Raw genomic sequence first — 144,179 nt, forward strand, 5'->3', positions numbered from 1 at the left:
AGTAAAATAGCTGATACAGTCAGAGGCCTACAAGTTCTTCAATATGCAGTTATTATGGATGGAAAGCAAGACATTTCCGGGCAAGAAGAAGAAAGTATTTGCCTGCGTTATGTTGACAAGGACCTGAAGCCCCATGAAGAGTTCATTGGTTTTTATTCTGTGTCTGATACAACAGGAAAAAGCCTTGCTGGAGTAGTTAATCAGAATCAGAATCAGAATCAGAATACTTTATTGATCCCCGGGGGGAAATTCTTTCGTTCCAATGCTCCGTGCACAGTAGAAACAAGCCATAAAGATGAATAAAGTAGAAATAAAATACAGTAAAGATTCAAATAAAATACAATTAAAATAAATCTAAAGTAGCTAATAAATAGCCAATAAAATACAGTACAAATAAATAATAAACAATCAAGTAAACAATCTGAAGTGAGTGTGAATGTATTGTATTATGTAATAAAGATGTGCTGCTGAAATTAAATTTACCAAGGCATGGTTAACGAGGTCAAACTTATGACGGGGCAGCTAATATTGCTGGGAAGCATGCTGGTGCACAGGCATTGATAAAACAAGAGCAGCCACTAGCACTTTACATTTATTGTGGGGCCCACTGTACTAATTTAATCACACAGAAAGCTTGCTTAGCCTCTGTTCTGATCAGAGACTCATTGGATTGGGTCAACCAGCTTGGAGTCCTTTTGTCTCATTCAGGCAAGTTTAAGGCAATCCATGCAGCAATAGCACATGCCCTGTGTCCCACCACATGGACAGTACGGGGAAAAGCCCTCACAGCTGTTTTGTCACAGTATGGGTCAGTGCGGCTAGCTTGCAATAGATGGCTATTGGTGCCTCAAATACTGCATCTACTGCTAATGGCCTGCTAGGGCAGTTTAGGAAAAGCAAAACTGTTTTGGGTCTCATCCTTGCCTCACCAGTGATTTGTGAGCTTGAATGCCTGAACATCTCTTTTCAGAAGATAACTGAGACCATTGCTGGCATGAGGGCTGCTGTAAAGGTTGTTAGGACCTCACTCAAGGCCAAAAGAGATGAGGCAAGTTTAAAAACTCTGTTTGAACAGGCGACGGCTGTTGTCCAGTCTTTAGGTGTTAAACTCATTACCATTCCACAGACCAGAACAACCCAAAAACGCTTCATTGAAGAAGCTGAGGCATATCAGCCTAAAAGTGCCAAGTAGTGTATTGTAGATGCACAGCTCAGTGAACTATTTAACCAGGATGACTTGCTGACTTTGCAAAAGTTGAAAGAGACACTTCTGAGTGGAGAGATTGATGTGCAGTCATTGAGAAATACCCAGAGTTAACTTTGAGTGCAGCTTTCTATGTTTCGCCTGAACTACTCATTTAGCAACAGTGCAGAGGCTGCAGGCATCATTCGTGGATTGCCTGTAGAGGTACGTAGACTTTTTGGGCGAGTGGAAAACCTGGTCAGGTTGCTTTTGGTAGTCCCTGTTTCATCCTTTTCAAGCAGAAAGAAGTTTTAAAGTCCTTCGCAGGCTCAAAACTTGGCTCCGGTCCACAATGACTCAAAACAGACTTAGCCATGTTGTTGTTTGTCATGTCCATCAGGATAAACTTGACTTACTGGACAAGAAGTCAATTTGCGAGCAATTTGCGGCTGCCAATGACAGGAGAGAAAAACATTTTGGCTCTTTTGCTTAGGCCAGTGTTTTTCAACCTTTTGTTTGCCACGGCACATTCTTGACACTGAAAAAAATCACATGGCACGCAAATTATTGAATGAAGGACTGTACAGTGCTAACTAACTTTTATTTGTGACAGAAAACTACATAGGAAATTATATTTATCAGTCCATTACATCCAATCTAATGTCTTTTTTGTTAACCTTTAATTTCACACAACAGTTAGTTAGTGGAAATGTGAAAGGATATCACACTCGAGAGTAAAATTCTTGATGCTGTTTTTGCTTTTCACCTTAACCTTTGCATGTCTCTGTGTCTGTTTATTGAGGCATAAGATACAAAAAAAAAAAGTTGAGGCACCCACCCAGGAATTAACAGTTTACAGATTGCCTCATTAAAGTTATCAGGTTCCCTGTTAGTATTGGGTTTAAATCCAAAATATTGCTAAAAAGGGACTTTTGCTTTTAGCTTTGATACTAAATCCTGCCAACATCTTGTCAGTAAACTTTTCTAACCTCTGCAACTCTGTGCTGCGACTCTGCTGCCGCTGCATGGAGCAGATACTTTCAGTTTAACTGGGCAGGGTATGAATTAAAGTTACGGTTGATCGCCCTCAGTGTTCTAATCTGTCAAAATGATGTACAACCATCAGATATTTTCATCATTGTTGAAAAAAAAAACCTCAGTGACAGAAAATATTGGGTTAAAACAACCCCTGCTCTATGGTATCGAGGAATTGTTGTGTGGGTTTTTGACCACATGTTGCACATTACTGCCAATCAAAGGCTAGCTGGAATCTGTTTCTATGGATTGCAGGAATGGGTGCCTCCATTGCAGCAGTGAAAGGAGCAGCAAGTAGAAAGCCTCACTGTTATAATTCTATAACAGTTGAAAAGAAAGATATGGAAAGATTGCAGCAGTGGCGTGAGCCCAATGTGAGTTTATCTTGCTGGGCATGACCAAGCATGTTTTCTGGTGGAAATCACTTCTTGCTTTACATAACTGCTGTTGTAAAAGGCCAAACAGGAGCTGTGATAGTGAGGGCACTGAGTAAATGTCAGCCTGCTCTACTGCATATCAATAACCTTTAACAACTGTAGTTTGCAGTCTGGTGTGTTAATACAGAAAAGGCAAGTGATTTTCATATTCAATTTTTTATACATTGTTTTGTTCATTTATTAAAGTCTGTAGCCATACTAGTGTCTTTGTAAGGCTACAATGCTCATTGTGAAGAGAACAAAATACATAGTGAGATGAATTAAAGTTCAGGTCTACAGTAACAGTGGTGGTCAAGTAAATGTATTGATGTTGTTATATTTCCTTTATAGTTTCACAACCGTTTTACATCTCTATATATTTAAAATACAGTTGAGATCAAAATTAGAGAAAAAATTATAAATGATTTATTATGAAATACTGTAATGTTTTTTTATGGTTCAGAATTTGATAGAATATCTGCTGTGGCTAAACCACTGCTGTACTAGCATGTTTTGTTTTTTTATGACCATGGCACTTCAACAAAAACCATTATTTTGTGAAAAAGGAAGTGAACCAAATTTGAGAACAATAACCATTGTGTCAGAAGAGCAGTTTTCAACAATGTTTTTTCCTCCATAGGATTCAAAAATGAACAGGAAGTGTAGAGGCCACAGCTTTGAATGACTTCAGCACATCTGTGCTCCATCACTAGTTTCTCACACTGCTCTGGTTTGATATTGGTCCGTTCTTCTTCACTCTCTTCCACAGTTCAGTAACTGTAGTGGGTTTCTTAGACATTTCTTTGTCATCAAGGATATTCCAGAGATTCTCCATGGGGTTTAGATCTGGACTCTGGGCTGGACATTTCATTGTTTCAATATTTTTAGCTCCAAAGGAGTGCGTAACATGTTTTGCAATGTGACAGGGGACATTGTCTTGCATGAAAATTGCAGCTGTTTGGGGGACAATTGCAGTGAAGGTATTGTTGCTGAAGGAGGTTCACATAAACATTTTCATTCACCCTGCCATGTAGCTGAACAAGAGGCCCAACTTCTGCTGCAGAAAACATCCCCCAACACCTCCTTCCTGGGAGGTATCTGAAAGTATGTGAAAGTGCCCAAAAGTTTTTCACAAAATAAAGTTTTTTGTTGAAGTGCCTTGGTTATTTAAAAAACATGCTAGTACAGCAGTGGTATAGCCACAGTGGTTATTCTATCAAATTCTCAACAATAAAAACATTTACAGTATTTCAGAATAAATCAAGTATTAAATTACTCTAATTCTTTAATTTTGATCTCCAGTGTATATATCAATTACTTCTCACTACACATATATATTTACTACTTTCCTGTTTATTAGGGCCCTAGGACTTAAAGTGCGAGGAAACCTATTGTTTTTTATGAATTTATTATTATTCTTCTACTGAGCCATCACATTTTTGAGGGGCTTAGGATGCATGTAGGGTCACAGAAATTGGCACACAGGTCAAAAGTGGCAACGTTTTGTAGTAATTGGGCTTGTGTGTGGCCAGCGGGCTCCATAGTTCCTCCAAACGCACACCATGGCTGGGACAAAGTTATTTTGATGTTTACGAAATTTGGTGGGATCATTGCTCTCATCTTGAAGAACATATTGACATTTTTTCAATTTTTTTCGCCTTACAGAAAGTTGGCCATCTTGGATTATGTGCATTCATTTTCATTTTAGGACTGTGGACACATGTTCAAACCAACTATGTTCTTGATTTGATGTTATAATTTAACTTGAGTGTGCCACGTCCGGTCTATAGTGCCCCCTAATTACTTTGAGCACTTTAACGCATTTTTAGCGCACTCCAAAGCTCACAAAACTTTGCTGACACATGAAAACCAATTAACATTGGGAAATTATACAGCGATTTGGTCCATGTGTGTTTAGCTGGCTCCATAGTGCCCCCTAACGCCTGGAATGCCTTGGTTGAAACAAAGATTCTCTGATATTCACAAAGTTTGTTACCCAAATAGCTTTAATCATTTCAGACATAATTCCCATTAGCTTTCATTAGCTCCGCCCAACAGGAAGTCGGCCATCTTGAATTTTGTGTAGTTTCCATTTATTTTATGCAAATTTTTTCAATCTCCTAAATAAATTATCGGATTAATTTCATATTTTCTTGGTATAATCCTCCCACTAATGTGATGGTAAATTTTGAAGGAATAGTCAATTCCTCGAACGATGATGTCATAACTCATGTGACTAACCACCATTTTAGGCAGGTATGGTGTTTTTCATAACTTCTAGTGAATTCAACAGATCAATCTCAAATGTGGTCAGCAGAATCACGAGATCTTCATGATGCCAACTTTTAAAGCTTTTGTGTTTTACTGTGTTGTTACTTTTCTGCCAGAGTCCCCCCACACCCCCCAAAATGCAGCCACTTGTCTTCTAACTGGGCAAATAAAGCGTGATCACATCACCAGTGCTAGCCTCCCTCCACTGGTGTCCTGTCCATTTCAGAGTTGATTTTAAGATTTCTTTATTTGTTTTTTTAAGATGTCAAAGGAACTCTTGCATCTTCACCCTCCAATTAGATCACTGAGGTCAACCAATCAGATACTCTGGGATATTCCTAAATCCAGACAGAGATCCTAATCTCTGAAACAGTTTCTGTGTTCAAATAAAATCTGCAGAGACCACAGAATAATTTCAGTCACTATTGAAGACCCACCTCTACTTTTTTTCAAGTGAGTTGAGCTTGACACCTTGACCTCATCTTCTGTTGGACTTCAATTCTTTTACTATCATTATATGTATTGTTTTCTTCTTTTCTTACTGTTGTCCCGCTTTGTATTCATTTGTGTTAGTATTTTGTGCCTGTTAAGCACTTTAGTCAACTCCTGTTTTTTTACATTTGCTATACAAATAAAGTTTGACTTGACATTGAGCAATTACTTTTGCACCAAAGTTGGTTATAGACAATATTTCTGGAGTTCCTGTGTAGCCAGCAGATATCGTGATAACAGATATCTGGGCCAAGACTCTGTCTCCCTTTCACCGGGTCCGATTAGAAACTTGAGACGTCAGAATGAAGTTGAGTTGAGAGACAACATATGAATAAACAGATATCTGCATATGAATGCAGATCTATTTAAAAAAAATTGTTGTCAATAATAGCCAATGAGTTCTGTGATTACATTCTGGCCATTGTGTTCCAACTCTTTGGCTCTCTACACGGACTGTTTATTTGCATGCATCCAAGCACCAGACAAATGTGATTGGGCAATACTACTTAGATTACAAATGGTAAACAGAAACACTTCCAATTTTGTGTCTAGTTGCCATCATAATCTGCATTCATATGCAGATATCTGTTTAGAGATTACTACTTGGCAGTCTCCTTCTGTCCATGACCCTTACTAGTTTGAGGAGCAACGGATAGGAAATCTACTGTGCAAGCAGCCAAACTGTCTATTAGCTGCTCTGGGGTTTTCCTGCCTACCTGCACTGAAGCCAAATCGAAAATGTCTACACCATGGATGTAATTAAAGAAGTGGATACGGTACCGTCGCTTAGTTTTGCAGCAAAAAACTCTTCCTACGGCCCAAAAAGTATTTTCTCCATGGGCCACCATTATGAAAGTTAGGTCTGTAAAACTGTTGACAGAACACCTCGAACTGCAAACAAGGTGACTGCTTATATGCTAAAAAATTTTTTATCCATGGACTTGTTTGTAAAACTTTTCTTGAGCTGAGGAAAGCGATTTTAAAAACATGTGATGTCATCCCGATGTAAAGTCTATGGACTGAGCAAAAACTTGTGGATGTGAGAAACACAATTCTGCATATCTTTGAAGTTAACCTGGAAGCCCAGAAACTTTTTTTGTCGTATGCGCGAGTTGAGTTATTCTCATGAACTGTATAGCCAAAATTTTTGATGCGGTTCTCAAAGACCATCCATGGTCATTGGTCTCGAGTTGCCTTGGAAGATGGAATTGTATGACGGATGTCTTTCCAACAATACAACTATTCTGCAGATACTGTTTAAACACGCCAAAAATACACCATGTGGTTTATGCATACATTTAAGTGTAGTGTAGTCACAAGCATACACATACAGACCCATTATTATGCATTCCTAATAAGTTTTAGACACACCAAGATAGACAAAATGTCACTGTGTACTCTAAGAAGAGTCGTTCCCATTACTAATGAAATACACACAAGCATGCTCAATAACAACAAAAAATAAGAGCTAAAGGCCTATGCTTTTTATTCTTTGTAGGGAACAGTCACAGTTCTTAGAAATCTGTCTTTTTTTAAATTGTATTGCATATCCTATTTAAAATTAATATAAATATGGAAAATCCATGTGTTATTTTTTACAATAATTCAATAAATTATGTGACAGGGTCCAAATTATTCTAGAAAAGTCAAAAAGATGTCGGTTGGTCACCTGCCGCCATGCCTAACCACTTTTCCGGGGGAAACCCTGCATATTATAACTTTATCCTTGAAAGAAATCCACAAACTTCACTTGGAAACTTTTTACTGCGCCCCTGCATGGACATTTTATGCTTCATAGCCTTGTCAGTCATCCTTAGGCAGCATTGGTCAACGTTCTGTCATGTTTCACCGCAGGATATTTAATAACACACTTCATAAGAGGGACAAGACAGGAAAGAAAGGTTTTACTTTGTGTCTTTGCCACGTTTATACTGGACTTCTTTATGGTGTGAAGTTGAAAAGGCCACATGTTCACCACAGCAATATTCCATTTGAGGGATTATATTTAATTAGGTGTTTTTAATTACACAGTGACCTCCCTGTGCTCAATTTGGCCCCCATATAATCAAGGGCATGATCAATACTGTTGCCTTGTCAGTTTGTGAAACTAATATGTGAACTAATGTAAGCTGTTTTGTAGTTCAGTAGCCGAAGGAGAGACTACAGCTGTCAACAGGGTCGATTATGATATTGGATATCTTCAACTTTAATTGCCAGCAGTTGATCAGAGGCCTCATTATAAAATCTTTAGGATACAATCCTCTTTTGTCTTAGGATAAAAAAATTAGCTATTACAGAACCGTCTGAAGCTATGACACAGACACAGACCCTTTCCTAAAGTCAAAATAACAATGGCAATGAAGATGGGGCACACCATAAACACCAAAATATAAATATCAAAAGACTACTCAGACTACATGATGACACTTTAAATCTCCATGTTTTAATAGGTATATGGGTAGTTGACAAATTGGCAGTAATTGTTTTTTTCTGTAAAACACCATTTTGGAAGAAAAAATACACATGTTTATGTAGTGTGAAATCTGATATTTGAGAAAATATAAGTGGTCCCTTCTGAATTTTTAATGATTTTCCTGTTTTTGATTTTACACTTTCCCTAAAGAGCACTGTAAATCTCTCCTGTGGTGTAACATAAAATACATCAAGAAAAAAAGTCTTGATAAATATAAAAACATACATGAAATATTTTCATCTTCATTGTTAGACACTTATACTGTAATTTATTTGATATGACATTTTGAAAAACACCATTTTTCACATGAATTGGACATTTTTCAATCAATGCAGGTCAGATTTTGCTGTCATCCTTATACAACTGTTGAAAATTGTACCAAATTAAGATGAGTGATGTCCTCATCTCCCCTAATTAAATACTGAACTTTTGTTATTGAAGATATTTTGAGATAAACACAGATTTTTTTATTTTTTTTTATGCGTGTCATAGTACAGGACATTGTTTCACACTAAAGTTGCATTCACACCAAACGCGATGGACGCAAATTGAGCGACAACTCTACATTGAAAATCCCGACGACTGTTTTTGGCGTGACAGTTGGTGGGAAGTTGGTTTTGACTTTGTCAGTGCTCTACTGGGTCATAAATGGCCTCCTGTGACTTCAACGGCTGTCGTTATACAAAAACAGCTGAAAATATCTGAAATAACCTAATTGTTATATTTAAAAACATTGAACATGGTCAAAAAATTTTTTTAAAAGAGTTAAACAAATCGTGTTCAATTATTTAAAATGCTTCTTTAAGAGATCTTTTCCTGTTGTGTGACATCTTTGTCCTCTGGTGTCACACCGGTGGACATTTGTCTCACACCAAAGGAGGTTTCAGCCTTTTGTGTCACTTAATGACCATGCTATACCTAGCTAAGCTTCCATTAGTAGTTTGCAGGATACATTTGCTAAATTTTCCATTATTATAGTAACATATAAGTCACATACAGTTTTATATATATAATATATAATATCATTTAGGCCTGTCACACCAAGGGACTAAAAAACTTAATGCTTATCTAGTGCTTTGAAAAAAGCTAAATATTTGAACAGTTCTGAGAAAGAGAATTATCATGTGCACATCATGGGCTTCACAGAGGTCTCCAGTAACATGACCTTTAAAGGGATCCTTCAACTGAATAAAGTTGGCTGTGGAATTGCCCGATTGAATTCAAGATATGGTGTCACAAATGGTTCACGAACCTGTTTTTATTGGTCGCCAATCAACAGAGTAAAATACAACTACAGGAGTGGCAAGCTTTTAGCTAACACTAATTATCTCGGGGCAGCACGGTGAAGGCATTAAAACAGATTTTTTTAACCACTAATACTGCTCAAAATAACACCAAACCTCTGCAGTAGCATGATAAGAGTCCCTACATATAAAATAAAGCACAAACAACGTAGTTAGCGAACTCTGAGTTTATTGAAAGAATGTTTTGAAAGATTTAACAACTGGCCCCGGCACCAGCTCGTCTCCTAGTAAAGTCCATTCAAGTCGATTACCAAATGCAATTCAAAAGGAAGAAGCCCATTGGTGCTTCATTTTATGTGTAGCAACTCTTCTCATGCAGAGGTTTGGTGTTATTTTGAGCAGTATTAGTGCTTAAAAAAGCCGTTTTAATGCCTGCACCATGCTGCCCAAAGAAAATTATTGTTAGGCACGTCCGCCTGTTAGCGACTCTACTAGGTTTGTGTGTGTGTGTGTGTGTGTGTGTGTGTGTGTGTGTGTGTGTATGCGTGCGTCTAGGGGAGTATCCAAGACGTCAGGGTTGGATGAAAGCCTTGAAATAAAACAGAAAGGCGGGACTGGAAGAAATAGATTTTTAGTAAGTGATGTAAAATAGACATGGACAGGACAGGACTGTGCAGCCCTGATCAATATAGCAACATATCATTCCACAACTGTGGTGCTGAGGGGGTAAAGAGCCATGACTAGAGGCTCAGTTGACTAGCAACAGCAAAGTTCAGAAGTAAAGCCAAACTGTTTAGTTGAAACAAGATCGCCTTACAGGCAGCAGCAGACTTATAAAACGTAGGCAAGCAGCCAGTGGAGGAGGGATTGAGAGGGGTTACATGGCAACTTTTTGGGTGATTTAAGACAAGCTTGGCTGGAGCATTCTGTATGAGCTGCAAGGGTCTAAAGATCTAACAACAACACAGAGCTGGACGCACCGGTTATCTGTCCGGATGGCGAGCACGATGAGTGCGTCCTCATCGGTGGGAAGGTCCAGAGGTACGAGGGGGTCTTGAATCGGGGCTGCAAGTCCTTTCAAAAACACATCGTATAGAGCTGTGACGTTCCACCTGCTTTCCACCGCCAGAGTGCGGAAACGGATGGCATAGTCGCATACTGACCCGCTGCCTTGCTTCAAAACGCTGAGTTCCTGCGCCCTTTCTCTGTGCCTGGTAACGGGGTCAAAAGCCTTAATAAGCGCAGCCTGGAAATCAGGGAGAGAGTTACAGACAACGGAGCCCTGGCTCCATTCAGCTGCCGCCCAGGCTTTGGCTCTGCCAGACAGGTGTGATATCATAATGGGAATCTTGGACCGGTCCGTGGGGAATGGGACCAAAAGTTCAAAATGGAGAGAGCAGTCAATAAAAAAATCTTGCAGGTTCCGGGCTCTCCCAAATACTGAGCGGGAGAAGCCAACCTACAACTTGCTCCTCTGGCTGGCGAGGTGGGCACTGGGGTGGTGTTCACGACCGAAGGCGGAGCTGTGGCCACTGGTCGAGTGAGTTGCCCCAGCAGGTCCTATAACTGCGAGGAGAGTTGACCCATGTGGGCGGCCGTGGCCCTCTGGAACTCCTCTTGCTGGACGAGGTGGGCCTCCTGGGAGTGCAGCGCCACCGATAATCGTTCCTCCTCCGCTGTGTCCATACTGGCCAGAATATACTGTCAGACCCGGACAGGAATGAGGACTCAGATGCGGAGGTACGCAGATCAAACTAGTATATATATTCTTAAAATCCAAGACATGAGGCGCTGAGCCAATAAAACACTGAACAAAAAGTCGCTCCGACCAGGAGGAAAAACAGGGTGAACAAAAGGGCATTCAAAAAATCTAAGTCAAACTTGACAGGAAAGCACAGGGAATACAAAAACCTGAACGAGGATACTTGGATCTCAAGACGTGAACCAGGCTGTGGAAACGAGCTGGAAACATTCGGCATAACGGACGAAATATTCTGGCAACGAGACAGGGAAAGACACAGACTATATACACATGAAGGGAGGGGGGCCACAGGTGGAAACAATCAAGGATCAGGGAATGACGTCAGACCGGTGACACAAGAGGAAGGGCAAGTGACCCGGAACGAGAGGAGAGTTACTTTTCAAAATAAAACAGGAAATTCACAAAAACCCAAAGACAGGACAGACCTCACCGACAAAGCCAACAGAGAGAGAGAAAAGTATCCTAATGAGGCAATGCAGAGGAAGAGACATGAGACAAAGAGGTGAACTTGAGTCAAAAATTGTACTTCTTCTCAGTCACAACTCAGTAGATCTGGAATACATGATACAGTAAGCAGAAGGCTAAACCTTTAGCAACATTTTCTCTCCATCTCTGAAATGCGTCGCAGATATTGATAGGTGTTTAATTGTGTTTATTGTCAGAATCTATATTGATAAGTGCATCTTCTTTTGGGGGGTATGCTTTGCAGTGTAGGTAGTTGTTGCCAATGCTGGAATAGCAACTTTTTCTGTAGGATTTTCTATCATTGAATCAGGCTTTCGTCATCTGAAGGGACGTGCACACACATCTTAATTTGTTGAACACTAAATAGAAATTAATTAATTAATTAATTAATTTTTGGAAAAATTTTGGAATTAAGTTTTGAAAAAAGGTAAGTCAAAATAAATAACAGGGAACTTCTGGTTTAACATGTCTCACATTGAGGATACAGGAATAAGATGATGAGCCCCATGTGGAATCCAGAAACTAAAGAAAATGCATTCGAGTACAACTAGGGAAGAAAAAAAAAAAGTCAACTGAGTGCATAAGCTACCACATCTTGTGTTAGTAGAGAGGTCAGCTCTATGAGCTAAATGTGTGCACAGTCTCCGAATTAATTAAATTGCCATCTAGATGAAGTTACGGATTAACTTTCATCCCTGCTGGTGATTCTGCTGACATCCAGAGAGTGTTACAAAATATTTCAGACTAGAAAAGTCTATGCTTGTGTCAAAATGTTTCTTTGTCTGTCAGTCCAACCAATATTATCACCCGGTTTTAAACTGTGCAAGCACAGCTGAAGCAAAAATAAAGCAATTCACAAAAACATTCCCAGTGTTTCTAGGTGTAACAATGTGAGTAATTAGTTCAAGAGCAGAGGTCCAGTGCTACAGTAACTGAGGTTGGCTCAGTGGTTAAAGCAGGCGCACATGTATAGAGGCTGAAACTCATCGCCAGTGTCATGGGGCAGTGATACTGTATGTTAAACTCTAATTCACTGCAGAGGGAAACCTTGATGATTTTCAACCAGCTGACACGAGCAAGCCGGAATACTTTAGTCAGAGAGAGGCGTGCTCCAGTTGCCAGCTCCGCTCACCTGCATTAACACACAGCCGGTTGAAAATCATAAAGAAGTTCCCCTGTAACTAACTACTGTAGTAGTTGCACAGTTAGCAAAAGTGCAACTGAACGCTGTATTTCCAGTGGTCAAAATGTCCCAGTGAAGTGTGATGAAGGGAAAACACAGTGAAAAGGCCAAAATCTCGCTGTTTTAATGTCCACAGTTCTGTGGATACACATACGACTAACCCCGCCCTAAAGCATCTGCTGCTTTATGATCTATTTTTACTCTAAATGGGATCATAAGTTACTAAATAAATGGCATTCTGTATTGAAGAAGACCTGAAACTGTATGAATGAAGGCTTACAGTTTAAGGTTTTGAACATCTGTCAACTTATTTTATACTGTCTATGGCCATAACACAACATCCAATATGGAATTAAGACTCTGTGATGTGTACGTATACTATTTAGATAATTTGATGAAGTGCTGTGATTAATTCCCAAAATGTTTTCATATCGTTTCACCCACTGCCCGTCTGTACTCATCTGAGCTGCTCACATGTGCCACCTGGTGTACACTGCAGGTACTGCAGCCAGTGAAACTAACACTGGAGTAAATTATGTCTGTGTGTGTGTGTGTGTGTGTGTGTGTGTGTGTGTGTGTGTGTGTGTGTGTGTGTGTGTGTGTGTGTGTGTGTGTGTGTGCGTGCGCACGTGCGTGCGTGCGTGTGTAGTGTGTGTTTGTGGATGATGAGATTACCTATCGTTGCACACTGTCAGTGGTACGTGAGATACTGGACACACACACACACTTTCACTCTCACAAGCTGTCTCTCGTGCCAGCGAATAAAACACAGGTGGCATTTCACTGATTTCCTACAAAGGTGAATGTAAACAGGAGGGAAGGGTATAGGAACAATGGTTGGATGCACAGAATGACAATAGGGGAGTTGGGTCACGTAAAGAATGATGAGGCTCAGTGTTCAATATTATTCTCTACTCCCCATGTACTCAATGCGACAGTACACTTTTCTTTGTATCTTGTGACTATAGAGGTGGGAAGTGGAAGTAGTTTGTCCAAGTTTCTTTTTCAGATATCCTCAATCGTTCTTAACACTTAAACAAAACAGCACACCTCACTTTTAATCAGCAGAATACGGTGATTGTCAATGACTCCAAAAATGACATATAAGACCGAATGTGCTGCGTCTTATGCAAACCTAAAATCCATGAAGTGTTGGCATTCAAGAACTCTCCGCCAAACTCAGGAAACACATACAGGTATGTCATTAAGGCTAGCTAATGTGTTAACGTTACATAAGCTAGTAATGTTGCGCTAAATTGGGCTGGTTAGGCTAGGTCTAGGCTAAGTTAACTAGCTAGCTATCGTTATCAGGCTACCCTATATGACCATTTTAATATGCTAAATCACCTTGGAGCCCAGGAATTCTTTTCAACAATCAAGCAGAAGGATCAACGGGACGGTAACATCAAGCAACTAGAGTCCTTCCTGGCCAATCCAACTGATACCATGGACATCCTTAAAACGTTTCCATCTGTGTGCCACCTGTCTCTTAAGCTAAACACACCACTACCTGGCTCAAGTGCCTGTGAGAGGCTTTTCAGCACAGCAGGAATGATTTTTAGACCCAAGAGGGCTAAGCTATGTTCCAAGAGCTTTGAAAACCTTCTTCTCTTGAAGTTGAACAAACAATTTTGGTAGATTTGTTTTCCCTTCCTTCACATTAGACTCGCATAGAGGGATGGGGTGATGAAGTGTAAAGATGAAGATGGGGGTCTAGTATGTGTTAAAGTAGTAGTATTGTTGCCTGATGTGCAATTCAAAAGGTTGATTAACAGTTGGACTTACGAGTATAATTTGTAACACCACAGTTTAGAAGCCAATCCTTGCCCAAAATTTAATGTTCAGAAGTGTGATGTCTGAACCTGACGTGTACAATACAAATGCCTACAATTGACTATGGTAAAGTACATTAGGATACATCTTGTGTTTGTTCAAACAATGACATTGATGAAACGGATTCCATATAAATTCTCGTGTGGTTATTAGCTTTGCAGTGAATCGTGCAATAGAAATACTTTTTATAATACTTTTGAGTAAATTTCAGAGCCCGTACTTTTTACTTTTACTTGAATGAATATTTGGATCAGTACTTTCACTTTTACTTAAATTGTTTTTTTACACAGGTAGTTTTACTTCTACTCAAGTAAAGAATTTGGGTACTTTTGCCATCTCTGCGTTCCTTATGAGGAGTTTGGCGCTTATATAACTATGTCACCATACTTCCTCGTTAGGCACATTGCAGAATGTCAGGCTTTGTCCCTCCCCCTACACTATCTAGTGTCAATGTTCTCAATATCTCTTTCCTATGAGAAACAACAACAACAACCTTCAAGCTAGCAGTCTACGTTTAGAAATATGTGTTGAATCTGAGTTTGCAGTTGCAGGACTAAAACAACTTGTGGACACCTGAGAAAAGGCCAAACTCAAACAACACATTCATTGTCAGTCGGAATAGATTTGCCACATCTTTAACTTAGTGACATTGGCTTAACCAGTGAACCAAGCCACTCACTAAACTGGTTTAACATTTTTCTGAGGCACCATCGCTACATCCCAAGACAATTGTGATTGTTACAAGCCAGAATGTTTATCCCTTGTCCCAGAAGGTATGTGGCAGCCAGACCGCCACACCAGCACTGGAGTAGGATAACATTAATTTAAAACTGTTTTGTCAGTCTTCTACAAAGTGTTGGACTGATCTAGCCTCTCAAGACCCTCCTGATCTCTGCTTACTTTGCCTCAGCGCTCTGTTAGTCATCATACACTTCATTGATCTGATTGGTTGATTTGACCTGTCTATCACCAACATAGGTGGTGATAGACAGATGATTTATCCAATCAGCAACCAGTATTTCTGCCTCTTCCCAAAAGATTTCCAACTGGGAGTTCCCAGATGGATATGCAGAGCAAATGTGGATTATCAGGTTAGGAGCAATGAGCACACTATAACATCTGCATTTATCCATGGATGCTAATAACAACTATTTCTTATATCAGTTAGAAACAGTTCCAACGCTGCTTTAATGTGACTTTTTTTTTTAACATGCCAGAATATCAGTGTGCATTTTTTTGGCATGATGTGTACTTGGCCTCCACCTGCACATCACAATCTGAGAAATGCTTGCTCAAAGAACGTGCAGAGTGCTTTAAGATCAAATGAAAGCAAATGTCAAATATTAAACTAAACTGAAACAAAGACAGTAAGCTACCATAAGACAGTCTAAATAGAGAAAATAGAGGGTAAACATTATAGTCATATGAATGGCCATGCATTTAAAGCATGATCCTAACTCTTAAGAAGTCATTTAAATGTTATGATGACATTATTATTTTTAGATAATTAGCCTACGCCCCCAATGCAGAAAAAAAAGGAAAAAAGGTGAGAAGTGCTTATTCCTTACAGAACTTCAGAGGTACAATATGGTAACGAGAACCACCTCTTGTCCCTTATTTATGCAAACGACTTTAATCAAAAGTTGAATGTTCACTGTAACTTTGCAAGTCAAAAGGTCACATAGACTCCATACACAAGATGGATACACAAAAGAAAAGGCTGTGCTAAAAAAGACAGATGCCTCAATCATTAATACATTACTGACTCTTTGAGTTCTTCAAAGCTGCACTAATTGATGTTCCTTATAGAAACAATGGCGAAAATGGCAATGTGAAAAGGATGGCTTGTATTGACAAATGCACAGAAAATAACCATCGACTCTGCAGCTACCTGTAGCACTACGGAGCATTTTAGGCTCATTCAGCTTATTCTTTTGGTTTTCCAGAATGCTATTTTATTTTTTTGGTTCAACCCTTCATCAAACCTGTTTCCAGCAGCAGCAAGCAGCATTTTGGTGGGAAAACAACCGATAAACAAACTGTACACTATGTGCCCAACAAACAGGAAAGTTTGAGACTAGCTGGCGAGCAGATGGAGCATTCATTCCCTTAAGAACCAGATATTCCCATCAGGAGTTAGTAGAAACCAAAAACAGAATTATTGGCAGGGTGGCCAGAAACATTACTCCAAATAACATTATTCTTTGAATATTGAATTCAACTTAGTTGAACAACAATTTAACAATTTAATGTACTTTAAAATGGAATTAAAAAAAACAACACACTGATTCATGCAATGACATTTAATTAGTTTAATTCGTTCATTTAGTTAGTCACCTGAGACATTTCTTTGCATTTTCCTTTACAATGCTCTTTTTCATATGATATTGTTTTATTAATGATTAATTGTATTGTTTATTAAATCTAAGCAGTTTTAATAACTGCCAGACTGCACTGGAAAAGAAATTGCAGCAGTGGTTCATTTTTGTAAAAATAAAACTTGTAAAAATCATAAATGCTGAACCCTGTAACAGGAAACAACATGTTTACTTTCTGGGCATAATACAAACAGTTTTAACCAAGCGTTTTTTTAATGTGTAAGCTGACAAAGTTGAAAAATAATAAAGTGAGGTAATTGTATGCTAATATGAGCGAAGGTGCCTGGAGGGTAAATGAGTACACAGTAGGAGAGTCAGGAGGTGAGTTTGGGAATCAGCTCCCATCTGCTGCAGCACTTTAGAGGCTGCGGACTTTAACACTGTGGACAAGAAAGGACAGGTGCTGGAGGTTAGAGACAAAGGGCACAGAGCATCTGTATTTGTATCCAAAAAAAAGTCATTTTATTTGTGTGCTGTGTATGTGTGTGTGACAGAGGGACAGATGCTAGGCATAGCGGGTGCACTGTCCCCTGACAGGTGACAACTCTAACTGCTTTGAAAACCTTATGGCCAACAGAGCAGGGTCACATTGTTAGTTAAATACTTTCTGATTCTCCAGGGGCGCTCACTTTAACCTGCCCAACGTGCTGTGGGGACACTGTTAATTAGGTTCTTTAAAAGTGCTGGCAGCGCTTGCATTATGTCCATGATAAACAGCCAACATTTTGGCTGTGAACATGAATCTACATCTTATTCTGACCCACTGTAACATAATTCTGCCATGGAGACACAAGATCGTCTCCTTATTCATGCTCATGTGATATAATCTGTGTGACTTTCTGATCATTTCACAAGAAAGTTTAAGTGCACCCTAACTGACAATGTTCATCACAGCTTTGGATGTGAAGAAACACTGGACACAGAGATAAAGAGGAAAAGAATATTTGCATATGTGTAGTCTGAAAAGTCTGAAAACTCTTAGCCTCAACTGTACTTTGTGATTTTGTTGGACCTTTGTTTAGACTGATTTGTGTTTGTTGTCGAGGAGGATTGAGGGAGAGTGGAGGATTACAGAGAAAATAAAGTGGGGGCAAAGGGTTGGCGGCATTCACATGGTATTTAAAATACTGACAATACCGACATATTTTTAAATGTGAGTTAGATTATAAGAATGTTGTTAAATTGTGATATCAAGTTTAAATGAAATTATGTTTGTTAAACATATTTTAGGAGGCGTAGGTTCATGGCAGGTTTATCCTTCTTTGTGAGGATAACATAGGTGTCAATAGCATTTCATAATTTATTTGATTTCCATCCAACTTGTCAGTCTTCATTCCAAGTTCTTGAAACCACATGGCCTTGGGCCAAACTGAAGGGCATAGTTGACAAGGACGTGTTGATGCTTTCATCACTCCCCAAGTTTGCTCAGAATAAATGGATAAGTGCCCAAAATTTCAAAGTAAATTCCTCTTTCACCTTGGCTGATGAAAGGGTTTATCTTCTTGGAACCAGTGGGTGCCATTTTGTCTTGCACTACTGCAAGAAAATTCTTCCATAAAAGAGAGAGGTGGCTGGCACAAATCAACCTCTCACACACCAATAATGGTTTCTCATTCAGTGGGCTGCAGAGCCGAAAGGAGACCAGAGCAGCCTATACTGAATGATAAACTACTAGTTATTTGCCTATATATTGAGTCAGGCCCATTATTTGAACCCTTGTACAGGGCTAAGGGTGTACTTAACATTGCTTCAGAGTGCAGGTTATCATAAATCGCACTGCTTCCTTGACAGGACATAGACGGATAAAGAAGGCTGTAGAATCTTTAGCCTTTTTGTTATTCGGATGAAAAGATCAATGTCCCCATGTCTATCTATTAAATATGAAGTGAAAGCCAGTAGCCAGGTAACTATGGAAACACCGAACCTGGTTCTGTCCAAAGGGAGTAAAATCTGCCTACCAGCACCTCTAACGCACGCTAATTAACATTTTTGTTGTTTGTTTAATTCATACTAAATCTAAATTGTAAAAACTATTTGTTTAACCAACACATTCTCACTCCAAACTTGTCAAGATTTAGCATAACCGTTTTAATGTTCTGGGAACCACTTTTATGTGATTTTTCAATGTGCAGGGTAAGTTAGGTTTAAACAACAAAACTACTTGGTTAGGTTTAGAAAAAGATCATGGTTTTAAAATAAGCATGTTTGTTATGTAAGTGACATTAGTTACATACATATGTAAGTAAGTTCACTTAAGTATAATACTAAAAATTAGTAAGTGTTGAGGTTAGTGTTTTGGTTCCACACAGGACCTGAACAGAGGTCCCTGGGATGAAAGTCTTCAGGATGGATGGGAGGGTTAGTTATACCCTCCCATCCATCCTGCCCTCACTATGTGGCCCTTGGCGCAAAATATCCCTGTAGACATTGGCACTCTTCGCACTATGTCATTTCAAATTGCTGGGGTCAAATACAATTTTGTAGTTTAATTCTATTGCACATTCTTTGAGGTTTAACCCACCAGGAAAAGGCAACTTAAGGAGACTTAAGCAACGTTTTATGTACAGGGCACAAGTAATATTTGTTAAATAGCTAAATAATGATGTTTCCTTTATTATTTACTTCCAGTCAAGGGCAGTGGAGAATGACAAGTCAGCATCTATCTAGACTGTTTAAGGGCAGGTTTAAAGGATAGCCCCATAGAAAAAAACCAACTGTGGTTTAATTTAATCAAATTTTTTGTAGCTCTAGCCATCAGTTACATTATGTTGGTGATGATAACATCATATTTATCAAAATGACTGTTGATATCTAGTGTAGGTTGAACAGGGCAACAAGCACAAGCAGTCAGACAATCAGAGAGATTGTATACAAAGTCCAAGGTAGGTTTAACTTGTTCGCAACAGAAAAAGAAGGCAAAATGTTAAATACTCAAACTGTCAGCACAGTTTACAGACCAGCTTCCTTGTTAAAATGTCCTTGCCACAGTTGGGCAATTTCCTACGGATAACAATCTTATCATTTACTTTTCTGAGTAATAATAACTAAACTACTCGTAACTAATGATATAAATGTATATATAAAAATATATAAAAACCTGAATTGTAATAAAGCATAGTTACCCTTTAAGATCGCAAACCCAGTGTTTGTATGAGGGGAGGCAGAGTGGGTAAATGTTTAGAGGCTATAATGAGATGGATCCTAAGAAATGGTTATTTTAGTCATGCCTATAAAACTTACCTCACTGAAATGAAAACTTTAAAACTGTTAAATGACATTTCATCAAAATATTTTAATGCACATTTCTCCGAAGCAGTTCATGAATGGTCAAATTCCAGTCAAGCGCTTGTGTCCCAGTGGAGACATTTATTTTTAGAAGCTGTTTCTTAAATCCAACTTCGGACAAGTCTGAGGACAAAGAAATGCAGAAAGAAATACTATTTGAAATTGGATTATACCGATGCAGAGGGCCTTTGTCATTACCAACATGAATGACAAGAAGTCTGCTGGTGTCCAGATCAGAGAATGTGATGGTCGACCCTCCCTCCCACTCCGACTGAAAAACACAGACAGAATCACAAAATCATTGATCATAAAACTTGAATCAAGTGTAAAACACAGACGATTGTGGAATTTGCCAAAATGTGGACACAATTTATAAAAATGAGGGTTATCTTAATCATAATCGTTTTCTTCACAGAGCCTAATAAACAGAAATATATTATGCTGGTATCTTGCTGTCTTTATGGGCATGCTGCTGCTGTCCTCTGCTGTGCATGCACACACACACACACACACACACACACACACACACACACACACACACACACACACACACACACACATACAAGAAATTTGTTTTTTTGTCATTTATGATGTGAAGCTCAGATGTGAAGCCCTTTATTTTACAAATTAATGGAATGTTTTGTTAAATAACTGTATTAGAGCACTTCCTTTAAAAATAGGGCAATGTTGTGTTACATCTAATTCATTGATATCCATTAAATGTTGAACGATGATGACAAATTGTAAAACGCAGTATTCAGCAAAGTAGAAGAAGTAGTATAGCTTTTGGGGTCCCTAAGCATAAATAGTCAGAAAAAAATAAGTAATCTATAAAAACTTGCTAGAAAATGTTCTTGAATTTGCCCTCGGTGAAATGGCTGTGTAGCTGAACTTGAGGATGGTTCATCACAGCATTGTACTAAACTGGAGCCTTCAGACACGGTGGACGGTTGCTGGAATTGTTCAGGATGCTTGTGGACGGTTGCTCATCATCTGAATCTTCCTACTGAGGGCGTGTTGCTCCTTGAACATAATTTAGTATTGACCCTGTGAATATTTTTGAAAAAAAAAAAAATTTGATTAACAAAAGCTAAATAAAAATAACAAAACATTAGATTTTTCTGATGACGAAAATATCATGTCACTGCTGTTCATGGTAGCTTATGTCTACTGTTTATCTGTATCTGTATAGCACTAGCTCTATTTAAAGTAATGGATATAGCACATGCATATGCCTAAGATCAGGGGTAGGCAATTCCGGTCCTGGAGGGCCACTGTCCTGCATGTTTTAGGCAAGGCAAGGCAACTTTATTTGTATAGCACTTTTCATACACAAGGCAGACTCAAAGTGCTTTACAGCACAACATGTCATGAATTAAAATGCATTACGGAAAGACAGGGGGAGAAGTCTATGTTTTTACATAGACAATAATAAAAATAGTGTGGACGTTAAAAGTGCAAAGATTTAGCAGAAAGCTAAGGTGAACATAAAAGTTTTCGGTCTAGGTTTTAGTATTAAGTATTTATTTATTTATTTGTTCCTTTCATGAAAATGCCTGTTCATTACATTGTACACACACTGATAAATTCGATTCACAATTACATTTACATACATTTTAAACATTACATGAATGGAAAGGAGCAGATAAGAAGAATACAATTGTTATATTTGTCTGCTCTTTTCAACATAACACAAACATGTGATGACCTCCCCTGATTTCAACAGTTTATACAATACGTGAATCTAGCTAGTCCTCAAGTTTATATGATTAATATGTTTAGTTAAGTACAATCTTTTAAATTGAAAAATATTCAGATAACTTTTTAATTCATCCTCCTGGGAATTCCACAGTTTTACACCTTTAACAGATAAGCACATTTGTTTTAATGTTGTTTGTGCACAATGATGTTTAAAGTCAAACTTCCTCCTATGATTTGCATTCTCTGATGTAAAAAAAACAAACTTTTGTATGTCCTCTGGTAGAATTCTGTTTCTGGCTTTAAACATTACCAATAACGTCTGCAATTCTATGATGTTTTTGAGTTTCAACAATCATGATTTAATGAACAGTGCATTCGTATGCTCTACAAATGCAGCTTTGTGTATTACCCGGACTGCTCTTTTCTGTAATTATATTAATGGCTTTATGTTTCATAGGTGTTACCCCACACTTCAGTACAATAATTGAAATAAGGCGGTATCATTGAGCAATATAACATTCGCAATATGTGGCCAGGTAAAATATATTTGGATTTGTTCAAAATGCATAAGTTATTTGATACTTTGTTTTTCACATAAGTCATATGTGATTTCCATGTTAAATTTTCATCCAACACTATACCTAGGAATTTTATTTAATTCACTCTTTCAATGTTTGTGTTGTTAATTGATAAAGTGACTTCAGTTTTTCTTTATTGCCAAATATCATGAACTTTGTTTTTATTAAAATTCAAAGATTCAAAGATAACTTGTTGTAATCAAACCATTTTTTAAGTTTTATCATTTCTTTTTCAATATTTACAGCCAACTCTTTAAGATCATTTCCCGAACAGAAATAGTTTGTGTCGTCTGCAAACAACACCAACTGTAACAAATTTGACACCTCACATATGTCATTAATGTATAAAATAAAAAGTTTAGGGTCCAACAATTGAAACTTGAGGAATTCCACACTTTATATTCAAGCATCCGGACTTGTTACCTCCAAATACTACATATTGCTTCCTATTTTGTAAATAGCTGGATAACCAATTCAACACTACTCCTCTTATTCCATATGAATACAATTTAGAAAGTAGAATAGAATGATCTATAGTGTCAAACGCCTTTTTTGAATCAACAAACACTCCTATCATATATTTCTTTTTATCAATTGCTGTTGAGATTTCTTCTACAATTTTTGTAGAAACCTAAAACCTAAAACCATACTGTTTCTCACTGAGTAGTTTGTTATTTTCTACAAAACTATCCAATTTATCTACAAATTTTTTTTCTAATAATTTTGAAAATTGAGAAAGCAGTTATACTGGCCTATAATTATTGAAGTCATGCTTGTCTCCAGTTTTAAAGAGAGGAATTACTTTAGCCATTTCCATACTCTCTGGAAATATTCCTATTATAAATGATAAGTTTAAAAGTGGTCAGAGTGGGTGAAAGTCTTACATCTTCAAGAAGTTTATTCCAGCTGTTTGTTGCATAATGACTGAAAGATGCTTTCCCTTGATTTGAGTTTACGCTGGGAACCACTAACAGATTGGCGTCAGAGGATCTTAGGGCGCACTCACACTGTCCTTCCGCACCGAGCCCCGGGCTTTAGGGTACTTGTCCCGCCTCCCTCTCCCCCCGCGCCCCAGGCCCGTTTGTACTCACACTGCCTGGGCCTCGCGCAAATGCTTCTTGCTGTCCATACGTCATCACGCCGTAACACGTCACACGCATTGATTGACGTCATAGCAATGCGTCGCTTTGTTTACAAATCTTTCCATAGACCTCTGAGTTTTTGTGCGTCTTGTCCGACTGTTTTTGAATATTTTGATCCGACCAAATCTGCAGTAAACACTCCGCATCACACCAACGTGAACCTTTCGCCGCCATTGTTGTTGTTATTAAATGTCCGTGCATGGTCCGTCCTTCTATTTTCTATGTCCGAACAGGCGCACATAAATGACATCAGAACCGCCGTAGGCCTCGTGCTCGTGCTCGTACACGTGCGCACGCTCGTGCTCGTACATGTGCAAACGCACTCTACAAAAGCCCACCTCTCTCAGTTATGTCCGCAGTTATGCGTGGAGCGGGTGCACTCACACTGGTCAAACGCACTAGGCTTGACCCGAAAAAACGGTTTTGGCGCGCTTTGCGGAAGGACAGTGTGAGTGCGCCCATAGTGATCTAGAAGGCTTATGTAGTGGGAGCATATCAGTGATATACCTCGGCCCTAGACCATGTAGTGATTTATATGTGAGCAGGAGGATTTTGAAATCAATTATCTGACGTACAGAAAGCCAGTGTAATGATTTAAGAATTGGTGTAATGTGCTCATATTTTTTGGTCTTTGTTAGAACTCTAGCAGCAGCGTTCTGAACAAGCTGTAGCTGCCTGACAGTTTTTTTGGGAAGACCTGCAAGGAGACCATTACAGTAGTCTAGCCTACTGGTATAAAGGCATGGACAAGTTTTTCTAAGTCTTGAGCTGACATGAGCCCTCTAAGTCTTGTTAAATGTTTGAGGTGATTGTAGGCCGATTTTGTTGCTGATTTGATGTGACTGTCGAAAGGTAAATCAGAATCCATAATAACCCCAAGATTTCTGGCTTTATTTGAGGTTTTCTTTCTTAGCACCAAAAACAATTATCTCAGTTTTATCCTCATTTAGTTGAAGGAAATGTTGGCATATCCAGTGTTTGATATGCTCAGTGCACTGGCACAGACGATCTTTTTTGATTTGATGATTTGGGTGTCATCGGCATAGCAATGGTGGTCAATGTTATTTTTTTGCATGATTTGTCCTAGTGGGAGCATATAGATGTTAAATAAAGTCGGCCCCAAGATTGAACCTTGGGGGACTCCACACATTACCTTGGTTTGTTGTGATACAAAGTCGCCAATGGAAACAAAATAGGTCCTATCTTGTAGATATGACTTGAACCAGTTTAGGTTTCTCTCTGCTCTAACACACTTGATTCTAATGATTTGCACGTTATCAAGCAGCTGATGCCCGTCACAGTTTGATTATTGTTAGACTCAGGTGTGTAATGCTAAGGAGAATCCTAAAACATCCAGGACAGTGGCCCTCCAGGACCGGAATTGCCCACCCCTGCCGAAGATAAAAGGTCTGAAATAATTCTCACTATTCTTATTTCTTGGTGAATTCATCTGCCCCTCTAATCTCTTGTCACTAATCATAAACAAGTGTGGTCTTTACCTACTCAATATGCAAAGTGTCTTGAGATCATTTTTGTTATGATTTGCCACTATGAATAAAATTGAATTGAAATCATGTTGTGTCACAGTATGCAGAAAAGCTTTGGATTGAAGCAGTGCACTGTGCATAGACTGCTAACTAGAATTTTGTTAACTTCATATAAGGCGCCAACTGTCAACTTTGCAAATGTGCCACATGCATTGTGAAATCTAGATTGTTTTAATTTTTGGCTTAAAGCAAAATCAAATCCAGCTGCTAGGTAACTACGAGCAAGCTACAAGCTAGGTTAGCAAAACAATTAAACATGGACTTACCAGCAAGGGATGCACGGCCGTCATCTTTCTCTCTCTTTTGTCTTCTTCCGTTTTTTAGCACCAGATTCATGTTGTCACTTGTTTATGTATGCCTCAACATTCACAGATTAATAAAGCAGGCTAAGAGAAGCTGTGTGTGTGTGTGTGTATTTACTTGTACTGTTCCACATTCAATTCACAAACTTTGCAATACAGAAAGGGAATATGATGTCCATTGAAAGGTCATTCATTGGATGTTTGTGTGGGAGTTTGTATGAATATTAGCCTATTTGTGTGTGTGCGTGTGTGTGTGTGTGTGTGTGTGTGTGTGTGTGTGCGTGCGTGCGTGCGTGTGCCTGTGTGGTCATGACAGCTAATCTGTGAGCAGGTGTGGTTTTTGAACACATATACACGATAAATCAGTTAGATCTTGCTGTCTGTGGATGATGCATGATGCCACTAGAGACACATCACTCACACTGTCATGACATGGATTTGAGCCAAACACATTCGCAGAGATTTCTCCTTTAAACTTTTTCCCTACAAATGACGTCAGAACTCTGAACTTGCTGAGTGATTTTGTCAGATTCAATGATTTTTGGGAAACCAAACATTAATGCAAAATCAAATGCCCAAATCAATTGTTATACAGCAGCCACAAAAACATACACCTATCCAACACAGCCTTTGCAAAGAAGAAGCCTTTTTAGGTTGCCAGGCTCACTTTACTCACACTTTGTGTGTTCTGCCTTCGATGATATAGCTACACTGCTCACTGTAAAAAAAAAAAAGTAAAAAAAAGAAAAAAAAGAAAAGTATTTCGACTCAACAAAACAGAACACTTCCTCACATGAAGCACACATTCTGGCTCTGGGCTGGTTTCTCAGTCCGGTGTGTTCTGTGTCTCCTCCCCCTTGACATCCCAGTGTAAGGCAGTGGAGCTGTCAGTGTTAGACATGGTCTGCGGGTTATCAGTGCTGGAAGCTGCTATCCAGTGCAGGACAGGACATTTAAGCAGACGGCCTGACAGGCTGACAGGTGTCAACTCTGCAGGATTCAGCCTGATCCAGACCTCTCACTCGCCACAGTGCTTCAAGAACAGGTGGCTCACGCTGATATAGCACGCACAGTGCCATTTTGAGTTTGAAACACACACACACACAAACATGACATTAGAAAAACATGGAGGCATGAGTGCATATCCAAGCCAACGTAAGCACACAGGAGACAAGCATCATCAAGCATGCATGCATGCGTAATCATGTAATTTGTCATGAAAATTATTTCTCAAGAATAATGTGTTCCAGGGAGGGTAAATTATTCTTTTTTTCACTGTACACATAACACATAGATTCCTGTCAGTATATTTTATTACGGAGGAAAATATTTAGTGTGTAAAAACTGCTTCTTCTGCTCAAAATTGCTTTGTGTGTCGGATGATTTTAAAGTTGGGTTCAGACTGAGTTCTATTAGGTATGTTGTACAATCAAAGTTGTGCGAAGGTTCACATGATGCTGTCAAAATATACTGTATCATAATATATTGTATATAAAGGTACAAGAACAAGGGCAAAATGATCATCTTTTGGAAATGTATCCACTGACTGAGACCCAAACTGTCTCTGTCTTTCACCCCTCTTCTAACCATGATGACCCACAAGCTAATGGTCAAGTGTGAATTTAAGTGATAGGCAGCGTTAGCTAGTGGCCTTTTTCGGCAAATTCGGTCATGAAATAAGTCATCGAGACATTCTCTTTCGTGTATGAATAATTAACGGAGAAATCCGGTAGTTAACAGCCAGATGTGGCTGACACTAATTAGCTCGGGGCAGTACGGTGAAGGCATTAAAACGTCTTTTTTAACCACTCTCAAAATAACACCAAACCTCTACAGCAGCATGAGAAGAGTCCCTACACAGAAAACAAAGCACCAATGGGCTCCTTCCTTGTGGGTTGACTTTGGTAATCCACTTGGATGGACTTTACTACGAGAGGAACTGGTACCAGGGCCAGTTGGTAAGTCTTTAAAACACTCTTTTAATAAACTCTGGGTTCACTAACTACGTTGTTGGTGCTTCGTTTTATGTGTAGGGACTCTTCTCATGCTACTGCAGAGGTTTGGTGTTATTTGGAGCAGTATTAGTGGTTAAAAAAGCTGCTTTAATGCCTTCCCTGTGGTGCCCAGAGCTAATTATTGTTAGCTGGCAGCCAGCCACTGCTGGTGTTTTAGCTACTCTTCAGGATTATTTTAAAAAAAATGTTGTCTTAGCATTATTTCCCTGTGTCTTTAACATGTTTAAAATATCAACTTTGAACCAATAAGGCCATATATTGATCAGTGATAGTCAAGGCTCTTATTAATAGGAGTGTGGCAGCAGCAACAATGGTACATTGGTTTGACTTCATATACAGTAACACAGGCTTAGAGTATTTTCCTTCAGTGCTTTTCTAAATAAAATACCCTGACAAGCCATTTTATTGTTGCATCCCCACCTCAAAGGTGTCTTTGCATGCAGTCACACTCAGTGCCTCACTGAATGAGTGCGCACACACACACACACACACACACACACACACACACACACACACACACCATGAATACATTCTAACCAAATTCAACTGAATGACAAGCCACATCAAAACCTCCCTCAAAGATCACCACCATTGTAATAAAATGCTGTTTTCAATCACACTCGCTGACTTCACACAACCTCTTCTTGTGATGTTCAGTGTCGGTTAAGAGGAAGAAGAAAGCAAACAGTTTTCTGAAAGACTCATCAGATTAAAATAGAACAGTAATTGGACACAATCAAGTGGGAAGTGATGGGAGATAAATATAGGAGAGGCAGAATGAAAGTCATGATGCAGGGGTGAGAAAGTCATGTAACAATGTGCAGTGGAAAGAGAAATACAGACGTGCTCCCACTGAAAATGGTCACTAATCAGTGGGAGTCCATTTAGCTTCTGTAGAATTACCTTGTTTTACACAGCTGTGTTTTGTTATCTATTCTGCAACAGGGGACTGTATTAAGGATGCAGAAAGACTTTGTTCACACTCTAAAGCTGCTGGGTTATTTGTCCCAGAAGCATATCTCTACATTGCCAACTTAAACCAGTAGAATAAAACCGTCTGTATTTTGTATATGTAGTATGGAGGTTTGCATTTGCATCTGTTTTGTAAAAGAAAATCATGTTTTTTTAAACCGTAATCTTACAATAGTGGGCATTCCGACTCTGGGTAATTCTGACTTTGCACTTGCTTCCTCCATATTAGAGATTTCTGCAAACTTTAATTTATGCAATATTAACCTTTACACCCTGGTTTCATCATATGTTGACCATTGCAATTCTGTCCTCAAACAAATTCTCCCTCACTCTTTTACAAGCCAGAGAGAGAAAGAGAGAGAGAGAGCGAGAGAGAGAGAGAGAGTTTTTGTCCGAAAAACAAAGTAAAACATACCATTTTATCCTATAAACATATTACACATTTTAAATACATTAGCACATTGAGGATAACATTGACATGTAGAGGAAATAAAGTATATTGATCAAATGATAATGATGTTTGTAAAATCAACTTACCAAATGCTAAGCCATGCCCTGGAAAGTTACTCTGCTACGATTGTCAAGCTTGATGCTCTCGCACAAACCTACAGTTTACAATTACAATTATGATAGATTGACCACGGCATTGTTGTATACATTGTTCAAAAAATGCTGTGGTCCTAAGCACTTTCTCATTTCTAACCAGCAACTGCTAGCTAGCTAATTAAGATAAGCTTAGCTCCACGAGTCTGTTGAAAATTATGTCAGCCGCTAACTAAAATGTTTCAAGATGACTGGCTTTAAAACGTGAATCCTATAAACATGTCTTAACTATGCACTTAATATAATGCTAAAAATAAAAACTGAGGATATTGCTAGTCCTAGTATTATAATTATGCTAAATTAAGATCAGAGTCATATTCCATTACAACAAAACACTGTTTGGCTGCTGAGCAAAGCCTCATTTGAAATGGGAACTGCGTATCGCTCCAATGATCATTCCGTGTTTATCCAATGAACGAATGGGGATGAATGAGCGTCTGTCAGACAGAGAGAATAGAGAAAGGTTGAAGTAGAGGATTTTCTTACAGTGGAAAAGGAATTGGATTTGCTTGTTTTAATTTGCTCAGTTACACCTGATGGAGGGCAAAAAGAGAAAGGAGAAAGGAGGGGCTGAAAAGGCCAGAATGAAGAAGAAGCAGATGCTGGAGGAAAGTGCATCAAAATGGTCAAAAATCACGGATTTATTCCGAAACAACCAGGCATCAACTTGTGCTGCAGGTGAGTTGACAGGAAAGCGGTTAGCTCAAGCTTTGACATTGTTTGCGAATTAGCAAAACATTTGAGCTGAGTTTCCCCTCAGTAGGGCGGTGTCGTCACATCACGGTCTGCACGGTGTTTTACACACACACACGCGCACGCACGCACGCCCACACACCCACACATACACACACACACACACACACACACACACACACACACACACACACACACACAAACACACACACAAACAAAGACACCCCCCTGTCCTGGTGGAGGGGATGGGTTGGGCCCGTTGCAGTCATAACTGTCCCGGTGGATTTTTGTGTCCCACTCCGCCCCTGTTTTGATATATTATATTAGTTAGCCGTACAGATGTGACATTCACAAACTAAACGGTTCTTTTGAATGGCTCTTTGGTACAGTACAAACAAAGGGAACTGAGTCATACTTTAGAGTCATTCTCCACATTACTTATTTTACTAATTACTTATATTGTCCAAATTTCAATGCTTACACTATCCTGGTGCGCCAGTGCCAAACGCCAAGGGCTGTGACAAAATGGGGGTAATTGACACCCTGGGAATCAGAACATTCTGGCGTCATCCACCACCACCGTCCACTCTTGTCTCAGCTCACAGCAATGACACAGCACCAGGCTGCGTGATTCTTTTTTTCTTTTTTCCTGATGGGACTTTTGTCTTACTGATGCATGGATGAGAGAGATGTTTATACTTTTTTATTTAAATGGACTGCAATTTTGAACAGACATTCATGGTTACCAGACAATGTCCCCCTTTGACCCGAAGATTAAGATCTGCGAGCAGCAAACCTGCTTTAAAAATTACGAAACATATACGATTCATATCACTAAAATAAAATGGCATTGAACATGTCACAAACCCTTGTGTTAATCACATAAATTGGGGTTATTAAAATCAGCTCAATCTACATCGTAAGAAATGGCAGTAAAAAAAATGTCATGTTTGTTTTTTTATGTTTGCAGACATCAGCTGATCATTTGGTACCCTGTAGAGTCTGTATTTGTTCTGAGTTTGAATCTTTTAGACTTTTAGATCATTTTACGCATCATAATCCCCCACCCCGTTGCTTTCCCTTTCTACTTTTCCTGGTTTCATTTGAAAGGTGCATGCTTCAGAGGTTTGAGTAATACTCCCAACTGGCTGTCAGAGTTTATATGGAGGCAGCTTTTTCCCCTCCGAGCATCCGACCATTGGCCTTTGTAAATGGAAAGAGTGGCACCTCAAAGAGATGCAGTGTAAAAGGAAATCAATTTTGGACAGCAAAGACAGTCAAGACAAAACAGTGATGATAAATACAGTGTTAGATTGAGCTGTCAAGAAATAGCGTGGCTGTCGACTGTTTCTAACATCGTCCTACTTCGAGTCCTGCTGATCAGGAAGTTTAACTCACAGACAGCAAGTTAAACTTCACTCATGCGTATTTCATGTCACTGGAGTCACATTAAACCCTAATACAGTATCACCAAAGTTTTCTTGAGGAAAAATTCTTGATTTGCTTTCCTTCATAGACACCAACATATAGCAGATTTTAGACATTATCTACTGAGTATCATCAAACACTTAACTGATGCCGAAAGGCAGGGTTAACTGTCACAAGAGGCTCCAAAAATATACTGTACATTTCAAAAACTTAAAAGTAGTATGTCGTATTTTTAGATTGGTATTCAAAAAGTCTTTAATTATTCAGAGCTGTCTTGAAAAGGTTATCCAGGTGTTATGTTTACACAGTCAGCAAAATAGATTAAAATAGATAATGTTTGTTCAGTTCAAGATAAAAATACAACAAAGTTGTTGGCTCACAAATTTGGATGAAAAGGGTGAAAAGCAAAAGCTAACTACAATCAGTTTACTGTTGCTTTCCAATGTTGATTTGAAAGTTGTATGAAAACCCCATTGCTGCCATGTCCCAACCACAGCAGTTACTCTACAATATAAGGCTAACAGTTAGAAAATATAAGCTAGCAGAGAGCATGAGGAGGCAGCATAGAGCATGGTGCATGACGTAGTCTTGCACCATGCATTGCCCGACCATACGTTGGCGCATTATTTTAGGTAATGATTTAAGTGCCTGTGTGTATCAGGTGGCCCTTATCAGCAAATCATTAAGTGCTACATTCTGAATTTCTACGGTGAATGAAAGATACTCAAAGATAATACTGATTTTCACAACATTAATTTATTCAGATATCTGTAGCGTCTTAGCTCACATCTCATTTTTCACAGGCAGTGGCTAAAAGAAAAAGAAAGACAGGGGCAGAAAAGGAGTTAACTATGAAAATGGTGATAAATTTAGTATGGAAATGACATTACAAAGTAAAAAAATTAGGTACCACGTTTTGAACCTTGTAGAAAAATCTAGTCTAAATTCCATTCTGAAAAGAAAACCTTATGCATGCACTTAATATTATAAACAATTTTAACTATATGCATCAGAAATAAGATGTCAACTTACTTAAAAAAGGCTTTGCTTGATTTAATTTCTTGTTTTTACTAATGAGCCAATGAGCCAGTAGTTCTGTGAGCAAAAATTTGGTACTCGATCCTTTGAACAGTCTTGCCTTTCATCTTGAACAAGGTAATTGTTAGCGTCACAGTTGGCTGCAGTATTGAAAGCATTAGCAACTTTTACTACCAAGCAAGAAAGCATTCGACAAATCTCTGTCATCATTCGACTCAGTTCTTCTGCTTTTGCTTGTTTATCCAACATTGCTGTTGGAGTCAGTGTTAATGGGATGTTTTACTTCTGTGACAACAAACTAGTGGACGTCTTATAATAGCCATAGACTGTATAAAAGATGGAAGGAGCTTCCAGATCTGAAAAATGAAACTAACGTGAAAGTGCCATAAGCCTGTATTCTAGTGAGTGGCCAGCAGGTAGCGACACGTGTGGTTGCAGACTTCCGGTTGTGTGCAAGTCAACAGTAAAAACACCTACTTCTCATTTGATTCATCGCTACATTATACTAGTTGAAAAGGTTTTTATTGTCTCTATCGTTAGTTTGATACCTTTTACAATACCCAAGGATAATTTTTTCGTATTTGGTCGCAATCAAATAGACGATAAAGCAGGGGATGCATTTGGGCGTGGCTTACTTGTGATTGACAGGTCTCAAAGAAAACAAGCTGTTGAACAAACAGCACTAGGTAATAATCATGATGTATTTTAAAATATATAATAATATATGTTCAAAGTTGCCCTATGTGTGAATATATGTGTGGATTTATGAATTTTGCATTGGCAATTGAGCATTTTTCCATCACATGTTAGTGAGCGAATAGATTGTAGTAAAAAACTATTAACTGTAGATGTATCCATCTATTTTACAGTGTGTTGAGAAGCCAGAACCTTACTTCTTGTAATATTCTTATTACAGATATATATATATATATACATATATATATATTTGTAATTTGTTTGTTGTTGTTTTCATGGACAAGATTGTGAATGGTCAGTTCTTCACCTACACCTTCTAACAGAGGACAGGAATACATGTATCTAGCTACAGCACACCAGTAAAACATACACCATATCCCTAACAGAAGTCCCAGAATAGGACTGAAGGACTTCCTTTAATTATCTGGCCTAAAAATTACAGCTTGAAAAAATACATACATATAAAATATTAATAAATTATGTGGTTAAAAAATATATTTAAAAGTAAGATTTACATAACATTTAACAATGCAATACAATACAATATCTACCAAAATAACTATAATCACTATTTTTTACATAAACAAGAAACTTTGTTGATTTGCCATCCTGTAGTAATACAAAGCAGGTTGAAAAACTGAAAAATGTCCCCTTAACAATGTATACAAATGTATAAAATATTCACAAGAATTCCTTTAAGCAATGACAGGTTTTCATGATGCAACATCTCCATTGGCACATTTAATGGCAATGCTAATAATATTTCGCTTTTCTCTCCAGCTCTTGCTACAACCACTGTTACATAAAAAACAACTGATCTGCTGTTGCTGTTTCCAACACTGTGCAGCTCTGTCATGTGCCTAAAGAAACAGAAAAACATTAGCACGAAATGTATGTATTGAAAGTATATTTGTCAGCAGGGTTGTATACTGAATGTGTTGTACGTTATTGTTTAAAGTTTGCAATGGTTATTATTTAAAATAATCCATTTGTATGTGGCATGGCCCATAAGCCACTTAAGATGCACTCACAATTGGCCCAGTGGATCCGAGCCATGCGTTAGGGTGATTGTCCCCCCTCCCTCTTATACCACACGTCGAACCCTCAGTGGCATCTTTTTAAATGTCTGTCGCAGGGAACAGTCATATATAAACAGACAGGATCAGGATCGCCGTCAATGCTCGTGCACGTGCTTGTACACGTGCGCACGCTCGCGCTCATACATGGGCATCTGTGCTTTACAAAAGCCCACCTCTGTCAACCGGGCTGCGCGCAGCAAAAGTGCCTTGCCTGGGTGCGGAACAGTTGTACTCACATTCGTCAAAAAAAATTAGAATAACAAACAAACAAAAGAATTTAGCCGTGAAGCGTGCTTGGGTACAAATGAATAGCGTCAGTGCGGCCATAAATAATGCCAATCTCATTAACAGAAAAAAATAGTTTTGTCAGATTTTGCTCTTGTAACCTGGTTACTGTAAAGCAACGTATACATGCAGCAGATCAATCGGGTGTCCCTATATGATGTCTTTACTATCTAATGTCTTTGAATATGAGGATGTATTGCTACATGTTATGACTCTCTTTTCATTGTTATCTTTCTCATGCACATACTCTGATGTAAAAATCAGATTGTAATGTATGTATATATTGTCAGGTTTCTGAGATCCCCCTTTAACACCAGTTACATAATCTACTGCATATTATTTTTAAGAAATCCACATGTATGCATATCTTTTTCAACATTAATTCAAATATTCCATTAAAGGAAACCAAACTCAAATAATGATCAATATCCGTGTGTGTGTGTGTGTGTGTGTGTGTGTGTGTGTGTGTGTGTGTGTGTATGTGTGTGTGTGTGTGTGTGTCAGTGCGTGTGTGTGTTTAAGAGGGTAACATATAGGGGATGGACTGGAAGTAGAGAGGTGAATGTATTTCAATAAAATTAACAAAAGAGCAAAAAACCTGTCAACACACATAGTGATCGTGAACATGACAAGATGGAGGCTCTGTAAGAACAGGCTCGCCTGCAGTTACATCTTACTGCCAAACAACGTATCTCAATTCTTACGGAGTACAACTTTAAAATAAATGTGACAAAGGATTATTATATATGTTTTAGGTCATATCAGCAAGACATTGTTACATTTACTACAGGTACAAAAAAAAGGAAGCAGAGACAGGCTGAGAGCCTGCATAACCAGCCAGTAGTCAGTAATTTGTACTAAAAAGGTCAAAGCAGCTTATGGCTCCATCCATCTAAAATGACAGCTGACCTGTGCGAGTGGGTTTGGGGTCTGGGTGGATTAGAAAGCGAGAAATACACAACAGCCTCACAACAACGACTGTCTTCTGCTGTAGCTCCAGTGCAGACTTTTGGTATAGCTATTGTTGTATTTCCAGTTATCCTGAATGTGTGCAATATCTTACAGGTGTGTCCATCTCCATTTTCTGTTTACATTTCATTAAGTCGATGATGCATCCTAATACCTCTCCATCTCATCTACAGTGAGAAATCACAACAGGCTGTCTGATGGCCCAATCCATCTAACATGGCAGCTGACCCCTGTGAGTGTAGACCGTAACTGAGAGGTGGAGCAGAAACAAGGGAACACAGATGCAGACCAAGAAAAAAGGTGGTTTTACTCTGTGGTTTTACAGTAGAAAAAGTAGAGTCAAATTATCCCCATGGAAGCTTTATTTTGGACTGAGATGTTGATATGGAGTTTTTGTTTGAATCTCTTTTACGTCATGTACCTCCATTATTTCTAACACCCCTCTCTACCACAGGCTTTCTGCTGATGGCTCCATCCATCTAACATGACAACCAGCCTCTGAGAAATGCTTTGGGGTCATGATGGGTCAAAGCTGGAGACAGAAAGATAAAAATACAAAGAAAGAGAAGGACCAGTGATTGAGTTCATTGCTCTTTGATACATTAATGATAATAAACAATCTAATCAAGGATCAGTATTGACATGACGTGTGAAATCTGGCTAGAGTTCAGGAAATTCTAACATTTTAAATAAGCCCTACTGTCTGCAATTTTGTAAATCATATGTGAAACTGGAGTGCTGAAGCATTTATTTAATGTTTAATGCCAACAATAGCCTTCCCCTAAACTTCAGTGCTAAACTCTCATGAGACATGCTCATTATGTTTGTCCCTGACATCATGCTAATACATACCCCGCCATTCCAATCCAATCATAGTCACTTAAGGTCATGGGATAAATTATTCATGAACAGACTGAAGAGTCCATATCATACAAGTCATAATATTTCATAGCAATTACAGTCAGGTTTTAGACTGTTCCTATCCACAAAAACCTTCATGCTGTTTCCAACCAGTCACATGAAGAAAGGAGGTTTATTTTTGCAAGCTGTGGTGGGGTCTTGCTGGGTTGTGACACATCATATTTTGTAATCAAGTCATTTTGCTGTAAAAATTATGAACCAGTGGGTCCTGCATCAAACTGAATTTAATCCTATTTAACAGGTTGATTTTAAGATTTCCAGTTCTTGATCTGGGGCCATATTCTTTTGATTATTTATGAATAATGATTTTAAATCTGCCTGCTCATGTGATCTTTTTCTTCATGTAGTTGAGGTTGTGTAGAGAACGTCACTATAAAGATAAAGTGGAGATAGCAATTACAATTGTCAAATTGTCAAATAGTGGCCTTTATAAAGAGAACCAGGTCTTTATTTGGAACATGCTAAGAATAGAGACAAGCTTTTACTCCTACTTTATCCTACTTACTTGTCAAAACTTTGGAAGTGCATTTCCACTAGCCTGGAAACCAGACAAATCTGCAAGCTTATGTTTTATTTTCTTCTAGCAGGTGTATCTGGTGCCTCTCTTGTTCAGATAGATTTGCAGTTGTCCAGGCCAATTCATTTTACAATTAACACTTGAAATAATGACGGCACTTGACAAATGATAAGGTAGTACACAATGTAAAGCATACCGACAACCTTTTATCTCATATGGGACGGTTTTCAGATGCTTGAAAGAAATTCTCTGGAGTCCTCAGTGTTTCTCAAATCATGTCTTTACTAAATACTGTATGCATACAGGAGAGACGCTACAAAACGCTAAAAAACGGTGTCATCTAGTGTGGATGTTTTCATCTTTTAACTTCTAATTTGTGATTTTCAAATGCTCTGACCTTCCTCCGCTGTCTGTATGGCCTGTTTACTGGAAACATGAAACCCCAGTCAGAAACCTGCAACCAGGACTTCTCTGGATCTTGTCCCAGTCTCCTTCTTTCTCTCCTTCTGATGTTGTCTTGATGAGGCCATCTTTGTCCAGGATTCTGTGCCTCATTCTGCTGGTATAGTGAACCAAATGGCCGGTCGAATGTTGCCCATCAGAGTTCACACCTCTCCAGCTCCCACCTCCTTGAAATCTTTTAGTTCCTCTGGCTGCCATGTCCTGAACACAAGCTCTTCAGTGTTCAATTCAACTGAACATCTGGTGCGGTGGACATCCGTTTCCTTTTCTTCAGGCCAGTAGTCAAAAAGAAGTTGCTGTTTGGAGAGAGAACTTTCTGGAGAAGCAATGCTAGCTTTTTCCTTGTTTCAGTCTGTTTTCCTCAGTCACTGGTTTTGTGACCACTGACACATCAGATGCAGGTTCAGTCTCCCCTCCCCCTCATTGTCAGTCCTTCTGGGAATATGCATATGAGCTTGATGGAGGGGCTGCATGGCCTGGAGACATTAGGAGGAGGCCCTGTCTTTTAACCCTAATAACTGCTAATCATCATTCATTCACTTCTTCTCTTCAAGATTCAAGATTCAAGAAGCTTTATTTATCCCGAGGGAAATTATTGTGCAACAGTTTCAATACAAAGGTGGGAAAGGATCAGAGTAACAATAAGCATAAAAACATAAATAAAATAAAATAAGCTAACATAAAATATATCAAACAATTAACTAAGAAGTGACAAAATGACATTTTCTTTGGATACAGTGTCTCCACTGTTACTTACCTGACCAGGGGGAGATGAATTATAAAGTTTGATGGCCACCGGAAGAAAAGACTTCCTCCGGCGTTCAGTATTACACCGGGGGAGAATGAGTCTGTGTATTACACACATACTTATTTCTTTAATTTCTTGTCTTTCTATAACTGAGTTTGCTTTCCTCCTATCTTTCCCTACTCGCTGTCCCTTTCTCTCTCATCACTTTACCCTCTTCACTATATATGTAAATATGTGCCTAATAAAAGACGAAAAATAAAAAAATAAAATAAAAACCTCTTAGTCTAGTTATGCCAAAATGGAACCTCTTAACCACATTAACCCATTTATCTGCTATAAATTTAGCAGGATCCGTAAAAATTTTAACTTTCCCATTTTGTTTTACCATTTTTCTATTGACTCACTGGGATGTGCTTTTACTTTCAATTGGCTTATTGTTCACTCAGATAGATTTCACACATGCTGATCTTTCCATACGAACATGGTTAGATCTTATCACACATACATTAACTTTGGATAATCTTTCAGCTAGGTGGTTTGTACGACACCTTCAATCCGAGCAACGCACCCTTTAATATCCAAACTGGATATTTATACACTGAAATGAGTTACCACAACGTTTATTTTTCTTACCACATTCATACGCCCATTTTATTGTAGTTGGGAATCCCTACACTCATGCAAATTATATTTGCATTTCAAAAATGTCTACTCGTATGCTTGTGTATTTTCCAAAACACCTCTCTCATTTGTTAGGTTGCACCAACCTCTCACAACACATTATACTCATTTATGTCTATTTTAAGACATCACTTATATACCTTTAAGTGCATATATATTTTTTTATTAAACTAGTCTACAAAATAAATTTACACAGAAAATATGAAGACGGTCACGATCTCCAAAAGGGACTCATCGGACCTTGATATTCAACCCTACAGGATTTATAAAATATATGACAGCAGACCACATTGTCTCGAACTGTCACCTAGGTTACCACGCCTTCTCAGAGCCTCAAAATCACACAGAAAATGAAACTAGTCTCCAAAACCACAAAGGACATATGAAGTCGGTCACGACCTCCACAATAGGACTTGTTGGACCTTATATTCAAACCCCTCATAGGAATTACAGAATATCTTGACAGCAGACCACACACAGGTTCTCGAACTGTCGCCTAGGTTTCACACACCTTCTTCTGAGCTTCAAAAACCCCACAAGTAAATGAAGCTTGTCTTCAAAATTACACACGAGATATGATCTAAAAAACACTGTACTCACGTTTAAAATGGATGGAGCGACCGCTGTCCAGCACCCGTTCCTGACATCAGGCAGAATCCTGTCCTCCTTGGCGGAGCGGAATTTTCCTTACTGGTTTAACCTTCAGTCAGGACTCAGGACTGATCAGCAGAACGTCCATCCCATCCTCGTTGCCAAATTGTGAAAGGTATTCCCTGGAGTGTTTCTCAAATCATGTCTTTACTAAATACTGTATGCATACAGGAGAGGCGCTACCACAACTGCCAGGTCTCCAACCATCTCTGCCTTACTCGAAATCACTTCAACAGATATACACTCACATCAAAGCATCTTACAAACACAAGGACATCAAAGTAACAAAAACACACTACCCAATGTTTATAACCTCAGTGGATGTTATCAGTGTTTTACGACCCCCAAATGTCACCATTTGCAACCCATGTGACTCCTATCCACAGTCCCCCCAGCACTCATTCACAGCTTGAATGTTCTGTTAATCAACATACAGGGATTTACATCATAGATAAATAAAGAGTTACAAAGAAGGTAGGAAAAACTCTGGTTATTTCTCACAGATGATGACTGACTTTTGGTCACATGAAGATGTCATTTTCGTGCCAGGGTAAACACTGCGAACATAAACCTGGCTTGGTAAAGAGGAGTTAAGGCTGCAGCTGATGTGGAACTTTTGTTTACGTACTATTTTCAAATTCTGATGGCAAATAACAATACTCATTCACATACATATTGTGCTCCCTACATTTATTTACTATATTATGGTTGGTTCATTTAATGGCATTAATTTATTTTATTTTTGGCAGCTTCCATCTGTCATAATGTGCATACATTCAGAGTACTTTATTCACAAATAAAAAAATGTTGATGGCCCTTACTTTTGTACTCTTACAACTGTTTTTACCTGTGTCCTCCATCCACTTCTTTTGTTGTGGCAAAATATTCTCCTCACTTCTTCGTGTGCACACATTTGCATTAAAAGGGAAAGAGTCAAGAAAACATCAGTAGGTACAGTAGAGGGAGGAAAGCAGACGGAGTGGAAAGCACGATGGTTACTCACTGTCCCAGGAGAGTCTGTGACTGGGAGGACATGACAAACAACTTGGAGGAGCATTTTCATTCCGTATGTTGCCTGTCAGGCGACAAAGCTTCACCCTGTTGCACACACACCCAGGAGAACAAAGATTTATAACAGAGCTGCTATTGACAGACTGACACACCCGCACTCATGCATGGAAAACCACACACACATGAGAGGAGGGATTTACAACTGAAATGCTGTTAACATGGGGCCTCTTGTGGAACACACACGCAGCTGGTTTTAAATCCAGAGTGCTGTGCGGTTAAATGGTGATTCTGTTAAAAAAGACTAGATTCGAACCTGATTGGTCAAGACAGATGGCCGTCCGGTCAAGACAGATGGCCGTCCTCCACAGAGCTGGGTCTGTCCGACGTTCCTGTCTGTTATAGGGAAGGTTTTCGTTGCCACCGTACTCTACGGGGGAATTGTTGGGTCTATGTAAATCATAAATAAGTCATACAGTGTGGTCTTTACTGAGTTTGTAAAGTGTCCTAAGATAACTTTTGTTATGATTTGGCACTATACATAAAATTTAATTTAATTTAATTTAATTAATTGCCTACAGAGTGTTATTAAAAGAACAGGTGATACAACAGAGAGGTAAACATGAACCTGATCCAACATATTTTAAACATGTTGCTGACATACTTTAAATAACTAACTCTTTCTGTTTCAAGGAGGCCTCGGGGAAGACCCAGGACTAGGTGGAGAGCCTCGGGATCCCCCAGTTAGAGCTGGTTAATGTGGCCTGGGAAAGGGAGGTTTTGGGTCCCCTGCTAAAGCTGCTGCCCCCACGACTCGACCTTGGATAAGCGGTTGAAGATGAGATGAGATGAGATGTTTCAACATTGTAAAATGATGTCTTTGTGCTATCTTCATTTACATATGAGGTTCAAATAATTTGCAAATCATTGAATTCTGTTTTTGTCCATATTTTACACAGCATCCAAACTCTTTTTGGAAACGGGGTTGTATAAGTAAACATTCTAACACACTGTTGGTGTAACAGTTTAGTACATTTTTAGATTACTATTTATTGATATGATTCTGCAGCAAATCTTAATATTAAAATAACAATTTTGCTTTGTACACCTACCTTTAAAGAGAAGTTTTGTACAAGATGATGCCTCTGCTTCACCTTAACTCTGAGGTTTCAAAGAAACGGTGATTCTGTTAAAAAAGACTCGATTCAAACCTGATCGGTCAAGACAGATGGCCGTCCGGTCAAGACAGATGGCCGTCCTCCACAGAGCTGGGTCTGTCTGACGTTCCTGCCTGTTATAGGGAAGGTTTTCGTTGCCACCGTACTCTACGGGGGAATTGTTGGGTCTATGTTTATCATAAATAAGTCATAGAGTGTGGTCTTTACCTAGTTTGTAAAGTGTCCTGAGATAACTTTTGTTATGATTTGGCACTATAAATAAAATTGAATTGAATTGAATTGAAACCTGCCTGGACTGTGTTTGGACACTGTTGACCATTGCATCCTTCTACAGAGACTAGAGCATCTAATTGGCATTAAGGGAGCCGCATTAAGCTGGTTTTTGTCTTATTTATCCTTCCGGTTCCGGCGCTGTATCAAGCGGCAGCCAGCAACAGTTGCTCTCTCTCTCCTTTCCGCACTTTTTAGCTATTTTTATCTTATTTATCTTTTTATTAGTGCTTTTTTCCCTGTAAGTTGTTGTGCTAACCCTAGCCAACTATGTTTGTAAACTTTCTTACATGTTTTTTGTCCGTTTGTCTCATTCTTGGGACTATTTTTGCCCACCGCGTCTCCGTCTGGACGCAACGATGCGGCGGCTCCATTGTTTACACCCGTGAACAGCTGTTGTCGCTAATGACAACGGCGCTGATGCGGGAGAGGCCTGAAATCCCCAAAGAACTGAGGAGAAAGTACAGGGGATATAAGGCTGGACGTAAACACCGGGAAAAGAAGAGGAGATATAAACCATCTCTCCCTTCCATCCCCATGGGAAACGTGAGGTCACTGGCTAATAAGATGGACGAGCTGGCGGGCCTGGTGAGGACTCAGTGGATGTATCGTGTGAGCAGTGTGCTGTGTTTTACGGAGACGTGGCTCCACAAGGACATCCCGGACTCTAACGTAACTGTGAACGGCTTTCAGACTGTTCAGGCGGACAGGAGTCACTGTGAGAGTGGCAAGAGGAAAGGTGGGGGACTTGCTATTCCTATTAACAACAAGTGGTGTCATCCTGGACACGTTACTGTAAAGGAGTGATTTGATGAAGGGGCTCTGGACCACCACCAGACGGCTCCTCCACAACCATCCACCTCCAAACCTCCAGCCCTGTTGACACCTCCCCCTCCCTCTCAATTCCTTCCTGACTTTGCCCTACCTGTCCCCTCCCCCCCGCCACCACCTTTCTCCACCCCCACCAACACACACAGCAGACAGACCAGAGCAGGTGAGGAAGGAGCTGTGCAGACTCCGCCCAGGCAAGGCAGCAGGTCCCGACGGTGTCAGCCTGAGGGTCCTCAAAGCACGCGCGACCCAGCTGAGTGGAGTCCTGCAGTACATTTTCAACCTCAGCCTGAGTCTTGAGAAGGTTCCTGTGCTGTGGAAGACATCCTGCCTGGTACCAGTACCAAAAAAGGTGCGTCCCAGCACCTACGAAGACTACAGACCGGTGGCGCTGACGTCGCACCTGATGAAGTCCCTGGAGAGGCTGGTCCAGTCACTTCTTCGGCCCCTGGTCAGCTCATGACTGGACCCGCTACAGTTTGCCTACCAGCCGAGACTAGGTGTGGAGGACGCTATCATCTTCCTGCTCCACCGTGCCTGCGCCCACCTGGACAGACCGGGAACCACAGTGAGAATCTTGTTCATGGACTTCTCCAGTGCGTTCAATACCATCCGGCCTGCTCTGCTGGGACATAAGCTGACAGCGATGCAGTTGGACCCTCCCCTGGTCTCCTGGATTACGGATTACTTAACGGGTCAACCTCAGTATGTCAGACTGCAGGAAGGAGTGTCTGACACTGTGGTCAGCAGCACTGGAGCTCCACAGGGAACTGTTCTTTCCCCCTTTCTGTTCACCCTGTACACCTCAGACTCTCAGCTCCTCTCTGAGTCCTGCCACCTGCAGAAGTTTGCTGACGATTCTGCAATTGTTGACTGTGTCAGTTAGGGGAAGGAGGAGGAGTACAGGGGCGTTGTGGACTTCGTCGACTGGTGTGCAGCTAATCACCTGATTCTAAATGCCACCAAGACTAAGGAGCTAGTGGTGGATTTCCGCAGGAGTACATCTGCCCCCACACCCATCTCCATCAACGGCGTGACTGTGGATGTTGTCCAGGATTACAAATACCTTGGAATATACCTGGATAACAAACTGGACTGGTCCAAGAACACTGAGGCTGTCTACAAGAAGGGCCAGAGTCGTCTCTATTTCCTAAGGAGGCTCCGGTCATTCAATGTATGTAACACCATGCTGAGGAGGTTCTACCAGTCGGTTGTAGCCAGTGCCATCTTCTTTGCTGTTGTGTGCTGGGGCAGCAGACTGAGGGCAGCAGACGCCAAGAGGATCAGTAAGATCATCAGGAAGGCTGGCTCCGTCCTGGGGGTCAAACTGGACTCTTTGGTGGCGGTGTCTGAGAGGTGGATGCTGTCTAAACTGCACAGAATCCTGGACAACAACTCTCCCCCTCTCCACCAGCTGCTGACCTCCAGCAGAAGCACCTTCAGCCACAGACTCATTCTCCCCCGGTGTAATACTGAACGCCGGAGGAAGTCTTTTCTTCCGGTGGCCATCAAACTGTATAATTCATCTCCCCCCGGTCAGGTAAGGAACAGTGGAGACACTGTGTCCTGAGCAAATGTCACTTTGTCACTTTGTCACTTTATATCATCACTACATCACTTTATTTAGTTGTACTATAACCTATAAACTATAAATCAGTCAGAAATGCTGCTACACTTTACTGTGCTTTACTGTAACTAACTTACTTCAGTAAGAACGGCTGCTACACTTCACTGTACTTTACTGTAACTTAGTTCTGTCAGAAATGCTGCTACATTTTTAACACTTTTAACACTGTTTCACTTATCGCTCCTTATCACTTATTTAGTTTGTACTTATTTTATTTCAACATGCTGCTAAACTGCACGCTGCGTATTGTTGTATATTGTATATACCTACGCTTAACCACAATGTCTGTTGCACTCTGTCACACTTAGTTATTGTTTGATTTATTTGATGTTAGCTTTATTTTGATTTGATTATGTTAGCTTATTGTCACTCTGATCCTTTCTGTCAAAATATTTCTGTTGCTTTGACAGAAGCAACACATGTCAAAATCTTTCAGTTGCTAGACAGAACAACACATGTCAAAGTCTTTCAGTTGCTAGACAGAACAACACATGGAGGCTTCATCAGTCAGAGACAAGAAACACTTTAACGTATCTGACACGGGGAGAGAGGAGGTCAACGAGCACTGCTTGGCTTGTCCCTCTGCAAATTCTCTCCGCCCTTCCACTCTTCCTCGTGTCCTTTTATTTGAAGTTTGCATGAATAATCATAAGTACATGAATAATAATCTTTAACTAGTTACATACAAAGTATATCTTATCTTCACAAGGTCGCAGTTGGTTTTGCTCATTCAGCATTTTCTTTTACAGGGAGTGTACATTTCTTTAACACTTTCCCACCTTTGTATTGAAACTGTTGCACAATAATTTCCCTCTGGATAAATAAAGCTTCTTGAATCTTGAATCTTGAATATTGAATCTTGAATAGATCTTAGTTTGTGCATGTTAATGGCAAATCCTCCATGTCCACTAAAGTTAGTCACAGAGTTCCACAGGGTTCTGTCCTTGGACCGATTCTATTCACCTTATATATGCTTCCCTTAGGAAATATTATAAGGAAGCCCTCCATAAATTTTCATTGTTATGCTAATGATACACAATTATATAGTCGATCAAACCAGAAGAAACAGATCAGTAAGCTACACTTCAAATGTGCATTAAGGAAATAAAATCACCTGCGTAATGATGAGAAAATAAGGAACATTGGGTCTCATTTATCAAACTTGCGTGGAAACGGGCGCAGATCTGAGCGCAGAATTGGTCGTAGGAAAGGACCCACATGTGATTTATGAAACATTCGTATCTGACCAGTCTCAGCGTACAAATGAGCAGGCCTTGATAAATGCGGCGGCCGAATTTGATCGTCTTTTACATGTTACGCCCCTAAATATTCCTGGTTCGGAGGCCTCGCCCACTGAGGTCAAACATGGAGAGAAGGAACGCAGGTTAGAAAAGAAACTTTTCCGACACACAGATCGCCATCCTGACATCTGAGATGGAGCAAAATAAGGACGTGCTTTTTGGCAGTCTTAAGAGTGGAATAAAAGGGGCCCATAAAAACGCTGTATGGAAAAGAATAACGGAGGCAGTCAAACCGAGGCAGCGCTCCACTGTGATCCGAGTGCGCCTGTGCGCACTGTTGGACAGGTGTGCCGTATTCAGCACCCCTTCCGTGAAATGCACCCCCTCGCATTATAGCTGATATTCAAAAGATCCATTTAATTCATTTTGTAATTATGGCTGCAGTTTATTTTCACAGAACATACAAAAAGGTGTTGTTTTGTGTTCGCTATTATCCAAGTATGTGATTTTAAACTCTTTAAAATAGTTTAAAGACTGTAAGTAACCAGTGTTCTGACCGTTGTGGGTTACCTGTATATAAACTACTCCTTTAGGTCGAAACAACAGCCTTCTGATCCAGAATATCACCTATAATGCGAGGGGTGCATTTCACGGCAGGGGCGCTGGATACGGCACAACGCCGGCGCTACCGGTGGGTCATTAGGTATTCCGTAAGAGGATACCTTTGTCATCTAGAAGAATCATACCAAGATGTTAATCATCTGATACCTTGTTTGATTTAATGCAATTTATCGAGGGTAGCCACGAACCGAGGAGATGACTTTGGCTCTGCAGTGCGTCTTGCTGCAGCCGCGCGCCAACACATTCATTCATTCATTCAATTTTGGGGTCGCGGGGGGCTGGAGCCGAGCTGTTTTGAAATATAAAAGAATCGTGTGTGTCCCCCCTTCGGCCACCTGGCCAACACGTTTAAAAGTGACAGCTTGGCATCACAAATCCCCTGTACATTTATCGAGTGGTAGTTTTGGCGATTGATGAATGCGTAATCATTCATGGATGATGCCTTCAGACGCACATGAGTACAATCAATCGCTCCAACCACAATTTTTTTTTTTTTAATTTGTTTTAAGAATCCGTTCTGATCTGTTCTTAATTTGTGACTGCTTATGCTTAATGACAGCTGAGGTTTGTTCATTATTTTCAGCCAGATTTTGCTGTGCTGCACCGCAAATACACAGGCTCAAATGTGTGTACACGATCTCAGACCAGACGTGAGATTTGATCGTAGCTCCCGCTCGCGTCCAAATTGATAAATGCCGAAGTTTGCCAGGAAATGGTCGTACGCACGTTTTTCTGCCGTACGTTCGTTTGATAAATGAGGCCCATTGTGTCTCAGAAAGAAAAACTAGTCCAGGCATTTGTTACTTTTAGGCTGGACTATTGCAACTCCTTATTATCAGGCTGCTCCAATAAGTCTATTAAGAGTCTCCAGTTGGTCCAAAATGCTGCAGCTTGTGTACTAACTAAAACAAATCGAAGAGAACATATTTCTCCTGTATTAGCCTCTTTGCACTGGCTACCTGTAAAATCTAGAATATAATTTAAAATCCTTCTCCTTACCTACAAAGCTCTTATTGGTCAGGCTGCGACGTATCTTAAAGAGCTCATAGTACCATATTACACGACTAGATAGCTGCGCTCTGAGAATTACGGTTCTACTTGTCTTGGTTCCTACAGTCTCCAAAAGTAGAATGGGAGGCAGAGCCTTCACCTACCAAGCTCCTCTCCTATGGAACCAACTCCCAAGTGCTGCCTAGCAACATCTTATAACACTAAATGCTGAGAGAAGGAATTTAGTGCATGTCCCTATATGACTATCTAGAGAGACAGATGTGTCTGTGTTTGCAACACACAAACTTGTTAGTTAAGGAATATGTGTGTGTGTGCCTAAAATGAGGAAATGAGCATTTCCTCTGTTTGTTAGAATCTTTACGAGGTGATGGGTGAATGGGCACGAGATCTCTTACCTTGCACATTCTAGGCTCTGTGATGCAAGTTTATTATCTGCTCAATCAGCAAGGAATAGTCTCATTCCAGGGGTACTGTGTACCAACTTCAGTTTAGCCATTTCAAAAGCCACATGAAGAGAGCAGCTCATTTCTCTTACTTCCACAATTCCCCCTTTTGAGCTCTCAAAAGAGCTCAACATCAAGTGTTCGCAATTGCAGACAATCATTGATAGTAAACATGAATATAGCTCGGCCGTATGCTATAGTTCGGCCGTACATGGGTTTTAAGAAAAAGCGTTGGAATCACATCTGTAGTGGGTCTAGACATCGACCAGTCTAATATCCCGTACATAGTCACCATCTTCATTCTCCTGGTTTTCCTGTTCTTCAGCTAACAGTAGAGGCATGGTCATCATGACAGGAGCTTTACCTTCAATGGTGGTGGTGATTAGCCTAACCATCAAAGATCTGATACATGGTACACAACAGCATCCACAAGTTACTAGTATAGCCAGGAAAACAGCGATAGACAGAAACAATGACAGAATCAATGTCTTCCATTTTCCAAATACTCTGGTGAACCATTCATCCAAGGGGTTATCCAATCCAGAATGTTCGTGCATAGTTTTAGAGAGGGTTCGCAATCCTTCTAAGGCCTTGGTCACTGAACCGTCCGGCGCTGTATTGTTGGGAATGAACGTGCAACACATGTTCCCAAACATTGCACACACACCCCCTTTTTCGGCTAAAACCATGTCCAAGGCCATCCTATTTTGAACTGCCATAAGTGAAGTCGGGGCTAATTGAGCCGAAAGACCTTCGACTGCGTCCCTGGTTAAATTGGTTAGTCGCAGGACATTGTAATGCACATAATTGATGCGATCGACATTTTTGTTAGGCGTGATCGGGAACACAGCACTAATAAGGGGATGTTTTCGAAACCTGCTGCTACTTGATCCACTAATTTGTATCGGTTGGGGACCCCGCGTGGTACTCCAACTGCATCAATATACGTAGGATTGTTTAATGACGTATCAAATGAACCGGTGTGTCGTTTCTCGAGCACATGACGTCGTCGACGTTGTGTGAGTGCCTGTCTAGCGGTTTCGGTGGCAGACAGATGTCTCAAATGGTCGCCTATCAAAAGGAGAGGTGTTCTCAGTCTTACCATCGCGCATTTCCCAATGCTATGTGGGAGAAGACGGACATAGAGTCGGTTAGTGCCGCAATAGTAATACAATCCTGCCCGAGCCCACGTGCCAATTTCACTTCCGTTTCTGATTTCTTTGCACCAGGAGGAGTCTATGGACCCATAGTCGCGTTTATCAGGCATTTTGCTGTGAGTTAGATTACATCTTGGGGTATAGTCAGACCATTCATAGCATATGTACGTACCATTGTTCTTATTGGGCGTAAATGGACCTACTGTGGTTTTGTTAGATATCGGGGGAAACAGATGTCCCAGAGTGGAACAGCTGGTATCAATGCCGTTAGCCAAGCTCATCATGCAATTATAGCCTACTGTGTCGTTGGGAAAGAGTGGCGCTGGGACTGTTACTAAACTGGGGCGAGCAGATGCACATGCTACACAGTCCCCTTCACTCTGTTCTCGCGCTACCTGAGCTACCCAGGATACCCACAAGTTTTCTTCAGAGTACCCGGTAGCCATCCGTACTACATCTGCCGGTTTCAATAGAGAGTAGTCTATGACCTTAAAGGTAGATCCCAGATCCGGTTTAGTCGCCGGGGCTGGAGTGGACACAGTGGCTAATGCGGTGAGGTTTTGAGGACGAGCCGGGTGTAAGTTTAGTTTTATTAGGCCCATAGGGTCCTTTCCTGTGATATCTAACCCTAATAAGAAATAGAAGGAGTTTTCGGTATAGGTCCAACAATGTCCACTTGGGCGGTTAGGATACGGATTGGCTGTTAATTGTAGGACACTCATTGTTAATGGGTTTGTTTGTGCACTAAAATCCCTCTGTATACGAAAGTACCCCGCCGTAGGTCGTCGTTTGCGGGTTAAAGTCTCGATTGGTGGCCTGCCAGACATGGTTCCAGCTAGGACACCAAACCTGGCTCCCTGGCCACCCCAGCTGGCAGAGATATACGTCATACCCTCTATACGAAGTTGGCTTGCCTCCACAAGGAATTACTCTACATAGGTCAAATTGGAATGCCGAGGTTGAATTTAGGGTGTAATCTAACTCAATTCCCTCATATTTCTGTATACACTTATCCTTTTTTTGCGTTCCTCGTTTCTCACGAGAGAACGGGCTAAGGGGTGTCACTGCCTGACTCTGTTCATGCTGACCCTCGCATAACCAAAAAAATCAGGGGTACAATTATACATGTTAGAGCACCACACGATAATAACACCCCTCTATTACCAAATAGTAGCATGATTTAGCACTAAAACCTAGTTGTGCCTGTGAGTATTAGTTTTAGCAAACCTAAAGCAAAGTAAATAGCAAATATTACAGATAGAAAAACGAAAAAGTTCAGTTGACACGTTGTCATGGAGATGGTGGGTCTGGCGACGTCGTTTTCTTCGGGTGTTGGTTTTAACGAGCTCAGGTATACTACCTTCCCTCCAGTGCCACCAGGGGATTATTCTGCCCCTTGTTGGTCGGTGGTCTTTTCTTCTGTACCAGCCGGTACATTGCACGATGCTTTCAGGTCCTGTTGCACCTCACTCAAGGAGCGTTGTGGTTCTGCCACTGCCGCACACTGGCTCCAGTGGTACCAAGTGTCGCCTTTCCCCTTCAGTCGGACGGCGTGGGACGTTCACTCCACCACCTGGTATGGACCTGTCCAGCGAGGTTCGGACCACTTCCGCTTGATGACCTTCAGCACCACCCAGTCTGTCTCCGGCGTTGGCTGGGCCTCCGCGTTGCCGAGTCGATCGGTCACCTGTTTGGCGAATGCTGAAACGAGACTTTGCAATTCACGGAAATACTCTCTGTTGGTTAGTGGTTGGTCATCATTTTTCATACCAGGCATCCTAGACTGTGGCCCTGGCAGAGCCCTTCCCGTTTGCAACTCAAAAGGCGTGAAACCTGTGCTCTGATTCACAGAGCTCCTAACAGACATCAAGGCTAATGGTAGGGCGTCAACCCAATTCATTTTGGTCTGTGCACAGATTTTGGCCAATTTGTTTTTTATAGTCTGATTCATTCTTTCTACTTTCCTTTGTGACTGGGGATGGTAAACTATTCCAAACTTGTGTTTCAAACCCAGCATTGATTCAACCTTCTGCAAATCCTGATTCTTGAAATGTGTTCCGTTTTCTGACCTGATTCCTATTCCTCTCCGGGAACCCATGTCTCCTATCCACAATCCCCCCAGCAGTCATTCATACCTTGACTGTTAGGTAAATCAACATACAGGGATTTACATCATAGATAAATAAAGAGTTACAAAAAAAGTAAGGTCAATCTTGGTTATTTCTCACATTCCCCCCTTTTGACACAAAGTGTCAAATAATTTTCTTGAAATAACACAATATCATCAACAAACTCTTTCTTTGACTACACACTGCAACCATTAGTAGAGGTTAACCTTTAACTCTCCGAATATGACAAGGAAATTTACAAACAACGAAAAACATTAAAACAAAAACAATTCTATTCACACCGTATCATCATCTGCTATGGCATTGCCCTGTGAAAACTGAGTTTTTACAGTCAGCGTGAACTCTTTTAACTGTAAACAGGTAAAAGTGTTGGAGACAAAAGGTTTACAACAAAAGGTTTTCCTGTAGGAGTGAGAATGCCACAGTTTTTTCCCAGAGTCTGCAAGTTATGGACAATATTAGAGCATATTGTGACTCTGACACTGTATCATCTGTTGCGCCTAGAAAGAAAACCACAGATTAATACAAATAACTCTGTCGCCTTAGCCGACAAGTTATTTTGGCAGTTTAGTTCAAAGGCAAACACAGAAAGAGCAGTTAGATGGATTCCTCGCAGAACCATCTATGAAGAAAAACAGAATTATCTTTAGACACTATGTATAAAACAATGCTTCCCATTGTTTTGATCCACTGTTAAACATTTCCATCCAAGAATGGTTCTCCATCTTCAGCTGTAGGATCAAAGGCCCAAAAATTAAGACAGTACAGCGCTTCAGGCTGACATTAAACATTAATGTGACAATGAGTATCATGCATAACATGCACACTTTGAAAATACAATAGGGTCAGATGTTAGTGTCTGTTGATCGACCTAAAACTATTGACATACAATTATCATGCAAAAATTAAAAAGAAACAATCAGAGCTCGATCGGGTAGGTCATTTTAAGTCGGTAGAGGCTATTTGCCTCAGCAGTCACAGTCTAAAAAGTCAGTCATTGGCCAAGTTTCTTTATACAGGGCTTGGGAGATCTCCACAAAAACATAAAATAATCCATAAGTGGCAATAGAATTTAATCTATTTATTTATTCATTTTTTCTTTTAAAAACCCATCCAGTTCCTATGGATGCAGTCAGGACCCACTTATTATCATTATTAATAATATTATCCTTATTATTATTGTTATATCTAATGCTTCAATTTGCAAAAACAAGACGTATGTTTCTGAAAACCTCACCATCACTATGGCAGTTTTTTAAACCAGGTTATCCCAGAAAACTATACCATTAAATTCCAAAAATTAAAATACCATTGAGAGTGAAAGCAAAAAACCCAGAATAATGAGTCAGGATTTACAGTGATGCATCAATATTGCATTTTCTAAAATCAATCACCAGAAACTCAAACCTGTGACATCTATGATGCCTCTTCAGGTAAAATTGGAGTTATATTTGAGACATTCCACAATGGCATGCTTGTTTTATAAGAAATAATCAGTGTTGCTTTCAATATCTTGAATTTTTTCTTATGTGAGCTAAAAAAGATTTTGTCTGAGCATAGTAATCAAAACCTTAACTTTCTGTGTCTAATGATCAACTCTCACTGCAAAACCCTAACCTTCCCTATTGACACCAATACTTATTCTTAATAAATGTTCCTATATGTATATGCAAGTGTATGTATGTGTTGAACATTAACATCCTGTTCATTCTAAGTTCAACTAACGGTGTCATCTAGTGTGGATGTTTTTATCTTTAATTTCTAATTTGTGATTTTCAAATGCTCTTACCTTCCTCCGCTGTCTGTATGGCCTGTTCATGGGGGAACCATGAAAAAACACCCAAGCAGAAACACGCAACCAGGACTTCTCTGGATCTTGTCCCAGTCTCCCTCTTTCTCTCCTTCTGATGTTGTCTTGATGAGGCAATCTTTGTCCAGGATTCTGTGCCCCATTCTGCTGGTATAGCGAACCAAATGGCCAGTCGAATGTTGCGTTCACACCTCTCCAGCTCCCACCTCCTTGCAATCTTTTAGTTCCTCTGGCTGCCATGTCCTGAACACAAGCTCTTCAGTGTTCAATTCAACTGAACATCTGGTGCCGTGGACATCCGTTTCCTTTTCTTCAGGCCAGTAGTCAAAAAAGAAGTTGCTGTTTGGAGAGAGAACTTTTCTGGAGAAGCAATGCTAGATTTTTCCTTGTTTCAGTCTGTTTTCCTCAGTCACTGGTTTTGTGACAACTGACACATCAGATGCAGGTTCAGTCTCCCCTCCCCCTCATTGTCAGAGTCCTTCTGGGAATATGCATATGGGCTTGATGCAGGGGCTGCATGGCTTGGAGACATTAGGAGGAGGCCCTGTCTTTTAACCCTAATAACTGCTCCTCATCATTCACACATACTTATTTCTTTAATTTCTTGTCTTTCTATAACTGAGTTTGCTTTCCTCCTATCTTTCCCTACTCGCTGTCCCTTTCTCTCTCATCACTTTACCCTCTTCACTACATCTGTACCTAAATATGTGCCTAATAAAAGACGAAAAATAAAAAAATAAAATAAAAACCTCTTAGTCTAGTTATGCCAAAATGGAACCTCTTAACCACATTAACCCATTTATCTGCTATAAATTTAGCAGGATCTGTAAAAATTTTAACTTTCCCAATTTGTTTCCCATTTTTCTATTGACTCACTGGGATGTGCTTTTACTTTCAATGGGCTTATTGTTCACTCAGACAGATTTCACACATGCTGATCTTTCCATTCGAATATGGTTAGATCTTATCACACATACACTAACTTTGGATAATCTTTCAGCCAGGTGGTCTATACGACAACGCACCCTTTAATATCCAAACTGGATATTTAGACACTGAAATGAGTTACCACAAAGTTTATTTTTCTTACCACATTCATACGCCCATTTTATTGTAGTTGGGAATCCCTACTCTCATGCAAATTATATTTGCATTTTAAAAATTTCTACTCCTTTAATGAATTGATTGATCATTCATTTTCTCCCTAAATGCTTATGTATTTTCCCAAACACTTCTCTGTTCTCGTCAACGGGGGTCAATGCCGGTAATGCCGTTCTAGTAAAGGAAGCTTCTACACAGACTCACGTCTGTGCGCCTTCACTCTCGGGGTTACCCCAGAACGTGCACCACTTTTCCCATTTCAGATAAAAACAGCTACAGAACTATACCACCCTCTGTTGTCCCACAGAAATGTGTATTCCTCAGAACCTGAGTCTGATGTCAAAGTGGATATACACATGAACCTCCCACACTTCTTTAAACACACTTATGAGTCCCAGACTCGACTTATAGCAAAATTGCGATGCCTCTACATATGAGTCCCAGACTCAGCTTATAGAATTCGGGGTAACCTCAGTTCCCCGGGCCTCTAACCCACTTTTAGAATTCGGGGTATCCTCAGTTCCCCGGGCCTCTAACCCAGTAACCTCCTAGGTTTTGTCCGTATCCTCGTCAGAATAACGGTGGGGTCAACCACGACCCAGGACCATTCTCAGTTTACCATTCTCAGTTTACCATTCTCAGTTTTGCCATTATCTCAATTTAAATAGTTTACTCACTGTGGCGCAGGCAAGACACAATGTTTTAGAATGCCCAATGTGCAGAGTTTCGATTAAACAGGTTCTTCTTACCTTTACTAATGTGCAGGATTGTGTCTCACGCTGTTCCCCGTGAAGAAACCTTTTTGGGTCGAATTTACCTTCTTCTCCTTCCGATCCCGGACGAGCCCCCAAATTGTTGAGATCAACCTGCAGTTGCCTCCCCGGGTCCGTTGATCGGAGGATGGAAGAAGAGATCTAGAGACGATGGCTTGAGATCACACCAATATCTTTATTGGAGCACTTTGCAAAGCGGAGACAAGTTCTGATACAACACCAACCAGGTCATACATCAGACGAGTCTGTTGTGGTCTAAGAGTAGCGGCTTTAAATACACTGGTGGGCTGATGGTAACGCCCCCAAGGTAAAAAAGGTGGCAACAGACGTTAATCTGCCTAGCAACATCTTATAACACTAAATGCTGAGAGAAGGAATTTAGTGCATGTCCCTATATGGCTATCTAGAGAGACGGATGTGTCTGTGTTTGCAACACACAAACTTGTTAGTTAAGGAATATGTGTGTGTGTGCCTAAAATGAGGAAATGAGCATTTCCTCTGTTTGTTAGAATCTTTACGAGGTGATGGGTGAATGGGCACGAGATCTCTTACCTTGCACATTCTAGGCTCTGTGATGCAAGTTTATTATCTGCTCAATCAGCAAGGAATAGTCTCATTCCAGGGGTACTGTGTACCAACTTCAGTTTAGCCATTTCAAAAGCCACATGAAGAGAGCAGCTCATTTCTCTTACTTCCACAGTACTTAGTTTGGTGCTTGTTAAATTTACGGGGAAAATAACACACTGGATGATCCACACCATTACCATCCTCCTGCAATAGGACTGCACCAGCTCCAACCGCACTGGCATCTACTTCCAGTTTAAAAGGTTTAGTGAAGTCTGGGGCCACGAGCACAGGGGCATGACATAAGAGTATTTTTACACTTTCAAATGCGTGCTGGCACTCTGGAGACCAGGCAAAATCTACCTTGGGGCTGAGTAGGTCTGTCAATGGCTGTACAACAGCAGGAAAGTTACGGCAAAAGCTTCTGTAATAGCAGGCCATTCCAAGAAACCGTCGTAGAGCTTTACGTGTGGTCGGAATGGGGAATTCTGTTATGGCGGTGACCTTAGCCTCAACAGGTCGCACCTGACCCTGTCCAACCTGTCACCCCAAGTAGATGACAGTGGCCTTACCAAAATAACATTTTGCCAGATTTATAGTGAGCGTTGCCTGTGCAAGTCGAAAAAAAAAACATGCTCCAGGACTCGCACGTGCTCCTTCCAGGTCTCTGTATAGATGATCAAATCATCCAAGTAAGCATTACAGTTAGGTAATCCAGCCAACACGGTATTCACCAACCTTTGAAAGGTGGCCGGAGCATTACATATTCCAAACGCCATAACAGTATATTGTGGGAAGTGATCAGGGGTAACAAATGCAGATATTTTAGAGGCGCGCTCTGTCAGGGGAACTTGCCAATAGCCCTTTAGCAAATCCAATTTACTGATATACTTGGCGGTTCCCAAGTTATCAATGCAGTCCTCCATTCTAGGTAGGGGGTAGAAATCACGAACTGTAACACTATTGACTTCCCGAAAGTCAGTTATGAACCTGGGAGGGCCATCGGACTTAGCCTCTAAGAGACAGGGAGAACTCCAGGGACTTGAGCTGGGAACAGCCAAGCCATTCTGTAGGAGATACTCCGTTTCTCCCTTCATCAGCTCATGCTTCATCTGATTAACGCGATACGGATGCTGCTTAAGAGGCCGCGGAAAAGTAACCGCGATGTCATGCTGGAGGACATTGGTCTGTGTCGGAACATCATTGAAAAGACAGGGGAATCGACTAACAAGATCAACAACATCTTGTTGCTGTTCAGCGGTAAGATGCTGTAGCTCGGATGGTAACGCTTGCAATGCCTGAGAGTTCCGAAGACGCAGCCCCTGGTGCACAGAGGGGCACAGCTCCAAATCGTCACTGACAGTTAGATCAGGCTGATCGGTTACGATCAGTGCAGAGACGCCTGAAGTATTTCCTGGAACAGTGGTCTGGGACGGCAGGGAATCAACTGGACTAGTTTTGGTCTCCCTTGCATGATACAACTTCAGCATATAAACATGACAAACTCTGTTTTTCCGCCTTCTTTCAGGGGTGCCGATTACATAATCTGTATCACTAAGGCACTCCCGAACGTCATATGGACCAGAGAACTTGGCAGAAAAAGCAGAGCCGACAACTGGCAGTAAAGCCAAAACTTTGTCTCCTATCTGGAAACAGCGAGGAACAGCAGAGCGATCATACTGATGCTTCATCAGGGACTGGGCATCTAACAGAGACTCTTTAGCGAGTGCATTAGCCCGGTGCAAACGCTCCCGGAACTGAGTGACATTATGTAACACATTGATGCTAGGTGAGGCGTTAAGTGACAAAAATTGGTCATGTAGGGATTTAAGGGGACCACGAGGAGTATGACCGGACACAAGTTCTGCGGGGCTAAAACCTAAAGACTCCTGAACGGCCTCACGGGCAGCAAACAACACAAACGGGATCCCCTCATCCCACTCTCTCTCGTTTTCTATACAGTATTTGTGCAGCATCGACTTTAACGTCTGGTGCCATCTCTCTATTGCACCTTGAGATTGCGGGTGGTATGCCGATGAAACTGAATGTTGCACATCCAGTGTTTTAAGAACCTGGTTAAATAGTCTAGACTGGAAGTTGGAGCCTTGGTCAGTTTGAATAACCCGGGGAAGACCAAAAGGGGAAAAGAACCTGGTCAATGCTTTCACGATAGCCCCAGCTGTGATTTTACGTAGTGGGATGGCTTCGGGAAAGCGAGTGGCAGCGCACATGACTGTAAGTAAATATTGATTTCGGCTTTTAGTTCTAGGCAAGGGTCCGACACAGTCTAATATTACACGTTCAAAAGGTTCCCCTATCACAGGTATCGGATGCAATGGTGCAGGAGGAATAGGTTGATTTGGTTTACCTACAAGTTGGCACACATGACAGCCACGGCAGAATTTAGCTACATCTTATTTCAATCCGGGCCAAAAGAAATGTTTGAGAATGAGCCGATAGGTTTTTGTCACTACCAAATGTCCAGACCATTGGCTTTCAGGTGCTACTGTCAAAACATGCTGTCTGTTTTCCGAAGGTACAACCACCTGATAGACAGCATCCCAATCAGAATCAGTAGAAGTTAAAGGGGACTACCTACGAACTAAAACTTCTTTATCTAACAGATAAGTTACTTTTTCACCGCTTGCTTTACCATTACTCACCACACTTGAAAAGCATTTCTGCAATCTTGGGTCAGCCCTCTGCGCAGTGATCAGGCGCTCTCTGGTGACTGGGAGTGCCCCATCACTGGGTGACGCTGAGCTTGGGCTGGGAAGGCATCCCAGCACAACAGCCTCATCCTGAGATGTAGCAGACTTCACCACCTCTTTCTCTGCCTCAGCTTCATCTGAAAACAGCTGACAAACACACTGTCAGCTAATAGGAAATCAGAGGCATCAATTTTACTCTTCCTCGCACAAGCACGCTTAGTAGCACAGGTGGGAAACACAGTGGACTGTATCTGATCTACTGGAGATGATTCATCACCCACCGGTGAATCTAACACTTCCAATGCAGGGTGGACTTTGCCTCCAGCAAGGTCATTACCCATCAATAGAACAATACCCTGGATTGTCAATTCAAAACAGACCGCAACAGGAAAAACTCCAGTAACTAATTTAGACTGGATGTGGACACTATGTACTGCTCGAGGAACATATCCCATCTCATTACCGCGTAATATTGAGCCATAACCGCAGGCTGATTTTTCAGAAAACGGAAGCGCTGTGGCCAGAATAACAGACTGAGAGCAACCTGTGTCTCTCAGAACACGCACAGAGCGCTGGTCAGCAGGCTCCCCGGTGAGAGAAACAAGTGCATCAAAAACAAACAGCTTAAAACAAATGTCAATAGCCTCCTGCTTGTCACACTCAGTGATACACAAGACTCCGCTTTAATCAACCCTACACCTTTAGGCTGGGAAGCACGAGTGGATTGCTCCCTGTTTTTAAGGACCAAACAGTTAGCGATTATGTGACCTGTCTTGTGACAGTAGAAGCACTTACGCTCTGCACTCTGCAGTCTGGGTGGACTAGGAGATGACGGAGCAGAAACAGGATTAAATAATGAAGAAGCGGATACAGGGTTACGGGGTGTATTACGGCGGGGCCCCTCCGCAGAACTTGAAAAGAAACTAGCTTTGTGCGTTAACACGTACTCATCCGCTAGGACTGCCGCCTCGGATAAGGCACTTATTACTTTCTGCTCATTGAGATACACTACAATGCGTTCGGGCAAACATTTCTTAAAATCCTCTACCAGAATTAACTCACTTAAAGAGTTAAAGTAATTTACTTTACAAGTAGTCCTCCATTTATCAAAAAGAACTCCCTTCTCTCTAGCAAACTCGACATAAGTTTGACTCTGAGCTTTCCTGTGATCTCTAAATTTCTGCCTATACGCTTCAGGGACTAACTCATATGCACGCAGAATTGCAGACTTAACAGCATCATAACTCAAGCTGTCTGCTAGGGAGAGGGCAGCAATGGCATCTTGGGATTTTCCATGAATTTTGCACTGAAGTAGGAGTGACCATACCTCAGCCGGCCACTGCAATGCAGCCGCAATACGCTCAAACACACCAAAATAGGACTCCACTCAGTCTCACGAAACACAGGCACTAAAGCAATATGCTTGCTAACATTAAACGCGGTTTTACCAACATTAGTGGAGATGGTGGAAGAAGGCGTCATTCCTGAGTCAATCTCGAGCTTCCGCAGTCTCACAGCTTTGTCGGCCTCAATCTCCAACTTTTTTACTTCCAGCTGAAGATGGAACTGTGCCTGCCTTTCACAATCCTTTTCCTGGGCTTCCAGCTGGAGACGGGCAAGGCGGACCTTCAATCGGGCCTCGTCTCTGGAGCCAGTACTGATCGTAGGGGATGGATCATAGCGAGGAAGCGTGAACGGTGTTTTCACCCGCCCACCTGCGGGAAAAGGGCATGTTGGATGCTGCTCAAATCAGAGAAATAAATGTAACTTAAAGAGGTCTCTCCAAACTGAAATAACTATGAGCCACTTCCAAAAAGAACCCTCTCAAACCTAGTGTCTCTAACATCAAAATGCTACAGGTTTCAGGTTGGTATCTGTAAACCCCATTAAAGCCTTGCCCAATTTCCTTACCGCAATTTTAGAGCTAACACAAAGAAACTCAAAGAGCACCACACACACACAAACACACACCAGGCCAGTTGGTCAAAGACAAAGGGCCAAAATCACAGTGAGGGCAACTACTTAAGCAGAGGGACGGTCAGGAAGGTGGTAGGTGGTTGGAGGAGATTGCCAGATGCCGCACCAATCAAATCATCAGCAGAACCAGGAAGTAGGAGGGTAGATGGTTGGAGGAGATTGCCAGATGCCGCACCAATCAAATCACCAGCAGAACCAGGAAGTAGGCAGGTCTCGTGCAAGCCAATCCTCAGCAAGGGATCCCACATCCTGCTTAGCATAGATGCACAACACAGATACACACACTGGAGGAGGCCGTAACAGTCTGTACAACGTTCCTGCCTGTTATATGAAAGGTTTTTGTTGCCACTGTGTGCTCAAAGGGTTAGGCTGGGTCTCTGTAAATCATAAATAAGTCATAGAGTGTGTGTACTCTGTAAAGTGTCCTGAGATAGGCACTGTAAATAAAATTGAATTGAATTGAAAATTCTTAACACTGCTATGATAGATTTAATTTTCCCAATTAAAAGAGAAGAAGAGCGTTCATCTCAGATGCTGTGTGGGAGTTTTTACTAGAGGCGGAACATTGACTATAACAATGGATGTAGCATACCCGTCGAGGTCCGTTCTCTCAACTTGATCCAATTGTACTCACCCATGGTAGGACTTTCATTCCGCCTCATTTCCTCTTAAAAGGGGATTGATGTGACGTTGGGGGAAGGGAGAAACGTCCATCTGGCTGACGTTTACCTCCATGGGGAAGGGAGGGCCTAGCTGTCACTCACAAGGCCACACCCTTAATTATTCATAAACTTTGACCTCCAATAAAATGAAAACTAGCCTGGTAAAAAAAAAAATTCACCCCCTTCAGTGTTGTCATGGAGATAAGAGCTAAACATACAGACTAGAATGGTTGTTTTTTGTACCAGGCCTTAAATAGGTTCAATTTTAAAAATCATTTTAAAAAAAGCAATAAATCCTAATATCTAATCGCTATACATATCAATATCATGGTAGTATCATGATATTTACCACACCTTTCTCTCTCTTCTGGCGAACCTTGACCCGAAAGACGTCTCCCTGGCACACTCTCTGATTGAGGTAGTGTTGAGTGTGACTTCTGTGATTCGTGATTAGTATTTCAGTACAATGAGGTTACATGGTTTCCTATAACTGTTTGATTCATCCAGAGAATACAGGATGAGATGAGGAGGCTGTTCAGTTATGACAGCATCACTTTGCTTCACACACACCTTAGAGAGATATCCTTAATTGGAACATATGTCCTACATTATTGAGCTAGAATCTTTTTTCCTCTGTTTTGTTCAAAGCCCACTGCAAAGAAATAGATGTTTTACATATATTAAAGGATCTGTTCTCAACTTTCAGAACATCATAGCAGTAAACAAATATTTTCTATGTAAAGATATAGTGGAGTTATGATATCCTGAGCAGAAAATGAAGTCACTCTATCTCTGTGTGTGTTGCAATCTGAGTTTCTCTGTTTATTTTGATTGACGGTCAAGCCATGGGTACATGTTAGTGCATGTGTATGTGAAAAAATGTTGGCATTTCACGTATTGGGGAGTGGTCTGTGAGAGCCGTATGGAGAGCAGCTTCTTTAATGAAACTTTAAGGTTTACTGGTAACACTTGGAAAAATATAAAATATGCAAATGCACAAGGATGATTGTGAGATTTAATTTAAAAACAAATAAACAGAATTTTACACAATAATTACTTCTATTGGAAAGCAACACTACACCACATTGTGGTTTAATAAAGTAAATATTAGGCCCAGTAATAAGGCAGGGGATGCATCTGATTTGACAGGGAAATAAATTGTGAACTGATAAAATAACTTTACACTAGATTCCATCTTAATGTCTTTCAACTACAAGGTTGCCCTGCTGAAAAGGTTAAAGGAAGTGGTATTCCTTGACAAGATAAACTATTCAAAAAAGACGATTTATGATGAAAATGCAAGTGTTGTTAATGCTTTCACTTAATGATTCATCTCTCTCTTTTTTTTCTTTTTTTCAATTCAAAAGCATTTGCTAGAAATGAATGCTTCCTCTTTCTGAACATGTTTCTGTGATTTGGCCAAACACCAAAAAGAAACTCTTAGCTGCTGTCTGGTTGATGTGCTCCATGCATGACGGTGTATCACCCAACGATGGTTTATTTAAAGATGACACTCCATTCTATGCAACTAAGATGATTTAAAAAATAGACATCGGGCTATGATTTTAGTTGTTCCAAAGTAGTGAGTCTGGCTCTGGATTATAATTTAAAGACGAATCCAAAAGACAATTAAAAAAAAAAACGTTATTTGTCCCCGGGGGGCAATTCAGGACGTGCAGTTACTAAAATTTCCTCCCACTAACTGTACCTCATAATGTCTAAATCGTGTCCTTTAGACTTCCCCTACACCTACCAAATAAAATCAACAGCGTACATTTCCACATCATCTCAACAATAGGTGACCAAGGTGACCAATGACTGCAATGGGAGGGGGGTCATATTGTAGTTTGAGATGTTCGTATTGATATTGTAGTGATAGGCCTACAGTAGCATCAATAGCCAATGTAAGATAATGAAGAAATGGTTATATATATTAAAAAAAAATAGAGTTATTTTATAATTTGAACTGCAAAGTCAAACAGTAGCCTTTGATGCTGACATAATTGTGAAGTGTAATTTATATGGGAGAATGGTTAACTCAACATTGCTTCAAAGTAATAAAATAAAATATACAACCCATTAGTGAAAAACTGAGGTGTGAATAACAGGTCTACAGGCCTATGACAAGTCTGGATTACTCGGAATTTGTGTCTGTACCTAAGATAACATTTAAAATACGAGAAAATTGGTGAATGCGGAAAGTTCTCCTCAATCACACGTAAAAGCCTCTTCAGATCAAATCTGTCCGTCAAAATGGTTCTTGCATGAGGCCCAGTGTGCCTGATAGTTGAATGTCCATGAAACTTGGCAGACACATTTTTGGGATTTTACATTTTTAAGCAAATCTTATTGTTTTAAATATCCTAATATCTACACTACAGTATCCTAATAAAATGCAATCATCATCTCCTAATCTTACTCTCAGCATGAAAGATGAGCAAATCTGGTCTAGTTTTAGAGAGGTTTTTTTTTTATTATACTCAACTATAAACTGCATTATTTTATCTGATTCTTATCATGTAGAAATAAGACATATTTGTGAGCAAGTACAAACATACCTTATGGACTATAAACACAGACCGGAAGTTTCATTTATAGAAAACTATACATCGGACCTGGGGAACACAGGTATGCTCACATTTAAATCACAATCAATGTATTGAACATAAACATTACAACATTCTGTTAAGTATTCACATATGCTATAGGTTTTAGGTCTGGTGATATAAATAGCTAAGGAGAAATGTTTCATGTGTGTAGTCAGTACATGCTGCAAACCATTTAACCACACATTTTAGCTCCTTTCCTGGATTGGAAGTTTGCATGGTGATTAGAGTGTTGAGTAAATTTGCCTGGGGGTGCCTGAATCCTGTTAGAAACCTTTAAATCCAAAAATAGGCTTCACAAGCATCAATAAGCTGTTAAAGCTTACGTTTTATCCTTCAGCTGTGAATCATGTAACGCAGCTATAGGCTTTAAGTTTGCTGCAATAAAATTAAATGGTTGCATTAATTAGACCACTTATACTAATAACAATGTATAATATGACATGATCAGGGTCATAAATTTAATTACACTACGAACTGAGCCTTCAGACATAAATCCTATTAAACATGAAATATCTTTTAAATCGCCTGGGAACCTTCAGCCTCCCTTCATTTAACAATGAAGAATACTGTTGCAATCCACAGTAATTGTCAACCCAACTAGAAGCCGTTAAGCTGCAAATCAAGGGGAAATAAAACAACAAGACAGAGAAGGTAGAAAGTGTAGTTGAAAAAAATGCTTTTAACAACAAATCTAAAAATCTTGAATGCTGCGTTCTCCATATACAGGATGGAGAGAGTAAACTCACACATAGTGTCTGGCACGCACACACACACACACACACACACACACACACACACACACACCACGGCTCTAATATGAGGATTATTAATTGACAAAATGAGTTTGACGCTGGTGTGATAGATGTGCAGAACAGAACAGACGGCAGGCAGACCTAATCACTACGGCCCTAAATGGATTCATTATGACGATCAGCATGACATGCTGCTACTGCTACTACTGCAATGCAGAGAGAGAGGCAGAGGGTGAAGGGGCGGAGTTGACTAGAGGCCTATATCACGACGACAGCAATAAAATCAGCTTTTGCTTTATGACATTACATGGAGCTGAGATTGGTCTTCAGTGAGGGAAAGACAGTAAGTACAGTTTTATACTGTCCCTTGGGCATTTCATGGTGATTGCATATTTACCTAATTAATTACCAGTTTATCTGAATGTGATTTCAGCTATCTGGCCTTTAGTAAATCAGAACAAATGGCAACAGAGACAGTTCATCAACAAAAGGTCAAGATAACACTGTAGGTGTGCACAGCTAGCCTCGCGAGACTATCCTGATCTTGCGAGCTCCATTGTATTTTAGCATTGCATATATACTGTATATTTAGACTGCAGATCGGTCTGGTAACCTGGGGCAGAGAAATTTTGGAGAGGTTTTACAAGCGACCAAACCAATCAGCGTTAATTTTGTGGTGGCTCGAAGTGTGACACAATGAGAAGCGACTGTTCAGTGTAAACAACATGGTGGCTTCCGTGGATTAGATAAACGCAGCTATCGAGCAAGCCGCTTGCTTACACTTTTTTCTCTTGGATCCTTCTGTTGGAATATAAACGCGGCACCTGAAATTGTGCCTTTTATCCATAATTTTACGTTACACAAACGCAAATATCCTTTAACGACAAGGTGTTTACTTTACCCCTACGCTCTGTTAGTACGGCATACGCTTTGTTGATCTGATTGGTTGATTTGACCTGTCCGTCACCAACAAAGGTGGTGATAGACAGATAATTTATCCTATCAGCAACCAGTATTTCCTCTTCCCAAAAGAGTTCCAGCCGAGAGTTCCCGGATGGATATGCAGAGCAAATGCGAAATATGCGAATCAATCCATCTGGCGGAGTCAGGTTAGTACACAGCAGCAACACAAGAAAGTAGGTCCGGTAAATGCTATGGCCCACAAACGCTAAGTACAGATGGCCGTCCACCAGAGAGCCGGGTCTGTTTGCCGCCACTGTTGATGTTTGCTCATGGAGGAATTGTTAGGTCCCTGTTAATCATAAATAAGACACAGAGTTTGATCTAGACCTGCTCTATATGTAAAGTGTTTTGAGATAACTTTTGTTGTGATTTGGCAGGATTAATAGAATTGAATTAAATATTGAATAATATGTGTGTGGGAGAGTAGAATAAATGTCCCTTAGCTGCATACTGTCGTAGTCTTGCCTGTTTGATGTGCAGTGCTGTCCATGTTGCTGATCATGCAACTGTCACTATAGAAGAAAGTAGCACATGAGGCCATGCCCCTGGTTAAAACAAACTGCCTGCTTTGAATGGCAGTAAATACAAATCCTGCCGTAATAACGGAAATAACTAATAACTGGCCTGGCCATTGACTAAGGTTAGTCAGGCAGACAGCTGTATTACATCGTTGCAGAGCGTTCTTCAGCGTTATATGGAAAACGTCAAAGAGTTGAAAGAGGGAATGTTTGTCCTGTTTACCTGAGGAGAAGTGGGTAAACCACCCCTCTTTGTGGCCAGAGGTGACATACCCACACATTTATCCTAACTCACTGAATCACCAGGTAATGCAGAACTATGAACACTTTATCTGTCGTTAATATACTGTCGTTTTAGTTTTACTGTGTTAAACAAAAAAAACAGCCAAGGCTTTGTCCACCTAATGTTGAATGAGGGTGAAAATATACTGTCTTTCTCTCTTTTACAAACACACTCACTGCATCTTTTTGACATCATTCTGTCATGTTTCTGCCATCATTCTATCAATAAATATGGAAATATTACTTGTATTTCCTCAAATTAATGGGATTAATTTTTATAAACTCAGTACTCACTCACTTGTTTCACCGGCGAGGGGGCGCAGCCTTTTACGTGACATAGGGTTACTCTCTACCATATCACTGTTTTAGTGACTTTTGCACTAATAACTGATTAAGGCCCCAGCCTGTGTTTGAATTGGAAGGTTAGTTGAGTGAGACTACAGAAGCATACTTTGCCATTTTTATATTGTAGGGTGCACTATTGGGTTACAATTCCTACATTTTAAGTGTCATCTTCAAGAAGCATAAGCATGCAGTATATTAAGCATACCATGCCATGGTACAGACGGTAAACCTACAAAATATGGAACTATTCAATAGGAATATGTTGTTGCACTTCCCAGTGCATCTTTGACCATGAAACTTGTACGATAGGCCAAGCTGTTGTCTCCATCACCTTTCAACTGCAGCCCTGTAAAGACATCTAGTTGCCAATGCTTTTAATGGATGCATTACCCGTACTATGTACTGTATACATCATTTTTCCACAGCATACTTAAAGATAATGGTATCAAGCTATATATATTTTCCAGGTTTTGTCTCAGTTCCATTACAATAGGGCAATTTATGGCTCTAGATATCACTCAAAGTATGCTTTTCTTAATTTGATTAACTGACTGTTTGAGCTGTGTGGATTTGAACCATTCTAATCAGGAACCAAATTAAAGTCAAACATTAACCAAAGCATTAGCATGTGATGCCATGACTTATTTTATGATTTGCTAAACTAGTTTCTGTGGGGGAGGGGGATTTGATTTTCTCTAATCAGTCACAAGACACTGGTTTAAACAAAATATTTAAACCCAAGATTATATAACCGAGGGTAAATATCTGATCCAGTGTTGTTTTGTTTTTAATCCAAAGGCCGTCTGTCATTTGGAGAGACTACACAAATAAACGTTAATAAATTAAGTACCTTATTATTCAATTATTAAAAGGGCAAACTTCCTTTTTTAAAAGGACACCATTCCAAATTTTGGTAGGACAGAATTTTATATTAAACGTCGGTCAGGGTTTGATACCTAAAAGTAAGAGACGGTAGTCTGTCATTTTAAAACAATTATCCATCAATCTCATGAACTGAAAATTCTTGTTCTGATAACGTGACCACGAACTCTTTGCAATTAGAACCATATATTCACAGACACGGCTTGTTTTTTTTTGGTTATTTATTTTCTAACTATGAATATATATATTTAAAGATGTCATGAATAATATGCAACATGGAAATGACAAACAGATAATTGGTTTCACAATTTAATTGTCATGAACGGTGCAGGGAAATAACACAATGGAACCGGACCGAAATGCAGACAAGGACACAGGATAAGGAACTCAACAAATATTTAATAACAAAAACAAAAGGGAACCAATTACAGGGGAAAAGTACAGCAAGGACGAGACGGTCGAGGGTAACAGGAACGGGTAAGAGGAACAGGTAACAGACGGACAGTCAGGGATCTGGACAAGGGAACGGGATCTTGGGAAACTACGGAGGGAAAGAACAAAGAAACAATAATTAATAAACAAACAACATGAAGCGAGAATGCAATACAAACGAGAACAGGACCCAACCGACAAGAAGTTACCACGTAAATGAGAACAACGGTCCGGCGCCGAATGTGTGTCACCTCCGACTTCTTATACACAGGGAGGTGATCAGCATAACTAGATACAGCTGGGGTGGAACCACGCCTTCCAGCTCTGGACCAACAAAACACACAGGGGAGACACATGCAGGGGAAAACAAACAGAAGGAGACAAACACACAAAAGGAAGAGAGGAGAGACTGACAGAACCTGGATACTAACAGTACCCCCCCTCAACCCCTCCACCTGGCCTTCCAGGATGGGCCCGGTAGAAGTCCCTGATGAGGGAAGGGTCGATCCACGGTTCGGGGGGTTGGTGGGGCGACGGTAGGCGGGCACAGCGTGCTGGTGGACACCGGCCTCAGCTGGGAGACGTGGAACGTAGGGTGGATCATGAGCGACACAGGTAGCTTGAGACGAAAAGGACTGGGGTTGATGATGGTCTCGACCTTGAAGGGACCAATGAAACGGGGAGCGAGTTTCCTGGAGGTGACAATCAGGGTAATGTCGTGGGAGTTCAGCCATACCTTCTGACCCAGTCTGTACTTGGGAGCTGGGATGTGACAGCGATCTGCCATCCTGCGGTTCTGCTCAGCCGTCCGAAGCAAAGCCCCTCGGACCTCCCTCCAAATCCGACAAACTCTCCGAAGATGATGTTGGGGGGAGACATACCTGTAGCAGAGCAGGTGGGGAGTTGTGGGAGTATTCCACCTAGGACAGCTGAGACGAACATGACAAGGGGTTGCGGGCACAAACACAGTGAAGAGCGGTCTCCAAATCCTGGTTGACCCTCTCTGTCTGCCTGTTAGACTGGGGATGGAAGCCCGATGACAAACTGACCCTGGCTCCCAAAGCCTGACAGAAGGCTCTCCAGACACGAGAAGTGAACTGGGGACCCCGGTCCGAAACGATGTCCAAAGGGAGTCGAAAAACATGGTCCACCAAGAGCGATGCCATCTAAGATGCAGACTCTGTTTGTGTGGTCCATGCCCTAACACAGCAAATGGGATGGACCAGGCATACACACTTGCGTGCATACATTTTCCTGGCTGGTTAAATGTCGCCTCAACACTCTTACATTTGTTATTAGTGTAGTTAGTACATTATTGTGTTTAAATAATTGTGTAAAATGCAAGGGATTTAAACTTTAATTTTGACAATACAACTTGTTACAACACACTTAAGGTCCTAAGTGGTTATGTTATCTAAGTTATGGAGATACGTTAGCAGAATGGTCCACCACATTCGCTGTCCTGTAGAGAAAAAAATGTAAACCCAAGACACGGATTGGGGAGCCGTGCACTGTGGGAGTTAAGTTTAAAGTTTTGTTTCTACTGTGTGACTCCAGATGGGTTGATGGTGTCACAGTCTTTTCTCTCCATGTCTTTATACTGTGCATGCATAATCTTTGTTCTGTACATTCATTGTTAAAAAGTTAAAATGATTGGCTATCAAATATCTCTTATTATCATTAAAAAATTTAAATTAGAATCACAGTATTAATAGATTATGACAACCCTGTCGGCCCAAAAGACAGACAACGAGAAAGTCTAATGCAAACTCTGATCTGGTCCAAACCAAAGCCTAGTCTGACTGATAGAGGTAGCTTTCAAAGATCATTGTGTCATTGTATAAAGAGAGCAACAGAGACTTTCTGCATAAAGTACGAGCCCAGTTAGAAAAAAAGAGATAAAGAGACAGATAAAGAGAGGTGGAGTGAGACAGTAGTAGTGGGTAGTACATCACAGCAGCAGTACAAAGAAAGTTCTGGTTTTTAGAGCATCAGCTCTGGGACCACTGAGGCAGCTGCTCAACAGTGTGTATTTTGTCTGTTTGATGTGTGTGCATGTAAAAGTTGCAAGTTCCACGCAATGACAATGAAAGGACACATTTCAAAAACATTGAGATGACACTTTCCGCTCTGAATGTTTTCAGTTGTTCTAGAAAACAGATCACACAGTTCACAAATGAGGGAATTAGAAATAAACACCTGCCTCTAAAACAAGCTTGCTGAAAATAATGGTTGGTAACTTTTCTAGTTGTGGTATATAAAGGCCCTGGTCACTAGCTGTTTTGTTATTTGCTTTGATGCCGTAAAAGACTGAGGTGAGCGGCCCAAGTAAGAGGTTGAAAGCCTAGGACCTGGGACTCCTATGTGTCATTTATATAAGAGGGTGAACGATGATAATTACCTAAGGATACAGACTCAGATTCAATAATTTATTAAATTATAAAATGTATAGTGTAGGCTATTTAAAACAAATTGAATAAAAGCATTATAAAAACATAAGAAATATAGGTTAAAAGAGCACTTAATAAAAGAATAAAAGTATTTGACACAGTCCTTACAAGTCTGTTGTGGGAATTTTGGATATTTGTAATTCATAATCATAGTCTTGTCAGGTCAGACGCAGTTCAGTGTCTCCTCTGTTTAACCTTATCATATGACTAGTGCATAGCTTGTTTGTGCTAAATGGATAACATATATAACTGCCTCATGATGGTATAATGCCATATCTGTGCTTTGTACATCCTGTTTCTTGCAGATAACTCATGACTGTTTTTATGGCCTATGTAGACCCTGTTTTAGAGACCTTGTGATGAGAGAAGTTCAGAGGGGGATTGTAATGTCTAAGGCATGTTTTGTTTGGACTAATTGTTTTGTCTGAATCACTCTGGTCTTAAACTTTTTATATCCACATTTAACCCTTTGTCACTCATCTATTCAGTATTGCACTATTCTGTATTATCCTTATTAGTTAACCAAATAAATGTTTATAACTTTACGTTGTTAAATCAGTAAAAAATGCATTGATGTTATTCTGTCACTGACGACTACTTCTTCAGGTTTTAATAAGAAGAAATAAGTCATGTTAATGCAATGTGTGCTTATTAACTGTTTAACTTATATTTTTAATCTCTGATTTGGTCTGATTTTCTTTGTGCCCATCCGGATTTTGTAATTGTTTGCTTAATACGGAATAAGCAATGGCAAAAACCCTGTGTTTATTTCATTTCGGTTTTAAACATTAAGAAATACCCCAGTAACGGAGTCATTAAAAGCTGTGAAACTGAGCTCCTCATGATCAGAAAAAAAACGGGGCAGTTTCTCCAATTTTCGAGTGAGAAACTGAACGCATCATGCTTCAGGACAAATCCTGTAAAAACTAGACTTTTTAAGGGTACATCCACATGATCGGAAACAAGTTTGTTAAAAAGTTTTCCGTCCACACGGACTCGGCTCAAGAAATATTTGCATCCACATGAAACCAGTGAAACCGGCTAAAAACGCTGTAGTACACATGCCAGGCCTGGATGTGGTGCTGTAACTGCAACAGAAATACACCAACAATTGACAAGAAGAGACGCTGTGTAGGCTACGATACAAACACCGGAGAGTTTCTCTCCAAATCTGGAGACTTCCCAAATCCTCATCCATCCTAGTGAGAAATCTGTCCACTGTTTCTGGTGTTAGTGGAGACTTTTGTGCTGTTTTGGACTCTGATGCACCAATCACTTTGCAGTTAGTGTCCTCAATGAGCAGATGATGCTGCTGGGAGCCCCTTCCCCGTCCCAAAGCACTCACAGGCGGGCACTGTCTCGCTACTTTTTGCGACCTTCTTGGCAACTTTATTTATTATTCAGACCATCAGGGAAAAGGGAGAAATCTGTGGTTGGCCTAATTCCATTCCCATGCATGTGGCTCAGAGTCCAGTTCGGTCTAACAGTCTATGGGTACGTGTCTCTCTCTTCTCACAGCAGCACTGTTGTTGTTATATGAGGGGGTTAGTGGTCCAAGGTGGGGAGATGATGTGGGGGGGTCAAATCTTCCCACTCTAGGACCTGGTTACAAAAAATACCATTTTCAGGCTCCAATAATGCCGGCCGGTTGTGTGGATAGTCGGCCAAAACAATACTAAAGTTGTGCGGTAACAGGAAAACACGTCTTCATGTGGACAGGCCCTAAGATTGCAGACCCAAGCTGTCCAGTTAAGTCTACTCTCTTGTTTGAGTCTACTCTTGTCTTATGTAACCTTTGTCTCATGTAGTTTTGTCTTTATCTTTTACATGTAACCAGGCGCCCCAGATCTATAGGGCATAGCCCCGGACCTCTGTGCTGTCAAATAATAATTTCCTCATGTATTCTCTCTTCACAGCTGGGTCTGGTGAGGTGCCTTGAGTTGGTAAACTTTAATGAGCATATCTGGTGACAGCTGGCCATTTGATATCAAACTTTTCCTTTCAATAAAAGTCTGATTATGAAATAGCGTTAAATATAGCTTTGTTAGGTGTAATTGCTCTAATGGGTATCATAGATATTGCCATCTGCTCATTATTTTTCTGTGTTATGTTCATGTTCATGTGTGTCATTTTATGTTATAGCCTATTCAATTCTTTGTATTTATACATATATATATTCCTAGTTAGAAATTAAAAAACAAAAAACAAGCTGTTTCTGTGAATATTTTATTCTAATTGCAAATACTATTTTTGGTCCCTGTTATCAGAACAAGATTGAGATTGAGATTGGTAAAGAAATTGATAAGAGAAGTTGAAGTATTCTTCTAAAATGACAATGTCTCTTACTTTAGAGGGAATTAAATCCTCATCAGAGTTTAATAAAATCCTGTAGATATCACCATGGTGCCTCTTTTAACAAGGAAAAATGAATTAGCCTAATTAATAATTAACGCTTATTTGTGGAGTATCTCTATCTCTTCCTTCAGGATCAATAGAAAGGTAAAGAAAAGAGGGAACTTGGTCTCTGTTTAACATAATCCACCAAAGGGCATTAGAAACTTCATTGAAAATGGAAGGACTGCTTTTATAACTGTTCAAAATACAATTTGGATTCTTGTTTTAAACAAAAGAGTCTACAGCCTACCTAGCATGGGAGCAGAGACAGCAGAGGCCAGTGAATGTATGATGGCATTTGTGGTGGAAATGAATGACTGAGGTGCGAGTGCTGAAGCCCGAGAATGAATCAGCGGGATTGAGAAGTAATGCCTGAAGATTTTGAGTGGTGGTGTTCTCTAGAAGACTGGAGGCAAGCATCTATTTCTTGGATGGAGTTTACCAGAGAAGTGCTGATGTAAGTGCATTTGGTTGAATAGGATGAGCTGAGCTGGCAGAGGTAATCTTTAACTTGGTTTAACGATATAATCCATGAGATTTCCATCTAGTTAATTGTCTTTTAAGTTACTATCGATGAAAGAGTGAGTTAAAACAATGGTCGTGAACAGGGGCAGAGTGGCTATCGGGACGGCCAATAAGCTCAAGTGAACCGACCGACAGCCGTGTGATGTTCATGACGACCCATTGAGTTAAAACTCTTTAGACTCAAGTACGTTCCTGTGGAAAAACTCCAAGAGATCTATAAACCGTACATACAGAGAGTCCAACCACTCATGGTTGCGAGAGTGTCAGACTCACTCTCAATAATCCAGCCTGCGTTCACTACATCACAGCAGGGATCTGCCACAGATCTGCATGGGCCCCAGCATGGAGACACAGGAAATTATAGTGGCTCCATCTGTATATACAGCGCTGTGAAAAAGAATTACATCACTTTACAGGTTTCTGTTTCTGACTTATTCTTACATAGAGGAAAATCAGTCCAGAAATTCAGCCTTTAAAGAAACTCATCCACCTCTGCTCATCTGGTAGCAGAGTGATGGTCTGAGGCTCACTTGATCCATCAGACCCTCAATGACTTACTGCTGTTTATCCAACCACCTGCTCCATACTGTGTCATTTACATCTGAATCTAGTCCCACCCTCAATTACCATCTATTTTAAATTAATTCTTTAATGCAATAAAGTTTGGAAAACGTGACGTGGGGAAAATACTTTTTTACAGCACTGTAGCCAGCTAGAGCCCCGAATCACAGTATGTAATCTCAGAGGCCTTTCCAGGCCCACAAGTTTGCAAAGAAAGCAGGACTGCAGTTCTCAAGGAATTGTTGCTATATGTAATAACTCAGATCTAAATCAGGAAAAAATCTAAAATACTAGTACACTGTATAAAGGGACGGGCTTAGGACAGAGAGGGTCCAACTACATAGGGAGTGGTGTATTTTTTTTCCAGTTTTGTTTGTTTTTGTTTTGCCTTTTCCAGATAATGGCACAACCTTTTCCTTGGTTGAAATTTGTTGAAACGACTTACTATATACTATATACTATAAAAATACTCATTCAAGACAGAATATGTGATAAGACAGTAAACGGTGTGATGGACATTTTTAGGAAACCTAGAGAGATGAGCAATAAAACAGTAAAGAAGAGATTTGTTGCTGTTTTTAGAGAATATTGAAGAGCTGAACCAGGACTCTAATACAATCTTAACAGTCTAAGCTGTTTCTCTCTAGGTCAATGCCAAAATGCAGTGTGATTCTGATTTCAAACTTTGCTCCAGTCTGTTAAAACACAGACGCAGACGACTTGTCTCCCTTCAAAGCTTAAATGGGCTCATTGACAGTAGAGATGGGCCCGTGTGACCGTGTGGTTACCACACAAGCATAACTGATTTATTATTAGTCTCTGAACAGCAGCCACTAGTCTTTTTTATCTTTTCTCATTTCTCCTTTCTTTTTTCTCTTCACTCACTCACTCACTCGTGCGTGCCTGCTTCAGCCAGGTGTCCAGGATGTGCCTTTTGTACACGATGCATTTACTTATTTATTTGTTGGTTAATGGCTTGATTCATTGATCAAACATATATTCCTGCAGGAAATCCAATGGAATCGCGGTATGTCTAAATATTTTCAGTGGTGTGCAAGCTTTCATAAGGGCTCATTAAATCAGTTTTTACAACTTTACGTACTAATTTTTTTGATGAAGGTCCACAGTTGATGTTATAAAGCTTGGTTGAATTGCTCACAGCACAAAGCAATCTATGACAATGGTCATAACAAAGCAACACAGAGTGTCCTAATAAAACTGTTATTCCAAATGCAGCCTTCTCCTTAGACAGAGCCACTGCATCGTTAACAGCTCTCAGTATTCACAATCCAGAAGGCTCAAGGGTGTGGCCCTTGATTTGGGAACAGCTAAGGACATAAACAGCTGCTTAGGGCCCGGATGTTTGTGTCAGCTGTCTAAGTGCCAGTTGTCATCTTTAGCATTAAGTATCAGAAGTGGCATTTGTATATGGCCCGAGAGGTAGTACTTCCAGAGAGGTCCTTCCCAAAACCAGTCCCTTCACTTCACATAATCACTCCAGATGAAGACACACTCACAGCTGGGCATCAGAAGTAAAGAAGAAGAAAACGATCTAATCTGGCAATACAGCCTTGCTTCTACAGTCTTGCGTCTAATATATCTGCGTGTATCTCAATTCATGAAATATGAAGTAATAAGGTATTCGACCTGCCAGAGGACATGAACTGAAGCCCCCAAGCACACAAACACACACACACACATTCCAATCACAATACAACACTGATTGCAGTTAAATTGACTGTTTGTCCATATAAACCAGCTAAGCAAACTCAACTATCCACATTTTAAATATCATCACTCTCTCTGCAGAACTTACACAGCAATATATTCAACTGTTACAAAATATATGTTCACATGCTATAATAGGCTAATAACCACTTTGCCTGTAGTACAGTAGTTGCTTTTTATTGGTGTTTATATATTTATCTAACATGGTGTTTGTATCTGTGTAATTCAGTTTCAGTTGGCTCACTTGACGATGTTGGTGAGCTGAATGCAATATTACAGATTTCGCCTTGTCACAGAATCATGGAATATTATGTAAGCATTTCATTAGCAAAAATGCCATATGTGTGTATGTATATATAACTGTATATAGAGCTCATGCTGTGAAACCGAGCAAATAAAAGCTGCCACGGAAAAAGACAAAACACATGACAAACAATGAGACAGTAAAAGTGTCAGTAATTTAACCAGTAAAAGTAGAGCACATGTAAATGGAAGAAGAGGAATAAACACAATAAGACTACAACTAGATGATGACGCAGGACAATTAGGGAGACTTCTATTAAAGCAGTTTAAAACTTTCCTCTTTGATAAAGCTTATAATTAGGGCTGACTAGCCCTTAGCCATGCTGCTATAGGCCTAGTCTGCTGGAGGACTTCCTGCTTCTATCCTCTCTGTCTGTATCATTCATGTCCCATTAATGCATGTTTCTATTTCACTTCCCGTGAGTTGTTTGTGCTTTGTTGTCTCGGAGGTCTCTGCTGATCGTGATATTATCATTTGTTTTATAAATTATAATATGCATAGCCATAAAAACATTATCAGTTGTATTTCTTCTAGTATCTCAGCTGTTATTACTATTACGCATATCATACAATCATATTTACCATTATTATTCATGTTTCTATCACCTTAACTTGCAATTGTTTCTACTATTCATATCACTCTGCTATATAAACTGCCATAACTGGTTAGTTATATTCACATTACTATAGATATTATTATAGTTAAGGTTCATTTTGTGGTTGCTTGCATCCCTGGGTTTGACTGTCTGCCTGCCTGTCTTTGAGTCTGACTGTATATAAATATTATTAGTAGTATTATTAAAGATAGTGCGACTTGTTGCTGATCATTGGGGAATTGTCTCTGTAAATCATGAATAGGTTATAGACTGTGGTCATGACCTTCTCTATATGTAAAATGTCTTGAGAACTTTTGTTCTGATTTGGCACAATAAATACAATTGAATCAAATTGAATTGAAAAGTTGTAAAAGCTGAACTGTAGTACATTGTTTTTTTGGGTCTGCCTGAATGTATTTGTGCTCCTATCTTCCAGGTAGTAGTGGTAGTGGATAAAACTCTGCCTAGATTCACGACTAAAATGGTGTTTGAGACCAACATATCTGCCTGAATCTAATGTAATTTTAAGTCAACACTGATGTGTATCCATACCAACATACTGGTTTTAAAGAGAAACCAGGATTTTCCACCAGCTTTGTGTCATTGCAGTGTGGGCAGTTTGTGTCCTTTCATGCCAGCCTTGAGCTCGGTCTGGTGATATTGAGAAGATATGACATCTATGTAAAACACATATATGAACACTTATATGTGCAGACAATTACTGTACTTCATAACTAATCATGCCTCCCCAACCAAAATCCTCAATTTAACAAAAAAACACAGATTTTGTAGGATGTAATGCACGGTTATCAGCTTACATGATTTGATTTGTCAACACATTTTCAGCCATCTTCATTAATGCTCATGTAACCCGTGCTAATGACTTACGGGGCTCTCACAGTGGAGTGGAGCCAGTTCTCTGGTGAAATGCACTGCTTAAATTTACAAAGTGAGCAATAATGGATGAGTAGTTTTCACTGGGTGATTAGGCTAATGTGCTTTTAATTGGCAGTAAGGAGCTTCTTTTGTAAAGGTATGCAGAATTAGTGCAATAGAGTAGACAGGAGGTGTTGAGACCAATGCTTTTCAAACAAAATAATGAAAAGATGACATGCAAAGGCTGCAGGTGGACTGGAAGCCATTATTTTTTAATGTTTCTTTTATCAGGCAGATTCTCTCAGCACCCTCTATATTACCTGAAAATGTCCTTGATATCTCCTTTTATTAATGTGTACACCATACATTACCTTTCCCCCCTCTTTCTCTACTGATCCCATCTTGACTCTATACAGTTTTGATTAAATGTGAGTGGCACCAGTTTAATATGCACTTTACCAAATCAGATAGCCTGATCTGATTTGCTCAGAAACTGTAAGTGAAACTGCAGCTGACGCAATTTCAACATGATTAAACAAGTTCAAAACTGTTGCCCAAGCAAACCCAGCAGGAAAAATGCTTCTGACATAATCAGCTAAACAATAGAAAACTACTATGATAGTGCCACCTTGCATTCCACTTTGCATTCTACAGGAGATAAAGGGACAGTAAAGTGCTTTAAGCGTTGCATTTGAATTGAGTTTGGAGACAGACAAGAGACACACACAGCATTCAAAGTCGGCCCCTCCTCTCCTCTCCAGTTCATGCTCAACAGTCAGAGAGAGAGAGAGTGTGTGAAGAGAGCGAGCTCCATTCACTGGGGACAAGTGAGGAATAAAACAGTTTTTTATGATTGTTTCACAGCGGTTACATTTAAAGCAAAAATAAACACACACACGTACCTCTGCAGAGTCCTGCTAGAAGGTTCTGCATTATGGTTGAATTATGAGTGAAGTTGATAGTGTGTGGCACACTACCTTGTGCCCTGTGCTTCAGTATCTGATGCTGGGGTGGGGGGGGGGGCATCACAAAGCAGTGGTTGGGACTGAGAAGGCTGGGGTAAAATTGATGGGGGGGGGGGGGGGGGTCATCTGCCGCTATTCTTCATCTCCCCAATGGAGTGAAAGGTTCACTAAATGTTTGTCAAATGATTCATGTGTATCATTTATTCACTGAGTCCATGGCCACGTCTCTTAAAAAGACGTAAGACAGGACAAGAAACACCAGCGGTCAGATGATCAGTCAGGTTGGACAAACTTCTTGAACTTAAATCTAAAGCATGGGATGTGGCCACTTGTGGTAGATGTGATAAAAAAGGAAAGCATCTTTGATAACAATAATTAACCAATCATCAACTGTTAATGATATTTATTAATAGTCAGGATGTCAGGATTCCATCCTGGCAGCCCTTCTCTCCCCTTTTGTTCCTGTTTTTTGTCTCCCTCTGTCTGTTTTTCCCTGTATGTGTCTCCCCTCTCTGTGTTTGTCTGTTGTAAGCTGGAGGCGTGGTTTTCCGGGCAGGCTGATCCAGGTGGAACTCATTGGCACTAACCACCTTCCTTCCAGTATATTTAGATGGACCTGAGACTCATTTATCGCCAGATCATTTCATCAGCAGAGCGGTAGCGAGGTGTGAACCTTGGCTTCTCATGTACTCTGTTTTTCCTAAAGTTCTCCGTGAACTTGTGCATAATTGCTCCTGTGCTTCTTTGCTTCAGTCACCCGTTATCCTGTAGACCTGTCTGCCTGCCTGCCTGCCTGCCTGCCTCCCACCCGCTTGTGCTCTCCCTGTGGCCATCTCGCAATTGTTTGCAACCTGAAGGACGCCATTACCACATGGAGAGATGCCCCATCTGGAATTGAGAATATTCACCGAAACTGGACACGTTCAGGAGAGCACTACACCCCTCACTAAGCCCCCACACCTTTTCCCCTTGTGCACCGTGCACTTTGTATATAGTATTTCACTTATTAAAGGTCTTAAACCTGACTCTGTGTTTCGTGTCTGCATTTCGTGACACAGGAGGACTAATGACTGGTGAAGACCAGTAACAAGGAAAACAAATTTGCACATTTAGATTTAAAAAAACATCAGGCGACATCACCTAATGTGTCATCTTCAATTTTGTGGAGGCATTTTTGAGTCAAAGGTTAAACAGCACAAATATGATGGGTTGTATAAGGACCATGTCCGTCCCTTTAACTTCAATAGAACTGGCACCATAGCGACATTGTAATGAGTAATGACTGTTTCTTCTTTTAGAGTTTCCTTGCATCATGTGACTGGTAATCGTCACAGCCCTAAGTACAATCTTATCACAACTCATATAAATGATGGACAGCATAATATCAAAGTTCTTATAAAGAGGAATTATCCGTTAGGGAGCACAAATTACAAAATTGGAGGCTCTAAAGGTGTGTAATGTCTTCATTTTCAGAGATTTAGATTCATAATTATGGAGAGAGAGGATCACATGAGAAATCTCATGAGCTGGATCCATAACTCATCCACCACTGAGCTGCCTGACGTCCCTGTGCTGATCAAATGGCCAAACTGGGTGATTAGGCTAATGGGACTTTAATTGGCAGAGGGGAGCTGCTACTGTTAAGGTATGCAGATTTGAAAAGCAAAGGCAGAGAAGAGGAACCACATACATCAGACATCGATATTTCCTGGAGAACTGAGATCGTTCTTAGGACAGGCTGTCAGAGTGAAGAGGGAGCTGGACTTTAAGGTAAACTGTGGAGACACTGTGACTTTGGAGTCTTAATTAATTTGTTACATCTAACTCAAACATCAAGCAAAATTAATTACAAACAACAACTGGATGACTCTGTGTCCAATTTGCCAGTTTTTTTTTAACCACCAAGAATCAAATTTGTGGTGGAAACGCAGTTAATGTTCACATATTTGTCTTTTTTGAATTTTTTACTCATTACATTGTGGGCTGCGTTGATAAAAAAAAAAAAAAGACATAAGAATGATCAATCAAAATCAAAATCAGTCACTCATGGAGGTCTGGATTCAGAGTCAACTCCTGGACAGTCTGTGGTGCGACGTGGCATCGCTGGATGGAACGAGACATGATGATGTCCCAGAGGTGCTCGATTGGATTCAGGTCTGGGGAACAGGCAGGCAACATGGGTTTGAGCATTATCATGCATCAGAAGGAACCCAGAGCCTACTGCACCAGCATATGGTCTGACAATGGGTCTAAGGATCTCATCCTGGTACCTAATGTCAGTCAGTGCCTCTGGCTAGCACATGGAGGTCTGTGTGTCCCTCCAATTATGCCGCCTCAGACCATCACTGACCCAACGCCAAACCGCTCATGCTGGATGATGTTACAGGCAGCAGAACGTTCTCCACGGCGTCTCCAGACTCTGTCACGTCCGTCATATGTGATCAATGTGAACCTGCTTTCATCCATGAAGAGCACAGGGCTCCAATGGTGAATCTTCCGATCCCGGTATTATCTGGCAAATGCTAATGCAGGTTGTACGGTGTTGGGCTGTGAGCACAGGCCCCACTTGTGGATGTCGTGTCCTCATACAACCCTCATTAAGTCTGCATCTGACTGTTTGAGCAGATACATGAACATTAGTGGCCTGCTGGAGGTCATTCTGTAGGGCTCTGGCAGTGTTCCTCCTGTTCCTCCTTGCACAAAGGAGCAGATAGTGGTCCTGCTGCTGGGTCGTTGTCCTCCGCCATCCCTCTCCATGTGTCCTGATGTACTGGCCTGTCTCCTTGTATCTCCTCCATGCTCTTGACACTGTTCTGGGAGACACAGCAAACCTTCTTGCCACAGCATGCATTGATGTACCATCCTGGATGAGCTGCACTACCTGAGCAACTTCTGTGGGTTCCAGACACCGCATCATGCTACTTGTAGTGGTGAGGGCACTTGCAAAATGCAAATGTGACCAAAAATCAGCCAGAAAAGATGCGTTAAGGGAAATGGTCTGTGGCCACCACCTAAAGAACCAGTTGTGTCATTTCCACATGTTCCAATTGCACAACAGCAGGTTAAATTGATTCACAATCAGCGTTGCTTCCTAGCTGTACAGGTGGATATCCCAGAGGTGTGGTTGACTTTGAATTGCATTGTTATAATAACTTAATTTTTTTTGAGCAGTGTATAATAACACAAGCAAGGAAAAATACATAAACAGTTTAAGAAATTAATTTGAAGATATCAGAATCATCAGAATCAGAATCAGAATCAGAATCAGAATACTTTATTGATCCCCGGGGGGAAATTCTTTTGTTCGAATGCTCCGTGCACAGTAGAAACAAGCCATAAAGATGAATAAGTAGAAATAAAATAAAGTAAGGATTCAAATAAAATACAATTAAGATAAATCTAAAGTAGCTAATAAATAGCCAATAAAATACAGTACAAATAAATAATAAACAATCAAGTAAACAATCTGAGGTGAGTGTGAAAATACAATCTGAGATATACACACTGTACAATTAGGTTGTTATGGCAAATGAAATGAAATGAGAACAGATATTTATATTTTGTTTTGTTTTGTTTTGAAGTAGTCAAGAGTCCGGTAATTAAAGAGATGAGATGTACAGTTTAATGGCCACAGGTAAGAATGACCTCCTGTGGCGCTCAGTGGTGCATTTAGGAGCAATCAGTCTCTGGCTGAAGGTGCTCCTCAGTTCAGCCAGAGTGTTGTGGAGAGGGTGAGAGCCATGCTGCAGTATCGCCCGCACCTTCAACAGCATCCTCCTGTCTGACACTGCAGCCAAGGTGTCCAGCTCCACCCCCACAATGTCACTGGCCTTTCTGATCAGTTTATTGAGTCTGTTGGCATCTGCAACCTTCAGTCTGCTGCCCCAGCACACTACAGCAAACATAAAAGCACTAGCCACCACAGACTCATAAAACATCCTCAGCATGGTCCGACAGATGTTGAAGGAGCGGAGCCTCCTCAGAAAATAGAGGCGGCTCTGTCCCTTCTTGTAAAGGACTTCAGTGTTCTTAGTCCAGTCCAGTTTATTGTCAATGAACACCCCCAGATATTTGTAGTGTTCTACAATGTCCACGTTATGCCCCCGGATGGAAACTGGGGTCACTGGTGTCTTTGTCCTCCTCAGATCCACCACCAGCTCTTTGGTTTTTGCTGTGTTGAGCTGCAGGTGGTTCAGCTCACACCATGTGACAAAGTTGTCAACCACAGCCCTGTATACAGCCTCCTCACCCTTACTGATACATCCCACTACAGCAGAGTCATCAGAAAACTTCTGAAGATGGCAAGACTCTGTCTGGTAGCTGAAGTCCGTGGTGTAAAGGGTGAAGAGGAAAGGAGAGAGAACAGTCCCTTGTGGTGCGCCAGTGCTGCTAACCACTGTATCTGACACACAGTGACGCAGGCGCACGTACTGTGGTCGACCAGTGAGGTAGTCCACAATCCAGGAAACAAGGGGGGGATCCACCAGCATCGCCGTCATCTTGTCACCCAGTAGAGCAGGCCTGATGGTGTTGAATGCGCTGGAGAAGTCAAAGAAAGTGACCCTCACAGTGCTCCTCGGCTTGTCCAGGTGGGTGTAGGCACGGTTTAGCAGGTAGATGATGGCATCCTCAACTCCAATCCGGGGCTGATAGGCGAACTGCAGGGGGTCCAGGTGTGGCCTGACCATAGGCCTGAGCTGCTCCAGGACGAGTCTCTCCAGGGTCTTCATGATATGAGACGTCAGTGCCACCGGTCGGTAGTCTGAGAGACCGCTGGGCTGCGGCGTGTTTGGCACTGGAACGAGGCAGGACGTCTTCCATATCACAGGGACCCTCTGGAGGCTCAGGCTCATCTCGAAGACGCGGTGTAGAACTCCACATAGCTGTTCGGCGCAGGCTCTGAGAACCCGTGGACTGACACCATCAGGGCCTGCAGCCTTACCGGCGTGGAGTTTGCTCAGTTGCTCAGTATGAAGTGCTCTTTTATTTTGTGCTCTTTTATTTTGTTTCCCATAATAAAGCACAGAGCTGATAGCATTGCACTGTAGAAATAACCTGTTGATCACAATGCTCAGAGGCCCAAAGCAATAATAAGATAAACATCAGCTGACACAGAGGGTACAAGACAAACAGGGGGTGGAGATGAGGGAACAGAGAGGAGAAAAAGGCATTGAAATGTACTGTGGAGTTCAGCTTCTGTTGGTTTTTAAAGACTGTGTATTTCCAAATAAAGCTTGTGGTAGCTAATTTGTGTATTGATGTTCAGTATCTTTAAATGAAAAAAATATATTACAGGTACTTACAGTGATAGTGGAAAGTAGACCTTAAATGTAAAACTGTACATCCATTGACGGTCTTAAAGACCTTTTAATATAAATTTACATTGAAGTTTAAGAAAAAACAAAAAATTTAATTTTCTCCTTATCTGTCCCTTAAAAAGACTAATAAGATATTAATTAAGAATGTGTGGCCTTTTTTGTCTTAAAACCATAAATGTGCACCAGGGTTTTGTACCAGGAAAGTGGAAGTTAAATGGCACCACTAAAACTTGTGTTAGGTCTCATGCAATATATATTTTAAAGGGATAGTTCGGCTTCTTTGAAGTGGCATTGTATTGCAGTTACTTTTCAATTTTTCTATTTACTCTGCAGGGTAAAGCTTATTTTTACTGTGCATATGACACTAAACGCTTTGACTTAGGCCTGACTATTGGATTTTGAAGGCACTACATGGCTCAGCTCGCCAAAATATTTGTGTGTCTGTCTGTGTTTACCACATGTATCCCGTGGATGTCTGCACATAATAAACATGCACTTATCTATGCCTGTGTTTTTGTGTGACCAACATCTGTCTGGGCATCAAAAATCATGAGCTTTGTGTGTTTGTGTTTGTGTTTGTGTTTGTGTTTGTGTTTTTTTGCGTATGTGTGTGCTACATGTCAGTTGTATAGATGTTTCATGGTTGTCCATCCATGTATGTATATATATATAAGTGTATTTCCCCAAATCAGGAAGTCACACCTTTTGTTTTACTACTTCATATGTATATATAGGATATATGGAGGCAGGCTGATGCGGTGGTTGGGGAACATGAGGAGAGACAACTGCACCCCATCAAACAGGTCACATCACGTCTCTGCCAGTGGTGGCTGGTGGAATTTATTTCAAGGGGGCTTTGTCAAAAATTAAGCAGACTTCTCTGAGAAAAATATAACCTGTTCTGGCAAGAAACAATGAGAAGACACAGTTCATATTGTCCCTATTCGGTTCCTAACAATGACCTCAAAAACATAATTTTAAGGTAATGATTGACACGTTGTTGTTTCTGAACTGAACATAGCTAAAGATACCTTGTTTTCTTTTAGATGTTTCCAAATGTAATTTTGCAAATAATTATAATGAATTTTCAATGACGGATCTCCTTTTTTATGTATTTATTTATTTTCATGGTGCTTTAGGTCATTTGCTCCAGTATTTATCCAGGCTTGATCTGTTCATTTGATTTGGAAAAGGAGGAAAGTAAAGCAGGGTACTTCCTGAGCATCACAACAGACAGACAGCTGTGAAGTTTTTACAAACCTCTTATTAAACCATCCATTGTATTCTTATCCTCTCTAACTGGTTTTCTGGTCACCTGTAACATCGAGCTGAAGCTGTCCAAGTTGTTTAACAAGTTTATCTGACAGTGAACTTCTCTTAAACAGATTTACAGTGCTCTCAAGTATCACACATTGAGCATGAAAGACACTCTTTTCGGTCTTTGGTTATGCACTCACACATTGTATTATTACACGGAAAAACTATTTTGCGAAAATGTCTGTGACTGTGGCAGAGCAGCGCCACTCTCAACCTTGGAACCGGAAGGAATCAAGCACATCTCTACGGGAGATCTCAGTAGAGCCTGCCACTTACCAACCAATGAAAAAAAAGAAAAGGGGTACACAATAGCCAATCAGAAAATAGCACTATTGTATCTGGGTAAGATTTAACACAACAACCAATGAAAAAAAAGTTGTTATAGCTATAGCTAGAATTATTCACAATGTATTGATGCACCGTTTTACATTAAAAAGACATATAAAAGCAACTATTACTCACTTTGGTGGCATTGTGTGGGTGCACATGCCATAGTGACTGTCACACTGTTTTTATTCCTGAAAGATTGAAAAGATGAATTCCAGTGGCTTATTAGTTAGATATTTCTATACTTATACTTATACTTATACTTATACTTATACTTATACTTATACAGTGTCCACAGGGACCCCCTGGATAAAGATGGGGGTCACAGGTATTTTCACGCTCCTCAGATCCACTACGAGCTCCTTTGTTTTAGTCACGTTGAGCTGCAGGTGATTCAGCTCACTCTAAGTGACAAAGTTGCCCACAATAGTCCTGTATTCACTTTCATCCCCCTTTTCAATGCAGCCAACTATTGCTGAGTCATCAGAAAACTTCTGAAGGTGGCAGGGCCCCCAGTGTTACTGAGAACCCTGTCAGGCACACAGTTCTGTAGGCGTACATACTGTGGTCTGCCCATCAGGTAATCCACAATCCAGGACAAGATGGACACACACACACACACACACACACACACAACACACACACACACACACACACACACACACACACACACACACACACACACACACACACACACACACACACACACACACACACACACACACACAACACATAAAAGCTTTAAACATCTAGAGGTCCTATATCCGTTAAGTCCTGGTGGAGGGAATGGGTTGGGCCAGTTGTGGGCCTGTGTGGGCTGGCGGTGCAGTCAGAATTGATTTTTGTGTCCCACTCCGCACCTGTACACATCCAATGTAACGAGATGGGGAATATGACTTGAAAAACATGTCCTGAATTTTTATTTTCAGTCAAAAGATTTCCCTGCAGTGGTATTGCTTTTGTGTACAGTAGTTTTGGGTACCGGTAATTAGAAGTATGGCGTTGGGAAAAAAAAAAAAAAAATTCTTGGATGCAGAAAAACAGCCAGGGAGGGAGAAAGGAAAGGAAGAAGGCACACGATTAGGCAGGAAAGACAATGAGAGCCAGGATGAGATGTATGACAAGCCAAACCAGCAACTTCCAAATAAGACAATCGGGTTTTGGAAGAAGTGGTTCAGGGACTATCCATGTATTCATGAAAATCCATTATTTTTCATATTTTGTTTTCATTGCATGTAAGCTTTCAAACAACAGAGCAGCACTCTTGCCAAACATATGGATCCAGCTTTTGTCTCAACTGGGTTTCAAAATTGGAAAAGAGCCATTGACAAATTTTCAACTCACGAGCTGAATCAAGCTCATAAAGTGGCAATAACAAAATGCAACCACCAAAAAAGCATTTAAACACAGCTATCCACAGCGAAGGAGCAGCAGCAGAGGGAGGCTAGATCATGCCTGGTCAAAATTATCAAGTCAATTTGTTTTCTTGCCGGCCAATGTCTAGTTCTACATCTGCGTGGCCATGGTAATGATGAAGGGAATCTCAGGCAACTTCTGAAACTGTGAACAGAGGATGAAAATGTGCTCAATGCCTGGCTAAGTAAACCAACCAACAATTACACCAGTGCTGAAATTCAAGATGATATTCTGAATCCATCGTTAAGGGAATTGCAAATACTGTTCAGGGTTTGCCCAAACTGCAGTACTTCATTATAATTGATGGAACCCAGGATGTCTCAGGGGTTGAAGAAGAGACCATATGTATCCGTTATGTTGATTGTGATCTTGACCCACATCAGGACTTTATAGGTCTATATGAGGTGTCTACAACAACAGGTATGGATTTGGCTTGTGTGAAGACTTATGTTTTCTTGCGGTTAAACTTGCCCTGTCTTGCCTTCGAGGGCAGTCTTTTGATGGAGTCGCAGACACGTACGGCCAAAACAAAGGAGTTCAGGCAGTCCTCAAATGGAAGAAACTGCTTGCTTTGTATGTCCACTGTGGTCCTCAATGTGTCAATCGTGTGATGCAAACAGCCTGTGGCTCATCCCCTGTTGTGTCCGATGCACTGAATTTGGCACTCTTTATCACCAGTCTGGGCAATACAAGACCATGCCTTACACGATGGCTTCAGAGGATGGGGCCTGTCCAGGCAGTCATAGGACAGTTTGAAGAGGTATTGCTTAGTTTGGAGGAAATGGCTGCATCAGGCTCCTCTGATACCTTTGGAATCGCAAAAAGGACTTCTGGAGTGCTTTCAGAAGGGTCAGACTTTGCTTTGTCTTCTTCTTGCCTCTGATTATTCCCACAAGTAACTAGGGCTCAACTAACCCCTTTAGAGCAAGACTGGAAGTGTCACAGGGATTCTTGCAGCAGTTGACTGCATGAAAAAAACAATTAAGGTGAAAAGGTCTGATCACTTAGCTCAGCACTGAGACCATCCAGATACCCCATGTCCTTAGCGCTACACAGGAAATGCAGCAGTGTTCACACAAGCGTCCACCAGAATATATATATGAGAGGCTGTTGATGTACAGTTGACCAAGCGGTTTGACAAAGGAAAGGTGTAAGAAGGTTTTCAGTGCCTTAAGAAGACCTATGACGTGGTATCTTTCCATCATGAGTCAGCATCGTCTGAACAGTGTAGTTTGCCAGCTCGTTATCTCTGCAGATGATAGTAGAAGGAATGTCTTTGGGCCCTCCATTTAGTCTCAAATCAATGAAATGACTTGAAAACGCATTTCGACCTACAGTATATTAAACTGATTACAGTTGAAAGTGGACCTATTATGCTTTTCCTTATTTTCTGTCACATATATATTGTTATAAGGTCGGATGGACACACTCATAAGTTTCAAATAATGAGGTAAACGTGTGTTAAGTATTACCACTCATGATGCAGACTGCTGTTAACGCCTCCTTTCAGACAGTTTTTTCTTTTTTCTGAAAAAAAGGTCATCTGCTCCTGGCACGGCACATTTTGCAATTTTTTCTCGAATTTCAGATCTGCTGCAACATGTCCAGTTGTGTTGTGTTTGGTTTAAAATAATTTATTTGTGACTTTTGATAGCAGAAAATCTGACTACACACTCAGTTGCCGTCAGTCTTTGGCTGAGCTGAGTTCGATGCTATAGCAATATACGTACTTTGTAACTACACCGTTTGAGACCACAACACGGTATTACTGCGCCATCTAGTGTTTGGAGCAACATAAATTTAGCAACATTAGGCTGGATGACGCTGTAGATTAACTGCTTGGCTGAGTAAGGACTATTGTTCAGAACAACTAAGTAGACTTTTGTTGCTATGTTAATTTTTTGGAAACCTTGCCAAGTACTGTATATGGTAACCTTTTTAGGCTATGAAATCAATTAAAATGTACCAGAATACAGGAAATGGGATCTACAAAAACATTATTTTTTTGCTTCCAGCATCCAGGGGCAGCCTTTTTTTAGGCCCACCTGAAAAAATCCAGTTTAATTGTATGCTATATTTAGAATGTTTTCACCACTTTACTGTGCTGTCCCTCAACAGACTAAGTAAGGAGCATGGACTGCTAGCTGGACAGGTGCTAGTTGCCTTCCAGCCAAGCCTTCTATTCAGTTAAAATCTCAATCTTGAACAACATTTGAAGACATTTTGTGACTGAAAGCCAAAATCCATTGGAGAGCTGATTTCTTCTTTTTTTTTTTGCACAAGAACAGGTCTTCTCTCCATCACAACTTTCTTACTGTCCTCCTTCCCTTGCAGTTGCTAAGTCTTGACAATAAATTAATTCCTTTCCTCCTTCCCTTTGGGCCCTGCTAGCTGGAAATGTTTTCATTGTAGGTTTTACCTCACAGGACTCTCTGAGAGCAATTACTCAGACTTTGTAGCTGCATCCTAGATCAGCTTTTAGAGAGAGAGTGTGAGTGTGAGTGTGAGTGTTAGTGTGAGTGTGTGTGTGTGTGTGTGTGTGTGTGTGTGTGTGTGTGTGTGTGTGTGTGTGTGTGTGTGTGTGTGTGTGTGTGTGTGTGTGTGTGTGTGTGTGTGTTGGTCAGAGCTCCTGCATGGTCAGCAATCTAAATCGCAACCTTCCACCCATCCATCCATCACATGATATAGTATTTAGAGACACTGCCGCTTTCAGAACTGAAATGAAAAGAAAGAGCCCTTATTAACTCTCAAATGCTTCGTATGGAGGTAGTCAGGTTTATCAAGTAACATACATTTAGTAAAGCAGTTAGTCCTCAAGGCATCAAAACACTTAAATCTTCAAATATTTGAGTGCTGTGTCTTATTTTACTTTGCCAAGGTTTTATGGTGTCAATTCTTTCCTGTGCGACCTGAGGGAAAGACACCAAATCAACTGTGGTCCTAGGCCAAATTCAGACTGTTCGGCTTCATCGCTCATTTAAATGGAGCCAGTCCAGTAGTGAAACAGGGGTGCCAACACAGGGTAATTTTTACCAGTGCTGTCTCAGTGCTATGATTCATTCTAAATCCTGACTGGAAGTCCTCAAATAACTCATTATTATGTGAAAAGTCACACAGCTGATTGGCAACTAATTTCTCGAGGATCTTAGAGAGAAAAGGAGGGTTAGATTAAGGTCTATATTTCCAATTACCTAAGTTTATTGTTTGGTTTTAAATCGAAGTTAATGTTGGTAATTAAAATCTTACGTTGAGGGCAATGAGGCAACCTCCAATTATGTTCATTCATTTTCTATGAAAAGAAAATCATCCAAATAAAGGCAAAATCTGAATCTAAAACAAAAGTAAATCTTGTAGTAGTCCACAATCAGCTTCTTTGTTTGTAATCAGGCCATTGACTGTTGTGTTGTCAACAAACTTAATGATCCCCTGTTAAGTATACAGTATTACAGGTACATTGTGAAACAGATTTGATATAATGGGTGAAGAATAGATCATTCTGGAACATTATTAAACATGTCATTAATCTGCAGCAGGAAACATGTAGGATGTCACAAGACCCATCTATTCAATTTCTTCCCCCAACAAAATGCCTTTAAGGAAAAGCCAATATGACAATTCAAAAAAATCAAATCAGCACATCTACACGTTTTCCCTTTCAGAATCATTTCCACAACGATAGCCATGACATTTAAGTAGAGCTTATGAGTACCTTCAGGTTGAAGCACTGATCTGATCTGTGCAGACACCTGTAACAGCCTCGGTGTCTGACCTTGATTTCCACCCGGGCAGTGATCCTTCACATCAAGCACTTGCTTTAAGGGAAATAAAACTGGAAATGAAAGTGGGTTGGTAAAGGAACAGAGAAGGAAATGTCTCAGGTATTTTGTCATGAGCTGAACTGTCATGAGCTGAACTGTCTGAGCTGTCGCATCATAGATTTCCTAACTTGAAATGAGATGAGGAGCCAAATAATGGCAAAGACTTCAGTATTTAAGAGTGCCTATTGGTTTGGTGACTAGGCTTACTAAAACCCATGTTCTATGTATTATTGTGTTAAAACAATTTAAAACAAAAGAAGGTTACTTATGATCTACATGTTAAGAAGTACTTAAAGACATATTTTTTTGAAGGCGGTTGCCACCTTGAAAACAATGGGATGATGGTAACTGTCTTTTCACTCCCTTCTCGATGAGATGTAATGTGTTAGTAAAATAAAAATTAGCTTAATTAGCAGGTGCATGTGTCTCAGCGATTTTTTATCCCAATGGAAACAAAAATAAAAACAACATAAACAGCCATAGATTACAGCTTGCAGAAATAAGGTTTGATACAAGGAGGATTTCTAGGATTTGAGGATCTCTGTAGGGGGGTCCCGGGGAATACTCCCCAAGTACAATTCAAATGTGTACCTAAACACTGTTGTTTTCCATTTAATTATAATTGTGATGTTGAAGTTGTGATGTATACTGATGTTGACATATTAGTAGTTGTAAGTGATTAGTATTTCAATTGAGTAGGAACAGGATACTAATTGCTGTCATGACAAAAGTTAGAAAATCAGTTACTTATATTTATGTTAAAGTCCCAGTTGGCTACAGTTTTTACTCTATCTTGTCTCATTGTAACTAATTATCTGCTTATGTAATATGTTATTTAATTACCTAGTTATCTACTGTGACTACATCTGACGTGGGTTGTTGGGAGGGATAGTGGGATTCATGTTGGGGTTTTTCTTCTTCTTTTTCACTTTAAAGCAGACACTCTTATGCAGTATGCAACTGTTGTACTTTTTTTTTTGCCTGTCTGCAAAATTTGAAAAAAGAAATTAGGGCTGCGTGAGAACTGACTATCATGGACAGTTCGTGCACACACCACAGATCCCCCACCCCGCTCGTGCATTTTACAAGATCACAGGCACACGCCTCAAGCTAGGTAGGCCTATACGCTAAATGACATTAGCAGTTGCTTTCTATGAGTAAGTTAGCTAGCCTACCTCCATGTAGCATGTACTCCATGCTGTTTATCAATGAGAAAAGACATGGGCACGTTCTCAGGAATCTGGTGCATGCGCACTGACGAGCACTTGATTGGAGGGAGCGGAGGAGCTCAGTGGTAAAGGGGGAGGGGTGTTAGAGTTGTAAACCTTCGAAATTTGACTGAGTCTGCCAGACTTGCTGACTGCAGCTTTAATAGTGGTGGAATGTACATACACTCAGGTAAGTTGTACTTAGGTATTTTTAAACAACATATATCAAAGTACTTCTTCCATCACTGGTAACAAATGTTGTGTTATTACTTCCCAATGCTTGGGGCCAGTAAACTGATGATGGTGACAGCACGTGATGGATTCAAAGTGTACACAAAATGCACATTGAAAACACGGGCTTCTTGTATGTTTTTGTTAACTACCTAGATATTTGACATGTAATAAAAAAAAGTTTCATCAGTGCTTATCCCACATTAGCAACTGGCAGATGATTTTTACTGACATTGGCGATATTATGTACTGATTCTGCAGCACGTGGATATTGTAAAAACCCTGAGTGAATATCCTCAAAGCAATTTCAGTCAAAAACAACTGGACTGGTTGTTTGTCTAGGAAGACGTTTCACCTCTCATCCAAGAGGCTTCATCAGTTCGTGTACGCATCTGACCAGGCTGGGACTGGTCCAACTAACTGGTGTGGAGATCCAGGTATTTAACCTCTCACAAGGCCGATGATGTCACTGACAACCTTTGTGCTCCACGCCCGTCGTTAGAGTGACAGTCGTTGGTGGGCAGTTGGTTTCGACTTCGTTAGTGCTCTATTGAGTCTGAACGACAGTCGTTGGGGGCACCCGGGCCATGTGTGAACAGTTGTCCTTTGAGGTTAGATTGTTGAATCTCCTGGGAAGGGATGAAAGGGCGGCATTGTAAATTGGAGATAAGTGCTGTCTCAGACCCCCCTCCTCTGTGAAGGAGGGGGTACTTGGAGCACAAAGGTTGTCAGTGACATCATCGGCCTTGTGAGAGGTTAAATACCTGGATCTCCACACCAGTTAGTTGGACCAGTCCCAGCCTGGTCAGATGCGTACATGAACTGATGAAGCCTCTTGGATGAGAGGTGAAACGTCTTCCTAGACAAACAACCAGTCCATGTTTTTGACTGAAATTGCTTTGAGGATAACGATGACCTGGACGAATGAGAACATTCACAGGCCCTGAGTGAATAGTTTCTTCCTTGGACAAAACTACTCCTAGTCCACCAGTCTTCCTAGCATTAGAGTGGCCAGTTCCATCTATTTGTTTTTTTCTAGCGTTCGTTTATGGCAAGCCTAAAATACAATGCCAAAGGGCATAGCGAAACTGGATCACTTTGCTTTACGGGCTTACCAGAGCACTCTCTCTCTCTCTCTTTCTCTCTCACGCTCACAGGTTAAATACTGTGAAGTAATTCTGGTTCTTGAATGACAAAACGTACTTACTATTTGATAACGATATCATATTATTTTCAAGGGCTTTCAATGTACATTTTGTATACACTGTGAATCCAATGATTGTAATGACAGATATATAGATACTAGGGGTGGAACGGTTCACAAAATCACGGTTTTGGTTGCCTTCTAGGTAAGAATATAATCACTTATACATTATCAAATCTTAGAAAAAATGAAGAAAATGGGTTTTCTTTCACTAAAATATGCACAAACAGCATCACTGAACTGACTGAAATAGGCTACATCAGGGTTATTCAATTAATGTGGAATTGAGGCCGGTTGACGAAAATGATCCAAAATGAGGGGCTGTAAAAATATGAGCATCACATTAATGGATATTGTAAAACAATGCAGCGACATAGGAGTACATATATTGTCTTTATTTTATCAATGTAAATAGCAGTCATGACCTCAAAGTGCAACAAGCTTGTCAAAAAACAATCCTTGTTAAATGAACAAACCTGTTAACCAGAGGTTTTCACTCAATTATTGGATTAAAGTAAAGTTTAAGGCTCTTTTCCTTTACTTGAGTACTTTATTTTCATTCTACTTTATTCTTCTACTCCACTACAGGTCAGTGGAAATATTCTACTTTTTACTGCACTACATTTATCTGATTACTTCAGTAACTAGTTACTTTACCAGGCTGACAAATGCATATGAAACAGTTTATTCATCAAAAACTGGACTGACAAAAATGAACGTAACATAAATGCAGAGTAGCATGATTTTTATTAACTTCTCCTCTTTACACTCAGATATGGCTACAGAGTAAACACAGGCTCCACAATGACAGAAACAAAAACTTCTGTCCATTCTCTGGTGAACTGACGGTTTCCTGTGTCAACTTTTCTTTTTTTCAGAGTAGAAAGAGACGTTTATGTGGTGATTTAACCACGGATTTAACCAGACAGAAACGAACAAACAGAGCGGAGCTTAGAAAGCTGTTGTCAAGAGGATTCGGAAACACACAAAGAAGATTGTAGCGAGAGCGTGCGGAGCGAGAGCGTGCGGAGCGGGAGCGTGCGTAGCGTTGTGGCCGTGTGCCTACAGGGAGCGCGTGGAGCAAGTCTCATAGAAATCCACCAAAATCCATAAATCAACATTGATTCAATATAATTTAAGAGTCTGGACCATGTGATTGTGCCCTGGGTTGGCTTCTTCACCATAAGGTTAACACTGAACTGTCAGCTACTTTACTGATGATGAGCGCTGCAGAGGAATGTCACTCACACAGATGGCAGCTGACTGGGGGACACACACTTGGCAGTTCATTAGCCCAGCTGTCTTTCTGTCTTCCTGCCTGTCTCACCTTCCTGAGATGGAACTGTATATACTCAATCTTTCTTGGCCCTCGGTGTCAACAACACATCTTTACCACTTGGCTAAGCTGTCACTCATTCGGTACTATAGCGTCAACATGTAAGAGAGTTGAGGTGCCATCATGTTATGAATGGGGCTCTCAGATACTACCTCATACAAGAAAAACATCTTCAATCTTCACATCACCGGTAAAAATTTGCGAGGCCCAGGAATCTCTTGCTTGTGAGACGTGGGTTGAGGCTAGTCAGTCACCGCATGGACCTTAGCTTCATCCCTGCTCTCCCCTGCCCACTCTCCACTGTGTACCCCAGGAAAGAAACAGATGAAACGTGGAACTCACATTTCTCTCTTTTAACAAATAACTTGTTCTCCCCGACTTCTGAAGAACCTGTCGCATCTGCATAATGTGCTTTTCAAGGTTGTGGGAAAAAATCAAAATGTCATCAAGATACACAAACACAGAATGGTTTAAAAAGTCTCTGAGAGCCGACGCTTGGAAGATGGCTGATGTATTCGTCAAACCAAATGGCATGACGAGGTACTCAAAGTGTCCCAGAGGTGTGCTGAATGCCGTCTCCCTCATCCCCCTATTTAAATCACACAAGGTGGTAGGAGTTGGGAAGGTCCAGCTTGGTGAAGATTGTTGCACCATGGAGGGATTCAAAGGCAGAGATAATGAGAGTTAACGGATATTTATTCTTGACAGTGATGTTGTTCTAACCTCAGAAGTCAGTGTAGGGTTTCAGGGTTTTATCCTACTTACAAAGAAGCACCCAGAGGAGAAGAGGAAGGGTGTATATTACCTGAGTTCAGGGATTCAGTAATGTAGTATATACGGTATATACTTTACGTATATATATATATGTGTATATATATTTAAAGTGAAATTAAATAACCAAAAACCAAGCTGTCTGTGAATATTTTATTGTAATTGCAGAGTCTCGTGGTGAATGTTTCATCAGAACTGTCAAGAGCTGGTTCTGTCAGTGCCCTCCTCTCTCCCGTTTGTGTGAGTTTGTCTCCCTCTGTCTGTCTTTCCCTACATGTGTTTCCCTTTTGTGTTTTGTCGTCCAGGTCCGGTAGGCGTGTTCCCCCCAGCTGCAGCCTGTTTCTCTAATCACCTGATGGAGTACTTAAACCCTGAGCTGACAGGCATGCAGAGCCGGACCGTTGTTATCCTTCCCTTGGTAAACTGTTTCCCCCGGATTGGCTCCCATTACTCTATACGTTTTTTGCGCTCCTAGTTGTTAATCGTATTAATCGTTGTTATCTTTTGTTTCTCCGTAGTATCCCGTGTTCCTGTTTCCTCGTCCTGTTCCCTGATTGTCTGTCGTTTCCTCGTTCCTGTTTTCCTCGACCATCTAGTCCCTTGTATTTCTGTTACCCTGTAGTTGTTTAGCGTTTTGTTTGCCGTTTATATTAAACGTTTCGTTTGTACTTTTATCCCGTGTCCGTGTCTGCATTTGGGTCCAGTCTCTTTGTGTTATATCCCTGTACCGTTCATGACAAGAACAAGGGTTTTCAGATTGAGATTGATAAAGAATTTGATCAGAGAAGTTAATAAAAGTATTCTTCTAAAATGACAGCATGACAGGTATTAAACCCACGCCTTAGTTTAATGAAATGATGTATTATATCAGCGTGGTGCCCTTTTTAATGAGGAAAAGTAATTAGCCTAATTAATAATTAATAACATGATTAATTAATTTATTAAAGCTTAATCGTGGAATACTATTTTTCTTCTTCTCATATACTATATATAAACACTTTTTTCTCCAATTTTGATCTCCAGCATGTGTATACTTACTGTATATCTACATATCTACACTGTTTACCCAAGTGGGAGCCTATGCATAGTAACTTTCTATTCCCTTTGCATCAGATTTTATCACACTAATTAACAGGTTGCTGGGAAGCAGAAGGAAATGTGTCTCTAGTCCACTGCACTCGCCATGTTTTGATCACATAAGCTTCAGCCGAATCTGGCAGCTGTATAATTGGCTTAAAGGATACTTTACCCATGGCAACCCATCTGTGGACAATTGTTATAAAATTTTGGAAAAACCCTGATCTATTTGCTTGTGATCGTTGACATCTTAACAGAAAAGGAAAATGGCCTGTAATATGGACCTGACGCTGAAATCAACTTATTCCTGTATGTTATTCAGGCCACTTGAGGATGATTCGTTAGCTGGGGCCAGATGCAGTAAACTCAGTGTAGATTCATGACTAAAACAGTGTGCATACACAAAAACAAAATTGTGCATTTGCATTCTTTTCGTCAGATTTATAAAGCCGCATGTACGCCTGATTCCTTTTTATAAATCTCAATCATTGTGGAAATGAACACACAAGCATTATTTCCAGATCCACAGAAACACAACACTTAAAATTCTGTTTGCATAAAATCTGTGTAAAATCTCAATCATCACTATTATTAAACGTCAGAGGGATGATCAATTATTCATCCACAGTGTTCATGTTCAAACTGACTTTACAAAGTGCTTTAGGATCAAAAATGAAACAATCATTAACAGGGAGAGAGAAGAGTGTGTAAATAAAAAGAATGATGAAATTCATCACAAATAACTTATTTACAGTGTAGTTTAGGTCACAAGTATGTATGAGGCGCATTCAATCTCACTGTCCATTTTCCCTTTAGGAGTACCAGTTTATGTCCCCTGTATTAAACAGTGTTGCCATTCCCATCGGGATAACTTGTGGAATACATCATCAACATTCAAAGCAGTGTGTCATAGCACCAAACCTCAAAACAATTGCCCTTCAGCCTATTGTCTCCTTTGTGTGAGGATTGTCTCCTCACACTTTAAAATACAGAAAACTAATCCCAAACCACTTCCCCTCAGTGTGCAAATCTTTTCACTGAGTATTGTGCTCTTATGATTTGTTTAAACTTAGGGGCGGATCTACAGGGGGGCGGGGGGGGGGGGGGGGGGGTGCCACTATGTCCAAGCTTTTGGAAGCTTTTGGTGCAAAATGACAATAGACTTTGGGAGGAACCCACCCACCTTCCTAAACAACCCTGCGTCTGCTGTGGACTCCTTTAAGTTCACTTTTTTCTCCTCAATAGCCCGGGATCTCAAGTGGAAGTCCCAACATAGACTCAGTCAGGAAAAGGGCCCAGCAGAGGTTTAACTTCCTGCGACAGCTTAGGAAGTTCAACCTGCCTCAGGAGCTGCTCATCGTCTTTTACATCTCTATCACCAGTCTGTCCTGAGCACATCAATGACTGTCTGGTTTGGATCGGCCACCAAACAGAACAGCAACAGACTGCAACAGATAATCAGGTCTGCAGAAAAAATCATCGGGCCGACCTGCCCTCCATTCAGGATCAATACCAGTCCAGAGTGAAGAAACGGGCAGGAAGGATCACTGCAGACCCCTCACACCCTGCACACAAACTGTTTGAACTTCTTCCCTCTGGTAGGCATCACAGAGCTCTGTATGCCAAGACCACCAGACACAAAAACTGTTTCTTCCCCCAGGCCGTCCCCTTGATCTCCACATAATCCCCCTGTCATTGCATGCCCATTTGCACTAAACATGTATGTATATTTATATCTTTCATCTTGACTTCTTTAGTAAATATTTTTTTTTTATTTTGTATTTTTCTGTGTTTTTTTGTATGATTGTGTATTGTGTACACAGAGGAGTGATATTCCTTCTATGTTTGCACATACATGGCGAATAAAGCTGATTCTGATTCTGAGTTAGCCAAACAGGAAATCACTCGCTCGTGATTTGTAAAAGCATGTTGCCCTTTGATCAGTTTTGGTTTTAGTAAAGATAAAAACTGCTTCATATAAAATATTAAAAACCTGTCTGTTTCAATCCATAATGTTTACAGTGGGTCGCCATTTTGTGATTGTCACATTACAACACACTACACAGTGCTAGCTAGGACGCTCATTGGATAAATGCTGGGTTTTGTCCCGCCCATCAGACGCTCAGCGTCTCTGGGGGTCAATGGGACAGTGGGCTGGCCCAGACGCACGGCAAGAATAAACATCCAGCGGTGCATTTTCCAAGTTTTTCATTTCATTGCTCTCGACTAGTTAAACTATTTCTTAGTCTGGCTCACTGGATGTACAGTGCTGAAATAAAGCCTCACATCTGGCTTGTGATGCCAGGTCCTGCCGTTATCTGTTTTGCAAGTGTGTCCCTTAACTACTCTCATATTTTTGCTGTTCCACTTCAACTGTTTCTGTTATTAATTTATATATTTTTAATTATCCTTTCTGTTTTCTAGCTTATGGGTGATTATTTCATTTTCTTTCTTTCGTTAACTGTTATTTTCCAACTGTTAATAGATGGTGGTTTAGCGTTTCAATGAGGCTCTGTGTATTATTGCATACCGATATCTTTCTACTTCTGTTTGAATGAAACAATGAGTATTGACCTTTTTAATGGTATTCCATTGCTAGGCAACAGTATTGGTCCCTCAGATAGGACTGTTTTGGAATGTTTATGTTTACATCTTTGAATGGGTCTATAGCTGGCTGCTTTCAGGATAACAAAGATGCAAGGTAACAGAGAACTTGGGGACCTACAGTGAACATACAGAGGGAGTACACATAGAACATGACTGAACCCACAATTGATCACTAGGGCACACCAAATAAAGGAGTAGAAAGGGAAACATGTATGGCCCCACGGAAGACAGGACCATTTCCTACTTCAGACGCTCCATGCTAGTACTTAATTGCATATCATTCCCTGAAAAAAACCCTAAGTGCTTGACTGCTGCACTAAAAATGTCCTTACTTGTTTACTAAATAAATGAAATAAATAATCTAACAATCAATTTGCATCAGGAGACAGTCAAGAAATCCAACCCCATTATAATTCACATTTGTATATAATGAAACTGCAAAATGTTCTATATATATATAATATATTCCTGTTCTTTCTATTTTCCTTCCGGCAGTACATTAGCCAGATTTTCCTTGGACTGAGCCACTGACTGACTAAAGAGGCCACCTGGTAACTGATGACATCATTGCTGCTATCCCTCCTTCCATATATGGTATATTCAATCACCTCTGTGCTTTCATCCATAGCCATTGGCATATTAGCCAAGGGCTTCCAGTCTGACTATGGCCACCTTCAAAATTAATCTTAACTAACCATGGAGCAGGAGCCAGTAACCTGCTGCTGCAAAAGAAGCAAAAGGCTAATGGAGCTGAAGGCTGGGAGAACAGAGGTTTAAAATCGTCTTGAGGGAAGGTATGATTAAAGGAGCGCCGAGGGGATCCCAGTCTGTGGTGTTAAAGAGGGACAAAAATGGATAAAAAAGAATGGAAAATAAATCTCATCTTAGCTGAAATTGGTACCAAATCTTGTTTCCAATGATTTCTCAATGGGAATTATCTGCCCCCCTCCTGCTCACACTGTACAACCACAACTGCAATCTTCATAAGGAAGAGAACCCTGTTGTAAAGTGTGTGGAGAACACCATTGTTATCAGCCCAATTATAAACAACGATGAGACTTCATATTGAGGATATTAACAATCTTGCGGAGTGATGCTCAGGGGACAGCCTACTGCTCAAAACCAAGGAGTTGATTATTGATTTTGGGGAAAAGGAGGTGATAACACACACCCCTGTCTACATCAATGGAGCCAAGGTGAAACAGGTGAAGTCCCATTTCCTGGAAATCAGAATCACAAACAACCCACAGGTGCAAACGTGTCACCTTTCAGCAAAATTCAAGATTGAATTTGGTCATTCACATGAATCGTGTAGATCTGCAAAAAAATAAGTGAGGGGAGGGGGTTCAATCGTGTCATATGTGTCATCATCCAGGAACCTGTTGCCATTGTATATATCAGTGGCCCAGCTTCCATTTCGTAGGGACATCCGATCTGGGTGATCCGATTACAATTGGACAGCTCTCAGTCTGTGTGTTCTTACAGCGCAGTAGCATGCGTCTTCAGTGACCATTTCTGTTCTGATTTCACTTCCCTGCTCTGTATGTAAATCATCATGTACATCATTTCCATAAAGAATATAAATAACATACATATTTAAATGAAAAATCATCTTTGTTAATGTTGTGTGTAAATTGAGATAACACATAAACGAGTGATTTCCTACTTCCAGCTTTTCTCTCTCACAAACGGCGGTGTTTGTGTAATATGTTCAGAATTTCAGGTGTATTTAATGAACATATAACTTACAATGTTTACCTGCCATGATTTGTGCAGCAGAGTAGAAAGAATTCCACTTTTAAAAGTATCTGTGTTCAGTTACTGCTGTAGTTTACCGCAGCACTTTACAGTTTAGGCGGCCGCCTAAAAAACACAGGCCTGCTACCTTAACTAACGTCTTCCAAAATGTATATATTCATATATTAAAAGTAATTATATGAGCCATATTCGCTGTGTTACACCACAAAAAACTCCAATTCTGAAATGAAGATGTACAGTGGTTTATTTGCCCTAACAAAGTTCATGGAACATTCGAACAACAATCCTTGTTGATGTAGACCATAGTTGTTTCTCAGACGTATTTTACTAATATAAAAGTGTTTACCCTTGAATGGTGTTATTGTATGTTTTTGTTGTCCATTTAAAGGAAGACTAGGTGGAGAGATTATATGGGAACGCCTCGGGATCCCCCAGTTAGAGCTGGTTAATGTGGCCCGGGAAAGGGAAGTTTGGGGTCCCCTGCTAAAGCTGCTGCCCCCGCGACCCGACCCCGGATAAGCGGATGAAGATGAGATTTAAAGGAAGAATATATGGATTTAAATATATATCAAATGCACATTTACCTTTTATGGTACTTCTTAGTTAAATAATGAATATAAATCTCCCACTAGCCAGAAATAACTTAAAGTTTGTGTACTATTTGTGAGTATATTTATCAAGACCTCTTTCCAGCCTTTGGTATGACTCTTGGATGTAGACTTCTGTGGACTTCCTTGCCTTGGCCATTAAGATAAGACTCATTTACTGAAACTCTCCAGACTTCTCTTTTCCCATATTACCCCTAATCTTCTTGGACATTAGAGCACTCTAGTTTAGCTATAATAGATGAGTTTTTACATTATAAAATACTTAATCCTCTTGTCTGAATGACCTGCCAAATGAGAAGGCAGTTTGCCATTGAGTCTGTGGTCCAATGAAAATCTCTCACCTTGTCCATACATGACAGGTTTTTAATCAGTTCAGTGTTGCTAGCCCTGCATGTTGGCAGGGTGGCCCAGGGGTGCCTGCTCTGCGATTATAGCTGCCTTCAAAGTGTAGCTAATTATGTTAGCGCAGACTGCTAATGTACTGCTCTTAATGTGAAATGCCAGCTTCACTGAATAATAACTTTAGACCTAATAGCCAAAGGAGAGGAGGCTATATATCACAGTGATGGTGGCACGAAGGCTGTAAGCTTTGGCATAAAATATCTCACCTGAACTGCCAGGAAAAAAGAGTGTGAGAGGAGAGACTGAGAGTACATACTTAAGTACTGGTATACCCATGCCAATATAACAGATACAGAATATTTTAATCAAATAAGGGTGTCACAGAGACATAACGGATCATGGAGGAGAGAGAGGAAGCTCATTTCGTCATCACATCTCATCTCATACTCAACTATTTCATGTTTAACAAGTGCTTTGTAATAAAAAAAAATTAAAAAAGATTACAGCAGAGAAATAATAGTTCATACTTGACTGAGTGTCTGAATCCTCAGAAGACCTGTAAAAATTAAACATAGTTTCAGTCCGAACCCGACTCAAGTTCGAACCGCAGCAGCAGTTTTGTGTCCGGGCACTATTACAAAAACTTTTACAGCTTTTTACAGAGGATGGTACTATAAGGTCTTTAAAAAGGACTGTAAGGTCTTTAAAAAGGAGAAAAAAAATTAAAGCCCGAGGGAATTAAATAAATTTATGCCCAACCCGGTTGGTTGGATCTGGCCCAATCGGGTTCGGACAAAGAATCAGATCACTACCCCAGTTACAGTAGCTGTATGGGTAGTCTAACACAACAAATAAAGAGATAATGAAGTCACTCTCCCTCTGTGTGAGTTGTAATTGGAGTTTCTCTGTTGGATAGCCGGTCTGGCCACGCGTGCATCTTAGTACATATGAGTGCCTTGAGAGTCAGTATCAGATGCTGAGGGCCGCCCCAACACTCTATTTGAGAAGTTGGGGAACAGTTGGTGAGCACCCTATGGAGGAATGTTCTCATTTGTCCAGGTCGTCGTTAACCTTAAAGCAATTTCAGTCAAAAGCAACTGGACTTGGTTATTTGTCTAGGAAGACTTCATCAGTTCATGTACGCATCTGACCAGGCTGGGACTGGTCCAACTAACTGGTGTGGAGATCCAGGTATTTAACCTCTCGCAAGACCGATGATGTCACTGAAACCCTTTGTGCTTCCAGTGCCAATGACCATCGTTAGAGTGACAGTCGTTGGTTGGAAGTTTGTCTCGACTATGTTAGTGCTCTATTGAGTCTTAACGACAGTCGTTGGAGTCACAGGAGGCCATTTGTGAACAGTTGTTCTTAGAGGTTAGATTGTTGAATCTCCTGAGAAGGGATGTAAGGGCAGCATTGTAAATTATCAAGATTATCAATTATCATTGGAGATAAGTTGTGTCTCAGACCTCCTCCTCTGTTAAACAGAAGAGGAGGTCTGAGACACCACTTAGGGCGCACTCACACTGTCCATCCGTGCCCCGTGCTTTAGGGTACTTGTACCCCCCTCCCTCTCCCCCCGCTGGCCAGGCCTGTTTGTACTCACACTACCTGGGCCTCGCTGGATGCTTCTTGCTGCCTATACGTCATCACGCCGTAACACGTCACGAGCATCGATGACGTCATCGCGATGCGTCGCTTTGTTTACAAATCTTTCCATAGACCGCAGAGTTTTTGTGCGTCTCGTCCGACTGTTTTTGAATATTTCATCCGACCAAATCTGCAGTAAACTCTCCACCTCCGCATCACACCAACGTGAACCTTTCTCCGCCATTGTTTTGAATGTCCGAGCATGGTCCGTCCTTTCTTTCCTTTTTTTTCTATGTCCCAACAGCCATACATAAAATGATGTCAGAGCCGCCGCAGGCCTCGTGCTCGTGCTCGTACACGTGCGCACGCTCGTGCTCATACATGTGCAAACGTGCTTTACAAAAGCCCACCTCTCTCAAACGGTCCGGGGCCGGCAAGCTGGCCGCAGCTAGACGCGGTGCGATTGCACTCACACTGGTCAAACAAACTAGACTTTACCCGTTCAACCTGTTTGGGCACGGTACGGATGGACAGTGTGAGTGTGACCTTAATGGAGAAAACATTTTTTTCAGTATATCATCCACAGCACCTTTTACTTGTCCATGAACATTATTTCTGCCAGTTATGTCAGATAGCTTTTCATGGTGGTTCTTTATAACCTGACGCCGCCAGATACATTGATTCTCATTTGCTCAGCATTTCCATCTGGGAACTGTCGATTGGAGATCTTTTGGAAAGGGGCAAAAATACTGGTTGCTGATTGGTTAATCTATCACCAACATATTGGCCGGATCAACTTATCAGATCAATGAAGCATATGACGTACTAACAGTGTTGAGGCAAAGCTAATAAAGTAGACAACATGTTACACTGTTTGTGTAATGAAAATTTACGGATAAAAGGCACAATTTCAGGTGCCCTGTTCTTATTCCAACAGCGGGATTCCAAAAGAAAAAAGAGTTAGAGAGTGGCTTGCTCGATAGCTGCGTTCATTTCATCCGCGGAAATCGCCATGTTGTTGAACTGAACAGTCGCTTCTGTTTCGTCACATTTAAATCCGCCTCAAAACTAACGCTGATTGGTTCTTTCGCAAACTTCTCCAAATTTTCTCTGACGCACATTACCAGACTGATCTGCGAGTGAAATACAATGGAGCTTGTGGGATCACAATGGTCTCACGAGGCTAGGTTGTATAACAACTGTCATGATCACACGTCACTTAACGTCATCAAAGGCTCATTTCGGAGCCTATACTTACATTAGCTTTTCCGTTAGTACTTTAGTACTCTGTAATTATTAAATGTGAGTAAGTGAAATTTGGCAACATTGTCCAGTGTTAACTCTCTGTGGATGGAGCTTTCCCACAAACAGAGCAAAACAGTTATTCTTAAATTGAAAATGGGGGCATTGATTATATTAAACAAATCTCATGATCACGCACTTTGACATAGGCCCGTGTTCAAAAGAGTGAGAAAGATTTAGAATAAGAATAAAAAAAATGTTCTTCCATGAGGCCTAATGAACAAACATGGCTGAGGTGAATACAGTGAAATTTTCAATGCTCTAAATTTCCCATAAACCCTTGTTGTCATACTTGCAGGAAGATCAAATAAATACCGTATGTGCACATGTGAAAGTGGACATTTGCTGAACCAAGCGTTGGTTTCATTGGTCTTATTGATTGATGATCGGGAATGTTTTGCAGGATTTTACACATCAATCACAGTAAGTGCAAGCTATTGATTAGCAAGGTGATCTCTAATATGGTTGATAGTGACCTCTGTAACATTCTGCCCTTCCACTACTCCTTCATTTACAGTAATTCTTCATTTCTGTGACACTTTCTTTAGCATAACTCATACTGACCTCCTCCTTCTTTCTTCTTTCTTTCTTTCCTTGCTTTCTTAACACACTTTTTTTAGTTTTTTAATTTCATGTTCAGTCTAATATTTGGAGGTGTATTTTTCACTATAATAAGTAAAAATGTAAGAACTATTAAGCTTCTTGCTGAAACACACTATATATCACATGACTGAATACTGTGCTGCCCCCTAACAGTGAAATGAACATTGCATAGTGTTATATTAAAGTAATTTGTGACCCAATCATCACCTCATGGCACTGCCCATACATTCCCTCTCCCTGGCTCTAAATATAAAATAACCTGGCCTCTAGCCAAACTCACCCACATGCTGTCTGCTCATTCTCCCCACCATTAGGCTAATAGAGCAAAGTCTTTACTACTGATCTTGACCCATAACTAATTTTCTTCAATAGCTCACTCCATCTCTGCTATGTTTCTTTAGCTGCTTATGTTCTGAGTCCATCTAAGTTTAATGCAGTGTGGTCTTTTGCTGGAGCTTTCTTGACTCATAACCATTTGCCTTGCCCTCTTATTAAACTCAATCTCCCTTTATGATTGATACAATTTTCTCTCCCATCGATCGTTGAGTGCTCAGAAATGTTCCTTGCCTTTTTTATAGCATACACTCCTCCTCATTGTTCTCTCTTTTTCGTTGTTCTCTCCACCTGTCACCGCATCAAGGTTAGAGATTTCAGCACATTCTGTGTCACGCTCTCCAACAAAGAGCCAGCTACTGGCATAATAAGTATGAAAGTGGGGAAATAAACAAATTAATATAAACAATACAGTGAGAGGTACCATGAATGTATGAAGAGAACTGGAGACATCATTTGAGGTGGAGCCCTGTTCATTCCTATGAAAGTTGTTCAGTGGCACATGAAGCCGAAAGAGTTTACAGGCAAGAAGTAGCCATTTGGATTGCCTTTTTGTGGTCAGTTTCTGCCCTGTGTTCAGAGTGATTAGTGGAAATTTGCAAATATTCTTCAAATAATGCCAGTGTCAAATAATCACCATGGCCAGCAGGAACAAATACAGGCCCAAAACACATTGCCCCTCAATGGTGGAATTATCTCTAGTCTACTGCAACAGCTCACATGGTAAATTCTGTATAATGTACATTTCCACAGCACTAATACCATTCATTTAATACTCACCACTCTGCTTATATTCAACAGAAATAACCTTATTTAATGTTATGTTTTTTCATATTAAAAGCCTACCTATAAAGGGAAGGCTGCAGTACTTTGATTGTTAATTGTTATTCTGGAGAACCTGCTAGTGTTGAGTTTCATTCATGGTTGCCAACACCCAGGGAAGAAGGAAAAGTCAAACAGGATTCTTGAGGTACTGAAGGAATTAGTGCTGTTGTAATTTGGAAGGTTTTAAGTTTGCATTAACTTAGAAACAGGAAATTAAGAATAACAGCTTGTCTCTAATGTAAGCCAAATATTTACTTATGAAGTCCAGCCACTATTTGTGAATTTATTGTAAAAAAGTGAATGTGCTGTACTTAGTTGAGGCACGCAGTAGAGGCAGTCTATTTAGCTGTGTGGAATAGCCTGTATTTTTCATGCATAATGATAAGGTGGTGCATTGTGATGAAAAGAGGGAGCACTGGTACGGAATCAGAAAAAAAAAAAGCTATTTTAGCCATTTCGTCACTACTAAAAATGCTTGATGGACTTGTAACATTCACTCAGACATTTATGCACTGATGGCAGAGATTCTAATACATACTTGTGAATGCAGAACAACCTACTCTACCTATGAGCCAAGTACTTCACTATAACTGTCACCCCTATGTTCCCCGCTCAGAGAAAATAAGACCCTTTTCCCCCAAAAGTGTCCTATGTTCCCCGGTCACATACAGTAAGTCTCTACCTTCGCTGATTAAATTCAACATTTTGTTAGGGTTAGGAGTTACGGTTAGGGTCAGGATAAGGGGGTAGGGTTAGGGTCTACATAGACCTATTTGCCGGGGAATACGGCACTGAATGTGGAAAAAATAACAGAACAGGGAATATAGGACCCTTTTTGTGAAAAGCAGGGAACATAGGACCTTTTTTTTTTTAAAGTGTCCGATGTTCCCCTATCACATACAAAGCTGGGAACATAGGTACACTCCTTTCTACATGCTAGCATTTAGATGCTACTCCATCTGAGGGAGCGGTGACTTTGGAATTTTTGGAGTCAGAAACTGCATTGGTATTTTCTGTCCTATTTTTCCTTTGGCTGAACAATCATTTTCTTCTTAACTTTGGATTGGGTGCCGATAGCCACCACCAGCCTTGTTTGTATTATTTTTTGGGGTACAGTGGGCCTTAGGCATATGGTGGGGTTCCAAGAAAATAACATATATTCAGAAAAGTTTGGTGTGGCTCATTGAAGGTCATTATGTCTGCTGCAATTAAATGGTTAAATGAATGCAATAAGCTGATATGAGCAATTTTCACTGTCTAGTTTAAATAAGAATGTAATTTCTGTTTAGTCCAAACTTTAAAGAAGCCAATCTTGACCTGACATCAGTTCACCTTTTCATTTTCTCTCTCTCTCTCTCTCTCTCTCTCTCTCTCTCTCGCTCTCTCTCTCGCTCTCGCTCTCTCTCTCTCTCTCTCTCTCTATGCTGTAATGTTAGCAATAACAAGATGCACTGCGCCTTGCATTCACCTCCGGGGCCCATGAAAGCCCTCGCTGTGAGAGAAAATTAGTTTACCTTCAATTAGCATATTACTCCAATTAGAGCGTTACCCTTCATCCCATTATCGCCGAAGCCTAATGAACAAAGGCTAATTAGAAATTAATCTGCTTTTTTTCTTTTGTCTTTTTTTTATAAACACGACCTTCGAACACTAATATAGGAGAAGATGAGGTTTCATTTAGGGAAAAATTAATCGTTCATTGTTTCGAGGTAAAAGAGTGGTATCTACCGAGCAAGGAGAAAACAACAAAACTAAATTTCATATTAAAAAGCTACAGTATTAGATTGTTGAGGGAAACAAAAATGTCTATGGTGGAAAGTTTGATCAGGATTTTAGTATATTTGACATCTGTATAAACTTTATAGGGTTATAGTGGATTGTTATATTCTGGATATTAGTCCGGTTTCATTTGAATATTTAAATAAGTTCCTTTTAACCTACTTATCTTTCCTCGGTCTCTAACAGACCTTTGAACAGATTTATCCTGGTTTTAACATCCAGCGTACATCTGTGCACACCTGGTGCATCTTCAGTGACCATGTGTCGTACACTGTAAACATGTACATTATTGCCATTTACATATATGTAGATAGCCTACATATTTTAATGAAAAATATTTTTTTTTATTGGTGTGTTCCGTTTCACAGCCGCTCCAACTTCTCAATTGCAACTGCAGACATTACGAAGAAAGAACACGTACATGTGTAGCAATATATCCTACATATTTGTTAATTCTAAAAATAAAGTTATTGCCCACAGGCGGTCACTGGGACTGCCTTTTATAGGCAATTGCAGAAAATCTCCAGAGAGCAGGATAACTGCATGGCTCAGTGGTTTCTATGACATGAGAAATACTTTCTAAATAACAATGTTGCTGTTACCTGTGCTAAATGCTACCTGTGGCTCAGAAGTTAGGGAAAAAGCAAGTGAATGAGGACGTAGTAGGCTGTCCTTTAATGTGGCTAAGACTTATTCCATTTACACTGCTAAATTATTGTGATCAAATGTGCTCCAGACCACCTCCAAATGTGGTGTGAGTGATCTGATCGCAATGCGTCCTCAATGCATTTGTTTCGCAATATAAACCCATCTCCACCAAACAAGGGAGTCATGAGTAGAAAACTCCTGCAGGTGCTCCACTGACCAGGAACAGGACAACAGGTTCAGTTTCAGTTTCAAGTCTGTTTTATGAAGCTGTTAGGTCTTGTTTATATTACAGGCAAAAGGAAGGAAATTGCTTTTTGTTGACCTGACCGTGTAATTAAATGCTAATTAGAAAATGGCACATAAAAAGCTTCTGTATGAAAACCTGCTGACACACTTTGGACAGATAATTATTGTTGTTGTAGTCAAGAAGGCTTCAGTGGGGAGTAGGGACCAAAGACATGGAAGGCAGAAGTATATAAATATCTGTTTGTGTGAGACATAACCAGACAGTGTCTTGTCAATTTTGTAACTTCAGCCTTTAAGCTTTGGAAGATGGAGGGTCAAACAGCATTAGAATGCATTTCAGCAAAAGAAATAATATAAGCCAGACAATCACAGAGAATTCAGCAGCAGACTTTCAAGATCAAATATAGCAAATGAGCTAAAGCAAAAACACCACTATGAGATTAAACTTTTTTAAAAGAGATACAAAATTGATAAAGATAAAGGAGGAAGAAGAATGAAAGAGGACATCACAGTGTTTATTTGAATAATTTATTACACATGCTCAATCACACTCCAATGCCACCTCTGCCATTCAATTAAATGTGTCCAGTTAATTTAAGGCCAGATTTTTAGTTAAAAACATTTTTTTTTAATTAACTTACATTATAAGCAGTCTGAAATAGTTATAGTTATGTTGTTATGTTAAAAGACATATATGTATTGTGTTGCAGAGATGTCGACTGTAATTAGCATGCTAATCAGCTAGCCCCAGCCTGTCCTGTCTTGTAATACCGCTTGTGCAACAAGAGGGGGCAGTGAGTCACTGTAGCATCAATCTGCCCTCAGTCCAACATAAGAGGATGAAGAAGTGGAGTTGCACCAGCTCACAGTAGTAGCTTAGCTTCTACACATCTAAACCTCGACCTGCAAGCAGGTATCAACAGGGTCCAAGCCCCCCGTGCAAGTCGGGCCTTGTGATCCACAGAGGTGATGCAATTTGGACCGGCAGGTCCACGGGCACCATGCATGTCGCAACTTGAGTGCAGCACAGATAGGAGTTTGGAAAAAAAAGTATTGCTATTTAAATAAGTAGATTTTGCATTTGTCTACATAATGCATGCAATCTTCAATTTTTGCACAACAGCGCTAGCTTTTGCACAGACCCTCAGCGTGGCATTGGAAAGTACTTATCCAAGTTTTGTGTTAATCGGAGAAATTTTTGCAAAGTAACGCAACACTTCCTGTTTTGATTACAATTCACAGGAAGTCTTAGATCTATAACTTCCAAATTATTTTTGATAACTTTTGATCCTAGGGGTAGAAAGATTGTGTGCAAAGTTTCGCGCTGATCACATTCTTGGCCAAGGAGAGTTTGAAAAATTTGTGATCGGACTTTCAGCCTAGGAGGAGTTAGAAAAATAGCGTTTCGCGGCTTTGCCGATTTTATGGAAAAAATACTGGGTAGGAATGGCTGTGGCCTGTATCATGATATTCAGCGCCGCTCAGAGAACACGTGGATGTAGGACGTGTTAATTTGCGATGTACAATGTGGGACATAGAGGCCAAAAAGCCTTGTCCTTGATTCTAGCACCACCTGGTGGTGGACGTGTCCGTGGACCTCCCCTAAAAGTTTTGTTTCCATAACTTCTGCGATTAATGCTCCACTATGAGTGATAATAGAAACAGCTCCATCTACTGGCTGATTGAAGTCCTTTTTTCTCAGGGCCGCAGACGAGCATCAGAAACTATTGATCTAAATGTCTTGTTAATCCAATTTATAATTTCGAAGATACACTGAATTCTGCATAACAGCGGTTGGTTGGTGTCAAATTTTGTAGCAGGCCTCGGTAATACATGGTTAACTAGATTACTAAGTTTTGTGTTGATCCAACCCATTTTGGGGAAGATACACAGCACTTCCCGTTTTAACTGTAATCTACAGGAAGTTGTTCTTTATAATTTCCATCCATCCATCCATCTATCTTCAACCACTATTGGGGTCGCAGGGGGGCTGGAGCCAATCCCAGCTGACATCAAGTTTGAGGCGGGGTACAACCTGGACAGGACGCCAGTCTATCACAGGGCACATAGAGACAAACAGAGACAGACAACCATTCACACTCACATTCACACCTACGGGCAATTTAGAGTCATCAATTAACCTAATGTTACGTTCACACCAAACGTGAATGGCGCAAGTACAATCGCTTCATACGCTTGTATCGCATGTAAATATATCCATACCCACACACATGTTCCTATTACACTTCTGCCCTCACTACAAGCCTGAACTGTGAAGTTCCCAATTAGTAGTGAATGCAGCATAACCGTCTATTTACATCTAGCAAGGGAATGTCGCCAAATACACGGATCTAAGAATACTAGGCAAAAAGGCAAGTAGGAGTGCTTTCATTAGTGGGTCATATGATCAACCATCATTGTTTTAACTCACTCTTTAATTAATAGTACTTGAGCAGGCAATTAAGTAGATGAAAATCCCACAATATTTGCATCAGAAACATAACTTCCCACATGGACACATTTACATTTGGTGAAAGCAGCCTGTAATCATTAAAGATAATTGTTAATGAAAACACGCATACATCAATACAATACATAATTTAAAAAGCAATAGCCTACAGTAACTGGTAGAGGGGGATTCATTCGGTGGTTGATTCAAAGAACATTCAGATGGTGACAGAGCCAATCCACATACCACACACACACACACATATACGCACGTTCTCACAAAATGTCCATTCTTTCACAAATTATCAAGACACAGAGTTTAAACAAAAAGTAATATATGTAAAGGTCTGGGCTAAAATTAAACCAATGTCTATTGTGCTCAATCAGTCCAAAAGCCTGATACAGGCCCAGTAGGGTTGGGGGATTGTTTGTTTGTTTGTTTGTTTCTGATCAGTTCCAAGTCTTCTTCAATACAGTATGATGCTCATTTTGTAAATTATTTATAAGTTTAAAAAAGTCAACCTGATCAGGATAGAGGCTTAGTAATGCCTTAGTAATATCTACAGCTGCTGATGAACAGCATGGGGAGCTCCACTGGATGATTTGTTCCAGCCAGTAGAAAATCTGTAAAAGTGTTAAAATTAGCACAGCGCCTTTTGGGTTCCTCAGCTCTGCCCGCGGTAGTCCTCATGCAGTTGCGGCTCAGAGGTAGTCGTCTTTCATTCAAGAGATTGTCGGTTCCAATTCCGGCTGCATGTCGAAGTGTCCTTGGGCAAAAGTAAGGGCAAGACACTGAACTCCGAATTGCTCCCTGTGCTGCGCATGGTTATGTGAATATGGTGTGAATGGCTAGATTTGATTAGATGGTACGTAGATCCACTGCCATCAGTGTGAATGTCTGTGTGAATGGTCGAATGTGACAAGTCCATTTACCATCCCATTTACAAATGGTGGCTAGATCCATTGCTTTTTAAAGTCTATTAGTGATGGCCAAATGAAACATCATGAACTGAATCCACTAGATGGGGCTTTCTGTTCAACAAAGGGTTAGAAGTATTGCTGCCCAAATGAGGACTCCCACCATTAGTTGTACGTGTGGAGTCAACTATATGGAGCTCTTGGTTTAAAGAAAAGGGCTCAATGATTGGTGAGTCAGTGTGTTTTCAACCCTTTGTTAAACACAGAGCTCCATCTGGTGGACTAAATAAGTAATGAAAATGGTTCATGAAGCTTCATTTGGACATCACTAGTTAGGCGCTCACTTAATTGCTATTCCTTGAGCCAATTTCTTTAAATCAAGAGCGCCATCTAGCGAATACAACAAATGGTTCATGAAGCTTCATTTGGACATCATAGTCTATGGTCAGACAGCAGTACGTCAATATGAATTAGTTTTCTGTACTGAAGAGCAGTCATCAATGTGTCTTCCTTCAAGACTGCCACTTCAGCTCCTCTGGTTCTGTCTTGGCAGCAGCTCAATAACCTTAACAGCCAAGTTAACTATCCCCTCTCTTACCCTGTAGCAATTTTCTTTTTCACCTGCCTGCCTCTCATTCTGTCTCTATTCATCTCTGAAATGTGTTGGCACTGTGTTCTTGGTCCCATCTCTCCAATCCAAAAATCTGTTTTAGTGCCCAACTCTCTAACCTCCCACCCTTTTTGATCTTCCTCTGTCAGTCCCATAAGACAAACTGACATTGTTTTGTCAAACCTTTTTCCAGCCTTATTTTTTTCTCTCTCCTAAAAGATTTGTGCTTACTATTGACTGACTTTGTCATTACTACTCGATGGACAAGGCTTGGGACATTTATTTACATGTTATGCATAAGAACACGCCTCCATATATACCCCAACATCCCTCCATCCATCCGTTCATCTCCTCTACCCTTATTTTTTTCAAACACAGATATTTCTGCCTATTGTTATCTGTATCTCCCTAAAGTCCTGTCCACACATCCACCCACTTTATGCCAGTGCTTTCTGCCATCTTTTCAATTTTATAGCAAATGTTTCATGTTATTCCCCTGACCCATACCCATTAATCTGCCAGACTCTATTGCCTTTTATTAATGCTTCATAGATAAGCAAATAACTCCATCACTGATACAACACAGATGTGATTTACAGCCTCATAAAAGTGGGTCTCTAACAAAGGGTTGAAAACACACTGAATTCGTATTCATTGAGCCTTTTTCTTTAAACCAAGAGCTTCATCTAGTGGACTCGGAAAATACAACCAATGGTCCATGAGCCTTCATGAAGCCACATTTGCCCATCACTAATTACTTAAAGATATTTCAGTGTCAATCAAAGTGGCGGCCCGACCCATAGAGCCCTATGGTTAATGCATTCTGTGATTCCCTCATCATTGATGGCAACATACTAAAACTTAAACTTCACTGACAGGAAATGAACACACACAGAACTGAACCACAGTTAGTGTAAACCATGACCTCCTTTAAACACCATCCAGCCTTATCTTTATCCATGTATATTTATCCTTTTATCTGTTCATTCATTAATATCCCTTATCGTATCTGTAGCTCTAGCTCCATCGATCTATTTAGTTATCAATACTTCTCCCTCCTGCTGGCCTTCCCTCAATCAATCTGTCTATGTATCTCTCCATCCCTATGTCTATTCATCCCTCACACTGACCTTGCTTTTTTTTCCATCATCAATCCCCTGCATCCTTTTAGAGAAACCTGCATATGTATTGCCTCCCCCAGAACATGTTTACATGCTTTATCTTATACTGTCAGAATATACCCTTAGTACAACACTGTAGCAGAACTTTCTACATATATATATATATATATATATATATATATATATATATGTGTGTGTGTGTATGTATGTATAACACAAAAGTCCTGACGGCTCGTTTAAAGGCACAGTTTTCTTACTACAGGCTGTGTGCATTTCTCTTTGCATTGATGGTTTTGATACTTTCATAGTATTTATACATGTAACCTAGTGATGTCCAAATTAAGCTTCATGAACCTTTAGTTGTATTTGTTGAGTCCACTAGATGAAGCTCTTGGTTTAAAGAAAAAGGTTCAATAAATGCTGATTCAGTGTGTTTTCAACCCTTTGCGGTATAAAAAAAAATACAGTATAAGATAACCAATAAACTCTTAGTAAATAAATACAGAAAGTATAAAAAACAATAAACAGTAAACAATAAACTCTTAGTGAAATATATATGAAGTAGATGTAAGAATATGGGTAAAATATCTGTCCGTATTTCTGCATGTTGACTCCACAGGAAATAAGCAGCCGAAGAAGTAACGAGACAGTGATAGCTACAGTTAAGAGGCTACAGTTACATGTAGCTGAAAACAATAACCTATATCGGAGATAACCGTGTCTTGCCATGTTTCTGGTGAAACTCACAGGACTTGATGTTGACTGGTGGACTGATATTCATCTTATTTATTCAGCCGATTTTCCACTGTGGAGCCGAATCAACGACAAGACAGGACATGGCCGTCCTGCATTTAATCATTGTTAAATGTGTCTTAAAATCAATCTCTTTGGCCGCCAAAATGGGCTCTTCAGCTAGCGTTAATGTTGCATAGAGTAGTTTTGAATGCATTTGCTCAGCTGTTTTTCTTTATATAACCTGGTGGACCCTCCCGTGGTTTCCTGGATTACGGATTACTTGACAGGTCGACCACAGTATGACAGACTGCAGGACAGAGTGTCTGACACTGTGGTCAGCAGCACTGGAGCTCCACAGGGAACTGTTCTTTCCCCCTTTCTGTTCAGCCTGTACACCTCAGACTTTCAGCTCCTCTCTGAGTCCTGCCACCTGCAGAAGTTTGCGGACGATTCTGCAACTGTTGGCTGTGTCAGTGAGGGAAAGGAGGAGGAATACAGGGGCGTTGTGGACTCCTTCGTCGACTGGTGTGCAGCTAATCACCTGATTCTAAACGCCACCAAGACAAAGGAGCTAGTGGTGGATTTCCACAGGAGTAAATCTGCCCCCACATCCAACTCCATCAACGGCGTGACTGTGGATGTTGTCCAGGATTACAAATACCTTGGAGTATACCTGGATAACAAACTGGACTGGTCCAAGAACACTGGCTGTTTACAAGAAGGGCCAGAGTCGTCTCTATTTCCTAAGGAGGCTCCGGTCATTCAATGTATGTAACACCATGCTGAGGATGCTCTACCAGTCGGTGGTAGCCAGTGCCATCTTCTTTGCTGTTGTGTGCTGGGGCAGCAGACTGAGGGCAGCAGACGCAAAGAGAATCAGTAAGATCATCAGGAAGGCTGGCTCCGTCCTGGGGGTCACACTGGACTCTTTGGTGGCGGTGTCTGTGAGGAGGATGCTGTCTAAACTGCACAGAATCCTGGACAACAACTCTCACCCTCTCCACCAGCTGCTGACCTCCAGCAGAAGCACCTTCAGCCACAGACTCATTCTCCCCCGGTGTAATACTGAACGCCGGAGGAAGTCTTTTCTTCCGGTGGCCATCAAACTCTATAATTCATCTACAGGTCAGGTAAGGAACAGTGGAGACACTGTATCCTGAGAAAATGTCATTTTGTCACTTTATATCATCACTGCACCACTTTATTCAGTTGTACTGTCACTTACTTCAGTAAGAAAGGCTGCTACACTTTACTGTACTTTACTGTAAGTTACTTCAGTAAGAAATGCTGCTACACTTCACTATACTTTACTGTAACTTAGTTCTGTAGGAAATGCTGCTACATTTTTAACACTGTTTTCACTTATCGCTCCTTACCACTAATTTAGTTTGTACTTATTTTATTTCAGTCTGCTGCTAAACTGCACAGTGCGTATTGTTGTATATTGTATATACCTAGCTTAACCACAATGTCTGTTGCACTCTGTCACACTTAGTTAATTGTTTGATTTATTTTACGTTAGCTTTATTTTGATTTGATTATGTTAGCTTATTGTCACTCTGATCCTTTCCCATCTTTGTATTGAAACTGTTACACAATAATTTCCCTCGGGATAAATAAAGCTTCTTGAATCTTGAATCTTGAATATAATGTATTTACAGATACAAGTATATTTGCTGAGTAGTCTTTAAATAGTACAAATTTAATTTTCATAATTACAGATAACCCCAATTTATTTTATCTCCAAAAGAAAAAAGTGCAGGCACTCAGATAAAAAAAAAAAAAGGTAAAAACCCTTTATTTTAGTGGGTACAATTTAAAAACGCGTGTCGGCCTGCTCCTTCCTCGGGTTGCAGGAGCTCCGGTAGTTGAGGGACTCCAGCAGCTCCTGTGATCGTGTTGATTCATTTATTTCTAATTATAGGATAAATGCATGAGATCATCCGTTGGTAGACTAACGTTATATAAACCATTGGTCTTGAACAGCCTGATTAAAACTGGATATCGGTTTTAAAGTTGACGTTTTTCATGTGCTGAGTCATTGTTCAGTTATGCACGGAGGGTGAAGAGGAGGAGACACAGACCGGCTCAGATACAGACGCTGCATCCTTACATTCCCTCTCTCTCTACTGTTTTTTTGTTGTTGTTTTGTTTTGTATATATTATTATTGTTATAGTATATTTTGCATATTTTGTTGTATATATTATTATTGTTTATTGTTTATAGCGCACTGTATATATACACTATGTATATATTTGATTCTATTTATGTTATGTACAAAGTTTTTATTGGCTGACCCACTACTGCTGTTACAAAATAATTTCCCAGTCTGGGATCATTAAAGTAATTCTATTCTATTCTATTCTAATGTTTCTCTTGTAAAGCACGCTGTTGCTTAGAACAATGGAATATAATGAAAATATCAATATAAATAAAGATTATTGTTATCTATTATTGTTATTCTTGTTTGTATTATTCTTTTGCTACCACTTGTATTTGTCTTCGTAGTCCAGCCCACTGGAGCCTACTTTTATATATTGCAGCAATAAAGGTAAAGTGTTAATTATTATACGAAAATAAAGCATTTCACAAAAACATTCCCAGCGTTCCTGTAACCATCTGTATCATAGACTGTATAACTCATCTGAGCAGCTCAATGTGCCACCTGGTGGGCGGCTGGGTGGGTGGTGCAGAGTGGTGCAGAGTGGGTTCGTCCTCCGACCCACTCTGCACTTCCTTCGAGCGATCGGCGGTTCGATCCCCAGCTCCCCGGTCCGTATGTGGAAGTGTCCTTGGGCAAGATAATGAACCCCCGAATTGCTCACCATGCTGCGCATGGGTGTGTGAATGTGGTGTGAATGGTTAGATTAGATGGTATGTAGATGTCCACTGCCATCTGTGTGAATGTCAGTGTGAATGGGTGAATGGGACAAGTAGTGTGAAAGCACCTTGAGTAGTCAGAAGACTAGAAAGGTGCCATTTACCAGCTACTGCAGCAAATGAACACGAAAAAAAATCATGTTAGACCCCCCTTAATGACGCCATGGCATTCACGCAGAGCTCAGGTCAGATGAAAGGAGGAACATCTGTACAGTCTCTCCCAGTCCTCACTCCCTCTTATGGCAAATGTCCTAAATGTCCTAAACCCCATAATTCCTCTCAATAACTAAGCTACAGGCTTATTCATGGCAAAATAAATGAGCAATTGCAAACTGCAATGCAGAATTAACCATGTGAAGTCTATGAGCAAGCTAAGGTAAAGGCTAGCAGCAATTCAGCTCGTTTTCAACACATTACAACTACACAACATCACCGAGTACATCAACACGCATGAATTTACCTCGGGCAGCTTCTCACAGTTCTCACACAACAACCACAGGACGACTCTCCGTCAGTCAAGTTATGGTTGTTTTACTTTACAGTTCACAGCTGTCCAGTTGGATAAAGCAGACTCTGCTGTCGCTAACTTTGCTTTGGCCCGTCGGTGACACTAACCTGAACAAGGTGAGGACAGGATTGGCTCTACAGACATACAGAGATGAGAGAATAAGAAAGATGCTTCACTGCCACAAGAACAAACATGGTCTCCCGGCATTTGTGCTGACAATCACCAATCACCTATGAATTTTTAAAATAACACCACTCTTTTCCTTTGACTTTTAACTGCATATAAAATAACTGTTTTTAACCTTTTATAATCCAACAAACTGCTATTTATTAACAACATAAACATTTTAATGTCTGTATTTGAATGAAATTAATGACCACAGGGCTACATTCAGCACCCCAACCTGCTTTATAATAATATAATTTTTTTAAACTACAAGGAAATCTCACTTTTGACAGTATAAGACCTTTAAAACAGCAGTGATGTAGTGTTTTCCAAATGTGAAAGCGGTAGAATATATTATAACATATCAGTGTTAGCAAACAGTTGCCTATCTACACATCCAGCAGATACAGAACACAATGATGATTCATTACGAGTTGTGTTCGTGTCAACCTGATGAATGTTAGTCCTATATTCACTTTCCTTAATCTCAGTTTTGCTCTCCAACAAATTCCTGAGAGAAAAATCGAGCTCTTTAGCTGCTAAATTCTCCACAGTGTTCACCACCTGGTGCTCACTGTGGTGGGTTTATCAGAGCTTTTTCATTGTGGATACAGGATCGACCGGGGGGACTGAAGCGAAACAGTAAAACTGTCAACAGTAAATTCAAAACAATGAGCTGAATGATGTTCAAATTATCTGTAGAGATGAGATAATTCTCTGCTCACTCTGTTTTATCGTTATGGGGGAATCTTTTGCAATGTGCATAATCATTGGATCCATTGTTAATATAAACATAATGATTAGTGCAGATTTTTTTCTTTTCCTTTTCTTGTCAGAGACAGCTGATATTCCCATCAGAAAGTGTAAACACAGACAGTTTCAAGTGTTTAAACTAGGGCTGGGACTTTAACAAGTTGATTAGGCTACAATTCAATAATTACAGAAAAAATAACGCGACAAAAAATAATGCGACAAAAAATAATGCGACAAAAAATAAAGCGACAAAAAATAATGCGACAAAAAATAAAGCAATCAATCGGAATATATTTTGCATAATGCCGAACGTTGCTCATTGTACGAGTTCCCGCCCAGCCCGTAATACCGATGCACAGGACGCAACACGAGAGAAATGAAACCCATGAGAAGCCAGATGAGTTGTTGCTGGGTTCAAATTTGAGATAGTGAAAACGAGTGGAAACATTGACAAGGCCACGACTGTCTAAAAATTGTGCAAGAAAGAATTCACCTCCCACCGGAGCTCTTCAGCCTCCGAACATGTTGCAGCTAACGTAAGCACAGACAACACTGAACATGCTGCAGCTATCGTTAGCACAGACAACGCTGAACATACTGCAGCTAATGTTAGCACAGACAACGCTGAACATACTGCAGCTAATGTTAGCACAGACAACGCTGAACATGCTGCAGCTAATGTTAGCACAGACAATGCTGAACATGCTGCAGCTAACGTTAGTGCAAACAATGCTGAACATGCTGCAGCTAACGTTAGCACAGACAACGCTGAACATGCTGCAGCTAACGTTAGCACAGACAACGCTCTGAGGAGGGACTGTCATTAGTTGATGGATCATTTTTGTTTCTATGTTTTGAAAACATGGGAGAAAAAGCTCTTTATGTTTAACTGCTTATTTTATGATTATTATTATTTCATTTATAAAGATATTTTTTTTTAATATTTTTGGAATGTTAGGTTTCGACTTATCTTGAATATATCATAATAAGCACGGTTTTATTATTTATTTATTTTTAAATGTGTTTAAAATGAGTTCACAAAATTTTACAAAAAGTTAGTGCTCACTGATAAAAATAAACACATTTTGTTGTTGTTGTTGTTGTTTAAACTCATTTTTGTGTCTATTCATTGATTAAGTCATATACCAAAATCCATTTAAACTGAAAAATGTTGCTTCTTGTGTCAAATATTAATATCTTAACGAGTTGAAGTTTTCTTTTTTATCTGTTATACTGAAATACACCTTACATGATGTTTGGACGCTTGCGGACACGTCTGTTACATTAATGCCTTTATGTTTTCTTATGCCTGTTCCTCGTAGTAACGCAGCCTCGGCTAATCAGTTAGCACGCCTCTTTACATTTCAGTCGGTCTGATCACCTAAACACTATTAAACATTTTTATGTTCATGTTTTAACATTAAGTACCTGCCACCACCATGTCTGTGAAAATGACTGCATCTACTGTTGGTAATACGGAGCGTGTGTGTGTGTGTGTGTGTGTGTGTGTGTGTGTGTGTGTGTGTGTGTGTGTGTGTGTGTGTGTGTGTGTGTGTGTGTGTGTGTGTGTCCTTACATAAGCATGACACCAGTGAATGATCTCGTTAGGAGAGGCCACAAAAACCCCAAAGTTTGTTGTGTGCTCTCATAAGCCCCCTGGCTATAATCCTGACTGACATTTTGTTTTATTTTCAAATGCATCAGTGGAAATCGCTGCCGTTAGAAACCACTCTACTGGATCAGAGCTTCAAAAGGCTATTTTACAGGTGCTATCTTTTTGCGTCCTCCTACAGTTTTTATCATTTATATCCTTTTTTGTGCTCACTTCACTTTTTTTGTCAATTCTTTCCTGGACTAGATTTATGTGTTTCTTTCGAGTCTCATCATTCAGCCTACTGTGACATCATGACATCTATCTCTTTCTTTCTCACCTTTCCAATGCCACCTAATGTTGGCAAATGTCATGGATGTGGCAGATCCAAACCTGTGGGCTTCATGGGCGTCATGATTGCTGCAGTCGTAGTTTAAGGATAGAATACTGATATGGAGGTTTGCATATTTACACAAGAGGAAATGTGTTGCTTAGCTAGATAAGAAACTCTACTGGATTTCCGCGTTAATAGTTCATACATGAAAAAAACTGTCTTGATGGCTTATTTGATGTATGCAAATGCCAAAAAAGACCATGGGATGTTTTTCCTCCGGAATTACACTTTAAGCTCCTTTCACAACCGTCCTGCATTCAATGGTGTTTCGCAAAAAATGTGAAGCGTTTTGAAAAGTGGCTCAGGCAGAGCAAAGTCTGGGTGGCGAAGCAAAATCTGTGCACGCTTGTGTGGGTGGTAACTGCTTCATACCGCCTCCTCCCCTAATTGAAATGGCTGTAGGTGGCGACTCACTGTGTGATGGAGTGAAAACCCCTTTAGGCCATTTTTCCTTTGTTGTTTTTGGTAAGTTTCCTCGTCTGCATTTGATGAGTTTTTAAAAGGTAGAGTGGACGTTTTTGGACAACTTCACCTACTTCAATGGTGCACAGAGAAGAGAATGAAGTGTGAAAAGGTTTTAAATCCAGCAACAGTACATAAAACAACTTTTGTTATTATACCCACGATGAAGTTGTTCTACTTGCTACAACTGAAGCTTGAGTTTTGACCTTTGAGAAGCTTTTAGAAATGCACCTTTTTCTTCTTATCTTTGTATATTTTTTATTGCACAAGCTAGAAGTGTAAAAGGCCATGATATTAGCCATTAAAGTTTTCAATCCAATACAAGTGACCACTGTCAGCAGACTGATAGGGAAATATTAGATTTTTTTATACCACTGTCTGCAAAATAGTGTTAAATGCTTTAACCATACCTTGAGACTATTAGCCTTATAGATGAAGTTCACTATGAACTATCTGTGTCAACAGTTGAATCACATCTTATGTTTAAGAGCATTTGAGTCTTAGTTTGAGTTGGTCCACTATGGTATGTAGTATTCTATGGTAGAGTGAGATAAGGAATCAATAGTAAGAGTACATATTAAAGCATAATTTGCAGATCTGATTAAATGTTAACATCTAAAAGCCATCTGGGATTAATATGTCCATATACAGCTTAGAAGATGTGAACTGAATAGGACTTAAAATATGGAATAAACATCAGAGAAATCAGACTGGGTCCACGTGTGGACACATGCTAAAACTTGAAACTCCTGCTGCAGAATGTAAAATACATTTACACAGACGTGACAGCATCAGATAAGCTATCAGAGACTCACCTGTAATGAATTAACAAATTAAATCAGCATCAACGGGGCACAGATGGTGGTGCAATAGCATTAAATCTTGGTCTGAGAGAAATTAGATGTGTATGTGTGGCGTACACACTTGCATGTCTAATGTGGCCTTGAGAGGCAGAGATGAACACTGACCCAGCTTCTGTTTAATTGGATGTACATCATCTTGCAGTGCTGGCCGGATCCTCTCAGAAATGTATTAGCAATGGTAACAATCAATACCCTGAGCAGCCTGCTAGTTAAAAAGCAGACTTAGTTGCTCAGCATGCATGCAGAAGCACCCATCAGAAGCACTTAAATGTTAACTATGGTAGTCCTTGGTCAGACTTCAGTGGGGAGGACTGTAATGTTATAAACTTTAGAAATACCTGCTGCCATACATTCATAACTCAGCTCTTAATCAACCAGAGACTCTCCTCTCCCTCCTTGCTGCAGCTGCTGTGTCTCTCTGTCTCATGTCAGTCACACGAGGCTTCAGTGGTAATTGGCTGTTACTCGTGTGACATCTTGCAAATCCGATAGTGTTGTGGGCGGGACATGAGAGGGAGTGAAAACGATAGACTGTATAAAAAATGGACGTACCCTCTCCGTCGGGGTCCTTTCTCTCAACTTGATCCAATCGTACTCGCCTACAGGAGACACCATCTTGTCAGACTATAACTGCTACTCGTTTCCTCTTACCAAAAAAGGGCATGTATGTGAAGTTGGGGGAGGGAGATACGTCCATCTGGCTGACGTTTACCTCCGAGGAGAAGTGAGGGCCAGCGGCTAGCTGTCACTTGAGAGGCCACGCCCCTAATTTTTCATAAACTTTAACACCCAATAAAATTAAAACTAGTCTGGTACAAAAACTGGGACAGTGCCAAGGGAGTGGCAAACTGGGGTGGTGGTTCCTCTGTTTAAAAAGGGGGACCAGAGGGTGTGTGCCAATTACAGGGGTATTACACTACTCTCCTCCCTGGTAAAGTCTAATACAAGGTGCTGGAAAGGAGGGTTCGTCCTATAGTCGAACCTCAGATTGAAGAGGAACAATGCGGATTCCGTCCTGGACGTGGAACAACGGACCATCTTTTCACTCTTGCAGGATCCCAGGCACGTCCAGCTGGGAGGAGGCCTCGGGGAAGACCCAGGACTAGGTGGACAGATTATATCTCTACACTGATCTGGGAATGCCTCGGGATCCCCCAGTTAGAGCTGGTTAATGTGGCCCGGGAAAGGGAAGTTTGGGGTCCCCTGCTAAAGCTGCTGCCCCCACGACCCGACCCCGGATAAGCGGTTGAAGATGAGATGAGATGAGATGAGATGAGAGATAGTACAAAAACACCCCCCCCCCCCCCCCCTCAATGTTGTCATGGAGATATGGAGATAAAAATCTGGGTGTGATTTTTGACTCTGAGCTCAGTTTTATTCCACACATCAAAAATATAACAAATATAGGTTTTTACTGACTGTGGATCAGCCTGCCGGAGAGCCTCAGGGTCGCAGAGACTGCTGAGGTTCTTAAAAAGAGGCCAGGGGGCCTGCCAGTTTGGGAGTTGTCTCTGGTCTGGCCGCGGGGGGTGCTGTCCCGTGGACAGTTCCGGCCCGGGCGACTAGAGGGCTCTGCACCTTGGTGCGGAGGCTCCTGTCTGCCCGGGTTGGGGTGGTCTCTGTGGCGGTGCTCCCTGCGACCTTGGACTGGGACCTCTCCCAGTGTGGTTGGCCCCCCAAAGGTAGCTTCCTCTAGCCTCCTCTGTACCTCAGGTCTCGCTGCCCGGCCATGTCTCTGTAGTGACAGCTAGTGTTTGTGTAGGTGTGAGTGTGTGTATCTGTGTGTCTGTGTGTCAGCGTGGCTGTGTGTGTTTGTGTGAATGTGTGAATGAACATATATATATTTGTGTATGTCTCTGTGCATGATTGTTGGAGGGTTGGGTTCTTTTAACTTTCTTCTCCTGATTTTATTTGATGTTTCTCTATTTCTGTACATCTCTGTAAGGCACTTTGCAATACTTTTCTGTATGAAAAGCGCCATATAAATAAAGGTTGATTTGATTTGATTTGATAAAACGGCCTGTTTAACATGGGGGTCAATGAGAAACTGCTCTATCATGACCTGCCTAGTGGACACTCTGAGAACTGCAGTTTTTGGCACTTCCTTAATGGATCAACCAGGAAGTTGCTGTGGTGGGGGCTTGGTGAAAACAGACCAGAGGAACAGAGAGAACACACGCAGCTACCTCAGAGCCAAAGTAGCGAACTTTTGAAAAAATTAATATTCTCGTGACCAGCATAAAATGTTGCTACCGATAATCGAAAAATAATCAGGTTGATAATCTGTCAATGCCTGCCCTGTAGTGCTACTACAGCGGGTATTACATCCTCATTTTATCACAAATGGTACCAGTGGAAAACGGTAAGCAGCCAAACATGACTGTTCTAAATGATGCTGCAATAGTTTAACAGTATTTCACAAATGCTGTAAAACCAGGAAGTAAATGGATGGAACACATTTGGGGCTCTATTTTCAGTGCAAAGCAGCACACCACGACATAACTGTAATTTCAGACAGATGCAATTGTCATTTTCACACCCTTTGCCCATTGTTGGCATTGCTGTCTTGAGACAGAAAGAAGCGCTTTCACCAGTGACCCCCTGTAGAGGGATTTGGCTCTACTCTGGATGGAAGTTAGGTAGAGCCAATGGTCCTATGGTCTTCATCTGATCAGGATGACTCATGAGGGCCTCCTTTTAGAAGTTTTCCAGGCGCACAGAACTGGCAGAAGGTCCCAGGTTAGGCCCAGAACAAGCTGGAGAGATTTTATCTTGTCTGGCCTAGTAATTCAGTTAAGTAATAGTGGATGAGTTGTGGGTGGGTGAAATAAGACATCATTAATGAGGAAAATATTAATTACATTCTCCAAAATGTGAACAGAGGGGCTTCACTGTGCACATTTATGCATGAAAAGCAATTGCTTCATATATTATTTCAGAAACCTGTCAAATTTATAACTACAGTTTTTAGTTTTGCTTCTAAAGAAGTGCCATTATATTTTCTACAGTGACTTTTCTGCACACATGGGAACATTCACACTGAAAGCAGCCTTTCTAATCATTAAAGAAAACACTCATACATCAATGCAATGTATACTTTTGAAAAGCAATAGCCTACAGGAAACTCGTCAAGTGTGAGTGAAAATAATTAATTTGGGTGTGTAGCGGGAGAAAGGTAAGCATACAAGTGGATTCAGAGGGCATCAGTCGATCCATGCATCATGCTTGTTACACACAGGATATTTAGCGCTCCTCCCATAGACTGCATAAAAGAGAGATGGATGTCGGTACCGTGATGCGACCCATTGTTTTGTGGACTACAGTTTCGAAGCCTTGAGTTTGGCATTTTGCCCTCAGCATCTTGTTTTTTTGAAACCTTTAATGACGTGATAACACAATGTGAGGGGCTCAAAGTGCTAAGACTTCAACACATTGCTCTACTTAAGGTTATTACTGCATAGCAACAGCACTGTCCTGATAAAAACAAAATTCATTATTGATTTAAGCATGAAAAGAAAATCTTCTATTGGAAGCATATTGCACTGACTTGTAAATATTCAGCATGATTCCTTGACTCATGTAAGTGTAAATTCAGCCACATTCCATCTAACAGGTTTGATAATTGGAAGGAGCAACCACCTGAAAAATTGAACTGATTACTTTTGCAACTGTAATACCCTGGGTAATTGGATGGACCACTTTCAGTAAGAAAGATTCTTTGAAATACATCACTATAATGGCCCTACTGCGTTGTCCTGTGTGAATGCTGCATTCAAACCTGCAATTATAAAGCAAAGCTTCATCTAAGCATGTAGTTCCGGGAAATCATGTTTATATTGCTTCACATTTTTCAGTGATTTTACTTTGTAGATTGAAATTAGAAATGTATAGCTTCTAATGATCAAACTATAAAGCTAAGTAAACACAAAGAAAGCCACCCTTTTGGTGAATAACAGAAAATACAGTGATTTCTTTTTTAATGTAATGAACTAGTTTGGATAAATATCTGTAAAGAATATTAATAGGTGGGGTTAGTAATGATATCAAGAGGATTTCAAGACTAAAATGCAGTTTGAAAAAATAAACTTTTTCTTTTGGTCACCTTTTCATCGCCTCTCTCTCTCTCTCACTCTCTCAACGCGGCAGCGTCACTCTGTCTGCTTCTGTCTATGTCTTAGTCCTCAGTCCTGACAAATGTGCATATAGGCTAATGCATAAAGTTTGCAGTTTTAGGGGTCAGGTTGGAGTGTCATATTTTTGCATGTTGGGCGGTCTCTCATGACTGACCATTAGTTTGACTTATAGCAGCGAAGTGCGGCTAGAAAATACCCACAGCCAAAGAGTAACAGAGTCGTGACTCCTGTGACATGTTGCCCTATGTTCATAAATAATTTCTTCCCACTTAAAAGACATGAAGACACTTCGCAGCTGCTTGGTGTGTTTTCAGCGTATAAGACATAACGTTCAAAATGCAACATCAACTTCTCCACTCTGGCATTGGCTGTCGAAAACTTTTTGCTTGATGTACCTTGCCTAATTTCCTCAGGCAATGCCTCCTGCGGCCTGGATTCCATACAGAGAAAGCCTGATTATCTGTGTGCCGTACACCCAGGAGGACACAGCCTGTGGATATGTGCGAAAGAAAATTTGTTTCTTGATGGAAATGCTGCTGGCAACAAGAAGATCCCTTCGAAAACATCAGCATGATGGGTATTGATAATACATCAGAGGTCTGCTTGCTTTTCTCAAAAGTAAGGACATCTCTGCATGTTGTTTTCTTCAATATAGCTGTAGTGGGTTAGTATCTAGGGCTACATGAGGAAAATATGCAATAACGTTGTCAAATAGCACAATAATTCTAATCATTAGTTACTGAGACTGATATTAAAGTGTACTCAGTTCTGCCTCTCTGTTGCTTTCAGTACACTACTAAAATACAACAAATTGTTTGTTCAATTAAAAAAGCAGAAATGAAATTATTACCAACATTATATTGATAACAAACTGAACACTTAATTAAACACAAAACACACCATTAAAAACAAGAAGTTACGTTTTAATAGGGATAGAGGTTAATACGATTTATTTATACCAGTATGGATTCTGCTTATTAGTTTGATTCTTTATTAATTCTCTTATTGAGTGATGATCAGTTTTCTGCATAGGTTAACAGCATCAATCATTGTATTATATGTATAACCAGATTGTAAAAATAATGGAGGTAGTCCCTTTGACAAGTAAAAAAATGAAGCTCCGAGCGGGCGGATCCTGGTGGCTCCAACCGTCGCCATCTTGGCAGCGTCATTGCTCCACCTGCTCCTGGCTAAACCAAAAAGAGATGGATGGTGAGAGAGAGGGGGAGACATGCAGCAAAGGGCCGCAAGTCGGAGTCAAACCCACGGCTGCTGCATTAAGGACCTTCAGCCTCTTTACATGGGGTGACTGCTCTAACCCCTCAGCCACCGGCCACCCGAACAATGAATTTAAAACAAATCAATTAACCTGAATTTAAATTACACTGACACATTCACAATGAGATAATGATAACCAGGATGTAAATGTTTATTTCTGCTGTAAAGTTTTAGCACAGGGATCTATGGGAGTTCTCACTGTTTTGGAGACAGCTGCAAGCTGCCACTCGATGAACTGCAGTTTTTGGCATAATGGCCTCATTTCTCTGATGCCGCTTGGCATCAATGCAGCTGTTTTATTATCTTTCAGTGTAGATGAAATGAGAGAATATTTGTACGGTTTTCTTTTTTTTTAGGTCTCAGGTTTGTCAAAGAATCTAACCTGCCTGTTAGGCATTAGTCTCTCTCTGACCCAATGTTAATACAGAGCCATCTGGAGTAGCCATTAAGGCTAGCTGGATAGGGATCTATAATCTGTTGATCTGATGAGTGCGTCAGCAGCGATTACAATTCTGTGGGGTATACAAGCAAAAGCTCCTGAAATGCTTTTAAAGCAGAAAAAGTTTTTAGGAGATGCATTATCCAAAGTCAGCATTTCTAAAGTGTCTTCCAAATGCTACAGGAAAAAAGTCAATCTTTACTTGCACTTCACTGTGCATGTGTGTGGTAAATTATTAAATAGAGCATTCAAGAGGTCCCAGTCAACCTGTAAAGTTGTTAAATAGCACAACCACATCAAATTGACCAGGTATTTGCCTTCAGGTTATTGCCAATCACTAGAAAACCTGTTGCATGAATTCAAAGAATGAAAGGAAATTCTGAAATGTGTAACTAAACTTTTTCACAAGCTGGCCAGGCTGACACTGCCTGAATGCATCATTAGTTGCCTGGGTGCACCATCAGTTATGATCTCTGCGAGGCTAAACAATCTGACTCCAAGGTCTCCAAAGGTCTCTCTGTCATGCTCCATGTCCTTCAGACTATCCAGCCACTGAATAGGGACACAGCTAGAGATGTAGTCCGGCAAATTGATTTGGGAGTAAAAGAATACATTTGGAAAGAATGAGGTGAGCGAAGATGTGCACACAAGAACAATGACAAAAAAATAAAATAAAAGGGAAATTGCTTAAGAAGGAAAGAAAGACATGGATTATTGATCCAAAAGTCACTAGCCACCAATACGCTCATACTCATTACAGTTCACATATACGTTGTCCTCTATTTGAGACATTTGGGTAACACACAGACCAGAAAACACACACCGTGCAGCAAAGTAACCACTGCAGTATTACAGAAAAAACAAACAACACATCAAAAGTGGGGTGCACTCAGAGTACCGAGTGCCAACTGACACCTGGCTACACACCATTACAGTTAATCTAACAGTGTGCTGTAAAGTACTTGAGTAAAAGTGATAACTATTCTTTTATGCAGAGTCTTTTTTGCAACAAACTGAGTATCAGTGATGTTGGAAACTTCTACTCTCTACTCGACTACATTAAAAAAATAAAAGTTGTTTACGTTTTTACTCCGATACATCTCGATTGACAACGATCATCCCTTAATACATTTTGAATGCCACTCAAGCTTCATTTGTTTTGTTTTTTACTTTTTTAAAAACCTTTTCACTTCACAGAACCTTGTTTGAGCTGCCCTGTTTTGCGGAAATTATTATTGTTTTAATTTTTTATACAGGCGTATTGGTTTATGCATGTTCTTGAAAGAGAAATTAAACACATTTTTCTGACAAATCAGCTGCTTCTTCTGTTTCAGGTGGTGTGAAGTGCATGTGCATGGAGAACTGGGATACTACCTTGTGCATCTTTGAGTATTATAGATTCCATACCAACTAAATTACTCTTCATATTGTAATAGGATACTTTTTCATTGTCATGTCATTTTTTTAGTAAGGTCTCTCTACTCTTACTCAAGTATGGTTTTCAGGTACTCTTTACAATACTGTGTAACACACAGAGGTATAACAGAACGAGAGACTAGAGATGTACATCTCCAGCCTGAGACCTATGTCATCTTGATCCGACACATAAAAGACACATATATAGCCGTTACTCATTCAATACGATTCACACCCTATTGCAAAGCAGTGTGATCCGAAACGATTTGATTCAACAGAATGCGGAATCTCACAGTTTTGCATTTCTTTAATCCTTTTGTTGCATTTTCTCGTTTATTTTTCTGATACACTAGGGCTCAACCTGAATATCTGACTAATTGACTATTTGGATATTTGTTCATTGGGGGGGTATTTTGTTTCAAAATTTGGTATTCGGATATTTGTTTTTTATAACACAATTCTTAAAACAATAATGCTTTTAATTAAACTGAAAGATGCGCTGCAGCAAAGTCTTTGCATTTCAGTGTAGGAGTCTTCTCTGTGTTTTTCTGTCATTTACTGATGATTTTCTCTCCTCTCGCTGGAGCTGGGAGCATAGCAGGGAGCTGGAACTACAGCTGCTAACTTGTTGCTCTGCTAACATTACCAATATTAGCTGCTCTGTTTCAACAATATTAGGCTTAAAAGACGTTCATGCAGGCTGAAAATCAGCAGTGTTCAGAGCAATAACCCCTAGCCGCTAATTTATTAATTCCACTGAAACACTGCAGCGCTGTTTCGTCCATCTAAGCCAAGAACAAACAAACATCTGACTGTGCTGTGCTATGAAAAAGCAGTCTGATGTGAGTAGAGGTCTGTGTGGATATATTATAGCAGCTTGTTGTCGTTTTCAGGCAATTTTAATGAAGATTAATACCAGTGCGCATGGGGAAGGCTGGCTGGCTCCTTTTTGATTCATGCTGCTCATTCCTCGCCCTCGTCTTAAACATCAAATTATTAATCACATTTATAAATAAAGCTATTGGGCTTCTACTAATATTTATATATAAATAGATGGTATTTTACTGATGCAAAGATGTTAAAAAACGATGCATCACTACATACATTCACACCAATGCAATGTAAATTTTACCATCCCTACTACAGATGAGTCTGCTTGCCAGGGATTTTCCTAATACAAAATAAATTTAAGAAATCTTCTTTCTGGATGAGTTTAAGAGCTTGGATGGTACATGTGGGCAGACCAGCCAGGAGGAGTTGCAGTAGCCTTGACCAAAACATGCCTTTCCTTCTGGGTGAGGAACAGCATTGATGTTGTGGAGCATGAATCTGCAGGAGAAGGTATTTGCTGCAAAGGACAGCTGGTCATCTAGCTGGTCACCCAGGATTTTTGTCTGAGCCTCAGACACCACAGAGCCGCAATGTTGATGGACAGGTCATGGATGTGACGTGCTTTTCATGGAGGGAAGAGAAGCTCAGTCTTGTCAAGATTGAGCTTTAGGTGGTGTAGCGACATCCACTGAGAGATGTCTACCAGACATGACGAGATTTTTTACTGTCACCTGGGTTTCAGACAGTGAAATGGACAGAATTTGTTGTGTCTGCTGGATAACTTTGGTAGGAAAAAACATGTGAGTGAATAACAGAGCCCAGTGATTTGGTGTACATATCGAAGAGGATGGGACCCAGAACAGAGAGTCCTGAGGGACCCCTGTAGTGAGCCTACAAGATTCAGTCACAAGTTCTCTCCAAGTTACCTGCTATGTGCAGTATGCTCAGAGTGCTGAGCCTAAGAATCACAGTTATTGGAGGGTGGAGAGGAGGATCTGGAGGTTCACTGTGTCAGAGGTTGCAGAGAGGTCCAGCAGGATTACAGTGGAGGAGAGGGAGGCTGCTTTGTGAGTGAAGTTCCTCTGAGGGTGGAGATGGTTAATCTTGTGGAAATATGCAGACAGCTGAGTGAAGACAACACTTGTTTTGGTAAGAAAAGGTAGAAGAAAGGCCGGTGTGGATTTCTTTAAAAGTGGGTTAACTCTAGCTGCTTCGGCTGAGTGGTTGCAAAACAAGTGGTTGTCAAAGAGGTATTGATGAGGTGGGCGAAGAAAGGAAGGAGATCAGGAGCAACAGACTGAAGAAGGTGAGTGGGAATAGGGTAAAGAGGGCTCGCGGGAAGTAACCAAGGATAGTACCTCATTGAGAGAGAGTGGTAGAAAGGATGGTAGGTAAGGAGATGAGGACAGCTAGTGTCAGTAGGTGTTGGAGGTAATGAGAAGTGTATGTCATCTATCTTATTACAAAGTAGTTAACAAAGTCACTTGGTAGAAGGGAGTTGGGGGAGATGGGGGATCAATGAGGTTAGAAGTTTTTTTGGTCTTTGGAGAAGGAAGATTGAATCTTTGATTGAAAGAGGGGGCCTTTATTCGCAGATACGGAGGCAGAGAAAAAGGAGAGAAGAGATTGGTAGGTAATACTCCAAGCACTGATCCTTTCGTGTCGCTGTCTGCGTTATACTCATGTTACTTTCAGACACTTTTACACATCGCCGTCAGTCCAAGCAAATAAATCCCTGGTCTAACTTTTCACCATTGCTGTTCGTCCTCTGAAATATTTTCTGTTTTTTCAATTTACACATCCATGATTTAGAGTAGTAGTAGATAATCTGCTTCCTCTTTACACTGGCACAGTGCAATCCTGCCGGCAATAATCCTGTGATATGTGTTTTCGGGCATGGAATATGTCAATATGGATAGATATTACTTCTGATACAGAGCTTAAATACTTGAGTGAATGAGGATCATTTCAGCAGTGTGGAGGTAGCCTCACATTTACAGATCTGTTGATTTAATCAACTTATTCGCCAACAACATCCTATGAGTGATGGCCTACTAACGTTTTTGGCTTTGTGGTTTTTCTGACCAAATCTGCAGTAAGCACTCCACCTACGCATCACACCAACGTGAACCTTTTGCTGCCTTTGTTTTAAATGTCCGCGCATGGTCCGTCCTTCTTTCTTCTGTCCAAACAGGCGCACATAAAATGAAGTCAGAACCGCCGTAGGCCTCGTGCCCGCGCTCGTGCTCGTACACGTGCGCACGCTCGTGCTCGTACATGTGCAAACATGCTTTACAAAAAGCCCACCTCTACCAAACAGGCCGTCACACTGGTCAAACGAACTAGACTTTAAACGTGCTTGGGCACAGTACGGATGGACAGTGTGAGTGCGCCCTTACTCAAGAAAAGCCAGACTACTTCTGAAAGTTTAAAAAGTTTATTATAAAAACAACTTATATGTCCAAGGGCTCTATCTGGGGTCAGAAATCACAGTCATCCTGGCTTTAAGCAAAGCAGCTGTCTCCAACCAGTGACCAGAAAGAGCACCGAGTCCGACCAACTCAAAGAATTGATACAGCAATAAAGTTCATTGGGTTGTTGTGATTGGTTCATAATGTTGCTGAGGGTGTCCCTGATTCAAGCTTTAGAATGTACATCACTCCTAGACTGGCTCTTATTAATTCACGGGTTGAATCCTCCACCCCCTGGTCCCACGGTTCCTCCAATGAACCACCAGCTCCTGTAGAAAGAACACTCCCTACTTCTTCCTGGGGCTGTTCCTCTCTCATTTGACTGCACCTAGTTTTAAACTGGAGCGTATCTGCAACATCCTTTATTTGTATATATATATGTATGTTAAATTGATAATAATGTGGAATCATGCTAAATCATCTTAATTTAATTATTTACGTACACAGTGAGTAATAACAAAACCTCAATTATATTGTGACAAAAATAAACACTTCATGTTTAAAAATCCCCACAATACCGTTCAGTAGTTTGCTGAAGTGCTAATTCTCCTCTTTTTGCCCTTCCTTCCCTACCCCGTGGTTTTAAGTAGGATTCACTTTATCACACCCTCTGCATATTTCTCTTCCTCTCTCAATCATTGGTGTAAATTGGAATTAGGAAAAAAATATTTTTGCCCTTTCATCCCTCTGTTTATCTCTCTCTGTCTTCTTCCTTTTTAGCCTCTCTCTGCCACTCACTCACTTCCGCCCCTCCTCTCCTTTGTTTTCTATCCATTAACCTCTCACCAGTACCATCTACCAACACCAACTGGATCCTCTCTGATCTCTACAGCACTGAGTTTGTGTGTGTGTGTGTGTGTGTGTGTGTGTGTGTGTGTGTGTGTGTGTGTGTGTGTGTGTGTGTGTGTGTGTGTGTGTGTGTGTGTGTGTGTGTGTGTGTGTGTGTGTGTGTGTGTGTGTGTGTGTGTGTGTGTGTGTGTGTGTGTGTGTGTTTCTAACCCCTACCTGTTGTGCATCAGTGCACAACCGGTAGGGGTTAGAAACACAGGCACTGACAACAAGGAGACACAGCAGAGCTTTTCTTTTTTCATTACACTCTGTCACCACAAGTCTTCTCAGAGAGAGCAAGAGAGGGGGATTAAGAGAGCAAGAAAATACAGGAGAGCAGACAAACCTTTGTTCAGGTTCTGTAAGGTATGCCATTGCCCCCTAGAGAGTGAAAGCAAGATGCATGGAAATAATTCCTTACTATAAGATGTTTCTTTTAGTAAGGAATTATTTCCATGCATCTTGCTTACACTATATTTCAAAGAGATGGCACAAGTTAAAATCTTCACACATGCAAAGACATTGCCTAAAAATCAGGGCTAAAAACAAAACCAGACCAAAAACAAAACATCTATGCTGCTTTTATAATGTATGCTTCATGGCCAGACTTGAAAGTAAATATTTTGGGTAGTTTGCTGCACGATTAACAGGTGCATTTTGTGGCAATGGTAAAATTTTGACTTTTACTTATTGTAATGAAGTAAATGTTGATTGCACAATGTAGTGACTATAGAATAATGACACCATCTGTGTTTAGATTGGTCCCCTTTAAGCCTCGCCTTCACTATGCAATTCTGTCTGTCTCCGGGCACAATCCCCCGGGAAAATGAAGGTTTGCTTTACGGCACAAACTGAGAGGATAACGCTTGAGTTTCACCTTTACTTATGAAGATAAAACACTGCATCACTGCTTACAACAGGGCAAAAATAGCTTAACGTTACAGAAGCTATCAAGTAGTGTAAATAGTGGAGAGTGGAACAACCGGAGTTACTGTGGAAACTACTAGTAATGGATTAAAGCTCATATAGTGCAAGGGCAACAGCAGTGGTGTGTAATGCACATCAAAAAACACCACCCAGTCTTTTATATGTAATGTCAGACTCCACACAACTGTCTTGATGCATGTCAACTGGTCAGTTTTTTCTCAGGGTAATGCATCACCTTTTCATGTAATATTATCACAACTGCTCGTGAATCTGCTGTACCTGGACCACTTCTTCACTTCGTCTTCCTTTCCCTCTTCTGGGGACGCTGCTGAAGTGAGAGGAGAGACCGAACAGAGACAAGTTCAGGGGAAAGATAAAGTTTATCAAGATATGTGTGAAGATATCAACTGAATGTAGCTAACGTTTTCAGTTTGAGAGCAAAAAAAGAAAGACCCGCAGAGTCCCATATCTTGTTTCTGCTGAGTGCAGTGGCAGAAGTTAGGTCCGGAGACTCCGGCCAGAGGACAAAATAAAAGTGTCTCCTCCTGTGATTTCTGAACACAGTCAGAAAGCCAAAGCAGGAAAGCCAACACTGAGCTACTGCAAGGTATTTTATTGAGCTTCCTTTCAGTGAAATGCTCACAATGAATTTAAGTACCCTCTGGTAAACAGTTACTAAACAGTTAACTACTGTAAGTGTGTCTCCGTCTATGTCCTGTTACTGCCCACTTAAACAATAGAGTCCAAGCATATATTTGATGCGTGCTTCAATAAAACTTCATAGTCCATGTTCTTCATTTTTACCGTTTACTGAAGGGCTTTTAACAAAGAAACAATACATTAGCAAATCGTTTACATGGAAAATGTCTTAGCAGACGACGATCCAAATCTAGTGTGCTTTTCAGGCTCCATAGCTTCTGCATTAAACATGCACAGATCCACTGCTGATCGGTTGATCCACTAATCCACCAATCAACAGTGTTGGGAAAGTTCATAGGTTCAGTTCATAGTTCATAATTCAGAATTATGAACTAAGTTCACAGTTACAAAAATGAACCAGTTCATAGTTATTTTTATTTAATATGTTGCTGCAAGTAATTCTTTTCAAAATATTACCACAGTCTATATAGAACCACAGACAGCATTATTTTAACAGTTTTAACACTAAAACTATGTGTCAGATTTCATCTTCATATCCAATCTTGAATCCTTATCCAACTAGGGTTTACATTAGAATGTAGGGGACAACATTTCAACATTGTTGCTTTAACACTTTGCTGCTGTCCATTCAGTCCACACTACGAGCAGCTGCAGCTTTCACACCTACAGTATATTCTCAAAACCAGGAGGAAAAACTTGACCTGCTGCTTGAATGGTCTTTTTTTAATGAGGAATTATTAAGAGAAAAACAGGACAGTAATCCTTGAGCTTTCAATTTTAAGAATTTTCCATTTCAGTACATACTAAAAAGAATACTGGAATCCGGGTTCAACAAACAAGTCACATGAATAGTAAAACCAGAAACCAGGAACCAGGAAACCAGGAAATTAAGGTTGAACTTAAAATTATTTTTAAAAACCTGGGTTTTCCTCTTTATTCAAAGGCTGCAGGTCTCCGTCAGTTTACTGCACCACCAGGTCGTCCAGCTGTGGCTGGGGGATGACAGCAGAGCCGCTACTGTACGCAGTTAATGGGATTTTGGTCAAGGATCTGTCTTGATTGTCTTTTGATTTTTATTTGCTTGCACATACCTTGTAAATGCCAGGTGCTTTAGTTTTTGTGTGCCGTTTCAGGTTTGCTGTTGATGTGACTGAAGTGTGATTCTCTTTGTGACAGCCGGCGGGCAAAGTTTGCAAAGAAAAAAAAGATTGTTCCTATCCTCACCGACCTTGTCATAGCGACTTTGCTTTGTCCCCTACACGTTGCTGTCGCTTCCATGCTGTTTTTTGTTTTTATGACGCATGCACCGTTCACCCAAAATATGAACAAGTTCATGAACTATGGTTCAATGAATGCATTGATTCTAGAGCGCTGATGTGTCGCCACTGCGGTGTCAAATTAAAGGCCTTACAGAGTTGTGTGATTGCAACTTCCTTCTGCAGCGGTACATGAATGATTGCGGCGGCATGCAAAAAACATTGTGTATCGCATATTTGTGTGCACCTGGCTGTTTTTGTGCTCTAAAATTAAAAAGCTTGAAAATGATTACAAGATGCCCCTCAGCACTGTGTAATCACATTCCTCACTAGAAGCAGACTGAAAGAAACACATTATCACATCCAGCTTATGTGTGATTATGCAAATGAAACATTTTTCAAATATTATCTGTAACAACTACATCAAAATGATCACTGGAGATAATTCTCCAGAAACCACCATGCAAGTCTCAACCAACAGTTAAGTCAGATATATAAACCACTTTATTTGGAGGGTAAAATGGAACCTACCCAATCTTCATAAAAGTATATTTTTCAATTTAAAAGCAAGGGTGTTTTTCAGAGGAAGCAATCTGGGCTGTGGTGTCATGGTTTGCAGACCATGAATATTATCAACCTGTTCTCATTCCCAAGTCGTCATAAACAGATGTCTGGGTAGCCCTACACATCAAACTATGGCTCTATGTACTGCAGTTTTAAATGTGGTTGAAGGAACAGTTTTGCTATTTGAAGTGTGGTTGTATGAGGTACTTCTCCATAGTCTGTGTGTTACCTACAGTAGATGACGGTTAGCACGCCGCTAGTTTGAAACACAGAAGCGCAGCAATATACTGCTTTGGACCAGGACAGCACAATAAACTCCAGTTTCCACAGAAGCTTCTCCTCTCTCTCTTTTGTTCTTTTGACTCCCTCTGCAAAAGTTCTTCTTCTCTATACTCCGGCTCATAAAGGGATCCGCTTGTCTCCCCAGTGAATGGATTTAGTCATCACTGCTGAAACGTCTGATAACAGGCATTTTTTATAATTATAAATAAAAGATATTTATCCACAAAACTATAATTGTGTGTCTCATTCACCCTACGCAAGAGTTGAGGAAAACAAGGGTACGTTCACACGATAAAAAACAATCTTTTTTTACCACCTCATTCTTAAAAAGTTTAACGTCCACACGGCCTCGGCTCAGGAAATATCTGCGGCCACACGAAACCAGTGAAACCACCACATAAATACACCAACAACGGAGGAAAAGAGACGGGGAGACGCTGTATAGAGTCTATGATACAAACACTGGCGACTTCCCAAATACTCTGTCGAAATTTGTCATTTCTGGAGTTATTGGAGATTTTAGACGTTTTGGACTCTGATGCACCAGCAGAGGGTGCTGCTGTGAGCCACTTCGCCATCCCAAAGCACTCACAGGCAGCCACTGTCTTGCTAGATTCAGTGACTTTTCACACCTTCTTAGGGCAACTTTATTTATAAAAAGCAACAAGTGACCAACTTATTCAGACCATCAGGGAAAAGGGAGAAATATAATGTATGTTCAGCCCAATTTGTTCACATGCATGTGGCTCAGAGTACAGTTCAGTCTATGGGTCCATCTCTCTCCTCTCACGCAGCAGCACTCAGTGGGTTTACATGCATGTGAATGAATTATGAATTATTTCCATCAGTAACCCGAAAATGGTCTTTCCCCTGTTAAGGGAATTATCAGATTATTAAAGTTCCCCTCGTATACATGAAAGGGGGTTGAATGGGAAAATGATGGAGTAACATGACCTCTGGTACAGTAGGTGGCGCTCCACCAACATGGATTGAATACAGATTTCTTCCTGGTTTACCTTTGTCAAAATCACAAACGACTTTTAGACAGAATTACAACCAAAACAGGTCTTCTTAGAAGTGATGTTACTCGCCATGGTGAAGTCCTCCCTCTGATTAAAGGTAACTCTCTATTATATGTTATAACTCATAGCATGCACAGGCCCGAAACCCGATAGTAACCTGAGAATGCTGTTTACATGTGCGAATAATCAGGGTACTGAAGGAGATCTCTTGGTCTGTTAACTGGGGTATGAGAATTCCGATTTTGCCCGGGGTTTGGTGTTTACATGGTGTTTGAGAAACCGGAGTATGCCCTTAACCCGGTTGTTAAGGAGGTGGGGCGATGACGGCATCGTTTAACAAAGTATGCGGTTTCGCCGTCCAGACGACAACGCAATGGGGAGCGTTTTGAAATATTCCCAAACTGGGACCCGGTTTCAAAAGATGCCGTTTCCAGGCTCCAATAACGCAGACTCCGTGTAGATGGTCGGCAGAAACAATACTAAAGTTGTGCGGTTACAGGAAAACGTTTCTCTGTGGGAATGAGCCCTAAATCCCTACCAGTTGTTAAAGTTCTGCTGTCACCAGTCTCCATGCAGTGGAGTAAAAAAGGAATTCACGGACCAAATCAGTGTCACATCATTATCACAAAAAGTCTGGGCTGCTCACACAGTGTGTATTTACACTGTTCAGTCACAAAACCCATTACCGGCAGGAGTAAAAAAACACACCGCCATCATGACAACTTAGTAAGCCATTAAAAGCATTTCACGTCCACCACCCTGCTCAAAGAGTCTTTGCTAATTTGCATGGATGAAAAACAAATTAGGTAAATGATGTGGGATTGCACTAAGAGCTGGACTGTGTGTTGGTGTGTGTTTGTCGAGTCAATCCACTGGTGCCACAGCACTCCAGAGTACAGTGGAGAGAGACATGGAGGGGGCAGTACAAGAAGGCTATCGAGGAAAGATAAATGTTTACTTTTTACTCTGGTCATGGAGACAGACAGAGTGAGAGACAAAGAAGAATATGGACGCAGAGAGTGCATTGAGACACAGTGAAAGAAAGAAATGGTAAATAGCTCTTGTTCAAACTCCCCCTGGAGAGAAACACAGCACATCAAGTAGCCCACAGTAATGGAAGTTTCATTTTTCTGTCATTAATTCATGCCCTTTGTTTGTGACTCACTGCTTTTCTCGTTGGCCTAGTTTAATGGCTTCGGTCTTGGTTCTCTTTAATAAAAGGGAGGAAATTACTTTTTAAAATCTAGCAGGCAGATTACAGTTGCGGTTGAGAACACAGTTGGTGCTTGTATCAACAAATTGTTTATGAGACGAACAGCAAGTGAGTCATCTGCCACTCGTCTTTGCCCTGAAGCGAGAAAGACGTTGTAATTCTTCAGCAGCCTATTAAAACGTGCCTTTGAGCAAAAAAGGTGGGTTCATGTGTATTTTAGATTACTTACGTTTGCTCCTTTGTGCCATCAGCTGGGTACTGATTCCTTCGATTCCACGTGTCTCCCCTCTCTTCACTGTAGTTAGTTAAAGGCCTGCTCTCACAGACTATTCTCCAACTCATCAAATACCGGTGTTTTGTCATGACCCACAGCAAAACAGATGCACAAAGCTCTCTCTTGACTTTTTTGAGGGTGGAAGTGTGTTCACGCCAGAAGTTGGTAAAATGCAGTGTACTTTTTACTGCCTAGAGGTCTGAAAATGTATGAAGATCTAAACCACATAGTGAATCTCTGGGAAATCCTTGACAACAAAGTAATTTGTAAGAAACCCACTCCAGCTACTGAACTGTGGAAGAGAGTGAGTCAGAATGGACGCAGATCAAACCAGAGCATTGTGAGAAACCAGTGATGTCCTGTGGGTGCAGATGTGCTGAAGTCATTCAAAGCTGTGGCCTCTACACTTCCTGTTCATTTTTGAATCCTAGAGAAGAAAACATTGTTGAAATCTGCTCTTCTGACACAGTGGTAACTGTTCTCTAAGTTTGATCACTGTTTATTTTAACAAGTGAAGTGTCTTGGTTATTTAAGAAAACATGCTAGTTCAGCAGTGGTATAGCCACAGCGGATATAAAATAACAATATTTGAGAATAAATAAATTATTAATAATTAATAATTTGTTCTCTAATTTTGAACTCCAGTGTACCTATATATATATATATTTATATATATATATATATATATATATATATATATATATATATAAACAATTGAGGACAGAAAGAGAGAGACTGGTCCAGTAATGCCAGATGGTTGATAGAAAACAGTTGAATCGGTGCATATGACCTCATATGTCTGAGCAGTAGGAGAGCAATAAAGAATTTGACTAGAATTGGTCTCAGCTTTTATTGCACAAGTGTGTGACTTCTGCAGAGCATGACCTCTGCTGGGGGTACTTGACAGAAATATGACCCAATAGTGTATGGTGACTTGAGACTACTTACAGATGAAATACATCCCCATCTGCTTCTAGACATGCACACTCATTTACACAGTGTCTTGTTTGTTGTGTGTTTGGGACGTGATAGGTTATTTGTAACAATAAGATGATGTCATTTGATTTACTCATGTTACTAGATATGAACAGTGTTGGTCATTTTTTCAAAAAATATTACATATTACTAGTTACTTTCTTTCACACAAGTTACTTCACACAGGCTTCCCACACCTACTCGGTCATCAAATATAGGACTTTCCAGGCTAAATTCCATAAGATTCAGGGACCTTACACACCATAGTTTGAGTCACAGATAGGGATGTAACGAAACACTCAACTCATGATTCCATACGGTTCACGGTTTTTTGTTCACAAAACGTTTTTCTCACGTTTTTTTTTTTTTTTTTTAATCAAAATTAGCTACAGACAAATTGTGACCAAATAAAACGATCTTTTTTTCCAGTTTGTGTCCTCTTATAAAAAAGTGCAACTTAAATGGTCATCTTAAACAATAAAATACATGAAAAATATCTCCTTTCTTTAGAAGCAATCTCACAAGTTAACTGGTGTTACCTGGTGTAATTCAATATCTTAATTAACAAAAGAATATCAAATCTTGACCAAAAAAATAGGTCCTTTCTTTGCAGAAAATCTGTTAAACACTGTTTCTGTGTCTTATAAACAGAGTGCAATTGAAATAGTTATTCAATTACATAACATAGAAAACAAAGTTTCTAAAAGCAAATCCCACATTAAAATAACATCAAAACATAGAATCTCTAGTGATATAACTTTGCGTGGCTCAAGATGTCCACCCGTCGGTTGTGATAGACGCAGTATCAGCCCTCTGGAGAACCTCAACCACATGAGCTCTTACCTCCTGGTACAGTTTTGGCACCACCCCCCGACTGAAGTGCTGTCCTGACGGGATGCGGTATCTCTGCTCTAGCGTGTTCATCAACAGCTGAAAGTCCTCATTTTCAACAACGGAAAATGGCCTCAAATCTTTTCCAATAAAATAGCCAATTACCCTGGTAATTTCTTGCGCTTTTGCGTTGTTACGGGGAAAAGAAGATGCAAAGCCTCTCGTCAGGGTGGTTTGCCTCTTCTGCAATTTTCACTCAGGAGGTGGCGTAACGTTACTTTGCTTCTCACTGTGGTGGCGGCTAATATGCTGCATGTTGCTCGTGTTGCAGGTATATGGTATGTTAGCAGTCTCTTGCCATATTTCCATGCTGTTTCGGTTTTGTTTTATCATTTCTCACCGGTTGTATTTGTGTATATGGGGGAATCCAAAAGGCCTCAACACAGGTGATTTCAAACCACTCGCTGCATCCTCTATTTCAGAGTTGTTGGCTACCGACTATGTCTTCAATCAATCAATCAATCAATCAATCAATCAATTATACTTTATTCATCCCGAGGGGAAATTCTTTTACAAGAGAGGGTAGGAAAGGGGTACATCACATGAGGGTGAGGGGGTGGGGGGAGGACATAAAGCACTCCCCACACTGCGCTCCTGGGATTTGGAAAAAAAGCCCAGCCTTTCCTTGTTCTGTGCCCCGTACCTACGCAGTGACCTAAGTCACGTGACTTGACGTCTGAGGTTGATCAAATGAATCACCAGCCAGTCACTTTTTTTTAAGATTATGTAACCTATTTCTTAAAAAAAAAAAGAAAAGAACATATCCTACTTCTCTGTCAACCGGTGCGAGTCGTCAATCGTCGATGCATCGTGACATCTTTAGTCCCAGATCAAGGTGAATTACTGTTAAAATGCGGGGAATTTTTATAATGAGAACTATAAGGCTGGCTGCAGGAGATACAAACAGAAACAGAATGGAAGTTAGGCTATTTACAAATGTTCTGTAAAAATTTAAAGAACTTCCATTAAAAATTCAAGCACCTTCAATAACCCATGGTATTTAAGGCAATTTAAAAAACTTTCAAAGCCTTGATTTCCCCCCTCAAACTCATAAACTTTTGCATTACTTTCACCAAAATAACCGCGGAAGAATTATAAAATGGAAGTTCCGTAGCCGGGAATCAAATGCAGTTTTACTGGGACACGACTGCCAAAGAGAAGACATCCTACCAAAGCAACTTTTTCATCAAGAAAAGACGAGACACTTGCTGCAGACAGGGCATAGGTAGGCTAATGCTATTAGCCAAAATTAGTTTGTTGACCTGCATCAGTAGCTACAGACCAAAGCATGGCAGGATAACGGAAAGTTCTACATCTTTCCATAATACAGTCAGACACTTCTGATAATAATCTGAGCCTGTCAGTGGAAAAAAAATCAGTATTTTGGGTGGACTTCCAATGATGGTGCAAAGTTGTCCCGTTTGCTTACATTGCAGCTCCCTTCACAGCGGCCAGGCTGCAGCACTCACACTCAATACTGGACATATTTTTTTTAAAGTAGTTGTCATGAGTCCAGGTTAAAAAATAACCAAACCTCCCATTTAAGCCTCCCTCTAATGTAGAAATTACTATTGTAAGATGTGTCGATGATGAGAAACCACAGGAGAATAAAAAGTGTTATGACCAACCCCGGTTTCCCCTACATTATAATGACCAAGCCCTAACTCCCATAAACACGGACAGGGCTGTAAACGCTACCCCAACTACTATAGCTATTTAGTGGGTTACTTAAAAACCGCTCTTCTCATCACTATATACATCACACATCACAATATACTCATACCCATTGGGGCATCCTCCATGTTAATAATTAACAAATCGCCTACTGCTTGTGACCATATAATCAGCTCTGCTAATTCTGCGATTGCCTTAACTAACCATGGCACCAGGGAGAGACTACAGTGTGGGAGTCCATATCAAGTGTCTGCAAACACAACAGAAAGCTTTGTTAGAAACTTGACTGCATTGAAATATATCCTACATATAATACAGTTTTATTCTATAGCTAAATAATACTGTTGTAACTTCTTTCTAATGTTCTTTCTAACGGCCTCCAGACCGAACACGACCATAAACCATCATCATTAAACGTGTTTAGTTTCAGGAAAGTGTCTTAAACTCAGAGCTTTTTGGCTTTTTCATTTTATTTTATGTACTGTTGCCTGATGTACTGTGGAAAGGAATTGCCCTTGGGGACGATAAAGTCTTGAGCATTCTCAAATCGGGCTTGACAGAGACACAGCTGACCACAAGGGAGCTGTGAACCAGTAAAGTCTTCACAGATCTTAACTCAACATGCCCACTGGATGTAAAAGAACCAAAACAAAATAAAACTTTTGAACTAAGTTGAGAGGAGGAGACCAAGCCTTTGTGAGTGCACCACACTTCACTGCAGCCTTGCTGGGAATACTTGTGCACACAATGACGCCTTTTGTCCACTTGGGAACAGTAAATTGCTCACACTGATCATACTTGAACAAGCAAGGATCCTTTTAACAAGCTATACAGAGCTGCTCTCCCTTGAAAACACATTTTGTCATCATTGTGTCACCACAGGCCAGAGCGAGTGGGGTAGAACTAAGGGCCACCGAGACCATTTGAGCTATATGAGCCACAACAAAATCATGTGCAAGATATGCCACCACTTAGGCCATCATTTTGAGTACAGTTGGTCTAAATAAGTGTTATAATAAACAGGTATGACAATATCATAACAGTGCAAAATGAACAAGCCAGCTTTGATTTGGGGTGAAATAAAATCATGGAATGTTGTTGTGAGACAGAAATTGCAGTGCTGCTCATTCAGCTGACATCCCCAAATGTCAAAAGGCGGTGAGCTGACTTCTTAATCCACTGTTAGCCCCGGCCGACAATTTATCCAAGCAAAGAAGCAGCAACTCCAACAACACAACCTGTTAGTGTTCATGTCATCCACAGACAGCGTTGATAATTGTAGGTCTTCAAAAGCCTTTCAACACTTTTCCCCTTTTCTGTTAATTCCAGTGCTGGAGCTGGTTTTTGTCTTCAAAAGCACGCCATGAAAAAGTCAATGCTGTCAAGCTAACCGCAGCGCTGATGTCTTCTCTGTTGTCTTCAGCCGTAGGCTACTGACTTAACTCTTCCTGCCCGCTGACCCAGTTAAATGTCACTGGCCTGCCCAATGATTTTTTTGCCCCGCCCACTAATAGCAGCATTTGATTGGCTGATTTACCTGTCACTTACTACATCAACACACACACACACATACACACACATACACACAC

The sequence above is a fragment of the Echiichthys vipera genome (assembly GCF_963691815.1).
Source record: "Echiichthys vipera genome assembly, chromosome: 6".
NCBI lineage: Eukaryota > Metazoa > Chordata > Actinopteri > Perciformes > Trachinidae > Echiichthys > Echiichthys vipera.